Source organism: Agelaius phoeniceus, chromosome 32 (genome assembly GCF_051311805.1).
Source record: "Agelaius phoeniceus isolate bAgePho1 chromosome 32, bAgePho1.hap1, whole genome shotgun sequence".
Classification (NCBI taxonomy): Eukaryota; Metazoa; Chordata; class Aves; order Passeriformes; family Icteridae; genus Agelaius; species Agelaius phoeniceus.
The window spans coordinates 203,076-326,369 of record NC_135296.1 but is presented as its reverse complement, the minus strand read 5'-3'; the positions used below and the strand labels follow the sequence as shown (position 1 = coordinate 326,369).

General features: G+C 54.6%; 5 protein-coding genes and 1 long non-coding RNA gene across 8 annotated transcripts in view; 5 read left to right on the top strand and 1 right to left on the bottom strand.

Moving 5' to 3' along the window:
• Positions 1-1,836: 1,836 nt before the first annotated feature.
• Positions 1,837-21,172, top strand: LOC129133826 (C-type lectin domain family 17, member A-like). Its single transcript, XM_077192216.1, has 7 exons — positions 1,837-1,842; positions 2,733-3,051; positions 7,666-7,728; positions 11,620-11,687; positions 15,554-15,718; positions 17,605-17,714; positions 20,253-21,172. Exons 1-7 carry the CDS (start codon positions 1,837-1,839, stop codon positions 20,386-20,388), a joined length of 867 nt encoding a protein of 288 aa, XP_077048331.1. The 3' UTR covers positions 20,389-21,172.
• Positions 21,173-26,117: 4,945 nt separating this feature from the next.
• On the top strand, positions 26,118-81,675 carry LOC129133827 (EVI5-like protein). The gene is given in 23 exon segments (XM_077192357.1): positions 26,118-26,388; positions 32,716-32,846; positions 33,286-33,296; positions 40,046-40,235; positions 42,956-43,180; positions 46,083-46,157; positions 48,103-48,228; positions 51,265-51,384; positions 51,386-51,409; positions 56,192-56,281; positions 59,231-59,328; positions 60,262-60,322; positions 61,010-61,063; positions 63,287-63,319; positions 66,743-66,766; positions 67,249-67,356; positions 71,881-72,009; positions 73,164-73,274; positions 74,151-74,279; positions 76,227-76,373; positions 77,958-78,053; positions 79,370-79,465; positions 80,463-81,675. Coding segments are annotated over 22 exon segments (2,268 nt in total). The 5' UTR covers positions 26,118-26,388; positions 32,716-32,723; the 3' UTR covers positions 80,661-81,675.
• A 787-nt stretch (positions 81,676-82,462) lies between these two features.
• Positions 82,463-83,591, top strand: LOC129133838 (uncharacterized). The gene is made up of 2 exons (XR_013185735.1): positions 82,463-82,837; positions 82,891-83,591. It is a non-coding gene; the product is annotated as an uncharacterized LOC129133838 (long non-coding RNA).
• A 3,574-nt stretch (positions 83,592-87,165) lies between these two features.
• Positions 87,166-94,586, top strand: LOC129133829 (PDZ domain-containing protein GIPC1). Of its 3 annotated transcripts, none has more exons than XM_077192385.1 (6): positions 87,166-87,667; positions 88,710-88,895; positions 90,552-90,732; positions 91,771-91,886; positions 92,565-92,646; positions 93,246-93,334. In XM_077192385.1, the coding sequence occupies exons 1-6, from the start codon at positions 87,398-87,400 to the stop codon at positions 93,302-93,304; spliced, it is 894 nt and encodes a 297-aa protein (XP_077048500.1). In that variant the 5' UTR covers positions 87,166-87,397; the 3' UTR covers positions 93,305-93,334. The 3 variants fall into 3 exon arrangements, with proteins under 3 accessions (XP_077048500.1, XP_077048499.1, XP_077048501.1); XM_077192384.1 differs by lacking the exon at positions 93,246-93,334 and adding an exon at positions 93,777-94,586 and having other exon boundaries at positions 87,179-87,667; XM_077192386.1 differs by lacking the exons at positions 87,166-87,667; positions 93,246-93,334 and adding exons at positions 87,719-87,816; positions 93,777-94,586.
• Positions 94,587-95,128: 542 nt separating this feature from the next.
• LOC143696268 (uncharacterized) lies at positions 95,129-97,200 on the top strand. The gene is made up of 7 exons (XM_077192215.1): positions 95,129-95,153; positions 95,224-95,430; positions 95,572-95,631; positions 95,822-95,850; positions 95,980-96,074; positions 96,208-96,233; positions 96,269-97,200. Exons 1-7 carry the CDS (start codon positions 95,129-95,131, stop codon positions 96,823-96,825), a joined length of 999 nt encoding a protein of 332 aa, XP_077048330.1. The 3' UTR covers positions 96,826-97,200.
• Positions 97,201-97,969: 769 nt separating this feature from the next.
• Positions 97,970-123,294, bottom strand: part of LOC129133823 (venom factor-like) — a 33,772-nt gene continuing 8,447 nt past the window's right edge. The window contains exons 11-40 of the mRNA XM_077192342.1: positions 123,084-123,230; positions 121,621-121,833; positions 120,436-120,630; positions 119,755-119,913; positions 118,613-118,742; positions 117,670-117,741; positions 116,472-116,672; positions 114,571-114,685; positions 114,062-114,147; positions 113,304-113,443; positions 113,011-113,223; positions 112,204-112,270; positions 111,740-111,826; positions 111,443-111,646; positions 110,293-110,368; positions 110,051-110,210; positions 108,889-108,984; positions 108,650-108,800; positions 107,859-108,022; positions 106,831-106,989; positions 105,111-105,261; positions 104,944-104,995; positions 104,170-104,257; positions 103,679-103,765; positions 102,925-103,030; positions 101,902-101,991; positions 100,652-100,738; positions 99,986-100,069; positions 99,207-99,342; positions 97,970-98,460 (exon numbers count right to left, since the gene is read on the bottom strand). Of these exons, the coding sequence (XP_077048457.1) occupies positions 98,319-98,460; positions 99,207-99,342; positions 99,986-100,069; positions 100,652-100,738; positions 101,902-101,991; positions 102,925-103,030; positions 103,679-103,765; positions 104,170-104,257; positions 104,944-104,995; positions 105,111-105,261; positions 106,831-106,989; positions 107,859-108,022; positions 108,650-108,800; positions 108,889-108,984; positions 110,051-110,210; positions 110,293-110,368; positions 111,443-111,646; positions 111,740-111,826; positions 112,204-112,270; positions 113,011-113,223; positions 113,304-113,443; positions 114,062-114,147; positions 114,571-114,685; positions 116,472-116,672; positions 117,670-117,741; positions 118,613-118,742; positions 119,755-119,913; positions 120,436-120,630; positions 121,621-121,833; positions 123,084-123,230 (3,858 nt within the window). The 3' untranslated portion in view covers positions 97,970-98,318. The remainder of the gene's footprint in view (positions 98,461-99,206; positions 99,343-99,985; positions 100,070-100,651; positions 100,739-101,901; positions 101,992-102,924; positions 103,031-103,678; positions 103,766-104,169; positions 104,258-104,943; positions 104,996-105,110; positions 105,262-106,830; positions 106,990-107,858; positions 108,023-108,649; positions 108,801-108,888; positions 108,985-110,050; positions 110,211-110,292; positions 110,369-111,442; positions 111,647-111,739; positions 111,827-112,203; positions 112,271-113,010; positions 113,224-113,303; positions 113,444-114,061; positions 114,148-114,570; positions 114,686-116,471; positions 116,673-117,669; positions 117,742-118,612; positions 118,743-119,754; positions 119,914-120,435; positions 120,631-121,620; positions 121,834-123,083; positions 123,231-123,294) is intronic.

Genomic DNA, 123,294 nt, shown 5'->3' with positions numbered 1-123,294 from the left:
CAAAATCCCCCAAAAATTCTCTGCAAATTCCCCCTAAAATCCCCAAAAATCCCCAAAATTCCCCCAAAAATCCCCCCAAAAATTCCCAAAATTCCCCCCAAAAATCCCCCAAAATTCCTCAAAAAAATCCCTCAAAAATCCCCAAAATTCCCCCCAAAATTCCCCAAAAAATCCCCAAAAATTCCCTGTAAAATCCCCCAAAATTCCCCCCAAAATTCCCCCAAAAAATCCCCCAAAATTCCCCCAAAAATTCCCCTAAAAATCCCCAAAATCCCCCCCAAAAAATTCCCAAAAAAATCCCCAAAAATCCCCCAAAAAATTCCCAAAATTCCCCCAAAAATCCCCAAAATCCCCCCCAAAAATTCCCAAAAAAATCCCCAAAATTCCCCCAAAAGTCACCCAAAATTCCTCAAAAAATCCCTCAAAAATTCCCCCAAAAATTCCCAAAATTCCCCCCAAAAAATCCCCAAAATTCCCCAAAAATCCCCAAAAAAATCCCCCCCAAAAAATCCCCAAAATTCCCCCCAAAATTCTCTGCAATTCCCCCCTAAAACCCCCCAAAATTCCCATAAATTCCCCCCCAAAAAATCCCAAAAATTTCCCATAAAATCCCCCAATATTCCCCCCAAAAATTCCCCTAAAAATCCCCAAAATTCCCCCCAAAAAATTCCCAAAATTCCCCCAAAAATCCCCCCAAAATCCCCAGAATTCCCCCTAAACCCCCCCAAAATTCCCCCCAAAAATCCCCAAATTTCCCCCCAAAAATCCCCAAAATTCCTCCCCCAAAATCCCCAAAATTCCCCCAAAAACCCCCAAAAATCCCCCCAAAATTCCCCCAAAAATTCTCTGCAAATTCCCCCTAAAATCCCCAAAAATCCCCAAAATTCCCATAAATTCCCCCCCAAAAAATCCCAAAAAATTCCCCCCAAAAATCCCCAAAATTCCTCAAAAAATCCCTCAAAAAATCCCCAAAATTCCCCTAAAAATTAAAGTAAAATCCCCAAAATTCCCTTAAAAATTTTCCAAAAAATTCCCCCCAAAATCCCCAAAAATCCCCAAAATTCCCCCCAAAATCCCCATAAATTCCCCCCCAAAAAATCCCAAAAATTCCCTCAAAAATCCCCCAAAATTCCCAAAAAAATCCCCAAAAAATCCCTCAAAATTCCCCCCAAATTTCCCCCTAAAATCCCCCAAAATCCCTCCAAAAAACCCCAAAAATTCGCCCCTAAAAATCCTCCAAAAATCCCCAAATTCCCCTAAAAATTAAAGAAAATTCCCCCCAAAATCCCCCCCAAAAAATCCCCAAAATTCCCCCCAAAATGCCCCCAAAATCCCCAAAATTCCCCCCAAAATCCCCAAAATTCCTCCAAAAAATCCCCCAAAATTCCCCCAAAATCCCAAAATTCCCCAAAATTCTCCCAAAATTCCACTAAAAATCCCCCCAAAAATCCCCAAAATTCCCCCAAAAAATCTCTGCAAATTCCCCATGAAATCCCCCCAAAACCCCCAAAATTCCCATAAATCCCCCCCAAAAAATCCCCAAAATTCCCCCAAAAATTCCCCAAAATTCTCCCCCCAAAAATCCCCAAAATTCCTTAAAAAAGCCCTCCAAAAATCCCCAAAATTCGCCTAAAAATTAAAAAAAAATCCCCAAAATTCCCGCCCAAAAAATCCTCAAAATCCCTCAAAAAATCCCCCAAATTCCCCCAAAATTCCCCCCAAAAATCCCAAAAAATCCCAAAATTCCCCCAAAATCCCCCAAAAAAATCCCCAAAAATCCCCAAAATTCCTCAAAAATTCCCCCCAAAAAATCCCCAAATTTCCCCCAAATCCCCCATGATAGTTTGAACAATCCCTAAATTCCAAAAATCCCATTCCCCCCTCAAAATTCCCATTTTTCCCAATTTTCCCCCAAATTTTCCCCCAACTTTCCCCTCCAAAATTTCCCCAATTTTCCCATCAATTTCCCATCAATTTTCCCCCATTTTCCCCAATTTCCCCCAAATTTCCCAATTTTTCCCAATTTCCCCCATTTTTCCCATTTCCCCCCAATTTCCCCCATTTCCCCCCCATTTTTCCCATTTTTCCCAATTTCCCGCATTTTTCCCCCATTTCCCCCTATTTTCCCCCCCATTTTCCCCGTTTTTTCCCCCATTTTCCCCATTTCCCCATTTTTCCCAATTTCCCCCCGTTTTTCCCCCATTTCCCCCGGTTTTGCCCCATTTCCCCCCATTTCCCCCCAAAATTTCCCCAAATTTTCCCCCATTTTCCCCCATTTCCCCCCCATTTTCCCCCTATTTTCCCATTTTCCCCAATTTCCCCCGTTTTCCCCCCATTTCCCCCCATTTTCCCCATTTCCCCCCATTTCCCCCCCTATTTTCCCCCATTTCCCCCCTATTTCCCCATTTTTCCCAATTTCCCCAAATTTCCCCAAATTTCCCCCCCCCCCTTTTCCCCATTTTTCCCCCATTTCCCCCCATTTTCCCCCAATTTCCCCATTTTCTCCCAATTTCCCCATTTTTCCCCCATTTCCCCCCCATTTTTTCCCATTTTTCCCAATTTCCCGCATTTTCCCCCCCCATTTTCCCCCCCCCATTTTCCCATTTTTTCCAATTTCCCCTCATTTTTCCCCCATTTCCCCCCATTTTTTTTTCCCATTTTCCCAATTTTCCTCATTTTTCCCTCATATTTTCCCAGTTTTTCCCAATTTTCCCCATTTTCCCCTATTCCAGGCCTTTATCTCCTGGCGGGCGCTCCCGGCTCCTCCCCGGCTCCGTCCCTGCCGGACCCCGAGGGCCAAAATCGCCGATTCCCACCCCAAAATCGCCGGCTCCGACCCCAAATTCCGCAATTCCGACCCCAAATTCCGCAATTCCGACCCCAAATTCGGAATTTCCGACCCCAAAATTGGGGATTTTGACCCGAAATTTGGGGATTTTGCCCCAAACTTGGGGGGATTTGGCCCCGAAGCGGCGGGGCCGGGCCGCGCTGGGGGCGCTGGCGCTGCTGGGCTGGCCTGGGCCGCGGCCCTGGGGCTGGGGCTCGGCAAATGTGAGGGGAATTGGGGCGAAAAACCGGGATTTTGGGAAAATTGGGATCAAAAACCGGGATTTTGGGAAAATGTGAGGGGAATTTAGGGGAAAAACGGGGATTTTGGGAAAATTGGGATAAAAAACCGGGATTTTGGGAAAATTGGGATCAAAAACCGGGAGTTTGGGGAGAAAAACAGGGGATTCTGGGCAAATGTGAGGGGATTTGGGGGAAAAACCCGGATTTTGGGCAAATTGGGATAAAAACCGGGATTTTGGGCAAATGTGAGGGGAATTGGGGCGAAAAACCGGTGATTTTGGGCAAATTGGGATAAAAATGGGGAGTTTGAGCAAATGTGAGGGGAATTGGGGGGAAAAACCGGGATTTTGGGAAAATTGGGATCAAAAACCGGGATTTTGGGCAAATGTGAGGGAATTGGGGCGAAAAACCGGGATTTTGGGAAAATTGGGATCAAAAACCGGATTTTGGGGAGAAAAACGGGGATTTGGGGCAAATGTGAGGGGAATTGGGGGGAAAAACCGGGATTTTTGGGCAAATGGGATAAAAATGGGGGAGTTTGGGCAAATGTGAGGGGAATTGGGGGGAAAAAACCCGGATTTTGGGGAAAATTGGGATAAAAATGGGGAGTTTGGGCAAATGTGAGGGGAATTGGGGGGAAAAACCGGATTTTGGGCAAATTGGGATAAAAAACAGGGAGTGTTTTGGCAAATGTGAGGGGAATTGGGGGGAAAAACCCGGATTTTGGGAAAATTGGGATCAAAAACCGGGAGTTTGGGAAAATTGGGAGAAAAATGGGGAGTTTGGGCAAATGTGAGGGGAATTGGGGGGAAAAACCGGGATTTTGGGAAAATTGGGATAAAAATGGGGATTTTGGGGAGAAAAACGGGGATTTGGGCAAATGTGAGGGGAATTGGGGGAAAAACCGGGATTTTGGGGAAAATTGGGATAAAAAACCGGGATTTTGGGGTGAAAAACGGGGATTTGGGGCAAATGTGAGGGGAATTGGGGCGAAAAACGGGGATTTTGGGAAATTGGGATAAAAACCGGGAGTTTGGGCAAATGTGAGGGGGAATTGGGGGGAAAAACCGGATTTTGGAAAATTGGGATAAAAAACCGGGGATTTTGGGAAAATGTGAGGGGAATTGGGGCAAATGTGAGGGGAATTGGGGCGAAAAACCGGGATTTTGGGAAAATTGGGATAAAAACCCGGGATTTTGGGGGGAAAAACAGGGATTTGGGGCAAATGTGAGGGGAATTGGGGGGAAAAACCCGGATTTTGAGAAAATTGGGATAAAAAACCGGGAGTTTGGGCAAATGTGAGGGAATTGGGGCGAAAAACCCGGGATTTTGGGAAAATTGGATCAAAAACCGGGATTTTGGGCAAATGTGAGGGGGAATTGGGGGGAAAAACCCGGATTTTGGGAAAATTGGGATAAAAAACCGGGATTTTGGGAAAATGTGAGGGGAATTGGGGGGGAAAAACCGGGATTTTGGGGAAATTGGGATAAAAATGGGGAATTTGGGGTGAAAAACGGGGATTCTGGGCAAATGTGAGGGGAATTGGGGGGAAAAACCGGATTTTGGGAAAATTGGGATAAAAATGGGGAGTTTGGGCAAATGTGAGGGGAATTGGGGCAAATGTGAGGGGAATTGGGGGGAAAAACCGGGATTTTGGGAAAATCGGGATCAAAAACCGGGATTTTGGGTGAAAAACGGGGATTTTGGGCAAATGTGAGGGGAATTGGGGGGAAAAACCGGGATTTTGGGGAGGAAAAACGGGGATTTGGGGCAAATGTGAGGGGAATTGGGGGGAAAAACCGGATTTGGGAAAATTGGATAAAAAAAAACGGATTTTGGGGTGAAAAACGGGAATTCTGGGCAAATGTGAGGGAATTGGGGCAAAAAAACCGGGATTTTGGGAAAATTTGGGATCAAAAACCGGGATTTTGGGTGAAAAATGGGGAGTTTGGGGCAAATGTGAGGGGAATTGGGGGGAAAAACCCGGATTTTGGGAAAATTGGGATAAAAACCGGGATTTGGGGCAAATTGTGATAAAATGGGGATTTGGGGCGAAAAACCCGGATTTTGGGCAAATTCTGGGAAAAACGGGGATTTGGGGAGAAAAACGGGGATTTTGGGCAAATTGTGATAAAAAATGTGGGGTTTGGGGGGAAAAATGGGGATTTTGGGCAAATCCTGATAAAAATGGGGATTTTGGGGGGGGGAAATGGGATTAAAATGGAGGTTTTGGGCAAATGACAACAAAAATGGGGATTTTGGGGGGGAAAAGGGGGATTTGGGGAATTCTGGGAAAAAATGGGGATTTTGGGGCAAAACACGGGAATTTTGGGCAAATTCTGATAAAAATGGGGATTTGGGCAAATTCTGACAAAAAACCGGGATTTTGGGCAAATTCTAATAAAAATGGGGAGTTTGGGGGGAAAAACGGGGATTTGGGGCAAATTGTGATAAAAATGGGGATTTGGGGTGAAAAACCCGGATTTTGGGAAAATTCCACCGAAAATGGGGAGTTTGGGGCGAAAAACCCGGATTTTGGGTAAATCCTGATAAAAATGGGGATTTGGGGTGAAAAACCCGGATTTTGGGCAAATTGTGATAAAAATGGGGATTTTGGGGAAATCCTGATAAAACGGGGATCTTGGGGTGAAAAACGGCGATTTTGGGCAAATTCTGAGAAAATGGGGATTTGGGGCGAAAAACGGGGATTTTGGGGAAATTGTGATAAAAACGGGGATTTGGGGGGAAAAAACGGCGATTTTGGGCAAATTCTGGGAAAATGGGGAGTTTGGGGGGAAAAACCGGGATTTTGGGCAAATTGTGATAAAAACCGGGATTTGGGGCAAAAAACGGGGATTTTGGGCAAATGTGAGGGGAATTGGGGGGAAAAACCGGGATTTTGGGAAAATTGGGATAAAAAACCGGATTTGGGGCGAAAAGCGGGATTTTGGGCAAATCCTGATAAAAATGGGGATTAGGGGGGAAAAACGGGGATTTTGGGCAAGTCTGATAAAACCAGGGATTTGGGCAAATTCCACCAAAAATGGGGAGTTGGGGGAAAAAAGGGGAATTTTGGGGAAATTCTGGAGAAAAATGGGCAGTTTGGGGGGAAAATGGGGAGTTTGGGGAAAAATCTGGAGAAAAAAGGGGAATTTTGGGGCGAAAAACGGGGATTTTGGGCAAATCCTGGGAAAATGGGGAGTTGGGGGAAATGACAACAAAATGGGGAGTTTGGGGGTAAAATGGGGATTTTGGGGGGAACAATTCCATGAAAAATGGGAATTTTGGGGTGGATTCTGTGGGAAAAATGGGGATTTTGGGGGGGAAAAATGGGAATTTGGGATGGATTGAATGGGGAAAAATCGGAATTTTAGGGGTGGATTTGATGGAAAATTGGAATTTTGGGGATGAATTCCATGGGAAAATGGAGATTTTGGGTGGATTTGATGGAAAATAGGAGCAAAAAGGGAAATTTGGGGGGAAAATGGGAGTTTTGGGGAGAAATTCCAACAAAAATGGGAACTTGGGGGGGGGAAATGGGAATTTTGGGGATAATTCCAGGGAAAAGTGGGAAAAAATCCATGAAAAATGGGAATTTGGGGAGGGAAAAAATGGGAATATTTGGGACAAATTTCATGGGAAAATGGGAGAAAAATGGGAATTTTGGGGTGGATTCCATGGAAAAATGGGAATTTTGGGGGGAAAAAAATGGGAATTTTGGGATGGATTGAATGGGAAAAAATTGGAATTTTTGGGGTGGATTTGATGGAAAATTGGGAACTTTGGGGGGAAAATTCCATTGAAAAATTGGAATTTTGGGGGGAAATTGCAGGGAAAAATGGGAATTTTGGAGGAAAATGGGAATTTTGGGGAAATTTCCATCAATAAAATGAGAATTTTTGGGTGGAAATGGGAATTTTGGGACAAATTTCATGGAAAATGGGAGACAAATGGGAATTTTGGGGGGAAAATTCCATTGAAAAATTGGAATTTTGGGGGAAATTGCATGGGAAAAAATGGGAATTTTGGGAGGAAAAATGGGAATTTTGGGAGGGAAAAATGGAATTTTGGGATAAATTCCATGAGAAAATGGGGAATTTTGGGAGGGAAAAAAATGGGGATTTTGAGGGGGAAAATGGGAATTTTGGGGATAAATTCCATGAGAAAATGGGGATTTTGGGGTGGATTCCATGAGAAAATGGGAATTTTGAGGGGGAAAATGGGGATTTTGGGGATGGATTTTGTGGGAAAATGGGAATTTTGGGAGGGAAAAAATGGGAATTTTGGGATAATTTCCATGGGAAAATGGGAATTTTGAGGGGAAAATGGGGATTTTGGGGATGGATTTTGTGGGAAAAAATGGGAATTTTGGGGGGAAAAAAATGGGAATTTTGGGGGGAAAATTCCATGAGAAAAATGGGAGTTTTGAGGGGAAAATGGGGATTTTGGGGATGGATTTTGTGGGAAAAAATGGGAATTTTTGGGATGATTCCATGGGGATACAAAAGTTGGGATAATTTCCATGGGAAAATGGGAATTTTGGGGATAATTTCCATGGGAATTTTGGGATAATTTGCTGGAATTTGCCTTGGCCAGACCTGGAGCTGCGGGAGGAGCTGGAGCTGCTGAGGGCGAATTTCTCCAGGATCTGGGACTCGGGTGAGAGGGGAAATCCAGAGGGGAAATGGGGGAAAATTGGGAAAATTGGGAAAATTGGGAAATTATTTTAATGTGGGAAAATTGGGGAAATTGGGGGAAACTGGGGAATAATTCAAATATGGAAAATTGGGGAAATTGGGGAAATTGGGAAATGATTTTAATGGGGGAAAATTGGGAACATTGAGAAATTGGGGAAATGGGGAAAATTGGGAAAATTGGGAAATGATTTTAATGTAAGGAAATTGGGAACATGGGAGAAAATGGGGAAATTGGGGAAATTGGGGAATAATTCAAATATGGAAAATTGGGAAATTGGGGAAATTGGAAAATTGGGGAATGATTTTAATGTGGGAAATTGGGAAATTGGGGAATAATTCGAATATGGGAAAATTGGGAAATTGGGGAATAATCCCAATATGGGAAATTGGGGAAATTGGGGAAATTGGAAAATTGGGAAATTGGGGAAATTGGGGAATAATTCAAATATGGGAAATTGGGAAAATGGGGAATAATTCCAATATGGGAAATTGGGGAAATTGGGGAAATTGGGGAATGATTTTAATGTGGGAAAATTGGGGAAATTGGGAAATTGGGGAATAATTCCAATATGGGAAAACTGGGGAAATTGGGGAAATTTAGGGAATTGGGGAAATTGGGAAATGATTCCAATATGGGAAATTGGGGAATTGGGGGAATTGGGGAATTGGGGGAATTGGGGAATAATTCAAATATGGGAAATTGGGGAAATTGGGAAATGATTCAAATATGGGGAAATTGGGAAATTGGGGAATAATTCCAATATGGGGAATTGGGAAATTAAATGTAATGTGGGAAAATTGGGGAAATGATTCCAAATATGGGAAAATTGGGAAATGATTTTAATGTGGGGAAAATTGGGGAAATTGGGGAAACTGGGCAATAATTCAAATATGGGGAAAATTGGGGAAATTGGGGAATTGGGGAAATTGGGGAATTGGGAAATAATTCAAATATGGGAAAATTGGGAAATTGGGGAAATTTAGGGAATTGGGGGAAATTGGGGAAATTGGGGAAATTGGGAAATGATTCCAATATGGGAAATTGGGGAAATGGGAAATAATTCCAATATGGGAAATTGGGGAAATTGGGGAAATTGGGAAATTATTTTAATGTGGGAAAATTGGGGAAATTGGGGAATTGGGAAATTTGGGGAATTGGGAAATTGGGGAATAATTCCAATATGGGGAAAACTGGGGAAATTGGGGAAATTTAGGGAATTGGGGAAATTGGGAAATGATTCCAATATGGGAAATTGGGGAAATTGGGGGAATTGGGGAATTGGGGGGAATTGGGGAAAATTGGGAATGATTTTAATGTGGGAAATTGGGGAATAATTCAAATATGGGAGAATTGGGGAAATTGGGAAATAATTCCAATATGGGAAATAGGGAAATTAAATTTAATGTGGGAAAATTGGGAAATTAAATGTAATGTGGGAAAATTGGGGAATGATTTAATATGGAAAGATTGGGGAAATGATTCCAAATATGGGAAAATTGGGAAATGATTTTAATGTGGGAAAATTGGGGGGATTGGGGAATAATTCAAATATGGGAAAATTGGGGAAACTGGGAAATGATTCAAATATGGGGAATTGGGAAAATTGGGGAAATTGGGGAAATTGGGAATTGGGGAAATGATTCAAATATGGAAAATTGGGGAAAATGGGGAAAATTGGGAAATTATTTTAATGTGGGGAAATTGGGGAAATTGGGGAAATTTGGGAATAATTCAAATATGGGGAAATGGGGAAATTGGGGAATTGGGAAATAATTCTAATGTGGGAAATTGGGGGAAATAATTCAAATATGGGAAATTGGGGAAATTGGGGAAATTGGGATAATTGGGGAATTGGGGAATAATTCCAATATGGGAAACTGGGAAATAATTCAGATTTGGGGAAATTGGGGAAATTGGGGGAATAATTCAAATATGGGGAAATTGGAAAATTGGGGAATGATTTTAATGTGGGAAATTGGGAAATTGGGGAATAATTCAAATTTGGGGAAATTGGGAAATTGGGGAATTGGGGAATAATTCAAATATGGAAATTGGGGAAATTTGGGAAAATTGGGGAAATTGGGGAAATTGGGGAATGATTTTAATGGGGGGAAATTGGGAAATTGGGGAAATGGGAAATTGGGGAAAATGGGAAATTGGGAAATGATTTTAATGTAGGGAAAATGGGAACATTGGGGAAATTGGGAAAATTGGGGAAATTGGGAAATAATTTTAATGTGGAAAATTGGGAAAAATAATTTTAATGTGGGAAAATTGGGAAATGATTTTAATATGGGAAAATTGGGGAAATAATTCAATGTGGGAAAATTGGGAAAATAATTCAATGTGGGAAAATTGGGGAAATGATTTTAATGTGGGAAATTTGGGCAATGATTCCAGTGTGGGGTTGGAGCCTTGGCCGGGTCTGAGGGAATGGGGAAATTGAACTGGGGGAACTGGGAGGGACTGGGGGGAACTGGGAGGGACTGGGATGGACTGGGTTAGGGTTAGGGGTTAGGAACTGGGAGGGGACTGGGAGGGACTGGGACAAACTGGGACAAACTGGGAGGGGATTGGAGGGACTGGGATTGGACTGGGATGGACTGGGACAAACTGGGAGGGGATTGGGATGGACTGGGATTGGACTGGGAGGGACTGGGACAAACTGGGAGGGATTTGGATCGGATTGGGGGGACCTGGGAGGGACTGGGTTATACTGGGAGGGACTGGGAGGGACCTGGGGTGGACTGGGAGGACTGGGACAAACTGGGAGGGGATTGGGATGGACTGGGATTGGACTGGGAGGGACTGGGTTGTATTGGGAGGGGACTGGGAGGGACTGGGTTATACTGGGAGGGGATTGGGAGGGACTGGGTTATACTGGGAGGGACTGGGAGGGACCTGGGGTGGACTGAGAGGGACTGGGACAAACTGGGAGGGAACTGGGACAAACTGGGATGGGATTGGGATGGACTGGGATTGGACTGGGAGGGACTGGGTTATACTGGGAGGGGATTGGGATGGACTGGGATGGGACTGGGACAAACTGGGAGGGGATTGGGATGGACTGGGATTGGACTGGGAGGGACTGGGTTATACTGGGAGGGGATTGGGATGGACTGGGATGGACTGGGACAAACTGGGAGGGGATTGGGATGGACTGGGATTGGACTGGGAGGGACTGGGTTATACTGGGCAGGACTGGGAGGGACTGAGACAAACTGGGAGGGACTGGGTTATACTGGAGGAACTGGGTTATACTGGGAGGGACTGGGATGTGATTAAGGGGCACTGGCATGGACTGGGAGAAATTGGGAGGGACTGGGATGGGACTGGTCCATACTGGGGAGCACTGGTCCGTACTGGTTTCTACTGGTCCGTACTGGTCCACACTGGTCCCTACTGGTTTATACTGGTCCATACCGGTTTATACTGGTTTCTGCTGGCCCATACTGGTTTCTACTGGTCCCTACAGGTCCATACTGGTCCCTACTGGTCTGTAGTGGTTCCTACTGGTCCGTACTGGTCCATACCAGCCCATACTGGTCCGTACTGGTCCCTACTGGTTTATACTGGTCCCTACTGATCCGTACTGGTCCCTACTGTTCCATACTGGTCCATACTGGTCCCTACTGGTGCATCCTGGTTTCTACTGGTCCATACCAGTCCGTACTGGTCTGTACTGGTCTGTACTGGTCTGTACTGGTCCCCTACTGGTCCATCTGGTTTCTGCTCGTCCGTACTGGTTCCTACTGGTCCCTACTGGTTCCTACTGGTCCATACTGGTTTATACTGGTTTATACTGGTCCCTACCGGTTTATACTGGTTTATACTGGTCCCTACTGGTTTCAGTGCAGCAGGATCAGATCGGGCTCCGTTTCGGATCCGGCAGCACCAACTGGAGCAGCAGGAGCTCGCTGGTAATGAACAGAATCCCCCCAAAAATTCCCCAAAATTCCCGAAAATCTCCCCCCCAAAATTCCCCAAATTCCCAACAATTCCTAAAAAAAAGAAATCCCTAAAAAAATTCCCCCGAAATTCCAAAAAATTCCCCAAATTCTCCCCCAAATGCCCATAATTTCACCCCATAATTAAAAATAAAATCCCCAAAAAATTCCGAAATTATCCCCCAAAAAATTCCAAAATTACCCCCAAAAAATTCCCCACTAAAATTCAAAAAAAATCCCCCCCCCAAAATTCCCGACAATTTCCCCCCAAAAAATTCTCAAAATTGCCCCCAAAATCCCAAAATTCTCCCCCCAAAAATTCCAAAATCCACCCTAAAAATTCCCAACATTTCCAAATAAATTTACCAAAAATCCCCCCCCAAAATTCACAAAATTCCAAAAAAAAATCCCTCAAAAAATCCCCAAAAATTTCCTGGGATTTTTCCCATTTCCTGGAGATTTTCCTGCATCATTTCCTGATGTTTTCCTGGATAATTTCCCAGTTTTTCCTAGTATAAATTTCCCATTTTTGGGTATTTTTACCCCAGAGTTGCTGTGCTGAGCCCTGGGCAGCTCCCAGAGCTTTGGGGCCGTTTCCTTGGGGCTTTCCCTGGATTTCCTGGATAATTTCCCAAATTTTCCCAGATAATTTCCCTGGATTTTCTTGGATATTTTCCCAGTTTTTCCCAGTAGAAATTTCCCATTTTTGGGTGTTTTTACCCCAGAGTTGCTGTGCTGAGCCCTGGGCAGCTCCTGGTGCTTTGGGGCTGTTTCCTTGGGGCTTTCCCTGGATTTCCTGGATAATTTCCCAAATTTTCCCAGATAATTTCCCAAATTTTCCCAGATAATTTCCCTGGATTTTCTTGGATATTTTCCCAGTTTTTCCCAGTAGAAATTTCCCATTTTTGGGTGTTTTTGCCCCAGAGTTGCTGTGCTGAGCCCTGGGCAGCTCCCAGCGCTTTGGGGCCATTTCCACAGGGGTTTTCCCATTTCCCTGGATTTCCCATGACATGATAATTTCCCAAATAATTTCCCAGTTTTTCCTGGATATTTTGCAGGATACTTTCCTGGATAATTTCCCAGTTTTTCCCAGTATAAATTTCCCATTTTTGGGTGTTTTTCCCTCAGAGTTGCTGTGCTGAGCCCTGGGCAGCTCCCAGCGCTGCGGGGCCGTTTCCCTGGGGTTTCCACAGATCATTTCCCCGGATTTCCCTGGATATTTTCCCAAATAATTTCCCAGTTTTTCCTGGATATTTTGCAGGATAATTTCCCGGTTTTTCCCGGGATAATTTCCCAGGATAAATTTCCCATTTTCGGGTATTTTTCCCCCAGAGTTGCTGTGCCGTGCCCTGGGCAGTTCCCGGCCTTGTGGGCCGGGCTGGCTCCCTCACGGCTCCAGCTGGTTCCGGTTTCCTGTGTAAATTCCTGTATAAATTCCTGTAGAATTTCCCTGGATTTTCCCGGATATTTTCCCGGTTTTTCCCGGATAATTTCCCACATTTCCCATATTAAATTTCCCATTTTCCCCTGTTTTCTCCCCAGAACAGCTGTGCCGGGCCCTGGGCAGTCCCCGGCCATGCGACCCGGGCTGGCTCCCTCACGGCTCCAGCTGGTTCCTGTTTCCGGTTTCCTGTATAAATTCCTGTATTTTCCTGTATAAATTCCCTGTATTTTCCTGGATAATTTCCCACATTTCCCATATTAAATTTCCCATTTTCCGGTGTTTTCTCCCCAGAACAGCTGTGCCGGGCCCTGGGCAGCTCCCAGCGCTGCGGCCCGGGCTGGCTCCCTCACGGCTCCAGTTGTTTCCGGTTTCCTGTGTAAATTCCTGTATAAATTCCCTGTATTTTCCCGGATATTTTCCCACATTTTCCATATTAAATTTCCCATTTTTGTGTATTTTCTCCCCAGCACAGCTGTGCCGGGCCCTGGGCAGCTCCCAGCGCTGCGGCCCGGGCTGGCTCCCTCACGGCTCCAGCTGGTTCCTGTTTTCTGTGTAAATTCCTGTATAAATTCCTGTAGAATTTCCCGGTTTTTCCCGGGTATTTTCCCAGTTTTTCCCGGATAATTTCCCATATTAAATTTCCCATTTTCCGGTGTTTTTCCCCCAGAGTTGCTGTGACGAGCCCTGGGCAGTCCCCAGCGCTGCGGCCCGGGCTGGCTCCCACACGGCTCCAGCTGGCTCCTGTTTCCGGTTTCCTGTATAAATTCCTGGATAATTTCCCGGGTTTTCCCGGATATTTTCCCACATTTCCCATATTAAATTTCCCATTTTCCGGTGTTTTCTCCCCAGAACAGCTGTGCCGGGCCCTGGGCAGCTCCCAGCGCTGCGGCCCGGGCTGGCTCCCTCACGGCTCCAGCTGGTTCCTGTTTCCGGTTTCCTGTATAAATTCCTGTAGAATTTCCCGGTTTTCCCCGCATAATTTCCCACATTTCCCATATAAATTTCCCGTTTTTCCCTGTTTTCTCCCCAGAACAGCTGTGCCGGGCCCTGGGTAGCTCCCAGCGCTGCAGCCCGGGCTGGCTCCCACACGGCTCCAGCTGGTTCCTGTTTCCTGTGTAAATTCCTGTATAAATTCCTGTAGAATTTCCCTGGATTTTCCTGGATATTTTCCCGGTTTTTCCCGGATAATTTCCCACATTTCCCATATTAAATTTCCCATTTTCCGGTGTTTTCTCCCTAGAACAGCTGTGCCGGGCCCTGGGCAGTCCCCAGCGCTGCAGCCCGGGCTGGCTCCCTCACGGCTCCAGTTGTTTCCTGTGTAAATTCCTGTATAAATTCCTGTAGAATTTCCCTGGATTTTCCCGGATGTTTTCCCGGTTTACCCGGGATAATTTCCCACATTTCCCATATTAAATTTCCCATTTTTCCCTGTTTTCTCCTAAGAACAGCTGTGCCGGGCCCGGGGCAGTCCCCGGCGTTGCGGCCCGGGCTGGCTCCCTCACGGCTCCAGCTGGTTCCTGTTTCCTGTGTAAATTCCTGTATAAATTCCTGTAGAATTTCCCTGGATTTTCCCGGATATTTTCCCGGTTTTTCCCGGATAATTTCCCACATTTCCCACATTAAATTTCCCATTTTCCGGTGTTTTCTCCCCAGAACAGCTGTGCCGGGCCCTGGGCAGCTCCCAGCGCTGCGGCCCGGGCTGGCTCCCACACGGCTCCAGTTGTTTCCGGTTTCCTGTGTAAATTCCTGTATAAATTCCCTGTATTTTCCCGGATATTTTCCCACATTTTCCATATTAAATTTCCCATTTTTGTGTATTTTCTCCCCAGCACAGCTGTGCCGGGCCCTGGGCAGCTCCCAGCGCTGCGGCCCGGGCTGGCTCCCTCACGGCTCCAGCTGGTTCCTGTTTCCTGTGTAAATTCCCGTAGAATTTCTCTGGATTTTCCCGGATAATTTCCCACATTTCCCGTATTAAATTCCCATTTTTCCCTGTTTTCTCCCCAGCACAGCTGTGCCGGGCCCTGGGCAGCTCCCAGCGCTGTGGGCCGGGCTGGCTCCCACACGGCTCCAGCTGGTTCCTGTTTCCGGTTTCCTGTATAAATTCCCTGTATTTTCCCAGATATTTTCCCTGTATTTTCCCAGATATTTTCCATATTTCCAATATTAAATTTCCCATTTTCCGGTGTTTTTTCCCCAGAACAGCTGTGCCGGGCCCTGGGCAGTCCCTGGCGTTGCGGCCCGGGCTGGCTCCCTCACGGCTCCAGCTGGTTCCTGTTTCCGGTTTCCTGTATAATTCCCCTGTATTTTCCCGGATATTTTCCCGGTTTTTCCCAGATAAATTCCCACATTTCCCATATTAAATTTCCCATTTTCCGGTGTTTTCTCCCCAGCACAGCTGTGCCGGGCCCTGGGCAGCTCCCAGCGCTGTGGGCCAGGCTGGCTCCCACACGGCTCCAGTTGTTTCTCGTTCTCCCCGGACGCTCTGAGCTGGGGCCGGGCCCTCAACGCCTGCGCGGACCTGGGCGCGCACCTGGCGGTGATCAGAGAGCAGGAGGAGCAGGTGGGGCCTAAATCCCTGGGACAGGGCCTAAAGCATTGAGACAGGGCCTAAATCCCTGGGACGGGGCCTAAATCCCTGGGACAGGGCCTAAATCCCTGAGACAGGAGCCTAAATCCCTGGGACAGGGCCTAAATCCCTGAGACAGGGGCCTAAAGCACTGAGCCTAAATCCCTGAGACAGGGCCTAAATCCCTGAGACAGGGCCTAAATCCCTGAGACAGGGGCCTAAATCCCTGGGACTGGGCCTGAATCGCTGAGACAGGGGCCTAAAGCCCTGAGACAGGGGCCTAAAGCCCTGAGACAGGAGCCTAAATCCCTGGGACAGGGCCTAAATCCCTGAGACAGGGCCTAAAACACTGAGACAGGGGCCTAAAGTGCTGAGCTGGCGCCTAAATCCCTGAGCCAGGGCCTAAATCCCTGAGACAGGGCCTAAAACACTGAGACAGGAGCCTAAAGCCCTGAGACAGGAGCCTAAATCCCTGAGACGGGGCCTAAATCCCTGGGACAGGGCCTAAATCCCTGAGATGGGGCCTAAATCCCTGAGCCAGGGCCTAAAGCACTGAGACAGGAGCCTAAAGCCCTGAGACAGGGGCCTAAATCCCTGAGCCAGGCACCTAAAGCACTGAGACAGGGCCTAAATCCCTGATCCTAAAGCACTGAGACACGAGTCTAAATCCCTGAGACAGGGGCCTAAATCCCTGAGACAGGGCCCTAAAGCACTGACCCTAAATCCCTGAGCCAGGGCCTAAATCCCTGACCCTAAATCCCTGCCCCCAAATCCCTGAGCCAGGGCCCAAATCCCTGCCCCTAAATCCCTGCGTTGGTGCCTAAATCCCTGCCCCCAAATCCCTGCCCCCAAATCCCTGCCCCTAAATCCCTTTGCCGGCGCCTCAATGCCTGTGCCGGTCCCTCAATCCCTGCCCCTAAATCCCTGTGTCGGTGCCTCAATCCCTGCCCCCAATCCCTGCCCCTAAATCCCTGATCCCAAATCCCTGCCCCTCAATCCCTGTGCCGGTGCCTCAATCCCTGTGCCGGTGCCTCAATCCCTGCCCCTCAATCCCTGTGCCGGTGCCTCAATCCCTGCCCCTCAATCCCTGTCCCTAAATCCCTGTGTCGGTGCCTCAATCCCTGTGCCGGTGCCTCAATCCCTGATCCCAAATCCCTGCCCCTCAATCCCTGTGCCGGTGCCTCAATCCCTGCCCCTCAATCCCTGTCCCTAAATCCCTGTGTCGGTGCCTCAATCCCTGTGCCGGTGCCTCAATCCCTGTGCCGGTGCCTCAATCCCTGCCCCTCAATCCCTGTGCCGGTGCCTCAATCCCTGCCCCTCAATCCCTTTGCCGGCGCCTCAATCCCTGTGCCAGTGCCTCAATCCCTTTGCCGGTGCCTCAATCCCTGCCCCTCAATCCCTGCCCCTAAATCCCTGTGCCAGTGCCTCAATCCCTGTGTCGGTGCCTCAATCCCTGTGCCAGCCCCTCAATCCCTGTGTCAGTGCCTCAATCCCTGTGCCGGTGCCTCAATCCCTGCCCCTCAATCCCTGTGCCAGCCCCTCAATCCCTGTGTCGGTGCCTCAATCCCTGTGCCGGTGCCTCAATCCCTGCCCCTCAATCCCTTTGCCGGCGCCTCAATCCCTGTGTCAGTGCCTCCATCCCTGTGTCGGTGCCTCAATCCCTGACCCCAAATCCCTGTCCCTAAATCCCTGCCCCCAAATCCCTGCCCCTAAATCCCTGCCCCTCAATCCCTGTGCCAGTGCCTCAATCCCTGTGCCGGTGCCTCAATCCCTGTGCCGGTGCCTCAATCCCTGTGCCGGTGCCTCAATCCCTGCCCCTCAATCCCTGCCCCTCAATCCCTGTGCCGGCGCCTCAATCCCCGCGCCGGGTGTGTTTGCAGCTCTTCCTGCTGGAGCACAGCAACCGCAGCAGCTCCTATTGGCTGGGGCTGAGGGACCTGCAGCGGGCGGGGCAATGGCGCTGGCTCACGGGAGAGGAGCCCACCGTGATGTAAGAACCCAATTTGGGGGAAAAACCAAAATTTGGGGAAAAAAAAACAAAATTTGGGGCAAAAAAAAAAATCACAATTTATGGGGGGAAAAATAATCACAGTTTTGGCCGAAAAAATCCCGATTTTGGGGGGAAAATTCTGATTTTTAGGGCAAAAAATTGGATTTTTTGGTCAAAAAATTCGGATTTTTTTCCTGAGGTTTGAGGGAAAAAATCGCGGTTTTCTTGTAAAAAATCAGATTTTGAGTAAAGAAATCCTGATTTCCAATAAGATTCTGATATTTGATGAAAATTCCTGATTTTTTGGATAAAAAAATAAAAAAAATCACATTTTTTGGGGAAAAAATCCCAATTTTTAGCAAAAAAAAAATTAAAAAAATCAGAATTTTTCTTTGAAAAAAATCCAGAATTCCAGGAAAAATTCCCGAGTTTTAGTTAAAAAAATCCTGATTTTGGGGAAAAAACCCCCACAATTTTGGCTGAAAAATCCCAAGCTTGGGGAAAAAACCCAAAATTTTTGGGGGAAAAAAACTTCACAATTTATGAGGGGAAAAATAATCACAGTTTTGGCCAAAAAAATCCCGATTTTGGGGGAAAAATTCTGATTTTTAGGGTAAAAAAATTGGATTTTTTGGTCAAAAAATTCAGATTTTTCCTGAGGTTTGAGGGGAAAAAAATCCCAATTTTGGGGGAAAAGTTCCAATTTTGGGGTAAAAAAATCCCAATTTTTAGCAAAAAAAAAATTTAAAAATCAGAATTCCAGGAAAAATTCCCAAGTTTTGGTTAAAAAAATCCTGATTTTGGGGCAAAAAAGAAAAAAAAAAATCGGATTTTGGGAGGAAAAATCCTGATTTTGGGGCAAAAGAAACGCCCCAATTTTGGCCAAAAAAATCCCAATTTTGGGGGAAAAAATTCTGATTTTTAGGCCAAAAAATTGGATTTTTTGGTAAAAAAAATTCTGATTTTTTTTCTGAGGTTTGGGGGGAAAATCAGATTTTTAGCCAAAAAAAAAAAAAAATCACAATTTTTCTTTGAAAAAAATCCAGAATTCCAGGAAAAATTCCTGAGTTTTGGTTAAAAAAATCCTGATTTGGGGAAAAAAAAAAATCTGATTTTGGGGGAAAAAATCCTGATTTTGGGCAAAAAAAAAAATTCACAATTTTGGCCAAAAAAATCCCAATTTTGGGGGGAAAAAATCTGATTTTTAGGCAAAAAAATTGGATTTTTTGGTCAAAAAATTCGGATTTTTTCCTGAGGTTTGGGGGGAAAAAATCAGATTTTGAGGAAAGAAATCCTGATTTCCCATAAAAATTTGGAGTTTTGGGGGAAAATCCCAATTTTTGGGTAAAAAAATCCCAATTTTTAGCAAAAAAAAAAAAAAAAAAATCAGATTTTTTCTTTGAAAAAAATCCAGAATTCCAGGAAAAATTCCAGAGTTTGGGTTAAAAAAATCCCAATTTTGGGAAAAAAAAAATCGGATTTTTTGGGGAAAAAATTAAATTACAAAAAATTGCTTTAAAAATCCATTTAAAAATTTTCAACTACTAAAAATCACAAAAAAATTTATAAAAATCAATTAAAAAATCCTATAAAAATTAAAATTATTAAAAATTGCTTTAAAAATCCACTAAAAATTTTAAACTACTAAAAATTACAAAAAAAATTTATAAAACATCCTCTAAAAATTTAAATTAAAAATTGCTTTAAAAATCCATTAAAAAAATTAAAACTACTAAAAATTACCAGAAAAATTTATAAAACTCAATAAAAAATCCTTTAAAACTTCAATTATTAGAATTGCTTTAAAAATCCATTAAAAATTTTAAACTACTAAAAATTACAAAAAAATTAATAAAAAATCCTTAAAAAAATTTAAATTATTAAAAATTGCTTTAAAAATCCATTTTAAAATTTTAAACTATTAAAAATTACAATAAAAATTAATAAAAAATCCTTTAAAAAATTTAAATTACTAAAAATTATGAAAAAATTATAAAAATCAATAAAAAATCCTTTAAATTTAATTAAATTATAAAAATTGTTTTAAAAATCCATTTAAAAAAATTCAACTACTAAAAATCACAAAAAAATTTATAAAAATCAATAAAAAATCCATTAAAATTTAATTAAATTATTAAAAATTGCTTTAAAAATCCATTTAAAAAATTCAACTACCAAAAATTACCAAAAAAATTTATAAAAATCAATAAAAAATCCTTAAAAAATTTAAATTACTAAAAATTGCATTAAAAAGAACTAAAAGTCAATTAAAACTCAAATCAATCCTAGAAATAATAAAACTCATTACCATTAATAAAAACTACCCCATAAATCCAATTTTTTACTCCATTTCTACCATGAAAAAATTGAATTTCCAGCCTGGTTTTCCCCTCAAAAATCGCTTTATTTGTGCTTTAAACCCCTTTTTTTGGGTTATTTTCATCCCTCGATTTTACTTTATCATTTTTGTGATGTTTGAATTTTGTAATTTGGTTTTTTTCGTGTTTTTTTGTGGTTTTTTGGGGTTTTTTTTTCCAGGTTTTGGGACGTGTGGCTGCAGGAGGAGCAGCGGGAGCTCGGGGGCTGCGGGGCCCTGGGGCCCAAGGGGCGCTGGGTGAGCGTGAGGTGCTCGGAGCCGCTGCGCTGGGTGTGCCAGAGACCCAACCGCTGCTGAAACCGGGATTGGGGGCAAAAATCGGGGTTTTATTAATGGGATTGGTGTAAAAAATCGGGATTTTATTAAAGGGATTGCTGTAAAAAATCGGGATTTTATGAAAGGGATCGGGGCAAAAATCCTCGGAGCCGCTGCGCTGGGTGTGCCAGAGACCCAATCGCTGCTGAAACCGGGATTTGGGGCAAAAATCGGGGTTTTATTAATGGGATTGGTGTAAAAAATCGGGATTTTATTAAAGGGATCGGGGTAAAAAATCGGGATTTTATGAAAGGGATCGGGGTAAAAATCCTCGGAGCCGCTGCGCTGGGTGTGCCAGAGACCGAATCGCTGCTGAGGGCGGGATTGGGGGAGAAAATCGGGATTTTATTAAAGGGATTGGTGTAAAAAATCGGGGTTTTATTAAAGGGATTGGTGTAAAAAATCGGGATTTTATGAAAGGGATCGGGGCAAAAATCCTCGGAGCCGCTGCGCTGGGTGTGCCAGAGACACAACCGCTGCTGAAACCGGGATTTGGGGCAAAAATCGGGGTTTTATTAAAGGGATTGGTGTAAAAAATCGGGGTTTTATTAAAGGGATTGGTGTAAAAAATCGGGATTTTATTAAAGGGATCGGGGCAAAAATCCTCGGAGCCGCTGCGCTGGGCGTGCCAGAGACGGAATCGCTGCTGACAGCGGGATTGGGGCAGAACATCCGGGTTTTCTTAAAGGGATCGGGGCAAAAGATCCGGGTTTTTTAAAGGGATTGGTGTAAAAAAATCCGGGTTTTTAAAGGGATCGGGGAAAAATGTGAGGGGGAAAATTTGGGAAATGTGAGGGGGGAAAAGGGTGGGAAACATGAGGGGGAAAGGGCAGGAAACGTGAGGGGGAAAAGGGCGGGAAATGTGAGGGGAAAAGGGTGGAAAATGTGAGGGGGAAAAGTTGGGAAATGTGAGGGGGAAATGGTGGAAAATATGGGGGGGAAAAGGGTGGGAAATGTGAGGGGAAAAAAGGGAAATATGAAGGGGGAAAGGGCAGGAAACGTGAGTGGGAAAAGGGTGGGAAATGTGAGGGGAAAAAGTTGGGAAATGTGAGGGGGAAAGGGTTATGTGAGGGGAGAAAGTGAGGGAAATGTAAGGGGAAAATGGTAGGAAATGTGAAGGAAAAGGGTGGGAAATGTGAGGGGGAAAATGTGAGAAACATGAGGGGGAAAAGGGAAATATGAGGGGGGAAAGGGTGGGAAATGTGAAGGGGAAACAGTGGGAGACATGAGGGGAAAAAGGGTGGAAAATGTGAGGGGAAAAGGGTGGGAAAGGTGAGGGGAAAAAGTTGGGAAATATGAAGGGGAAAAGGGCAGGAAATGTGAGGGGGAAAGGGTGGAAAATGTGAGGGGAAACTGGTGGAAAATGTGAGGGGGAAAAGAGGGAAATGTGAGGGGAAAATGGTGGAAAATGTGAGTGGGAAAAGGGTAGGAAATGTGAGGAGAGAAGGGCTGGAAACATGAGAGAGAAAAGTTGGGAAATGTGAGGGGAAAAGGGTGGAAAACATGAGGGGCAAAAGGGTGGGAAATGTGAGGGGAAAAGGGTGGGAAATGTGAGAGGAAAAAGAGGAAATGTGAGAGGGAAAAGGGAACTAAGGGGGAAAAGGACGGGAAATGTGAGGAGGAAAATTTGGGAAATGTGAGGGGAAAATGGTGGGAAATGTGAGGGGGAAGAGAGAAGGAAATGTGAGGAGAGAAGGGTGGGAAATGTCAGGGGAAATGGTGGGAAATGTGAGGGGGAAAAGGGCTGGAAACATGAGGGGGAAAGGGTGGGAAATGTGAGGGGGGAAAAGGCGAGAAACATGAGGGGAAAAAGGGAAATATGAGGGGGAAAGGGCAGGAAACATGAGGGGAAAAGGGTGGGAAAAATGAGGTGAAAAAGTTGGGACATATGAAGAGGAAAAGGACAGGAAATGTGAGGGGGAAAGGTGAGAAACCTGAGGGGGAAAAGGGCAGGAAATGTGAGGGGGAAAGGGTGGAAAATGTGAGGGGGAAAGGGCAGGAAACGTGAGGGGGAAAAGGGCGGGAAATGTGAGGGGAAAAGGGTGGAAAATGTGAGAGGGAAAAGTTGGGAAATGTGAGGGGGAAATGGTGGAAAATATGGGGGGGGAAAGGGTGGGAAATGTGAGGGGAAAAAAGGGAAATATGAAGGGGGAAAGGGCAGGAAACGTGAGTGGGAAAAGGGTGGGAAATGTGAGGGGAAAAAGTTGGGAAATGTGAGGGGGAAAGGGTTATGTGAGGGGAGAAAGTGAGGGAAATGTAAGGGGAAAATGGTAGGAAATGTGAAGGAAAAGGGTGGGAAATGTGAGGGGGAAAATGTGAGAAACATGAGGGGGAAAAGGGAAATATGAGGGGGGAAAGGGTGGGAAATGTGAAGGGGAAACAGTGGGAGACATGAGGGGAAAAAGGGTGGAAAATGTGAGGGGAAAAGGGTGGGAAAGGTGAGGGGAAAAAGTTGGGAAATATGAAGGGGAAAAGGGCAGGAAATGTGAGGGGGAAAGGGTGGAAAATGTGAGGGGAAACTGGTGGAAAATGTGAGGGGGAAAAGAGGGAAATGTGAGGGGAAAATGGTGGAAAATGTGAGTGGGAAAAGGGTAGGAAATGTGAGGAGAGAAGGGCTGGAAACATGAGAGAGAAAAGTTGGGAAATGTGAGGGGAAAAGGGTGGAAAACATGAGGGGCAAAAGGGTGGAAAATTTGAGGGTGAAATGGTGGGAAATGTGAGAGGAAAAAGAGGAAATGAGAGAGGGAAAAGGGAACTAAGGGGGAAAAGGACGGGAAATGTGAGGAGGAAAATTTGGGAAATGTGAGAGGAAAATGGTGGGAAATGTGAGGGGGAAGAGAGAAGGAAATGTGAGGAGAGAAGGGTGGGAAATGTCAGGGGAAATGGTGGGAAATGTGAGGGGAAAAAGAGAGGGAAATGTGAGGGGAAAAGGGCAGGAAACATGAAGGGGAAAAGGGTGGGAAATGTGAGAGGAGAGAAGGGTGGGAAATGTGAGGGGGAAAATGTGAGAAATGTGAGGGGGAAAAGGGAAATATGAGGGGGAAAGGGCAGGAAACGTGAGGGGAAAAAGGGAAATGTGAGGGGGAAAGGGCAGGAAATGTGAGGGAAAATGGTAGGAAATGTGAAGGGGAAAGGGTGGGAGACATGAGGGGAAAAGGGTGGGAAATGTGAGGGGAAATGAGCGGAAAGTTGAGGGGAAAAGGGTGGGAAAGGTGAGGGGAAAAGGGTGAGAAACATGAGGGGAAAAAAGGGAAATAGGAAGGGGGAAAGGGTGGAAAATGTGAGGGGGAAAAGGATGGAAAATGTGAGGAAAATGGTGGAAAATGTGAGGGGAAAATGGTGGAAAATGTGAGAGGGGAAAGAGAGGGAAATGTGAGGGGGAAAAGGGCAGGAAATGTGAGGGGGAAAAGGGGAAAATGTTGGGAAGCATGAGGGGGAAAAGGTGAAAAATGTGACGGGGAAAAGTTGGGAAATGTGAGGGGGAAGGGTGGGAAATGTGAGGGGAAAAAGGGCTGGAAACGTGAGGGGGAGAAGTTGGGAAATGTGAGGGGGAAAGTGCAGGAAACACAAGGGGGAAAAGGCAGGAATTTTCCAGTGCCAGGGTAGATTTTAAGCACCAACCCAGAGCCCATGGATGAGGATTTTGAGCTTTCTTTGGGCAAAAAAGAGGGGGCTGGAGGAGCAAAAAGCTGATTTTGAGTGGTAATTTAACAAAAAAATCCTAAATTTTGTATTTTTGGGAGTACTTTATCCCAAAAATGAGGCACTAAGGCACCTTCCAGTCGCCATCCTTGTGCTTGTCCAGAATATTCAGCGCTCCAGGAATTTCTGGAAATTCCTGGAAATTTCTGGAAAGAAAGCAAAATAAAGAAGAATCAGAAGATGCAGGGAATGGAGTCTGGAAAATCAGCTGGGAAGAGCTGGGATGTGCCACATGCTGGACAGAAAAGGGAAGTTTTCCTGTGAAGAACACGGAAAGGTGGTGAAATTCCTGACATTTGGAGGAAAATTCCCATTCTGTGAGAACAGGGATCCCCAAACCCCATCCCTGGGCATTGCCAGGGTGGAATCCAAAGCTGTGGTTGGTGTCAGTACAAACAGGCCACGTGTGTATTTATGAATGTGAAATGTGTGCAGTCCAGCGATGGCAGAGCTGTGAATTCCAATAATAACTGAGGAAAATAAAGCATGGAAAAAGGCCTTTGAACCTATCTTTTGTTTGCAAGTAGCCCTGGTTGGTTTAGGAGCACTGGAATTAAGGTGTTAAGGATGTTGCTTTTTGCTTGCAGTTAATCCATAAAGAGCTCTGCAATAATAACCTTTTGAAGTATAATTTTAGAATATTACTTGTATCCTTGAAACTATAGCTTTGGAAGATATATAAAGGAAATATGCTTATCTCACGCCTTATTGAAGCAGAGAAAAACAGTTTGAGAAAGGAAGATGAACACCACCTGAAGGATTTATGGTTTTGACCAAAGGGAAGCTGGACATCACTGTTGTTAGATTGATAGTCTCTGCAATTAAAAGGTGGACCCACATCTGGGGAGCTGGACTCCACCAGGTGGGACTTGTCTCTCTTCTTTCAGAAACTGAACCACCACCATGTAAAATACTCCTTTTGAGATACATCCTGAAAAAAAAAACTAAAATCACAATAGTGTATAGGATTGTGATGTAATAATTTAGAATAAAAATTGCTGATGAGTAAAAAATTGGAAATAGAAACTGCTGAAAAAAGCTGATGAGTACCCCTATAAATACCTGTAAGCCTCAACTATCGGTGTGCAGTTGGAGGGAAAACTTCCCCCACTGTACCCAGCGCTGTATTGCTCATACTTTACCATATTAAATAATACTTTACCATATTAAATAATAAATTGATTGCTGCTTGAATATTGGCCTAGTCAAGCTGCTTATTCATAACACCACATCCCTGAGGGAATGAGGGATCCCCTCACCTCAACCCTGGACATTGCCATATGTCGATCCCTGAGGGAATGAGGGATCTCCTCAGCCCATTCCTGATCCCTGAGGGATTGAGGGATCCCCTCACCTCATCCCTGGACATTCCCATCTCCAGATCCCTGAGGGAATGAGGGATCCCCTCACCTTAGATCCCAGATGGAATGAAGCATGCCCTCACCTCATTCCAGATCCCTGAGGGAAGGAGCGATCTTCGCTCCATCCCGACTGATCCCTCACCGCTCTCCCCCATCCCTGAGGTCTCCAATGGCGCCGCTCCCCCTCCACACACGGATCCTCGACGCCCCATTGGAGCAGACGCCTGTCAATCATCGCCATCGACCAATAGAAGTCACGATTCTCCCTAGGAGGGCGGGACCAGCGCTGAGCGTTGGAGGGCGGGACTCCGCCTCGTATCCGCGCATCCATTGGCTGTCTCAGCAGCTTCTGCCGCACAATTGGCTGAGACTCCTGTCAATCACATCCAAGCCTTCAGGTGCAGCGGCGGGGTCTGTTGTCCTCTCCTCTCAGCCAGGTGACACTCCAAGCGAGACGCGGCAGTTGATTGGCTGTTTAACCCATCAATCATCCGCACCTGAGCCTCAGTTCTCACATCGCTTCCCAGCACTCCGTACCGGAGCCTTCCATTCGTCGCTTCCACACCTCTTCCCACCGCTTCTCAGGGGGGTGTGGGCGCCGAGCCCCTCCTTGGCTTTCATTGGATAAACCCTCTGCCCATCAACTCTAATGCGCAATCTCATTGGTTAGAGGAGCGGCGGGCAGGGCTTGTCATTGCAGCTCCCTGTCGTGATTGGCGAAGACGCTGCAGGTGGGCGGTCGCAGACGCGGAACTCGAGCGCTGATTGGACGCGGTGCTTGCCCGCTGTCAGTCAGTGCCGGCCGGGGCGGCGGCGGCGGCTCCGCGATGGCGGCGGGCGCGGGGCTCCCGGTGAGGGGCGAACGGCGCCGAGCGCCCCCGGGAGGGCGGCCGGGGGTCGCCATGGCCACGGACCGCAGGTAGGAGGGGCCGGGGGGGCCGTGAGGGAGCTGTCAGCGAACAATGGAGGAGTTCCCCCCTCAGGGATGAGGGCGATGGGGGCGGGGCATCGCCCCCCTGAAGGGAAAATGGAGGCGCCCCCCCCTCAGTGGGGTGAGGGGGTTCCCGCCTTTTTTGTGTGAGGGGGTGACAGCCCTGAGGGGCCTTTAGAGTCACCCCCCTTTGTGAGGGGCTTTGGGGTCACCCCCATTTTAGAGGGTTTGGGGTCACCCCCATTTTAGGGGATTTGGGGTCACCCCCCTTTGTGAGGGGGTTTGGGGTCACCCCCATTTTAGGGGGTTTGGGGTCACCCCCTTTGTGAGGGGGTTTGGGGTCACCCCCATTTTAGGGGGTTTGGCGTCACCCCCATTTTAGGGGGGGATTGGGGTGATACCTCCTGAGGGGGGGTTGGGGTCACCCCAGTTTTGAGGGGTTTGGGCTCACCCCCATTTTAAGGGGTTTGGGGTCACCGCTCTTTGTGAGGGGGTTTGGGCTCACCCCCCTTTGTGAGGGGCTTTGGGGTCACCCCCATTTTAGGGAGTTTGAGGTCACCCCCCTTTGTGAGGGGCTTTGGGGTCACCCCCATTTTAGGGGGTTTGGGATCACTCCATTTTTGAGGGGGGTTTGGGGTCACCCCATTTTTGGGAGGGGGGGGTTTGGGGTCACCCCCATTTTAGAGGGTTTGGGGTCACCCCCCTTTGTGAGGGGCTTTGGGTCACCCCATTTTTGGGGGTGCTTTGGGCTCCCCCCATTTTTGTGGGGTTTTGGATTCACCCCCCCCCTTTTTAGGGGGGGTTTCCAGGTCAACCCAATTTTAGGGGATTTGGGCTCACCCCAATTTTGGGGAACTTTTGGTCTGACCCCCCCATTTTTGGGGCTTTTGGGTCAAATTCTCCCTTTTCTGGGTTTTTGGGGGGTTTTGGGTTTTTTTGGGAGGGTGAAATGTGAAATTGTGAGGAAGAAATGGAACATTTGGGGTCTAAAATGTGAGGATTTTGGGGTCAAAATAGCAAATTTTGCCTTCAAAAAGTCAAATGTTGGAAATTTTGGATATGAGATTTGGAAATGTGCGATTTTGGGGGTGAAATGTGCAAATTTGGGTCTCAAATGTGGCGTTTTGGGGCCAAAAAATCAAATTTTGGAAATGAAATGTGGAATTTTTGGGGTGAAATGTGGGATTTGGAGCAATGTGAGATTTTGGGGCCAAAATATCAAATTTTGGCACCGAAATGCAGAAATTTTTGGGACAAAATGTGGGATTTTGGAGCTGAAATGGGACATTTTAGGGTGAAATGGGAAATTTTGGGGCTGAAATGTCAAATTTGGGGCATGAAATGGGAAATTTTGGCACCAAAATTTGGCATTTGGGGGAATGAAATGTGGGATTTTTGGGGCAAAATGTCCAATTTTGGGTAAAATGTGGGATTTTCATGTGAAATTTGGGATTTGGGGGCTCCAAAGTTGAATTTTGGGGGTGAAATGTGAAATTTCCAGACCAAATGTCAAATTTTTGGTATCAAACGGGAGATTTTGGGGATAAAATGCAGGAGTTTGGGCTGAAATGTGAAATAATGCTGGATTTTTGTGCTGAAATGGGAATTTTGGAGGTGAACCAGAGGATTTTGGGGCTGAAATGGGAATTTTTGGAGTCACAATGGGAATTTTGGTGCTGAAATGGGAATTTTTGGTACCAAAATGGGAATTTTTGGGGCTGAAATAGGAATTTTGGATGCTGCAATGGGAATTTTTAGAGGCACCGTGTGAAGTTTTGGGGCCAAAATGGGAATTTCTAATAATGAATGGGAATTTTTTGAGGCCAAAATGGGAATTTTTGGGGCTGAAATGTCCAATTAAATCTGAGGTTTTGGGGCTGAAATGTGGGATTTTGGTGCCAAAATGGGAATTTTGGTGCTGAAATGCAAATTTTTGGAGGCACAATGGGAATTTTTGATGCCAAAATGTGAATTTTTGGGGCCAAAATGTGAATTTTTGATAATGAATGGGAATTTTTGGAGGCACAATGGGAATTTTTGATGCCAAAATTCAGAATTTTTGAGGCCAAAATGTGAATTTTTGGGGCTGAAATGTCCAATTAAATCTGGGATTTTGGTGCCAAAATGGGAATTTTGGGACCGAAATGGGAATTTTGGGACCGAAATGGGAATTTCTGATAATGAATGGGAATTTTTGGAGGCACAATGGGAATTTTGGTGCTGAAATGTGAATTTTTGCTGCTGAAATGGGAATTTCTGATAATGAATGGGAATTTTTGGGGCCAAAATGTGAATTTTTGGTACAGAAATGTCCAATTAAATCTGAGATTTTGAGGCTGAAATCTGGGATTTTGGTGCCAAAATGGGAATTTTTGATAATGAATGGGAATTTTTGATAATGAATGGGAATTTTTGATGCCAAAATGTGAATTTTGGGGTTGAAATGTCCAATTAAATCTGCGATTTTGGTGCCAAAATGGGAATTTTTGGAGTCACAATGGGAATTTTGGGGCTGCAATGTGAATTTCTGATAATGAATGGGAATTTCTGATAATGAATGGGAATTTCTGATAATGAATGGGAATTTTTGCTGTCACAATGGGAATTTTTGAGGCCAAAATGTGAATTTTTGGGGCTGAAATGTCCAATTAAATCTGGGATTTTGGGGTGAAATCTGGGATTTTGGGGCCAAAATGGAAATTTTGGGGCTGCAATGGAAATTTTGGGGCTGAAATGGGAATTTTGGGGCTGAAATGTGAATTTTTGGAGTCACAATGGGAATTTTTGGGGCTTCAATGGGAATTTTTGATGCCAAAATGGGAATTTTGGGGCTGAAATGTGCAATTAAATCTGGGATTTTAGGGTGAAATCTGGGATTTTGGGGCCAAAATGGAAATTTTGGTGCTGAAATGCAAATTTTTGGAGGCACAATGGGGATTGTTGATGCCAAAATGTGAATTTTCAGTGCAACAATGGGAATTTTTGCTGCTGAATGTGAATTTTTGGTGCTGCAATGGAAATTTTTGAGGTGAACCAGAGGATTTTGGTGCTGAAATGTGAATTTTTGGGGCTGCAATGTGAATTTCTGATAATGAATGGGAATTTCTGATAATGAATGGGAATTTTTGATGCCAAAATGGGAATTTTCGATGCTGAAATGGGAATTTTCAATGCTGAAATGGGAATTTTTGCTGCTGAATGGGAATTTTTGATACCAAATTGTGAATTTTAGGGCTAAACCAGAGGATTTTGGGCTGAAATGGGAATTTTTGGGTTGAACTGGAGGATTTTGGGGCCAAAACTTGGGATTTTGGGATTTTGGGGCTGCAATGTGGGATTAAATCTGGTGCTTTGGGGCTGACATGAGGAATTTTGGGGTGAAATGAGGGATTTGGGGTGAAATGAGGGATCTGGGGTGAAATGTGGGATTTTGGGGTGAAATGTGAGATTTTAAGGCTGCAATGTGAAATTTTGGTGCCAAAATGGGAATTTTTGCTGCCAAAATTTGAATTTTTCCTTCTGAAATTTGAATTTTTGCTGCTGCAATGGGAATTTTTGCTGCCAAAATGGGAATTTCTGACACTGAATGTAAATTTCTGATAGCAAGTGTGAATTTTTTGCTGCCAAAATTGAGGATTTTCAAGGCTGCAATGGGAATTTTTGTTCCTAAATGTGAATTTTGCTGCTGCAATCTGAATTCCTGATACCGAATGGGAATTTTTTGCCGCCAAAATTTGAATTTTTGTTTCTGAAATGTGAATTTTTCGCTGCTGTAAATCTGAATTCCTGGTACCGCATGGGAATTCCTGATACCGAATGGGAATTTCTGATATCAAATGTGAATTTTGGGTTCTGCAATGTGAATTTTCGTTCCTAAATGTGAATTACTGCTGCTGCACTGTGAATTTTTGTTCCTCAATGTGAATTTTCATTCCTCAATGTGAATTTTCATTCCTCAATGTGAATTTTTCGCTGCTGCAATGTGAAATTTCATTCCTAAATGTGAATTTCCCTTCCTCACTGTGAATTTCCTTTCCCCAATGTGAATTTTGCTTGCTCAATATGAATTTCCCTCCCTCAATGTGCATTTCCCTCCTCACTGTGCATTATTCCCATCCCCACTGTTCATTTCCCTCCTCACTGTTCATTATTCCCATCCCCAATGTGCATTATTTCCCCTCTCACTGTGCATTATTCCCATCCCCGATATGAATTATTCCATTCCCCACTGTTCATTATCCCCTCCCCACTGTGCATTATTCCCATCCCCAATATGATTTCCCCTCTCTGTGCATTATTTCCATCCCCACTGTGCATTATTCTCATCCCCAATATGAATTATTCCCATCCCCACTGTTCATTCCCCCCTCACTGTGCATTATCCCATCCCTCACTGTGCATTATCCCATCCCTCACTGTGCATTATCCCATCCCTCACTGTGCATTATTCCCATCCCTCACTGTGCATTATTTCCCCCCTCTCTGTGCATTATTCCCCTCCCTCACTGTGCATTATTCTCATCCCCACTGTGCATTATTTCCCCCCTCATGGTGCATTATCCCCTTCCCCCTGTGCATTATTCCCCTCTCTGTGCATTATTCCCATCCCCAATATGAATTTCCCCTCTCTCGGTGCATTATTCCCCTCACGGTGCATTATTCCCATCCCCAATATGAATTATTCCCATCCCCAATATGAATTATTCCCATCCCCAATATGAATTATTCCCATCCCCACTGTTCATTATTCCCATCCCCAATATGATTTCCCCTCACTGTGCATTATTCCCATCCCCACTGTTCATTATTCCCATCCCCCCTGTGCATTATTTCCCCCCTCACTGTGCATTATTCCCATTCCCCCTGTGCATTATTCCCCTCCCCACCGTTCATTATTCCCATCCCCAATGTTCATTATTCCCATCCCCAATGTTCATTATTCCCATCCCCACTGTGCATTATTCCCATCCCCAATATGAATTTTCCTCCTCTCTGTGCATTATTCCCCTCTCTGTGCATTATTCCCATCCCCAATATGAATTATTCCATCCCCCCTGTTCATTATTCCCATCCCCCCTGTGCATTATTCCCATCCCCAATACGATTCCCCCCTCTCTGTGCATTATTCCCATCCCCAATATGAATTTCCCCCCTCTCTGTGCATTATTCCCATCCCCCCTGTGCATTATTCCCCTCCCCCCTGTGCATTATTCCCCTCCCCCCCGTTCATTATTCCCTCCCCAATACGATTCCCCCCTCTCTGTGCATTATTCCCCCCTGTTCATTATTCCCATCCCCAATACGATTCCCCCCTCACTGTGCATTATTCCCATCCCCCCCGTTCATTATTCCCATCCCCAATATGAATTTCCCCCCTCTCTGTTCATTATCCCCTTCCCCCTGTGCATTATTCCCCTGTCTGTGCATTATTCCCATCCCCAATATGAATTTCCCCCCTCACGGTGCATTATTCCCCTCCCTCACTGTGCATTATTTCCCCCCTCACGGTGCATTAATTTCCATCCCCAATATGAATTATTCCATCCCCACTGTTCATTATTCCCTTCCCCAATATGAATTATTCCCTCCCCCACTGTGCATTATTCCCATCCCCACTGTTCATTCCCCCCTCACTGTGCATTATTCCCATCCCTCACTGTGCACTATTTCCCTCCTCTCTGTTCATTATTCCCCTCCCCCCCTGTGCGTTATTCCCCTTTCTGTTCATTATTCCCATCCCCAATATGAATTATTCCATCCCCCCTGTTCATTATTCCCATCCCCAATACGAATTTCCCCCTCTCTGTGCAATTATTCCCCTCTCTGTGCATTATTTCCCTCTCTGTTCATTATTCCCATCCCCAATATGAATTATTCCATCCCCACTGTGCATTATTCCATCCCCAATATGAATTTCCCCCCTCTCTGTGCATTATTCCCCCTCACTGTTCATTATTCCCATCCCCAATATGAATTTCCCTCCCTCACTGTGCATTATTCCCATCCCCACTGTGCATTATTCCCATCCCCAATATGAATTTTTTCCCCCTCTCTGTTCATTATCCCCTTCCCCCTGTGCATTATTCCCCTCTCTGTGCATTATTCCCATCCCAGTATGAATTTGCCCCCTCTCTGTGCATTATTCCCCTCCCCCCTGTGCGTTATTCCCCTCCCCCCTGTGCGTTATTCCCATCCCCCCTGTTCATTATTCCCATCCCCAATACGATTCCCCCCTCACTGTGCATTATTCCCCTCCCCCCCGTGCATTATTCCCACCCCAGTATGAATCCCCCCTCTCCGTTCCCTCTTGCCCAGGTAGGGCCATGGCGTCCCCGCAGGGGCCGCAGCCGCAGCCGGAGCCGTCCCGGGAGGGCCCCGCGGGGTCCCCGGGGGCGGAGCCCGAGACGCTGAGCCCGGACGAGCAGGAGCTGCTGGCCAAGCTGGAGAGCAGAACCGGTGAGCAAGGAACGGGATTGGATGGGATTCTGTCCTTGATTTGGGAAAAAATGGGATTAAAATCGATCTCATGTGGGTTTGGGGACAATGGCTCCATTTTTGGGCTATTGGAGTTCTGGCCAAGCTGGAGGAGCAGAACCGGTGAGGAATGGGCGGGATTGGATGGGATTGTGTCATTGATTGGGGAAAAAATGGGATTAAAATTGATCTCATGTGGGTTTGGGCCAATATCTCCAGTTTTGGGGTATTGGAGTTCTGGCCAAGCTGGAGGAGCAGAACCGGTGAGGAATGGCCGGGATTGGATGGGGTTGTGTCATTGACTGGGGAAAAATGGGATTAAAATTGATCTCATGGGGGTTTGGGACAATATCTCCATTTTTGGGGTAATATCTCCATTTTTGGGCTATTGGAGTTCTGGCCAAGCTGGAGGAGCAGAACCGGTGAGGAATGAATGGATTGGATGGGGTTGTGTCCTTGATTTGGGAAAAAAAATGGGATTAAAATCGATCTCATGTGGGGTTTGGGGGCAATGGCTCCATTGCTGGGGGAAATATCTCCATTTTTGGGGTAATATCTCCATTTTTGGGCTATTGGAGTTCTGGCCAAGCTGGAGGAGCAGAACCGGTGAGGAATGAATGGGATTGGATCCGTTCTGGTCTGGATTGGGGCAAAAATGGATTAAAATCGATCTCATGTGGGTTTGGGACAATGGCTCCATTTTTGGGGTCATTTGGGGAAAATATTCCCTTTTTTGAGTCATTTTGAGGACAATATCTCCATTTTTGGGGTCATTTTGGGATAATATCTCCATTTTTTGGGGGAAATATCTCCAATTTTGGGGTAATTTTTGGGGGTAATATTTCATTTTTTGGGGTAATATCTCCATTTTTGGGGGTAATATCTCCATTTTTGGGCTATTGGGAGTTCTGGCCAAGCTGGAGGAGCAGAACCGGTGAGGAATGACCGGGATTGGATCCGTTCTGGTCTGGATTGGGGAAAAAATGGGATTAAAATCGATCTCATGTGGGTTTGGGCCAATATCTCCATTTTTGGGGGAAATATCTCCAATTTTGGGGTCATTTTGGGGAAAATATTCCCATTTTTGGGGTCATTTTGGGGGAATATTTTCATTTTTGGGGTCATTTTGGGGAAAATATTCCCTTTTTGGAGTAATTTTGAGGAAATATCTCCATTTTTGAGGGAAATATCTCCTTTTTGGGGTCATTTTGGGGACAATATCTCTATTTTTGGGGGAATTTCTCCATTTTTGGAGTGGTTTTAGGAGAAATATCTCCATTTTTGGGGGTAATATTTCCATTTTTGGGGTAATATCTCCATTTTTTGGGGTAATATCTCCATTTTTGGGGGAAATATCTCCATTTTTTGGGGTAATTTTTGGGGGTAATATTTCATTTTTTGGGGTAATATCTCCATTTTTTGGGTAATATCTCCATTTTTTGGGTAATATCTCCATTTTTTGGGTAATATCTCCATTTTTGGGGCAATATCTCCATTTTTGGGCTATTGGAGTTCTGGCCAAGCTGGAGGAGCAGAACCGGTGAGGATATGAATGGGATTGGATCCGTTCTGGTCTGGATTTGGGAAAAAAATGGGATTAAAATCGATCTCATGTGGGTTTGGGACAATATCTCCATTTTTGGGGGCATTTTGGGGACAATATCTCCATTTTTGGGGGCATTTTGGGGGAAATATTCCCATTTTTGGAGTAATTTTGAGGAAAATATCTCCATTTTTGGGGGAAATAGCTCCATTTTTGGGGTCATTTTTGGGGGTAATATCTCCATTTTTGGGGTCATTTTGGGGAAAATATTCCATTTTTGGGGTCATTTTGGGGAAAATATCTCCATTTTTTGGGGTCATTTTGGGGAAAATATTCCCATTTTTGGAGTCATTTTGAGGAAAATATCTCCATTTTTGGGAACAATGCTCCCATTTTTGGGGTAATTTTGGGGACAATATCTCCATTTTTGGGGTCATTTTGGGGGAATTTCTCCATTTTTGGAGTGGTTTTAGGAGAAATATCTCCATTTTTGGGGTAATATCTCCATTTTTGGGGGTAATATCTCCATTTTTGGGGCAATATCTCCATTTTTGGGGTAATATCTCATTTTTGGGCTATTGGAGTTCTGGCCAAGCTGGAGGAGCAGAAACCGGTGAGGAATGGGCGGGATTGGATGGGGTTGTGTCATTGATTGGGGCAAAAATGGGATTAAAATCGATCTCATGTGGGTTTGGGCCAATATCTCCATTTTTGGGAACAATATCTCCATTTTTGGGGTCATTTTGGGGAAAATATTCCCATTTTTGGCGTCATTTTGGGGACAATATTTCCATTTTTGGGGTCATTTTGGGGACAATATCCCCATTTTTGGGGGTCATTTTTTGGAGAAAATATTTTCATTTTTGGGGTCATTTTGGGATAATATCTCCATTTTTGGGGGTCATTTTCGGATAATATCTCCATTTTTGGGGGGAATATCTCCATTTTTTGGGTAATATTTCCATTTTTGGGGTAATATCTCCATTTTTGGGGTAATATCTCCATTTTTGGGGTAATATCTCCATTTTTGGGCTCTTGGAGTTCTGGCCAAGCTGGAGGAGCAGAACCGGTGAGGAATGGGCGGGATTGGATCCGTTTCTGGTCTGGATTGGGGCAAAAAATGGATTAAAATCGATCTCATGTGGGTTTGGGACAATGGCTCCATTGTTGGGGGCATTTTGGGGAAAATATTCCCATTTTTGGGGGCATTTTGGGGGAACTATCTCCATTTTTGGGGTAATTTTGGAGGAATATCTCCATTTTGGGAACAATATCTCCATTTTTGGGGTCATTTTGGTGGGAAATATTTCCATTTTTTGAGTAATTTTTCACATCCTCTGGGCACATTTTGGGTCAGTTTGGGGTCACTTTGGGGTCAATTTTGGGTCAGTTTTGGGTCAGTTTTGGGTCAGTTTGGGGTCACTTTGGGGTCAATTTTGGGTCACTTTGGGGTCATTTTGGGTCAGTTTGGGTCAATTTTGGGTCAGTTTGGGGTCAGTTTTGGGTCAGTTTGGGGTCACTTTTGGGTCAATTTTGGGTCAGTTTTGGGTCAATTTTGGGTCACTTTTGGGGTCACTTTTGGGTCAGTTTGGGGTCAATTTTGGGTCAGTTTTGGGTCAATTTTGGGTCAGTTTTGGGTCAATTTTGGGGTCATTTTTGGGTCACTTTTGGGTCAGTTTGGGTCAATTTGGGGTCACTTTTGGGTCAGTTTGGGTCAGTTTGGGTCAATTTTGGGTCACTTTTGGGTCAGTTTGGGTCAGTTTTGGGTCAATTTTTGGGTCAGTTTTGGGTCAATTTTGGGTCACTCTCTCCAGGTCAGCTTTGGGCCAGTCCCCCCCCTCTCTGGGCACATTTTGGGTCAGGTTTGGGTCAGTTTTGGGTCAGTTTGGGGTCAATTTTGGGTCAGTTTGGGGTCAATTTTGGGTCAGTTTTGGGTCAGTTTGGGTCAATTTTGGGTCAATTTTGGGTCAGTTTTGGGTCACTTTTGGGGTCAATTTTGGGTCACTTTTGGGTCACTTTTGGGGTCAATTTTGGGTCAGTTTTTGGGTCACTTTTGGGTCAATTTTGGTCACTTTTGGGTCAGTTTTGGGTCACTTTTGGGGTCAATTTTGGGTCACTCTCTCCAGGTCAGTTTTGGGTCACTCCCACCTCCTTTGGGCACCTTTTGGAGTCACTTTTGGGGTCACTTTGGGGTCACTTTTGGGTCACTTTTGGGGTCAATTTTGGGTCCCTCCCACCTCCTCTGAGGGTGTTTTGTGTCACTCCTCCACCTGCCTGGGCACATTTTGGGTCAATTTTGGGTCAGTTCTGCCTCACTCCTCCCTCCTTTGGGCACATTTGGGTCAATTTTGGGTCACTTTTGGGGTCACTTTTGGCTCACTCTCTCCAGCTTGGGTTTGGGCAATCCACCCTCTCTGGGCACATTTTGGGTCAGTTCTGGTCAGTCCTGGGTCACTCCACCTCCTTTGGGCCCATCTTGGGTCACTTTTGGGGTCACTTTTGGGGTCACTTTTGGGGTCACTTTTGGGGTCACGTCCCACCTGCCTGGGCTCATTTGGGTCAATTTTGGGTCAATTTTGGGTCACTCCAGGTTAGGTTTGGGCCAATTCCACCCTCTCTGGCACATTTTGTGTCACTCCCCACCTGCCCTGAGCACATTTTGGGTCACTTTTGGGTCACTTTTGGGTCAGTTTGGGTCAATTTTGGGTCAGTTTTGGGTCACTCTCTCCAGGTCAGCTTTGGGCCAATCCCACCCTCTCTGGGCACATTTTGGGTCACTTTGGGTCACTTTTGGGTCAATTTTGGGGTCAATTTTGGGTCAGTTTGGGGGTCACTTTTGGGGTCAATTTTGGGTCAATTTTGGGTCAGTTTTGGGTCAATTTTGGGTCAGTTTTGGGTCAGTTTTGGGGTCAGTTTTGGGTCAATTTTGGGTCACTTTTGGGGTCACTTTTGGGTCAGTTTTGGGTCACTTTTGGGTCACTTTTGGGTCACTTTTTGGGGTCAATTTTGGGTCACTTTTGGGGTCACTTTTGGGGTCACTTTTGGGGTCACTTTTGGGTCCCTCCCACCTCCTCTGAGGGTGTTTTGTGTCACTCCCACCTGCCCTGGGCACATTTGGGTCAATTTTGGGTCAGTTCTGCCTCACTCCTCCCTCCTTTGGGGACATTTTGGGTCATTTTTTGGGTCACTTTTGGGTCAGTTTGGGGTTAATTTTGGGTCAGTTTTGGGTCCATTTTGGGTCAGTTTGGGTCAGTTTGGGGTCAGTTTGGGGTCAATTTTGGGTCAGTTTTGGGTCAATTTTTTGGGTCAGTTTTGGGTCACTCTCTCCAGGTCAGGTTTGGGCCAATCCCACCCTCTCTGGGCCCATTTTGGGTCACTTTTGGGGTCAATTTTGGGTCACTCTCTCCAGGTCCGTTTTGGGTCACCCCCCCCGTTTTGGGCACCTTTTGGGTCACTTTTGGGGTCACTTTTGGGGTCACTTTGGGTCCCTCCCACCTCCTCTCAGGGTGTTTTGTGTCACTCCCACCTGCCCTGGGCACATTTTGGGTCAATTTTGGGTCAGTTCTGGGTCCCTCCCGCCTCCTCTGGGCCCGTTTTGGGTCAGTTCTGCCTCACTCCTCCCTCCTTGGGGACATTTTGGGTCATTTTTGGGTCACTTTGGGTCACTTTTGGGTCAGTTCTGCTCACTCCTCCCTCCTTTTGGGCACATTTTGGGTCATTTTTGGGTCACTTTTGGGGTCACTTTTGGCTCACTCTCTCCAGCTTGGGTTTGGGCCAATTCCACCCTCTCTGGGCACATTTTGGGTCACTCCCACCTCCTTTGGGCCCATCTTGGGTCACTTTTGGGGTCACTTTTGGGTCACTCCCACCTGCCCTGGGCTCATTTTGGGTCAATTTTGGGTCAATTTTGGGGTCACTTTCTCCAGGTCAGCTTTGGGCCAACTCTGCCCTCTCTGGGCCCATTTTGGGTCAATTTTGGGTCACTTTTGGGTCACTCTTTCCAGGTCAGCTTTGGGTCACTCCCACCTCCTTTGGGCACATTTTGGGTCAATTTTGGGTCACTCCCACCTGCTGTGGACACATTTTGGGTCAGTTTGGCGTCAATTTTGGGGTCACTCTCTCCACATCAGGTTTGGGCCAGTCTCACCCTCTCTGGGCCCATTTTGGGTCAGTTTTGGGTCACTCCCACCTTCTTTGGAGACATTTTTGGGTCCATTTTGGGCCCATTTTGGGTCAATTTTGGGTCATTCCAGTATAAGTTTGGGCAATTCTACCCTTTCTGAGCACATTTTGTGTCACTCCCACCTGCCCTGAGCACATTTTGGGTCACTTTGGGGACACTTTTGGGTCACTTTTGGGTCACTTTTGGGTCACTCTTTCCAGGTCAGCTTTGGGTCACTCCCACCTCCTTTGGGCCCATTTTGGGTCAGTTTTTGGGTCACTCCCATCTGCTCTGAGGACGTTTTGTGTCACTCCCACCTCCTCTGTGCCCATTTTGTGCCATTTTGTGCCCATTTTGTGCCCGTTTTTGGTGATTTCTGCCCGGTTTGTCCCTCCCAGGCTGCTGAGGCCAACTCCAAGTTGATGCGCTCTGTGAACGGCTCCCGGCACACCAGCGGCTCCTCAATGGTGTCCAGCTCCTTGTGTCACTCCCACCTTGTCTGTGCCCCTTTTATGCCCATTTTGTGCCCATTTTGTGCCTGTTTTGTGCCCATTTTTGGTGATTTTTGGGCTGTTTTTTCCCCCCAGGTTGCTGGAGGCCGACTCCAAGTCGATGCGCTCGGTGAACGGCTCCCGGCGCAACAGCGGCTCCTTGATAGTGTCCAGCTCCTTGTGTCTCTCCTACCTCCTCTGTGCCCACTTTGTGCCCATTTTGTGCCCATTTTGTGCCCGTTTTTGGTGATTTCTGCCCGGTTTGTCTCTCCCAGGCTGCTGGAGGCCGACTCCAAGCCCCTGCGCTCGGTGAACGGCTCCCGGTGGCTCCTCGCTGGTCTCCAGCTCCTTGTGCCACTCCCACCTCGTCTGTGCCTGTTTTGTGCCCATTTTTTGCCATTTTGTGCCTGTTTTGTGCCCATTTTTGGTGATTTCTGGGCTGTTTTTTCCCCCCAGGCTGCTGGAGGCCGACTCCAAGTCCCTGCGCTCTGTGAACGGCTCTCGGTGGCTCCTCGCTGGTCTCCAGCTCCTTGTGTCACTCCCACCTCCTCTGTGCCATGTTTGTGGCCCATTTTTACCCATTTTGTGCCCATTTTTGGTGATTTCTGGGCTGTTTTTACCCTCCAGGCTGCTGGAGGCCGACTCCAAGTCGATGCGCTCGGTGAACGGCTCCCGGCGCAACAGCGGCTCCTCCTCCTTGTGTCACTCCCACCTGCTCTGTGCCCATTTTTTGCCCATTTTTTGCCAATTTTGTGCCCATTTGTGACCATTTTGGGTGATTTCTGGGCCTGTTTTTCCCCCCAGGCTGCTGGAGGCCGACTCCAAGTCGATGCGCTCAGTGAACGGCTCTTGGTGGCTCCTTGCTGGTCTCCAGCTCCTTGTGTCACTCCCACCTGCTCTGTGCCCATTTTGTGCCCATTTTGTGCCCATTTTGTGCCCGTTTTTGGTGATTTCTGCCCCGGTTTTCCCCCCCAGGCTGCTGGAGGCCGACTCCAAGTCGATGCGCTCGGTGAACGGCTCCCGGCGCAAACAGCGGCTCCTCGCTGGTCTCCAGCTCCTCGGCCTCGTCCAACCTGAGCCACTGGAGGAGGACACCTGGATCCTCTGGGGCCGCATCGTCAACGAGTGGGACGAGTGGAGGAGGAAGAAGGAGAAGCTGCTCAAGGTGGGTGGGGCTGGAATGCTCCAATTCCCTGGGATTTGGATGAAATTGTCCAATTCCTTGGGATTTGGGGTGGAATTGTCCAATTCCTTGGGTTTTGGGGTGGAATTGTCCAATTCCTTGGGTTTTGGGGTGAAAATTCTCAAATTCTTTGGGTTTTGGGCTGGAATTGTCCAATTCCTTGGGTTTTGGGGTGGAATTCTCCAATTCCTTGGGTTTTTGGATGGGTTTTTCCAATGGGAGGAGTTTTGGGGTGGGTTTCTCCAGTTTGTTGAGTTTTGGGGTTAAATTGTCCAATTTTGTGGTGTTTTGGGATGGGTTTATCCAATGGGAGGAGTTTTGGGGTGGATTTGTCCCCACTTGTCATGTTTTGGGGTGAAATTGCCTCAATTCCTTGGGTTTTGGGGTGGATTTACCCAGTTTGTTGGGTTTTGGGGTGGGTTTGTCCAATGGGATGAGTTTTGGTTGGATTTGTCCAGTTTGTTCAGTTTTGGGGTGGATTTTGTTGGGTTTTGGGATGGATTTTTTCCCTTGGGTCTCATTTTGGGGCCGATTTGGTCACCTGGACACGTTTTGGGATGGATTTGTCCAATTTGTTCCATTTTGGGATGGATTTATCTAATTTGTTGGGGTTTAGGCCCAGTTCGGTCACCTGGACACGTTTTGGGATGGATTTGTCCAATTTGTTGGGTTTTGGGGTGGATTTGTCCAATTTGTTGGGTTTTGGGGTGGATTTGTCCAATTTGTTGGGTTTTGGGGTGGATTTACCCAATTTGTTGGGTTTTGGGGTGGGTTTGTCCAATGGGATGAGTTTTGGGTTGGATTTGTCCCGTTTGTTCAGTTTTGGGGTGGATTTGTTCCCTTGGGTCACATTTTGGGGCCAATTTGGTCACCTGGACACGTTTTGGGGTGAATTTGTGCAGTTTGTTCCATTTTGGGGTGGATTTGTCCAATTTGTTGGGTTTTGGATGGATTTGTCCAGCAGGAGGTCACAGCTTGGGTCCTGCTCTGACCACGCCACGTTTGGAGCACGTTTGGGGTCACCCTGGCCCCAGTGTCCCCATTGTCCCCATTGTCCCCATTGTCCCCATTGTCCCCACTGTCCCCATTGTCCTCATTGTCCTCATTGTCCCCACTGTCCCCATTGTCCCCATTGTCCCCATTGTCCCCATTGTCCCCACTGTCCCCACTGTCCCCATTGTCCCATTGTCCCCATTGTCCTCATTGTCCCCATTGTCCCCACTGTCCCCATTGTCCCCATTGTCCCCATTGTCCCCACTGTCCCCACTGTCCCCATTGTCCCCATTGTCCCCATTGTCCCCATTGTCCTCATTGTCCCCATTGTCCCCACTGTCCCCATTGTCCCCATTGTCCCCATTGTCCCCTCTGTCCCCATTGTTCCCCATTGTCCCCACTGTCCTCATTGTCTCCATTGTCCCCATTGTCCCCACTGTCCCCAGTGTCCCCATTGTCCCCATTATCCCCATTGTCCCCACTGTCCCCATTGTCCCCATTATCCCCATTGTCCCCACTGTCCCCACTGTCCCCACTGTCCCCATTGTCCCCGTTATCCCCATTGTCCCCACTGTCCCCACTGTCGCCATTGTCCCCATTGTCCCCATTGTCCTCATTGTCCCCATTGTCCCCACTGTCCTCATTGTCCTCATTTTCCTCATTGTCCTCATTGTCCCTACTGTCCCTCATTGTCCCCACTGTCCCAGGAGCTGATCCGGAAGGGGATCCCGCACCATTTCTGTGCCATCGTGTGGCAGCTGCTGTGCAGCGCGGCCGAGCTGGGGTCAATGGGATCATGTTTGGGGTCACATTTAGGGTTTGGGGTCACATTTAGGGTTTGGGGTCACATTTAGGGTCACATTTAGGGTTTCTCTCCCCCCAGGAGCTGATCCGGAAGGGGATCCCACACCATTTCCGCGCCATCGTGTGGCAGCTGCTGTGCCTGAGCAGCAGACCTGGGTCAATGGGATCATGTTTGGGGTCAATGGGATGACTCTGGGGTCACATTTAGGATCACATTTGGGGTTTGGGGTCACATTTGGGATTTTTCCATGTCCCCAGGAGCTGATCCGGAAGGGGATCCCGCACCATTTCCGCGCCATCGTGTGGCAGCTGCTGTGCCCTGAGCACAAACCTGGGGACAATGGGATCATGTTTAGGATCACATTTGGGGTTTTTGGGGTCACATTTGGGATTTTTCCATGTCCCCAGGAGCTGATCCGCAAGGGGATCCCGCACCATTTCCGCGCCATCGTGTGGCAGCTGCTGTGCTCTGAGCACAGACCTGGGGACACGTTTGGGGACAATGGGATGACTCTGGGGTTACATTTAGGGTTTGGGGTCACCTTTAGGGTCACATTTAGGGTCTCTGTGTCCCCAGGAGCTGATCCAGAAGGGGATCCCGCACCATTTCCGTGCCATCGTGTGGCAGCTGCTGTGCAGCGCGGCCGAGCTGGGGTCAATGGGATGACTCTGGGATGATGTTTGGGGTTTGGTGTCACCTTTAGGGTCACATTTGGGATTTTTCCATGTCCCCAGGAGCTGATCCGGAAGGGGATCCCGCACCATTTCCGCGCCATCGTGTGGCAGCTGCTGTGCCCTGAGCAGCAGAACTGGGGACACGTTTGGGGACAATGGGATGACTCTGGGGTCACATTTAGGGTTTGGGGTCACATTTAGGGTCACATTTAGGGTTTCTGTCCCCCCAGGAGCTGATCCGCAAGGGGATCCCGCACCATTTCCGTGCCATCGTGTGGCAGCTGCTGTGCAGCGCGGCCGAGCTGCCGCTCAAGGCCCAGTACTCGGAGCTGCTGCGCATGAGCTCCCCCTGCGAGCGCCTGATCCGCCGCGACATCGCCCGCACCTACCCCGAGCACGACTTCTTCAAGGGCCAGGACAGCCTGGGCCAGGAGGTGCTCTTCAATGTCATGAAGGTGACACTGGGGACACTGCTGGGGTGGCACTGGGACAGGGACAGGGACAGGGACAGGGCCAGGAGGTGCTCTTCAATGTCATGAAGGTGACACTGCTGGGGACATGGGGACACTGCCAGGGGTGGGACAGGGACAGGGACAGGGACAGGGACAGGGACAGGGACAGGGACAGGGGGTGCTCTTCAATGTCATGAAGGTGACACTGGGGACACTGCTGGGGACACTGCTGGGGTGGCACTGGGACAGGGACAGGGACAGGGACAGGGCCAGGAGGTGCTCTTCAATGTCATGAAGGTGACACTGCTGGGGACACTTGGGGACATTGCCATGGGTGGGACAGGGACAGGGACAGGGCCAGGAGGTGCTCTTCAATGTCATGAAGGTGACACTGGGGACACTTGGGGACATTGCTAGGGGTGGGACAGGGACAGGGCCAGGAGGTGCTCTTCAATGTCATGAAGGTGACACTGGGGACATGGGGACACTGCCAGGGGTGGGACAGGGACAGGGACAGGGCCAGGGCCAGGGGGTGCTCTTCAATGTCATGAAGGTGACACCGCTGGGGACACTTGGGGACACTTGGGGACATTGCTATGGGTGGGACAGGGACAGGGACAGGGACAGGAGGTGCTCGTCAATGTCATGAAGGTGACACCGCTGGGGACACCTGGGACATGGATCTGGGGTGGCCCTGGGCCAGGAGGTTCTCCTCAGCGACCTGGAGGTGACATTGGGGACACAGGGACAGGAGGTGGCACAGAGGTGGCCCTGGGGACACAGGAGGTGACACTGGGGACACAGGGACAGAAGGTGGCATGGGAGGTGGCACTGGGGTGGCACTGGGGACACAGGGGTGGCACAGGGACAGGAGGTGGCACAGAGGTGACACTGGGGACACAGGGACAGGAGGTGGCACAGAGGTGACCCTGGGGACACAGGGACAGGAGGTGGCACAGAGGTGACCCTGGGGACACAGGGACAGGAGGTGGCCCTGGGGTGACCCTGGGCTGACCCTGGGGACACAGAGGTGATCCTGGGGACACAGAGGTGACATTGGGGACACAGGGACAGGAGGTGGCCCCGCGGTGTCCCCAAGGTGTCCCTGAGATGTCCCCGATGTGTCCCCGAGGTGACCCTGAGGTGTCCCTGAGGTGTCCCTGGGGTGTCCCCGAGGTGTCCCTGATGTGTCCCCAAGATGTCCCTGAGGTCCCCCCGAGGTGTCCCCGAGGTGTCCCTGAGGTGTCCCCGATGTGTCCCTGAGGTGTCCCTGAGATGTCCCCGAGGTGTCCCTGAGGTGTCCCTGAGATGTCCCCGAGATGTCCCCGAGGCATCCCCGAGGTGTCCCCGAGGTGACCCTGAGGTGTCCCTGAGGTGTCCCCGAGGTGTCCCCGAGGTGTCCCTGAGATGTCCCTGAGATGTCCCCGAGGTCCCCCCGAGATGTCCCCGAGGTGTCCCCGATGTGTCCCCGATGTGTCCCCGAGGTGTCCCCGAGGTGTCCCTGAGGTGTCCCTGAGGTGTCCCCGAGGTGGCCCCGAGGTGTCCCTGAGGTGTCCCCGAGGTGTCCCCGAGGTGTCCCCGATGTGTCCCTGAGGTGTCCCCGAGATGTCCCCGAGGTGTCCCTGAGATGTCCCCGAGATGTCCCTGAGGTGTCCCCGATGTGTCCCCGATGTGTCCCCGAGGTGTCCCTGAGGTGTCCCCGAGGTGTCCCCGAGGTGTCCCCGATGTGTCCCCGAGCTGTCCCCGATGTGTCCCCGAGGTGTCCCCGAGGTGTCCCCGATGTGTCCCTGAGGTGTCCCCGTGGTGTCCCCGAGGTGACCCCGAGGTGTCCCCGAGGTGTCCCCGTGGTGTCCCCGAGGTGTCCCTGAGGTCCCCCCGAGGTGTCCCTGAGGTGTCCCCGAGGTGTCCCCGAGGTGTCCCCGGGGTGTCCCCGTGGTGTCCCCGAGGTGTCCCTGAGGTCCCCCCGAGGTGTCCCTGAGGTGTCCCCGGGGTGTCCCCGAGGTGTCCCCGAGGTGTCCCTGAGGTGTCCCTGAGGTGTCCCCGATGTGTCCCTGGGGTGTCCCTGAGGTGTCCCCGATGTGTCCCCAAGGTGTCCCCGAGGTGTCCCCGAGGTGTCCCTGAGGTGTCCCCGAGGTGTCCCTGAGGTGTCCCCGAGGTGACCCTGAGATGTCCCCGATGTGTCCCCGATGTGTCCCCGAGGTGTCCCCGAGGTGTCCCCGATGTGTCCCCGAGGTGTCCCCGAGGTGTCCCCGGGGTGTCCCCGAGGTGTCCCCGAGGTGTCCCCGAGGTGTCCCCGGGGTGTCCCCGAGGTGTCCCCGATGTGTCCCTGAGGTGTCCCTGAGGTCCCCCCGAGCTGTCCCCGAGGTGTCCCCGAGGTGTCCCCGAGGTGTCCCCGGGGTGTCCCCGAGGTGTCCCCGAGGTGTCCCCGAGGTTTCCCAAGGTGTCCCCAAGGTGTCCCCGATGTGTCCCTGAGGTGTCCCTGAGGTCCCCCCGAGGTGTCCCCGAGGTGTCCCCGAGGTGTCCCCGAGGTGTCCCCGAGATGTCCCTGATGTGTCCCCGAGGTGTCCCCGAGGTGTCCCCGAGGTGTCCCCGATGTGTCCCTGAGGTGTCCCCAATGTGTCCCCGAGGTGTCCCTGAGGTGTCCCCGATGTGTCCCCGATGTGTCCTCGATGTGTCCCCGATGTGTCCCCCCAAGATGTCCCCGAGGTGTCCCCGAGGTGTCCCCGGGGTGTCCCCGAGGTGTCCCCGATGTGTCCCCGAGGTCCCCCCGAGGTGTCCCCGAGGTGTCCCCAAGGTGTCCCCGAGGTGTCCCCGAGGTGTCCCCGGGGTGTCCCCGAGATGTCCCCGATGTGTCCCCGAGGTGTCCCCGGGGTGTCCCCGAGGTGACCCTGGGGCCATTTTCCAGGCCTATTCCCTGGTGGATCGTGAGGTCGGTTACTGCCAGGGCAGCGCCTTCATCGTGGGACTGCTGCTCATGCAGGTGGGAATTCCAGGGGTTTTTTGGGAATTCTGGGGGTTTTGTGGGAATTCTGAGAGGTTTTGTGGGAATTCCGGGGATTCTGTGGGAATTCTGGGGGTTTTAGATGGGAATTCCAGGATTCTGGGGGAATTCCAGGGAATCTGGGGGAATTCTGGGGGTTTTGTGGGAATTCTGGGGATTTTTTGGGAATTCCAGGGGTTCTGTGGGAATTCCAGGGGTTTTGGGTGGGAATTCTGGGATTCTGTGGGAATTCTGAGAGGTTTTTTGGGAATTCTGGGGATTCTGTGGGGATTCTGGGGGAATTCCAGGGCTTTCTGGGGGAATTCCAGGGGTTTTTTGGGAATTCTGGGGATTTTGTGGGAATTCCAGGGATTCTGTGGGAATTCCGGGGATTCTGTGGGAATTCCGGGGGTTTTGTGAGAATTCCGGAGACTTTTTGGGAATTCTGGGGATTCTGTGGGAATTCCAGGGTTTTTTTTGGGAATTCCAGGGATTTTGATGGGAATTCCATGATTCTGATGGGAATTCCCAGGATTTTTTCCTGGGCATCCCAGGCTGTTCCCCGCAGATGCCGGAGGAGGAGGCGTTCAGCGTTTGGTGGGAATTCTGAGGTTTTGCTGGGAATTCCAGGGATTCTGCTGGGAATTCCGTGATTCTGATGGGAACTCCCAGGATTTTTTTGGATTCAGATGCCGATGGGGAGGCGTTCAGTGTTTGATGTGAATTCTGATGGGAATTTAGTGGGTTTTGCTGGGAATTCCTGGGATTTTGATGGGAATTCCTGGGATTCTGATGGGAATTCCCATTTTTCCTGGGCCTCCCGTGCTGTTCCCGCCGCAGATGCCGGAGGAGGAGGCGTTCAGCGTTTGGTGGGAATTCTGATGGGAATTTAGTGGGGTTTGCTGGGAATTCCTGGGATTCTGCTGGAAATTCCCGTGATTCTGCTGGAAATTCCAGGATTCTGATGGGAATTCCCATGATTTTGATGGGAATTCCAGGATTCTGACGGGAATTCCAGGATTCTGATGGGAATTCCAGGATTCTGCTGGAAATTTCCGTGATTCTGATGGGAATTCCAGGATTCTGACGGGAATTCCAGGATTCTGATGGGAATTCCAGGATTCTGCTGGAAATTCCGGGGATTCTGCTGGGAATTCCAGGATTCTGACGGGAATTCCCATGATTTTGATGGGAATTCCGTGATTCTGATGGGAATTCCGTGATTCTGATGGGAATTCCCGGGTTTTTCTCGGCCGCAGATGCCAGAGGAGGAGGTGTTCAGCGTTCCATGGGAATTCCATCAGTTCCAGGGGAATTATGGGGGTTTTGATGGGAATTCCAGGATTTTGATGGGAATTTGGGGATTTTGATGGGAATTCCTGGGATTTTTTTTTGGGAATTCCAGGCTTTTCCCACCAGATGCCGAGGGGGAGGCGTTCAGCGTTCCATGGGAATTCTGATGGGAATTTAGTGGGGTTTGCTGGGAATTCCCGTGATTCTGCTGGGAACTCCAGGGATTTTGATGGGAATTCCCATTTTTCCTGGGAATCTCGGGCTGTTCCCCCCCAGATGCCGGAGGAGGAGGCGTTCAGTGTTCCATGGGAATTCCAGGATTTTGAGGGGAATTCCATCAATTCCATGGGAAATGTGGGAGTTGTGATGGGAATTCCAGGATTCTGCTGGGAATTCCCAGGATTCTGATGGGAATTCCCGTGCTGTTCCCGCCGCAGATGCCGAGGGGGAGGCGTTCAGCGTTTGATGGGAATTCTGATGGGAATTTAGTGGGGTTTGCTGGAAACTCCAGGGATTTTGACGGGAATTCCTGGGATTTTGCTGGAAATTCCCGTGATTCTGATGGGAATTCCCGTGATTCTGCTGGCAATTCCCGTGGTTCTGATGGGAATTCCCATTTTTCCTGGGAATCCCGTGTTTTTCCCGGCCGCAGATGCCGGAGGAGGAGGCGTTCAGCGTCTTCGTGCGCCTGATGCAGGAGTATCGCCTGCGGGAGCTCTTCAAGCCCAGCATGGCCGAGCTGGGGCTCTGCATTTACCAGTTCGAGTTCCTGCTGCAGGTGGGGACAGCCCCAATTCACACCCTTGTCCCCGTGTCCACATCCCAAATTCCCACCCTTGTCCCCGTGTCCACATCCCAAATTCCCACCCTTGTCCCCGTGTCCACATCCCAAATTCCCGTTTTTGTCCAACCCTGAATTCCCATTTTTGTCTGACCCCAAATTCCCATTTTTGTCTGACCCCAAATTCCCATTTTTGTTGGACCCCAAATTCCCATTTTTGTCCGACCCCAAATTCCCATTTTTGTCCGACCCCGAATTCCCATTTTTGTCCCCAAATCCAACCCCAGATTCCAGTTTTTATCCCCAAATCCAACCCCAAATTCCCATTTTTGTCAGGCCCCAAATTCCTGTTTTTGTCCGACCCCAAATTCCTGTTTTTGTGTGACTCCCAATTCCCGTTTTTCTCTCCCAATTCCTGTTTTTCTCCCCAAATCCAACCCCAAATTCCCATTTTTGTCCAACCCCAAATTCCCATTTTTATCTGACCCCAAATTCCTCTTTTTCTCCCCAAACCCAACCCCAAATTCCCGTTTTTGTCCAACCCTGAATTCCCATTTTTGTCTGACCCCAAATTCCCTTTTTTGTCCGACCCCAAATTCCCTTTTTTGTCCGACCCCAAATTCCCATTTTTGTCCGACCCCGAATTCCCATTTTTGTCCGACCCCAAATTCCCATTTTTGTCCCCAAATCCAACCCCAGATTCCAGTTTTTATCCCCAAATCCAACCCCAAATTCCCATTTTTGTCGGGCCCCAAATTCCTGTTTTTGTCCGACCCCAAATTCCTGTTTTTGTGTGACCCCAAATTCCTCTTTTTCTCCCCAAATCCAACCCCAAATTCCGGTTTTTGTCCGACCCTGAATTCCGGTTTTTGTTCGACCCTAAATTCCCATTTTTGTCGGACTCCAAATTCCCTTTTTTGTCCGACCCCAAATTCCCATTTTTGTCTCCAAAACCAACCCCAAATTCCAATTTTTATCCCCAAATCCAACCCCAAATTCCCCTTTTTGTCTGACCCCAAATTCCCTTTTTTCTCCCCAAATCCAACCCCAAATTCCGGTTTTTGTCCAACCCTGAATTCCCATTTTTGTCGGACCCCAAATTCCCATTTTTGTCTGACCTCAAATTCCCATTTTTCTCCCCAAATCCAACCCCAAATTCCTGTTTTTACCTGACCCTGAATTCCCGTTTTTCTCCCCAAATCTGACCCTGAATTCCCCATTTTTGTCTGACCCCAAATTCCCGTTCTTCTCCCCAAATCCAACCCCAAATTCCCATTTTTCTCCCCAAATCCAGCCCTGAATTCCTGTTTTTATCTGGCCCCAAGTTCCCATTTTTCTCCCCAAATCCAACCCCAAATTCCCATTTTTGTCCAACCTGAAATTCCTGTTTTTGTCTGACCCCCAATTCCCCTTTTCCCCCCAATTCCCATTTTTCTCCCCAAATCCAACCCCAAATTCCTGTTTTTGTCCAACCCCAAATTCCTGTTTTTGTCTGACCCCCAATTCCCACTTTTCCCCCCAATTCCCATTTCCCTCCCCCAATTCCCATTTCCCCCCCCAAATTCCCGTTTTTCCCCCCCAATTCCCCTTTTCCCCCCCCAATTCCCATTTCCCCCCCCCAATTCCCATTTCCCCCCCCCAATTCCCACTTTCCCCCCCCAATTCCCATTTGTCCCCCCCAATTCCCATTTTTCTCCCCAAATCCAACCCCAAATTCCCATTTTTGTCCAACCTGAAATTCCTGTTGTTGCCTGACCCCCAATTCCTGTTTTTCTCCCCAATTCCCCATTTTTCCCCCCAATTCCCATTTTCCCCCCCCAATTCCCATTTTTCTCCCCAAATCCAACCCCAAATTCCCAATTTTGTCTGACCCCCAATTCCCGTTTTTCTCCCCAATTCCCATTTTTCTCCCCAAATCCCACTTCCCCCCCCAATTCCCGTTTTTCCCCCCCCAATTCCCATTTCTCCCCCCCAATTCCCATTTCCCCCCCCCCAAATTCCCGTTTTTCCCCCCCAATTCCCATTTCTCTCCCCCAATTCCCATTTTCCCCCAATTCCCCTTTTCCCCCCCAATTCCTGTTTTTCTCTCCAATTCCCATTTTTCCCCCAAATCCCATTTTTCTCCCCCAATTCCCCTTTTTCTCCCCCAATTCCCATTTTTCCCCCTAATTCTCATTTTTCTCCCCAAATCCCACCCCAAATTCCCAATTTTGTCCAACCCCAAATTCCCGTTTTTCCCCCCCCATTCCCATTTCCCTCCCCCAATTCCCATTTTCCCCCCAATTCCCCCATTTTTCCCCCCCAATTCCCATTTTTCTCCCCAAATCCAACCCCAAAATCCCAATTTTGTCTGACCCCCAATTCCTGTTTTTCTCCTCCAATTCCCTGTTTTTCCCCCCAATTCCCATTCCCCCCCAATTCCCCTTCCCCCCCCAATTCCCATTTTCCCCCCCAATTCCCATTTTTCTCCCCAAATCCAACCCCAAATTCCCAATTTTGTCTGACCCCCAATTCCTGTTTTTCTCCCCAATTCCCACTTCCCCCCCCAATTCCCATTTCTCTCCCCCAATTCCCGTTTTTCTCCCCAATTCCTGTTTTTCTCCCCAAATCCAACCCCAAATTCCCATTTTTGTCCAACCCCAAATTCCCATTTTTGTCTGACCCCCAATTCCCGTTTCTCTCCCCCAATTCCCTTTTTCCCCCACCAATTCCCCATTTTTCTCCTCCATTCCCATTTTTCTCCCCCAATTCCCATTTTCCCCCCCATTCCCCATTTCCCCCCTCCCAATCCCGTTTTCCCCCCGAATCCCATTTTTCTCCCCCAATTCCCATTTCCCTCCCCCAATTCCCCTTTCCCCCATAATTCCCATTTTCCCCCCAATTCCCCATTTCTCTCCCCCAATTCCCCTTTCCCCCCCCAAATTCCCCTTTTCTCCCCCATTTTCATTTTTCTGAGCCCCAATTCCCATTCCCCCCTCCCAATTCCCGTTGTTTTCCCCCCGAATCCGCCCCGACCGCAGCCGTTGTCCCCAGGAGCAGCTGCCGGAGCTGAACGTGCATTTCCGCTCCCAGAGCTTCCTCACCTCCATGTACGCCTCCTCCTGGTTCCTCACCCTCTTCCTCACCACCTTCCCCCTGCCCGTGGCCACGCGCTGTCTTCGACATCTTCATGTACGAGGTACCCCAGAGCCGCCCCTTCCACCAAAACTGGGGCTGGGGGGAGGAAAAATCCCAAAAAATGGGTTGGGGTTGGGCTGAATCCCAAAAAAATGGGTTGGGGTTGGCTGAATCAGTAAAAAATGGGTTGGGGTTGGACTGAATCCCAAAAAAATGGGTTGGGGTTGGACCAAATCACAAAAAAAATGGGTTTGGGGTTGGACTGAATCAGTAAAAAATGGTTTGGGGTGGATCAAACTCCTCAAAAATGGGTTGGGTTTGACCAAGTCTCTCAAAAACGAGTTTGGGGTGGATCAAACTCTTAAAATGGGTTTGGTTTGATGAAGTCCCTCAAGAATGGGTTTGGGGTGGATCAAACCCCTCAAAAATGGGTTTGGGTTTGACCAAATCCCCCAAAAATGGGTTTGGGTGGATCCAACCCATCAAGAATGGGTTTGGTTTGATGGTGTCCCTCAAGAATGGGTTTGGGTTGGATCAAACTCCTCAAAAATGGGTTTGGGTTTGACCAAATCCCTCAGAAATGACTTTGAGTTTGACCAAATCCCTCAGAAATGGTTTTGGGGTGGAACCAAATCCCTCAAGAATGGGTTTGGATTGATGAAGTCCCTCAAGAATGGGTTTGGGTTGGATCAAATCCCTCAAGAATGGGTTTGGGTTTCACCAAGTCCCTCAAAAATGAGTTTGGGGTGGAACCAAATCACTCAAAGATGGGTTTGGGTTTCACCAATCCCTCAAGAATGGGTTTGGGGTGGAACCAAATCCCACACAAAATGGTTTGGGTTTGACCAAGTCCCTCAAGAAATGGCTTTGGTTTGGTGAAGTCCTTCAAGAATGAGATTGGGGTGGATCAAATCCTTCAAAAATGGGTTTGGGTTTGAGCAAATCCCTCAGAATTTGGGGTTTGACCAAATCCCTCAGAATTTGGGGTGTTCCTCACCCTCTTCCTCACCACCTTCCCCCTGCCCGTGGCCACGCGCGGCTTCGACATCTTCATGTACGAGGTACCCCAGACCTGCCCCTTCCACCCAACTGGGGCTGGGGGGGGGAGAAAATCCCAAAAAAATGGGTTGGGGTTGGACTGAATCCCAAAAAAATGGGTTGGGGTTGGACTGAATCAGTAAAAAATGGATTGGGGTTGTCCAAATCACTAAAAATGGGTTTGGGGTGGATCAAATCCCCCAAAAATGGGTTTGGGGTGGATCCAACCCATCAAGAATGGGTTTGGTTTGATGGTGTCCCTCAAGAATGGGTTTGGGTTGGATCAAACTCCTCAAAATGGGTTTGGGTTTGACCAAATCCCTCAAAAATGGGTTGGGTTTGACTAAATAATAAAAAAATGGGTTTGGGGTGGATCAAACCCATCAAAATGGTTTGGATTGATGAAGTCCCTCAAGAATGAGATTGGGGTGGAAGAAATCCCTCAAAAACGAGTTTGGGGTGGATCAAATCCTTCAAAAATGGGTTTGGGTTTGACCAAGTCCCTCAAGAATGAGTTTGGGGTGGATCAAATCCCTCAAAAATGGTTTGGGTTTGACCAAATCCCTCAGAAATGGTTTTGCAGTGGAACCAAATCCCTCAAAAATGAATTTCAGGTGGAACCAAATCCCCCAAAAATGGGCTTGGTTTGATGAAGTCCCTCACAAATGAGTTTGGGTCAAACTCCTCAAAATGGGTTTGGGTTTGACCAATCCCTCAAGAGTGGGTTTGGGTGGAACCAAATCCCTCAGAATGAGTTTCAGGTGGATCAAACTCCTCAAAAAGGGTTGGGTTTGACCAAATCACTCAAAATGGGTTTGGGGTGGAACCAAATCCCTCACAAATGGTTTGGGTTTGACCAAGTCCCTCAAGAATGGGTTTGGGGTGGATCAAACCCCTCAAAAATGGGTTTGGGTTTGACCAAGTCCCTCAGAAATGGTTTTGGGTTTCACCAAATCCCTCAAAAATGAGTTTGGGGTGGAACCAAATCCCTCACAAAAGGGTTTGGGTTTGACCAAGTCCCTCAAGAATGGCTTTGGTTTGGTGAAGTCCTTCAAGAATGAGTTTGGGGTGGATCAAATCCCTCAAAAATGGGTTTGGGTTTGACCAAGTCCCTCAAGAATGGGTTTGGTTTGGTGAAGTCCCTCAAGAATGGGTTTGGGTTTTGACCAAATCCCTCAGAAATGGTTTTGGGGTGGAACCAAATCCCTCAAGAATGGGTTTCAGGTGGATCAAACTCCACAAAAATGGGTTTGGGTTTTGACCAAATCCCTCAGAAATGGTTTTGGGGTGGAACCAAATCCCTCAAGAATGGGTTTCAGGTGGATCAAACTCCTCAAAAATGGGTTTGGGTTTGACCAAATCCCTCAGAAATGGTTTTGGGGTGGAACCAAAACCCTCAAAAATGAATTTCAGGTGGATCAAATCCCCCAAAATGGGCTTGGTTTGATGAAGTCCCTCAAAAACGAGTTTGGGGTGGATCAAACTCCTCAAAATTGGGTTTGGGTTTGACCAAATCCCTCAGAATTTGGGGTGGGACCAATCCCCCCCGGTGGCCTGGGAATGGCTCTGGTGCCATTGCCTGACCCAAGGTGGCCCCAGGGTGGCCTTGGGGTGGCCCCGGTGACCCTGGATGATCTGAGGTGGCCCCAGGGTGGCCTTGGGGTGGCTGTGGTGACCTGGGATGATCTGAGGTGGCCCCAGGGTGGCCTTGGGGTGACCCCGGGATGCTCTGAGGTGGCCCCAGGGTGGCCGTGGTCATCTGGGATGACCCAGAGCAGCCCTGGCATGGCCACAGGGTGACCCCGGTGACCAGAGGTGGCTCTGGAGTGGCCATGGTGACCCAGGGGTGACCCAAGGTGGCCCTGGCGTGGATGTGGGGTGGCCCCGATGACCCCGGGTGGCCCCGATGACCCAAGGTGGCCCCGTGGTGGCTGTGGTGGCCATGATGGCCACAGTGACCAGGTGGGGCCGTCACAGGGGTGGGGTGGCCCCAATGACCCAAGGTGGCCCCGTGGTGGCCATGGTGACCCAGGGATGACCCAAGGTGGCCCTGGGGTGGCCACGGTGGCCCCGTGGTGGCCCCGTGGTGGCCATGGTGGCCACCCTGACCAGGTGGGGTGGTGGCAGGGGTGGGGTGGCCCTGGGGTGACCAAGGTGGCCCCGTGGTGGCCATGGTGGCCTCGCTGACCGGGTGTGGTGGTGGCAGGGATGGGGTGGCCCCAGTGACCCAGGGTGGCCCTGTGGTGGCCATGGTGTCCCCATGGTGGCCATGCTGACCAGGTGTGGTGGTGGTGGCAGGGATGGGGTGGCCCCAATGACCCAGGGTGGCCCTGAGGTGACCATGGTGGCCCCATGGTGGCCCTGATGGCCGCACTGACTGGGTGGGGTGGTGGCAGGAGTGGAGTGGCCCTGGGGTGACCAAGGTGGCCCCAGGGTGGCCAGGGTGGCCATGCTGACCGGGTGGGGTGGTGGCAGGGGTGGGGTGGCCCCGATGACCCGGGGTGGCCCTGAGGTGACCATGGTGTCCCCGTGGTGGCCTCGCTGACCGGGTGTGGTGGTGGCAGGGGTGTGGTGGCCCCAATGACTCAGGGTGGCCCTGGGGTGACCATGGTGGCCGCGGTGACCCAGGGATGACCCAAGGTGGCCGTGGTGTCCCCATGGTGGCCGCGCTGACCGGGTGTGGGGGTGGTGGCAGGGGTGGGGTGGCCCCAGTGACTCAGGGTGGCCCTGAGGTGACCATGATGTCCCGTGGTGACCATGGTGGCCATGGTGTCCCTGTGGTGGCCACGCTGACCGGGTGTGGGGGTGGTGGCAGGGATCTGGTGGCCCCAGTGACCCAAGGTGGCCCAAGGGTGACCAAGGTGGCCCCGAGGTGGCCCTGATGGCCACACTGACCAGGTGGGGTGGTGGCAGGGGTGGGGTGGCCCTGGGGTGACCAAGGTGGCCCCAGGGTGGCCATGGTGGCCTCGCTGACCGGGTATGGTGGTGGTGGCAGGGGTGGGGTGGCCCCAGTGACCCAGGGTGGCCCCAGGGTGACCATGGTGGCCCCGTGGTGGCCACGCTGACCGGGTGTGGTGGTGGTGGCAGGGGTGGGGTGGCCCCAATGACTCAGGGTGGTCCCATGGTGGCCATGGTGTCCCGTGGTGACCGTGGTGGTCCCATGGCGACCATGGTGGCCCTGTGGTGGCCATGGTGTCCCGTGGTGGCCATGGTGGTCCCATGGTGACCATGGTGTCCCCGTGGTGGCCTCGCTGACCGGCTGTGGGGCTGGTGGCAGGGATGGGGTGGCCCCAGTGACTCAGGGTGGCCCTGAGGTGACCATGGTGTCCCGTGGTGACCATGGTGGCCGTGGTGGCCCCGTGGTGACCGTGGTGTCCCCGTGGTGGCCTCGCTGACCGTGTGTGGTGGTGGTGGCAGGGATGGGGTGTCCCCATGGTGACCATGGTGTCCCTTGGTGACCGTGGTGTCCCTGTGGTGGCCTCGCTGAGCGTGTGTGGGGCTGGTGGCAGGGATGGGGTGTCCCCATGGTGACCATGGTGTCCCTTGGTGACCATGGTGTCCCCGTGGTGGCCTCGCTGACCGGCTGTGGGGCTGGTGGCAGGGATGGGATGGCCCCAGTGACTCAGGGTGGCCCTGAGGTGACCATGGTGTCCCGTGGTGACCATGGTGTCCCCGTGGTGGCCTCGCTGAGCGTGTGTGGGGCTGGTGGCAGGGATGGGGTGTCCCCATGGTGTCCCGTGGTGTCCCTTGGTGACCATGGTGTCCCCGTGGTGGCCTCGCTGAGCGTGTGTGGGGCTGGTGGCAGGGTCTGGAGATCGTGTTCCGCGTGGGGATGGCCCTGCTGCAGTTCAACCAGGCCGAGCTGGTGCAGCTGGACATGGAGGGCATGTCCCAGGTACCGACCCCGCAACGGGGGGACCCTGGGGGGCCTTGGTCAGTGGGGTGGCCTTGGGGTGGGGTTGGGGTGGGTTGGTCAATGGGGTGGGTTTTGGGGTGGGGTTGGTCAGTGGGGTGTGTATGGAGTGGCCTTGGTCAGTGGGGTGGCCTTGGGGTGGGGTTGGTCAGTGGGGTGGGTTTGGGGTGGGTTTGGTCAATGGGGTGGCCTTGGGGTGGGGTTGGTCAATGGGGTGGGGTTGGGATGGGTTTGGGGTGGGTTTGGTCAGTGGGGTGTGTATGGAGTGGCCTTGGTCAGTGGGGTGGCCATGGGGCAGGTTTGGTCAATGGGGTGGGTTTGGGGTGGGTTTGGTCAATGGGGTGGCCATGGGGCTGGTTTGGTCAGTGGGGTGGGTTTGGGGTGGGTTTGGGGTGGGTTTGGTCAATGGGGTGGCCATGGGGCTGGTTTGGTCATTGGGGTGGGGTTGGGGTGGCCTTGATCAGTGGGGTGGCCATGGGGCAGGTTTGGTCAATGGGGTGGGTTTGGGATGGGTTTGGTCAATGGGGTGGGTTTAGGGTGGGTTTAGGGTGGGTTTGGTCAGTGGGGTGGGGTCGGGGTAGGTTTGGTCAATGGGGTGGGTTTAGGGTGGGTTTAGGGTGGGTTTGGTCAGTGGGGTGGGGTCGGGGTAGGTTTGGTCAATGGGGTGGGTTTAGGGTGGGTTTAGGGTGGGTTTGGTCAGTGGGGTGGGGTCGGGGCAGGTTTGGTCAGTGGGGTGGCCATGGGGCAGGTTTGGTCAATGGGGTGGGGTTGGGATGGGTTTGGGGCAGGTTTGGTCAATGGGGTGGGGTTGGGGTCAGTGGGGTGGGGTTGGGATGGGCTGGGCTTGGTGGCCTTGGGTGGGTTTGAGGTGGGTTTGGTCATTGGGGTGGGTTTGGGGTCAGTGGGGTGGGTTTGGTCATTGGGGTGGGTTTGGGGTGGGTTTGGGGTCACTGGGGTGGGTTTGGGGTCACTGGGGTGGGTTTGGGGTGGGGTTAGGGTAGGGTTGGTCAATGGGGTGGGATCAGGGTGGCTTTGGTCAGTGGGGAGGGCTTGGTCAGTGGGATGAGTTTTGGGGTGGGTTTGGCCAATGAGATGGGTTTGGTCAATGGGATGGGATTTGGGGTGGGATTTAGGGTGGATTTGGGGTGGGTTTGGTCAATGGATGGGGTTTAGGATGAGTTTTGAGGTGAGTTTGATCAATGGGATTGAGTTTGCAGTGGGTTTGGGGTGGATTTGGTCAATGGGGTGGGATTTGGGGTGGATTTGGGGTGGGTTTGGCCAATGGGATGGGATTTGGGGTGGATTTGGGGTGGATTTGGTCAATGGGGTGGGATTTGGGTGGATTTGGGGTGGATTTGGGGTGGATTTGGGGTGGGTTTGGTCAATGGGGTGGGATTTGGGTGGATTTGGGGTGGATTTGGGGTGGATTTGGGGTGGATTTGGTCAATGGGGTGGGATTTGGGTGGATTTGGGGTGGGTTTGGTCAATGGGGTGGGATTTGGGTGGATTTGGGGTGGGTTTGGTGAGTTCATCCCCGTTTTGCCCTGGTTTTCCCCCATTTGGGGTTGGTTTTCCCTGTCTTGTGTGGTTTTTCCCCCAATTTGGGCTGAATTCCCTGTTTTTGGTGTTCCTGGCCCGTTTTTGGTGTTCATTCCCCGTTTCTGGTGCTCATGGCCCGTGTTTGGGTGCATTCCCCGTTTTTGGTGTGAATTCCCCCATTTTTGGTGTTCATTGCCCGTTTTTGGTGTTCATGGCCTGGTTTTGGGTGAATTCCCCCGTTTTTGGTGTGAATTGCCCATTTTTGGTCTGAATTGCCCATTTTTGGTCTGAATTCCCCGTTTCTGGGTGAATTGCCCATTTTTGGTGTGAATTCCCCATTTTTGGTGTTCATTCCCCGTTTTTGGTGTGAATTCCCCATTTTTGGTCTGAATTCCCCATTTTTGGTCTGAATTTCCCCGTTTTTGGTGTGAATTCCCCCATTTTTGGTGTTCATTGCCCGTTTTTGGTGTTCATGGCCTGGTTTTGGGTGAATTCCCCGTTTTTGGTGTGAATTGCCCATTTTTGGTCTGAATTGCCTGTTTTTGGGTGAATTCCCCCGTTTCTGGGTGAATTGCCCATTTTTGGTGTGAATTGCCCGTTTTTGGGTGCATTCCCCGTTTCTGGGTGAATTGCCCATTTTTGGTCTTCATGGCCCATTTTTGGTATAAATTCCCCATTTTTGGTGTGAATTCCCCGTTTCTGGTGTTCATTGCCCGTTTTTGGTGTTCACGGCCCGTTTTTGGTGTGAATTCCCCATTTCTGGGTGAATTGCCCATTTTTGGTGTGAATTTCCCCATTTTTGGTGTTCATTGCCCGTTTTTGGTATAAATTCCCCTGTTTCTGGTGCTCATGGCCCGTGTTTGGGTGTAAATTCCCTGTTTTTGGTGTTCATGGCCCGTTTTTGGTGTAGATTCCCCGTTTCTGGTGCTCATGGCCCGTGTTTGCTGTAAATTCCCCGTTTTTGGGTGAATTTCCCCGTTTCTGGTGCTCACGGCCCGTGTTTGGTGTAAATTCCCCATTTCTGGTGCTCACAGCCCGTGTTTGGTGTAAATTCCCCATTTCTGGTGTTCATTGCCCATTTTTGGTATAAATTTCCCCATTTTTGGTGCTCACGGCCCGTTTTTGCTGTGAATTCCCCGTTTCTGGTGTTCATTGCCCATTTTTGGTGTGAATTCCCCGTTTCTGGTGTTCATTGCCCATTTTTGGTATAAATTTCCCCGTTTCTGGTGCTCATTGCCCGTTTTTGCTGTGAATTCCCCGTTTCTGGTGTTCATTGCCCATTTTTGGTATAAATTTCCCCATTTTTGGTGCTCATTGCCCATTTTTGGTATAAATTTCCCCGTTTCTGGTGCTCATGGCCCATTTTTGCTGTGAATTCCCCGTTTCTGGCAGTATTTCCAGAAGGTGATCCCTCACCAGTTCGACTCGTGCCCGGACAAGCTGATCCTGCGCGCCTGCCAGGTCAAATACAACCCCCGCAAGATGAAGAGGTCAGGGGACACCTCTGGCCCCGCGTCCCTGGGTCTGTCCCTGGCCCCATCCCTGTCCCTGTGTCCCCATCCCTGTCCCTGTGTCCCTGTGTCTGTCCCTGGCCCTGCGTCCCTGTGTCCTTGTCCCCTCTGTCCCTGTCTCTGTGTCCGTCCCTGTGTCTGTCCCTGGCCCCGCGTCCCTGTGTCCATCCCTGTCCCCATCCCTGGCCCTGTGTCCCTGTGTCCCCAACCCTGTCCCTGTGTCCTTCTCCTTGTCCCCTCTGGCCCTGTGTCCCTGTGTCCCCTCTGTCCCTGTCCCTCTGTTTCCATCCCTGTCCCTGTGTCCTTGTGTCCCCATCCCTGTCCCTGTGTCCCTGTCCCCATCCCTGTCCCTGTATCCTTGTCCTTGTCCCCTGTGTCCCTGTCCCTGTGTCCCCATCCCTGGCCCTGTGTCCTTGTCCCCATCCCTGTCCCTGTGTCCTTGTGTCCCCTCTCCCTTGTGTCCCCTCTGTCCCCATCCCTGTCCCTGTGTCCCCTCTGTCCCTGTCCCTCTGTCCCCATCCCTGTCCTTGTGTCCCCAACCCTGTCCCTTTCCCCAATCTGTCCTTGTCCCCTCTGTCCCCACCCTGTCCCTGTCCCCCTGTCCCTGTCCCTGTGTCCCTGTGTCCCTGTCCCTGTCCCTGTCCCTGTCCTTGTCCCTGTCCCTGTCCCTGTGTCCCTGTCCCTGTCCCTCTGTCCCTGTCCCTCTGTCCCTCTGTCCCCCTGTCCCTGTCCCTGTCCCTCTGTCCCTGTCCCTGTCCCCAGCTGTCCCCAGCTGTCCCCAGCTGTCCCCGTCCCTGTCCCTCTGTCCCTGTCCCTCTGTCCCTGTCCCCCTGTCCCTCTGTCCCTGTGTCCCTCTGTCCCTGTGTCCCCCTGTCCCTGTCCCCCTGTCCCCAGCTGTCCGTGTGTCCCCAGGCTGGAGAAGGAATACGCCGCCCTCAAGAGCAAAGAGATGGAGGAGCAGATCGAGATCAAGGTGACCCAGCTGGGGACACTGCGGGGACACCTGGGGGACATCCCTGGGGACACCTGGGGACACTGCAGGGACAGCTGAGGGACACTGCAGGGACACCTGGGGACACTGCAGGGACACTGCAGGGACACCTGGGGACACCTGAACACACTGCAGGGACACCTGAGGGACATCCCTGGGGACACTGCAGGGACACCTGGGGACACTGCAGGGACACCTGAACACACCCGGGGACACTGCAGGGACACATTGGGGACATCCCTGGGGACAACCGGGGACACCTGGGGATACTGCAGGGACATGGGGACACTGCAAGGACACTGCAGGGACACATGGGGACACCTGAACACACCTGAGGGACACTGCAGGGACACCCAGGGACGTGTTGGGAACATCCCTGGGGACACCCGGGGCACATGGAGACTTCCCTGGGGACACTGCAAGGACACCTGGGGACACCTGAGGGACACTGCAGGGACATCTGGGGACTTCCCTGGGGACACTGCAGGGACACTGCAAAGACACCTGAGCACACCTTGGGACATCCCTGGGGGCACTGCAGGGACACCTGGGGACCCCTAGGAGGTACCTGGGGACATCCCTGGGGACAGCTGGGGGACATGGGGACACCTGGATCACCACTCATTGTCCCCTCATTGTCCCCTCATTGTCCCCTCCGTGTCCCCTCAGCGGCTCCGCTCTGAGAATCGCCTGCTCAAGCAGCGCATCGAGACCCTGGAGAAGGTGAGCACCCCAAAAACCTCCCAAAAAACCCTAAAACACCACATGGAACCCAAAAAACACCAAAATCCCCAAAACAAACCCAAAGCACAGCATGGAACCCAAATGTCCCCCAAAAACCCCAAAATCCCAGAACACTGCATGGAACCCAAATACCCCCCAAGAAACACCCAAAAAACCCAGAAAAAAAACCCCAAAAACCCCAAAACACTGCATGGAACCCCAAAATCCCCCCCAAAACCCCAAAACATTGCATGGAAGCCAAAAAACCTAAAAAACACCCCAAAATCCCCAAAACACTGCATGGAACCCAAAAGAAACACCCCAAAAACCCAGAGAAAAAAAACCTCAAACCCCAAACACTGCATGGAACCCCAGAACCACCCCAAAAACCCCATAGAAAACCCCATAGAAAACCCTAAAATCGTTCATGGCCCCAGCCCCGCGGCCATTTTGAGGTGGCCCCGCCCCTGTTTGGCCCCGCCCCCGTTTGGCCCCGCCCCACTTGACCCCGCCCCCGTTTGGCCCCGCCCCTGTTTGGCCCCACCCACGGGGCCTCATCCCCACCCAAACGGTCCCAAATCCGCGGGAATTGGGGAATCCCAGAGTGTGGGGAGGGCTCGGGATGGCGCTGGCACTGCTGGCACTGCTGGCACTGCTGGCATTGTCACCTGGATCTGTCACTGCCACTGCTGCCACTGCTGCCACTGCTGCCACTGCTGGCATTGTCATTGGCACTGTCACCTGGATCTGTCACTGGCACTGCTGCCACTGCTGGCATTGTCATTGTCACTGCCACTGCCACTGGCACTGCCACTGCTGCCACTGCTGGCACTGGCATTGTCACTGTCACTGTCACTGGCACTGCTGCCACTGCTGGCATTGTCATTGTCACTGCCACTGCCACTGCTGGCACTGCTGGCATTGTCACTGTCACTGTCACCTGGATCTGTCACTGCCACTGCTGGCACTGTCATTGTCACTGCTGGCACTGCTGGCACTGCTGGCATTGTCACTGCCACTGTCACCTGGATCTGTCACTGCCACTGCTGGCACTGTCATTGTCACTGCTGGCACTGCTGGCACTGCTGGCATTGTCACTGTCACTGTCACCTGGATCTGTCACTGCCACTGCTGCCACTGCTGGCACTGTCACTGCTGCCACTGTCACTGCTGGCACTGTCATTGTCACTGGCACTGTCATTGTCACTGCTGGCACTGCTGGCACTGCTGGCATTGTCATTGTCACTGTCACTGTCACTGTCACCTGGATCTGTCACTGCCACTGCTGGCACTGTCGCTGGCACTGCTGGCACTGCTGGCACTGCTGGCATTGTCACTGTCACTGTCACCTGGATCTGTCACTGCCACTGCTGCCACTGCTGGCATTGTCATTGTCACTGGCACTGTCATTGTCACTGCTGGCACTGTCATTGTCACTGCTGGCATTGTCATTGTCACTGGCACTGTCATTGTCACTGCTGGCACTGGCACTGCTGGCATTGTCATTGTCACTGGCACTGGCACTGTCACTGCTGGCACTGTCATTGTCACTGGCACTGGCACTGGCACTGTCATTGTCACTGGCACTGGCACTGTCATTGTCACTGGCACTGCTGGCACTGCTGGCATTGTCATTGTCACTGGCACTGGCATTGTCACTGGCACTGCTGGCACTGTCATTGTCACTGCTGTCACTGTCCCTGCTGTCATTGTCACTGTCCCTGTCCCTGTCCCGTCACTGTCACTGCTGTCACTGTCACTGTCACTGCTGTCATTGGCACTGGCACTGGCACTGGCACTGCTGGCATTGTCACTGCTGCCACAGCTGGCATTGGCACTGGCACTGTCCTTGTCACTGGCACTGCCACTGGCACGGCCACTGCTGTCACTGCTGTCACCTGGATCTGTCACTGTCACTGTCACTGCTGCCACTGTCACTGGCACTGTCCTTTTCACTGCCACTGCTGTCACTGCTGTCACTGCTGGCACTGGCACTGGCACTGCCACTGCTGTCACTGCTGCCACCTGGATCTGTCACTGTCCTTGTCACTGTCACTGTCACCGATCGGGCTCTGTCATTGTCACTGTCACTGTCCCTGTCCCTGTCCCTGACGTGTCCCTGTCTCTGTCCTCACTGTCACTGTCCCTCTGTCCCCACTGTCCCTCTGTCTCCCTGTCCCTGTCCCTGTCCCTGACGTGTCCCTGTCTCTGTCCCCTCCCCAGGAGAGCGCAGCCCTGGCCGATCGCCTCATCCAGGTACGGCCGGGCCCCGCGGGGATCTGGAGAGACCCCAGAGACCCCAGAGACCCCAAATGGCCCCATAGAGCCCATAAACCCTAAACCCCCATTGCCCCAGAGACCCCAGAGACCCCAGAGACCCCAAATGGCCCCATAGAGCCCAGAGACCCCAAACCCCCATTGCCCCAGAGACCCCAGAGACCCCAGAGACCCCAAATGGCCCCACAGACCCCATAAACCCTAAACCCCCATTGCCCCATAGACCCCAGAGACCCCAAATGGCCCCATAGACCCCAAACTCCCCCATAGACCCCAAACTCCCCCATAGACCCCATAAACCCCAAACTCCCATTGCCCCATAGACCCCAGAGACCCCAAATGGCCCCATAGACCCCATAAACCCCAAACCCTCATTGCCCCATAGACCTTAAACCCTCATTGCCCCATAGACCCCAAATGTCCCCATAGACCCCAGAGACCCCAAATGTCCCCATAGACCCCATAGACCCCAAACTCCCATTGCCCCATAGACCCCAAACTCCCCCATTGCCCCATAGACCCCAAACGTCCCCATAAACCCCAAACTCCCCCATAAACCCCAAACTCCCCCATTGCCCCCATAGACCCCAAACTCCCCCATTGCCCCCATAGACCCCAAACGTCCCCATAGACCCCAAACTCCCCCATTTCCCTATTGAATTCCCCATTTTTCTGCTATTTTCCCAATTGATTTCCCCATTTTCCCAATATTTCCCCTTTTTTCCAGTTTATTTCCCCTTTTTTCCAGTTTATTTCCCATTTTTCCAGTTTATTTTCCAATTTTTCCCCCAATTTCCCCCCCTCCAGTTTATTCCCTCAATTTTCCCAATTCCCTCAATTCTCCCAATTGATTTCCCTGATATTTCCCTGATATTTTCCCATTTTTCCTGATATTCCCAAGGTTCTCCCAATGCTTTCCCAATATTTTCCCAATAATCCAAATATTTTCCCAATAATCCCAATACTTTCCCAATATTTTCCTGATATTTTCCCCAATATTTTCCCAATATATTCCCAATATTCCGAATATTTTCCTGATATTTTCCCAATATAATCCCAATATAATCCAAATATTTTCCCAATTTTCCCTGTAATCCCAATATTTTCCCGATATTTTCAGGATTTTTTCCCAATTCTCCCAACACTTTCCTGATATAATCCCAATATAATCCCAATATAATCCCAATTTTCCCGAGATTTCCTGATAATCCCAATATTTTCCCCATTTCCCAATATTTTCCTGATCATTTCCCTGATGTTCCCCCAATATTTTCCCAGTATTCCCAATATTGTCCTGATTTTCCCAAGATTTTCCCAATATTTTCTCGATAATCCTGATATTTTCCCAATATTTTCCTGATATTTTCCCAATATTTCCCCAATTTTCCCCAATTTTCCTGATTTTTTCCCCAATTTTCCTGATTTTTTTCCCCAATTTTCCTGATTGATTTTCCCAATTTCCCTGATTTTCCCAATTGATTTTCCCAATTTATTTTCCCTATTTTCCCCCCCAATTTTCCCTATTTTTCCCCAATTTCCCAGATTTTTTCCCCAATTTTTTCCATTATTTTCCCCCTGATTTTCCCAATTTATTTCCCTGATTTTCCCCCCAATTTTCCCAATTTTCCCCCAATTTTCCCAATTGATTTTCCTAATATTTTCCCGATTTTCTTCCCCATTTTACTGATTTGTTTTCCAGATTTTCCCGATTTTTTTTCCTAATTTTCCTCTCTGATTTTCCTGATTTATTTCTCCAATTTCCCCAATTTCCCCAATTGATTTTCCCAATTTTTTCCCAATTTTCCCGATTTATTTTCCCTATTTTCCCCCTATTTTTCCCTCGATTTTTTTCTGTTATTTTTCCCCAATTTTCCCCCTGATTTTCCCGATTTATTTTCCTGATTTTCCCCCCAGATTTCCCAATTTTCTTCCCTGATTTTCCCAGTTGATTTTCCCAATTTTTTCCCAATTTTCCCGATTTATTTTCCCAATTTATTTTCCCTATTTTCCCCCCCAATTTTCCCAATTTTCCCCCTATTTTTTCCCCGATTTCCCAGATTTTTTCCCCGAATTTTTTCTGTTATTTTTCCCCAATTTTCCCCCTGATTTTCCCAATTTATTTTCCTGATATTTTCCCCCCAATTTTCCCAATTTCCCCCCCTGATTTTCCCGATTGATTTTCCTGATATTTTCCCGATTTTCCCAATTGATTTTCCCGATTTTCTTCCCCATTTTACTGATTTGTTTTCCAGATTTTCCCGATTTCTTTTTCCTAATTTTCCTCTCTGATTTTCCCACTTGATTTCCCCAATTTTTTCCCCATTTTTTCCCCATTTTTTCCCCATTTTTCCCCATTTTCCTCCTTTTCCTCCCTCCCCTCCCCAGCCCCACTTTTGGGGGGATTTTCCTTTTTTCTGCCTTTTTTTTCCACCTTTTTTTTTCTGTTTCTCTGAGGCTCCCGCGCACCCTGGGGGAATTTGGGGGAATTTCGATGGAATTTGGGGAAATTCGGGGAGATTTTGGGGAATTTTGGAGAAATTCGGGGAGATTTTGGTGAATTTTGGGGAAATTCGGGGAATTTTGGTGAATTTTGAGGGAATTTGGGGGGAATTTTGAATGTTGGGGGATTTGGGGGAATATTGGGGATTTTGATGAAATTTTAGGGGAAATTATGGGGAATTTTGGGAAAAATTGAGGAATTTGGGGGGAATTCTGGTGAATTCAGGGGAATTTTGAATTTTGGGGGAATTTGGGGCAATTTTGATGGAATTTTGGGGGATTTGGAGGATTCTGGGGGAATTTTGGGGATTTTTTTGGAATTTTAGGGAAATTTGGGGGAATTTTGATGAATTCAGGGGAAGTTTTGGGGGATTGAGGGATTGGGGGGGAATTTCGAATTTTGGGGAAATTTTGAGGCAATTCAGGGAATTTGTGGGGGGGGAATTTTGGGGGAATTCTGGTGAATTTTGAGGAATTTTGGGGGGGAATTTGGGAATTTTGGGATTTGGGGTGGGGAAGGGGACAAACGGGGCTGGTGGCACCTCCAGTGTCACCTCCCTGTCCCCAGTGTCACTCACTGTGCCCCCAGTGCCACCACAGCCCTGGTGGCAGCAGGTGACAGCGTCCCCAATGTCCCCATTGTCCCCAACGTCCCCAATGTCACCAAGGCCAGGTGGCACAGGCACAGGACGTGACACTGTCCCCAATGTCCCCAAGGTGTCCCCAATGTCCCCATTGTCCCCAATGTCCCCAGGGCCAGGTGATGCGGGCGCAGGAGGTGACACTGTCCCCAATGTCCCCAAGGTGTCCCCAAGGTGTCCCCAAGGTGTCCCCAATGTCCCCAAGGTGTCCCCAATGTCCCCAAGGTGTCCCTGCTGTCTCCATTGTCCCCTCTGTCCCCAGGGCCAGGTGACGCGGGCACAGGAGGTGACACTGTCCCCAAGGTGTCCCCAAGGTGTCCCCAAGGTGTCCCTGATGTCCCCTCTGTCCCAGGGCCAGGTGACACTGTCCCCATTGTCCCCTCTGTCCCAGGGCCAGGTGACCCGGGCGCAGGAGGTGACACTGTCCCCAAGGTGTCCCCAAGGTGTCCCCTCTGTCCCCATTGTCCCCAATGTCCCCAAGGTGTCCCTGCTGTCCCCTCTGTCCCCAGGGCCAGGTGACACTGTCCCCATTGTCCCCTCTGTCCCAGGGCCAGGTGACACGGGCGCAGGAGGTGACACTGTCCCCAAGGTGTCCCCAATGTCCCCAAGGTGTCCCTGCTGTCCCCTCTGTCCCCAGGGCCAGGTGACACGGGCGCAGGAGGTGACACTGTCCCCATTGTCCCCAATGTCCCCAAGGTGTCCCCATTGTCCCCAAGGTGTCCCTGCTGTCCCCTCTGTCCCAGGGCCAGGTGACGCTGGGCGCAGGAGGCCGAGGAGAACGACGTCATCCGGCGGGAGCTGGCGCTGGTGCGGCAACGCTGCAGCTCGGCCACAGAGAGCCTGAGACGGGCACAGAGCACCATCAGGGAGCTGCAGGTGTGTCATTGTCACCTGTGGGTGTCACCTGTGTCACCTGTGTGTGTGTCACTGTGTGTCACCTGTGTGTGTCATTGTATCACCTGTGTGTGTCACTGTCACTGTGTGTCACTGCCCCAACGCTGCAGCTCAGCCACAGAGAGCCTGAGACGGGCACAGAGCACCATCAGGGAGCTGCAGGTGTGTCATTGTCACCTCTGTGTGTCATTGTCACCTGTGTGTGTCACTGTCACTGTGTGCCATTGCATCACTGCCCCAACGCTGCAGCTCAGCCACAGAGAGCCTGAGGCGGGCACAGAGCACCATCAGGGAGCTGCAGGTGTGTCATTGTCACCTCTGTGTGTCATTGTCACCTGTGTGTGTCACTGTCACTGTGTGCCATTGCATCACTGCCCCAACGCTGCAGCTCAGCCACAGAGAGCCTGAGGCGGGCACAGAGCACCATCAGGGAGCTGCAGGTGTGTCATTGTGTGTCACCTGTGTGTGTCACCTGTGTCACCTGTGTGTCTGTCACTGTGTGTATCACTGTGTGTGTCATTGTATCACTGCCCCAACGCTGCAGCTCAGCCACAGAGAGCCTGAGGCGGGCACAGAGCACCATCAGGGAGCTGCAGGTGTGTCATTGTCACCTGTGTGTGTCATTGTCACCTGTGTGTCACTGTGTGTATCACTGTGTGTGTCATTGTATCACCTGTGTCATTGCATCACCGCCCCAACGCTGCAGCTCAGCCACAGAGAGCCTGAGGCGGGCACAGAGCACCATCAGGGAGCTGCAGGTGTGTCATTGTGTGTCATTGTCACCTGTGTGTCACTGTGTGTGTCATTGTATCACCTGTGTCACTGCATCACTGCCCCAACGCTGCAGCTCAGCCACAGAGAGCCTGAGACGGGCACAGAGCACCATCAGGGAGCTGCAGGTGTGTCATTGTCACCTGTGTGTGTCATTGTCACCTGTGTGTCACTGTGTGTATCACTGTGTGTGTCATTGTATCACCTGTGTCATTGCATCACCGCCCCAACGCTGCAGCTCAGCCACAGAGAGCCTGAGGCGGGCACAGAGCACCATCAGGGAGCTGCAGGTGTGTCATTGTGTGTCATTGTCACCTGTGTGTGTGTCATTGTCACCTGTGTGTCACTGTGTGTGTGTCACTGTGTGTGTCACTGTGTGTCACTGTGTGTGTCATTGTATCACCTGTGTCATTGCATCACTGCCCCAACGCTGCAGCTCAGCCACAGAGAGCCTGAGACGGGCACAGAGCACCATCAGGGAGCTGCAGGTGTGTCATTGTCACCTGTGTGTGTCATTGTCACCTGTGTGTGTCACCTGTGTGTGTCACCTGTGTGTGTGTCACTGTGTGTGTCACTGTGTGTGTCACTGTCACTGTGTGCCATTGCATCACTGCCCCAACGCTGCAGCTCAGCCACAGAGAGCCTGAGGTGGGCACAGAGCACCATCAGGGAGCTGCAGGTGTGTCACTGTCACCTGTGTGTGTCACCTGTGTGTCACCTGTGTCACCTGTGTGTGTCACTGTGTGTGTCATTGTATCACCTGTGCCATTGCATCACTGCCCCAACGCTGCAGCTCAGCCACAGAGAGCCTGAGACGGGCACAGAGCACCATCAGGGAGCTGCAGGTGTGTCACTGTCACCTGTGTGTGTCATTGTCACCTGTGTCACCTGTGTGTGTCACTGTGTGTGTCACTGTGTCACTGCATCACTGCCCCAACGCTGCAGCTCAGCCACAGAGAGCCTGAGGCGGGCACAGAGCACCATCAGGGAGCTGCAGGTGTGTCACTGTGTGTGTCATTGTCACCTGTGTGTGTCATTGTCACCTGTGTGTGTGTCACTGTGTGTGTGTCACTGTGTGTGTGTCACTGTGTGTGTGTCACTGTCACCTGTGTGTCACTGTGTGTCATTGCATCACTGCCCCAACGCTGCAGCTCAGCCACAGAGAGCCTGAGACGGGCACAGAGCACCATCAGGGAGCTGCAGGTGTGTCATTGTGTGTCACCTGTGTGTGTCACCTGTGTCACCTGTGTGTCTGTCACTGTGTGTATCACTGTGTGTGTCATTGTATCACTGCCCCAACGCTGCAGCTCAGCCACAGAGAGCCTGAGGCGGGCACAGAGCACCATCAGGGAGCTGCAGGTGTGTCACTGTGTCACCTGTGTGTGTCATTGTCACCTGTGTGTCACTGTGTGTGTCACTGTCACTGTGTGTCACTGTGTGTCACTGTGTGTGTCACTGTCACTGTGTGTCACTGTGTGTCACTGTGTGTCACTGTGTGTGTCACTGTGTGTCACTGCCCCAACGCTGCAGCTCAGCCACAGAGAGCCTGCGGCGGGCACAGAGCACCATCAGGGAGCTGCAGGTGTGTCACTGTCACCTGTGTGTGTCACCTGTGTGTCACCTGTGTGTGTCACCTGTGTGTGTCACCTGTGTGTGTCACTGTGTGTGCCATTGCATCACTGCCCCAACGCTGCAGCTCAGCCACAGAGAGCCTGAGGCGGGCACAGAGCACCATCAGGGAGCTGCAGGTGTGTCATTGTCACCTGAGTGTCACCTGTGTGTGTCACTGTGTCACCTGTGTGTGTGTGTCACTGTGTGTGTGTCACTGTGTGTCACTGTGTGTCACCTGTGTGTGTCACCTGTGTGTGTGTCACTGTGTGTGTCACTGTCACCTTGTGTCACTGTCACCTGTGTGTCACCTGTGTGTCATTGTCACCTCTGTATCACCTGTGTGTGTCACTGTATCACCTGTGTCACCTGAGTGTGTCACTGTCACCTGTGTGTCACCTGTGTGTCATTGTCACCTCTGTGTCACCTGTGTGTGTCACTGCCACCTGTGTGTTGCCTGTGTGTCACCTCCTGTGTCACCCGTGTGTCACTGTGTCACCTGAGTGTGTCACCTGAGTGTGTCACTGTCACCTGTGTGTCATCTCTGTGTCACCTGTGTGTAACCTCTGTGTCACCCGTGTGTCGCCTCCTGTGTCACCTGTGTGTCACCTGAGTGTGTGTCACTGTCACCTGTGTGTCACCTGAATGTGTCACCTGAGTGTGTCACCTGTGTGTGTCATTGTCACCTGTGTCATTGTGTGTGTCACCTGAGTGTGTCATTGTCACCTGTGTCATTGTGTGTGTCACTGTGTCACTGTGTCACCCGTGTGTCACTGTCCCCGGGTGACAATGCTGCAGGTGACCTTTGGTGGCATTTGGTGGCACAGGTAACTCCTGCATGAACGAGGATTTCATGGCAGGTGGGAGGTGACATTTGGTGACATTTGGGGACACTGGGGACAGGGTAACCCCTGCCTGAGCGAGGAGTTTATGGTGGGCAGGAACAATGGGGAGGTGACATTGGTGACACTGGGGACAGGGTAACCCCCGCCTGAGCGAGGAGTTGGTGGTGGGCAGGAACAATGGGGAGGTGACATTGGTGACACTTGGTGACATTGGGGACATTGGGGACATTGGTGACACTGGGGACAGGGTAACCCCCGCCTGAGCGAGGTTGGGGCGGTTGGGAGGTGACCTTGGTGACATTGGTGACACTTGGTGACATTTGGTGACACTGGGGACAGGGTAACCCCCGCCTGAGCGAGGTTGGGGCGGTTGGGAGGTGACATTGGTGACATTGGTGACATTTGGTGCCATTTGGGGACAGGGTAACCCCCGCCTGAGCGAGGAGTTCGTGGTGGTTGGGAGGTGACATTGGTGACCTTTGGTGACCTTTTGGTGCCATTTGGTGCCATTTGGTGCCATTTGGTGACATTGGGGACAGGGTAACCCCCGCCTGAGCGAGGAGTTCATGGTGGCCAGGAACAATGGGGAGGTGACATTGGTGACACTTGGTGACATTTGGTGACACTGGGGACAGGGTAACCCCCGCCTGAGCGAGGTTGGGGCGGTTGGGAGGTGACATTGGTGACCTTTGGTGACCTTGGGGACATTGGGGACACTGGGGACAGGGTAACCCCCGCCTGAGCGAGGAGTTCATGGCAGTTGGGAGGTGCCATTGGTGACATTGGTGACATTTGGGGACAGGGTAACCCCTGCCTGAGCGAGGAGTTGGTGGCAGTTGGGAGGTGACATTGGTGACATTGGGGACATTGGTGACATTGGGGACAGGGTAACCCCTGCCTGAGCGAGGAGTTCGTGGCAGTTGGGAGGTGACATTGGTGACCTTTGGTGACATTGGTGACATTGGTGACATTTGGGGACATTGGGGACAGGGTAACCCCCGCCTGAGCGAGGTTGGGGCAGTTGGGAGGTGACATTGGTGACATTTGGTGACATTGGTGACATTGGTGACATTTGGTGACATTGGGGACAGGGTAACCCCCGCCTGAGCGAGGAGTTCATGGCAGTTGGGAGGTGACATTGGTGACATTGGTGCCATTTGGTGACAGGGTAACCCCCGCCTGAGCGAGGAGTTCGTGGTGGTTGGGAGGTGACATTGGTGACCTTTGGTGACCTTTTGGTGCCATTTGGTGACATTGGTGACATTGGTGACACTGGGGACAGGGTAACCCCCGCCTGAGCGAGGAGTTCGTGGCGCACCTGGAGACGGAGCTGGAGCGGTCGCGGCTGCGCGAGAGCGAAACCCTGGGAGCCCTCAAGGAGATGCAGGACAAGGTCCTGGACATGGAGAAGGTGACACCGAGGGGACACCGGGGGGACAGCAGGGGTGGCATCGGGGGTGGCAGGGTCCCATGGGTGCCCTTGGGGACAGGGAGGGGCCTTGGGGACAGTGAGAGTTCCAGGAGATGCAGGACAAGGTCCTGGACATGGAGAAGGTGACACTGAGGGGACACCGGGGGTGGCACCGGGGCCTTGGGGACAAGGAGTGGCACTGGGGATAGGGAGGGGCCTTGGGGACAAGGAGGGTCCCATGGGTGGCCTTGGGGACAGGGAGGGTTCCAGGAGATGCAGGGCAAGGTCAGAAGGTGACACCGAGGGGACACCAGGGTGGCATTGGGGGTGGCAGGGTCCCAATGGGATGGGGAGGGTCCCATGGGTGGCCTTGGGGACAAGGAGGGTCCCATGGGTGGCTCTGGGGACAGGGAGGGGACAGGGAGGGGCCAGGGAGGGTCCCGTGGGTGGCCCTGGGGACAGGGAGGGGCCGTGGGGACAGGGAGGGGACAGGGAGGGTCCCGTGGGTGGGACAGGAGCTGTCGCAGGTGGCCTGTGAAGGTCCCTCTGTCTGTCCCCCCGATGTCCCTTGTCCCCTGTGTCCCTGTCCCTGCTGTCCCCCTGTCCCTCTGTCCCTGTCACTGTCCCTGCTGTCCGTCTGTCCCTGTCCCTGATGTCCGTCTGTCCCTGCTGTCCATCTGTCGCTGTCCCTGCTGTCCCCCTGTCCCTCTGTCCCTGTCGCTGTCCCTGCTGTCCGTCTGTCGCTGTCCCTGCTGTCCGTCTGTCCGTCTGTCCCTGATGTCCCCCTGTCCCTGTCCCTGCTGTCCGTCTGTCCCTGCTGTCCGTCTGTCCCTGATGTCCGTCTGTCCCTGTCCCTGATGTCCGTCTGTCCCTGCTGTCCATCTGTCGCTGTCCCTGCTGTCCCCCTGTCCCTCTGTCCCTGTCGCTGTCCCTGCTGTCCGTCTGTCGCTGTCCCTGCTGTCCGTCTGTCCCTGATGTCCGTCTGTCCCTGTCCCTGATGTCCGTCTGTCCGTCTGTCCCTGCTGTCCCCCTGTCCATCTGTCCCTGTCGCTGTCCCTGCTGTCCATCTGTCCCCATCCCTGCTGTCCGTCTGTCCCCGTCCCTGATGTCCGTCTGTCCCTGTCCCTGATGTCCGTCCGTCCGTCTGTCCCCAGCGGCAGCCGCTGCTCCCGGATGACTCCAGCGTGGTTCGGCTGCAGGAGGAGCTGCAGGAGCTGGCACTGAGGGACATCGGGGACATCGGGGACATTGGGGACACCTGGCAGGTGAGACACGGACACTGGGGACACCTGAGTGACATCGGGGACATCAGGGACACCTGGCGGGTGAGACAGGGACACTGGGGACACCTGAGTGACCCTGGGGACACCTGAGTGACCCTGGGAACACCTGGCAGGTGACACAGGGACACTGGGGACACCTGGGGGATGCCTGGCAGGTGTCCCAGCTGTCCCCAGGTGAGTCCCCATACCTGACCAGGTGTTCCCAGGGTGTGTCCCCAGGTGTCCCCAGGTGTCCCCACACCTGACTGGGTGTGTCCCCAGGTGTCCCCAGGTGTTCCCAGGGTGTGTCCCCAGGTGTGTCCCCAGGTGTGTCCCCAGGTGTCCCTATACCTGACCAGGTGTTCCCAGGGTGTGTCCCCAGGTGTCCCCAGATGTCCCAGGTGTCCCCAGGTGTCCCCACACCTGACTGGGTGTGTCCCCAGGTGTCCCCAGGTGTTCCAGGTGTGTCCCCAGGTGTGTCCCCAGGTGTGTCCCCAGGTGTGTCCCCCGACCGGGTGTGTCCCCAGGTGTGTCCCAGGTGTGTCCCCAGGTGTGTCCCAGGTGTGTCCCCAGGTGTGTCCCCTGACCGGGTGTGTCCCCAGGTGTGTCCCCAGGTGTGTCCCTGACCGGGTGTGTCCCCAGGTGTCCCAGGTGTGTCCCAGGTGTGTCCCCAGGTGTGTCCCCTGACCGGGTGTGTCCCCAGGTGTCCCCAGGTGTGTCCCCAGGTGTGTCCCCAGGGTGTGTCCCCAGGTGTGTCCCCAGGTGTGTCCCCAGGTGTGTCCCCAGGGTGTGTCCCCAGGTGTGTCCCCTGACCAGGTGTGTCCCCAGGTGTGTCCCAGGTGTGTCCCCAGGTGTGTCCCTGACCGGGTGTGTCCCCAGGTGTGCGGGGGCCGCTGGAAGGAGCCGCGGGCGCTGCACGAGGCCGTGCTGGGGGTGCAGCTCCGCGAGAGCCAGGCCCAGGCGGAGCTGAGGGCGCTGAGACAGAGGGTGCTGCACCTGGAGACACAGGTGAGACACTGGGATGGACTGGGAGGGACTGGGAGGGACTGGGACAAACTGGGAATGGGGCTGAGACAGAGGGTGCTGCACCTGGAGACACAGGTGAGACACTGGTTCCAAACTGGGAGCACTGGGATGGACTGGGACAGAGGGTGCTGCACCTGGAGACACAGGTGAGACACAGGTACCAAACTGGGAGGGACTGGGACAAACTGGGAATGGGGCTGAGGGTGCTGGGACAAAGGGTGCTGCACCTGGAGACACAGGTGAGACACAGGTACCAAACTGGGAGGAGGGACTGGGAGGGACTGGGATGGACTGGGAGCACTGGGTGCTGCACCTGGAGACACAGGTGAGACACTGGTTCCAAACTGGGAGGGACTGGGATGGACTGGGAGGGACTGGGAATGGGGCTGAGGGCGCTGGGACAGAGAGTGCTGCACCTGGAGACACAGGTGAGATACTGGGATGGACTGGGACAAACTGGGACGGACTGGGACAAACTGGGATTGGGGCTGAGGGCGCTGAGACAGAGGGTGCTGCACCTGGAGACACAGGTGAGACACTGGGAGGGACTGGGACAAACTGGGAATGGGGCTGAGAGTGCTGAGATAGAGGGTGCTGCACCTGGAGACACAGGTACCAAACTGGGAGGGACTGGGATGGACTGGGACACAGAGTGCTGCACCTGGAGACACAGGTGAGACACAGGTACCAAACTGGGAGGGACTGGGATGGACTGGGACAAACTGGGAATGGGGCTGAGACAGAGGGTGCTGCACCTGGAGACACAGGTGAGACACTGGTTCCAAACTGGGAGCACTGGGATGGACTGGGACAGAGGGTGCTGCACCTGGAGACACAGGTGAGACACAGGTACCAAACTGGGAGGGACTGGGACAAACTGGGAATGGGGCTGAGGGTGCTGGGACAAAGGGTGCTGCACCTGGAGACACAGGTGAGACACAGGTACCAAACTGGGAGGAGGGACTGGGAGGGACTGGGATGGACTGGGAGCACTGGGTGCTGCACCTGGAGACACAGGTGAGACACTGGTACCAAACTGGGAGCACTGGGAGGGACTGGGATGGACTGGGAGCACTGGGTGCTGCACCTGGAGACACAAGTGAGACACAGGTACCAAACTGGGAGGGACTGGGATGGACTGGGAGGGACTGGGAGCACTGGGTGCTGCACCTGGAGACACAGGTACCAAACTGGGAGGAACTGGGGATACTGGGAAGTGAACTGGGAGCACTGGGAGAGCAGGGACCAGGGTTTATCCCAGGTTTATCCCAAATTAACTTTGTGTTTATCCCAGGATTTTGATGGGTTAATCCTGGGGTTTATCCCAGGTTAATCCCGGTTTAATCCCAGGTTAATCCCGGTTTAACCCCGGTTTAGGGGCGGATCCAGCGGTCGGTGCTGGGCCGGGCCGAGCAGGCCTGCGCTGGCCTAAGGGAGCAGGGCTGGGTTGGTGCCGGGTCTATCCCGGGTCTATCCCAGGTTAATCCCGGTTTAACCCCAGTTTAGGGGCGCATCCAGCGGTCGGTGCTGGGCCGGGCCGAGCAGGCCTGCGCTGGCCTAAGGGAGCAGCAGGGCTGGGTTGATGCCGGGTCTATCCTGGTTTATCCCAGTTTAATCCCGGGTTAATCCCAGTTTAACCCCGGTTTTATCCCGGTTTAGGGGCGGATCCAGCGGTCGGTGCTGGGCCGGGCCGAGCAGGCCTGCGCTGGCCTAAGGGAGCAGGGCTGGGTTGGTGCCGGGTCTGTCCCGGGTTTATCCCGGGTTAATCCCAGGTTAATCCCAGTTTAACCCCGGTTTAGGGGCGCATCCAGCGGTCGGTGCTGGGCCGGGCCGAGCAGGCCTGCGCTGGCCTAAGGGAGCAGGGCTGGGTTGGTGCCGGGTCTATCCCGGGTTAATCCCAGGTTTAATCCCAGTTTAACCCTGGTTTAGGGGCGGATCCAGCGGTCGGTGCTGGGCCGGGCCGAGCAGGCCTGCGCTGGCCTAAGGGAGCAGCTCCGCGCCGCGGCCGCCCAGAGCCAGGGGCTGCAGGCCCAGCTCAGCGAGAGCCACCGGAAACACGCGGAGGCTCAGTGCAAGGTGGGGACAGCAACGGGGACAAGGGGGACAGCAATGGGGACACTGGGGGCATTGGGGGCATCGGGGACACTGGGGACATCGGGGACATTGGGGACACTGGGGGCATCGGGGACACTGGGGACACTGGGGGCAGGAGTGTATTGGGAGGATTGGGGACATTGGGGACACTTGGGACATTGGGGACATTGAGGGTATTGGGGACATTGGGGGTATTGGGACATCAGGGACACTGGGGATGCCAGCGGCATTGGGGACATCTGGGGACATTGGGGATGTTTGGGGACATTGGGGACAGCAGTGGGATCAGCGAGGACAATGGGGACATTGGGGGGTGCATTGGGGGGATTGAGGACATTGGGGACATCATCAGGGACAGTACTGGGGACACTGAGGGTATTGGGATGTTGGGGACAGTGGGGACACCTGGGGGTGTTGGGGACATTGGGACATTGGGGGCACTGGGGGCATTTGGGACATCATAAGGGATGCTGGAGATGTTGGGGACATCATCGCAGACATCGGGGACATTGGTGGTATTGGGGACATCATTGGGGACATCACTGAGGACATTGAGGGATTTGGGACATTGGGGACACTTGGAGATGTTGGGGGCACTGGGGCAATTGGGGACACCCTGGGGACACTGTGGGATTGGGGACATTGGGAGCATCATTGGGGCTGTTGGGGACACTGGGGACGGCTCTGGGGACAACAGGGATCTTGGGGACACTGGGGACATTGGGCACTCTTGGGGACCTTTGGGACACACACGGGGATGTCCCCAGGGCCCCTGAAGTGTCCCTGTGTTGTCCCTGAGTGTCCACACAGTGACAGGGCTGTCCCTGGGGGTGTCCAAGGTGTCCCCACACTGTCCCCAGTGACAGGGCTGTCCCTGGGTGTCCCTGGCTGTCCCTGCAGTGTCCCTGGGGGTGGCAGCGCTGTCCCTGGGTGTCCCCATGGTGTCCCTGGGGTGTCCCCACACTGTCCCCAGTGGCAGGGCTGTCCTGGGGCTGTCCCAGGGGGTGTCCCCACAGTGTCCCTGGGTGTCCCTGTGGTGTCCTAGGGCTGTCCCTGTGGTGTCCCTGGGTGTCCCCACAGTGTCCCTGCAGTGTCCCTGGGAGTGGCAGGGCTGTCCCTGGGTGTCCCCATGGTGTCCCTGTGGGTGTCCCCATGCTGTCCCCAGTGGCAGGGCTGTCCTGGGGCTGTCCCCGGGTGTCCCTGGGGCTGTCCCCATGGTGTCCCAGGCCTGTCCCAGGGCTGTCCCCATGGTGTCCCAGGCCTGTCCCTGCGGTGTCCCAGTGGGTGTCCCTGGGGCTGTCCCCATCGTGTCCCAGTGCTGTCCCCATGGTGTCCCCGCAGTGTCCCCAGGTGTCCCCGCGGTGTCCCAGTGCTGTCCCCGGGTGTCCCTGTGGGTGTCCCTGTGGGTGTCCCAGTGCTGTCCCCGGGTGTCCCTGTGGGTGTCCCTGTGGGTGTCCCAGTGCTGTCCCCGGGTGTCCCCGCGGTGTCCCCATGGTGTCCCAGTGCCGTCCCCATGGTGTCCCCGCGGTGTCCCCGGGCGCCCCGCGGTGACAGCGCTGTCCCCAGAGCAAGGAGGAGGTGATGGCCGTGCGGCTGCGCGAGGCCGACAGCATGGCCGCCCTGGCCGAGATGAGGCAGCGCGTGGCCGAGCTGGAGATCCAGGTACGGGGACACCGGGGACAATGGGGACAATGGGGACATTGGGGGATGTGGGGGATATGGGGACATCAGAGACGCTGGGGGGACATGGGGACATCAGGGACTTCGGGGACGTGGCAGGGACAATGGGGACATTGGGGACATCAGGGGGACATGGGGACATCGGGGATATTTGGGACATTGGGGGATGTGGGGGATATGGGGACATCAGAGATGCTGGGGGGACATGGGGACATCAGGGAGACATGGGGACATCAGGGAGACATGGGGACATCAGGGATATTGGGGACATCGGGGACGTGGCAGGTACAATGGGGACATTGGGGACATTGGGGGGACATGGGGACTTGGAGCGGATGGGGGACATGAGGGTCATGGGGACATCAGGGACAATGGGGACACTGGGGGATGTGGGGAAAGGGAAACATCAGGACATGGGGACATTGGGGACATGGAGGGGATGGGGATACTGGGGACATTGGGGACATCAGGGGGACATGAGGATATGGGGGAGATGGGGACATCGGGGACATCGAGGACATTGGGGGACATTGGGGACATCGAGGACATGGAGTGGAGGGAGGACATGGGGATATCAGGGACATGGGGGACATTGGGGACATGGAGGGGACATGGGGGGGACATGGGGACATGGAGGGGATGGGGGACCTTGGAGACACTGGGGACATCAGGGACACGGGGACATGAGTGGGACGTGGAGGGGGAGATGGGGGACACAGGGACGTGGGGACATGGGGGGACACAGAGGGGACACGGGGACACTGGGGACATCAGGGACATGGGGACATGGGGGGGGTGAGTGACATTGGGGATGTCAGGGGGACATGGGGGGGATGGGGGACGTGGGGATGGTGGGGACATGAGGGGACATGGAGGGGACAGAGGGACATGAGTAGGACATGGGGGGGATGGGGGACATGGAAGGGATGGGGGACACGGGGACATGGGGACATGGAGGGGAAATGGGGGGACATGGAGGGGATGGAGGACCCTGGGGACACTGGGGACATTGGGGACATGGTGGGGATGGAAGGGATGAGGGACATTGGGGACATCAGGGGGACATCAGGGGACATGGAGGGGATGGGGGACACAGGGATGTGGGGACATGGGGGGACACAGAGGGGACAGGGGGGGACACGGAGGGGACATGGAGGGGAGAGGGGGACACAGGGATGTGGTGGACATGAAGGTCATGGGGACATGGAGTGGACACAGGGGACATGGGGGGCACAGGAGGGGCCAGGTGGCCGCGGTGTCCCCCCAGTGTCCCCTCGGTGTCCCCTCGGTGTCCCCAGCGGGAGGAGGGGCGGCTGCAGGGCCAGCTGGAGCACTCGGACGCGGCGCAGTACATCCGGCACCTGCAGGGCCACATCCGGCAGCTCAAGGCCGAGGTGAGACATTGGGGACATTGGGGACATCACTGGGGACATCACTGGGGACACTGGGGACATTGGGGACATCACTGGGGACATCGGGGACACTGGGGACACCACTGGGGACATTGGGGACAGCACTGGGGACACTGGGGACATGGGGTGCAGTACATCCGGCACCTGCAGGGCCACATCCGGCAGCTCAAGGCCAAGGTGGGGACACCGCTGGGGACATTGGGGACGTTGGGGACATCACTGGGGACATCACTGGGGACACTGGGGACATCACTGGGGACATCACTGGGGACATCACTGGGGACACTGGGGGCCAGGGACGTAGGGAGACACCCAGGTGGCATCCAGGGGGGCTGGGGGAGGTGACAGGGGTTGGGGACACCCACGTGGCACCCACAGGTCCTGGGGGACCCCCAGTCTGGCCCCAGGTGCCACCAGCCATGTCCCCTCAGTGCCACTGGTGGCATTGCCAGTGCCACCGGCGATGTCCCCTCAGTGCCACATGGCCTGGGGACAGCTGGTGACAGCGCGTTCCCCCTGTGTCCTCCCTCCTGCCCTTCCCTGTTGGCCTTTGTCCCCTCCTGTCCCTTGAACCTGTCCCCTCCTGTCCCCATCTCCATTCCTGTCCTTGTCCCCTCGCTGTCCCCTCCCTGTTCCTGTCCCTGTCCTTGTCCCCATCACCTCCCCTGTCCCTGTCCCCTCCTGTCCCCATCTCCATTCCTGTCCCTGTCCCTGTCTTGTCCCCTGTCCCCTCCCCTCTCTGTCCCCTCTGTCCCTGCTTCCCCCTCTCTGTCCCCTGTCTCTGTCCTCACTGTCCCCTGTCCCCTGCCTGTCCCCGCTGTTCCCTGTCCTGCTGTCCCCTGCCTGTCCCTCACTGTCCCCCCTCTGTCCCCTCTCTGTTCCTGTCTCATGTTCCCTGTTGTCCCCTGTCCTGTCCCCTCCCTGTCCCCTCCCTGTCCCTGCTGTCCCCTGTCCCTGTCCCCACTGTCCCCTGTCCCAGATCCGGCTGCTGCGGGGGCCGCTGTCCTTTGGCGCGGTGGCCCTGGGGACGCGCCTGGGGGACGAGGACTCGCTGGGCTCCTCGGATGAGGAGCTGCCACCACCGCCCTTCGCCCTGACCCCGGGGGACATCGGGGACACCGGGGACACCGGGGACAGCAGCGACAGCGAGCCCGAGGTGGCACCCACAGCACCGTGACACCCAGGGGACACCGGGGACACCGGGGACAGCAGCGACAGCGAGCCTGAGGTGGCTCCAATGGCACCGTGACACCCAGGGGACACTGGGGACATTGGGGACAGCAGCGACAGCGAGCCCGAGGTGGCACCGACGGCACCGTGACACCCAGGGGACACCGGGGACAGAGAGCCTGAGGTGGCACCAACAGCACCCTGACCTCAAGGGACATCGGGGACACCGGGGACAGCAGTGAAACTGAGCCTGAGGTGGCACCAATGGCACCGTGACACACAGGGGACATTGGGGACAGCAGTGACACCAAGCCTGAGGTGGCACCAGCAGCACCGTGACACCCAGGGGACATTGAGGACAGCAGTGAAACTGAGCCTGAGGTGGCACCCATGGCACCGTGACACCCAGGGGGCATTGGGGACATTGGGGACAGCAGTGAAACTGAGCCTGAGGTGGCACCAGCAGCACCGTGACCTGAGGGGACACTGGGGACATTGGGGACAGCAGTGACAGCCCAAGGTGGCACCAATGGCACCGTGACTGACAGGGGACAGTGGGGACAGCAGTGACACCAGCCCATGGCACCGTGACTGACAGGGGACAGTGGGGACAGCAGTGACACCAGCCCATGGCACCGTGACCTGAGGGGACACTGGGGACAGCCTGAGGTGGCACCCAGGGACCCACAGGGACAGTGGGGGCAGTGGGGACACCTGTGGGTCCTTTGGCACCTGGGGGACATCCCAGGTCCCTGTGGCACTTTGGGGACACCAAGGACACTGAGGGGACACCTGTGACAAGCAGGGGACACTGGGGGACATCCAGGGGACACTGAGGGACACCAAAGGACACCTGAGGGACACCAGGGGACACCCAGGGGACACAGAGGGAGGACATGGGGGACACCCAGGGACACCCAGGGGACACCAAGGGACATCTGTGACACCTGAGGGACAGCCAGGGGACACTGAGGGACAGCCCTGGCCTGGCTGATCCCGCACATGGACAGGGACAGGGGTGGGGACAGGGACAGGGGTGGATCCTGGGATGGGGACAAGGATGGGGACACATCTGGCACAGGGACAATCCCAGGGCACAGCTGGATCTGGGACAGGGACACACCTGGGACAGGAATGGGGACAGGGACAGGGACACACCTGGGACAGGGATGGGGACAGGGACAGATCCCAGGATGGGGACAAAACTGGGACAGGGACACACCTGGGACAGGGACGGGGACACAGTGAGGCCCTGGGACAGGGATGGGGACAGGGACACACCTGGGACAAGGACACACCTGGGACAGGGACAGGGACACAGCCAGGCCCTGGGACAGGGACAGTGCTGGACACTGGACGTGGCCAGAGTGCAGGACACAGCTGGGTCACTGCTGGACACAGCACAGCTAGACAGGGACAGGGACAGGGACAGGGACACAGCTGGACAGGGACAGGACAGGGACAGGGACACTGCTGGGACAGGGACAGGGACAGTGCCACAACAGGGACAGGGACACAGCTGGGACAGGGACAGGGACACTGGACACGGCCAGATCCCAGGACATGACAGGGACAGTGCTGGGACATGGCTGGACACTGGACACAACCGGATCCCAGGACACGGCCGGACACTGGGACAGGGACAGACACTGGGACACAGGGACAGACACTGGGACACAGGGACAGACACAGGGACGGGGACAGACACTGGGACTCAGGGACAGACACTGGGACACAGGGACAGACACTGGGACAGGGACAGACATGGGGATGGGGACAGACACGGGGACGGGGACAGACACTGGGACAGGGACAGACACTGGGACAGGGACAGACATGGGGACGGGGACAGACACTGGGACACAGGGACAGACACTGGGACAGGGACAGATCCCAGGACACCGGGCAGGGCCGGATCCCGGCTGTGGTGGATCCCAGGCTCGGTTCCCTCCTGGATGCTCTGGGACCAACACGGACGCGAGCGGATCCCCCTGGACAGCCCCGGGTGGGTCCCGGACCCCCCAAATGGATCCCAGACCCCCCAAATGGATCCCAGATCCCCCCAAATGGATCCTGGGCCTCTCTGGATGGATCCCAGACCCCTCTGGACTCCCTGGATGGATCCCAGATCCCCCAAATGGATCCCAGACTCTTCAAATGGACCCCTCTGGACTCGCAGGATGGGTCCCAGATCCCTCCGGACTCCTCCCAAATGGATCCTGGGCCTCTCTGGACAGATCCCAGATCCCCTTGGACCCCTCAAATGGAACCCGGACCCCCCAAATGGGTCCCGGACCCCTCTGGACCTTCTGGACGGATCCCAGATCCCCCAAATGGATCCCAGACTCTTCAAATGGATCCTGGGCCTCTCTGGATCTCTGGGATGGATCCTGGATCCCCCTCGACCCCTTGAACGGATCCTGGACCCCTCTGGATCTTCTGGGTGGATCCTGGAGCCCCCGAATGGATCCCAGATCCCAAATGGATCCCCTGAGTGGATTCTGGGGCCCCTTGGATGGATCTCAGATCCCCAAATGGGTTCCAGACCCCAAATGGATCCCCTGGATGGGTCCCGGATCCCAAATGGATCCCCTGGATGGATCCTGGAGTCCCCTGGAGCCCTGGATGGATCCCAGACCCCAAATGGACCCCCTGGAACCCTCTGGACCCCTCAAAAGGATCCTGGACCACCCAAATGGGTCCCAGGCCCGAAATGGACCCACAGGACGGATCCCGGACCCCAAATGGATCCCAGACCCCAAATGGATCCCCCGGACAGATCCCGGATCCCAAATGGACCCACAGGACGGATCCCAGATCCCAAATGGATCCTGGACCCCTCTGGATCCCCCGGGTGGATCCCGGACCGGGACAATTGTGGGGACCCCCCCCGCCCCTCCCCCTCTGTACAGAAATACAGGATCCCAAAAAGCCTCGAGTCCACCCCAAAATTCCTCAGAGCGACCCCAAAAACCCCGGCCGGGACCCCAAAATCTCAGAGATTCACCCCAAAATTTCTCGGACCCCAAAATCGCCGAGATTGGCCCCAAAACCTTTGGGGGTTGACCCCAAACCCTCCTGGAATTCCCAAATCCCTGAGATCGACCCCAAAACCTTCGGGATTGACCCCAGAACGCCCCTGGGGGACCCCAATGAGCACAGGGGGGTTCAGCAGGTGTGTGACAGGTGTGCACAGGTGTGTAATGGGTGTGCACAGGTGTGTGACGGGGTGCACAGGTGTGCACAGGTGTGTAATGGGTGTGCACAGGTGTGTGACGGGGTGCACAGGTGTGTAATGGGTATGTACAGGTGTGCACAGGTGTGTACCGGGGTGCACAGGTGTGTAACAGGTGTGCACAGGTGTGTGACAGGTGTGTACAGGTGCGTAATGGGTGTGCGCAGGTGTGTAATGGGTGTGTAAATGTGTGTACAGGTGTGTAATGGGTGTGTACAGGTGTGTAATGGGTGTGCACAGGGGTGTACAGGTGTGCACAGGTGTGTAATGGGCATGCACAGGTGTGTGACAGGTGTGTAATGGGTGTGTAACAGGTGTGTAATAGGTGTATACAGGTGTGTAATGGGTGTGTACAGGTGTGTACAGGTGTGTAATTGGTGTGTAAAGGTGTGCACAGGTGTGTAATTGGTGTGTAAAGGTGTGCACAGGTGTGTAATGGGTGTGTACAGGTGTGTAATGGGTGTGTAATGGGTGTGTACAGGTGTGTAATGGGTGTGTAAAGGTGTGCACAGGTGTGTGACAGGTGTGTAATGGGTGTGTACAGGTGTGTAATTGGTGTGCAATGGGTGCGCACAGGTGTGTCATGGGTGTGCGCAGGGGTGGTACAGGTGAGTAACGAGTGTGTAACAGGTGTGTAAAGGTGTGTGACAGGTGCGTACAGGGCTGTAATGGGTGTGCACAGGTGTGTAATGGGTGTGCACAGGGGTGTACAGGTGTGTAATGGGTGTGTAATGGGTGTGCACAGGTGTGTACAGGTGTGTACAGGTGTGTACAGGTGTGTAACGGGTGTACAGGGGTGTGTGCAGGTATGTTACAGGTGTGTAATGGCTGTGTAACAGGTGTGCAATGGGTGTGCACAGGTGTGTAATGGGTGTGTAATGGGTGTGCACAGGTGTGTACAGTTGTGTACAGGTGTGTAACAGGTGTGCACAGGTGTGTACAGGTGTGTAACAGGTGTACAGGGGTGTGTGCAGGTATGTTACAGGTGTGTAATAGGTGTGCACAGGTGTGTAATGGCTGTGTAACAGGTGTGCAATGGGTGTGCACAGGTGTGCAATGGGTGTGCACAGGTGTGTCCAGGGGTGTAGGGGCTGTGTAAGGTACCAGCTGTGTGCACAGGTGTGTAACGGGTGTGATACAGGTGTGCACAGGTGTGTAAGGGCTGTGGAACAGATTCCAGGTGTGTACAGGTGTGTCAGGTGTTCACAGGTGTGTAAGGGCTGTGTATCAGCTACCAGTGTGCATGGGTGTGTAAAGTTGTGTTCAGGTGTGTTCAGGTATGTTCAGGTGTGTTCAGGTGTGTAACGTGTGTAAGGGCTGTGTAACTGATACAGGTGTGCACAGGTGTGTAAGGGCTGTGGAACCCATACAGGTGTGCACAGGTGTGTAACGGGTGTGTAACAGGTGTGTAAGGGCTGTGGAACCCATACAGGTGTGCACAGGTGTGTAACGGGTGTGTAACAGGTGTGTAAGGGCTGTGGAACCCATACAGGTGTGCACAGGTGTGTAACAGGTGTGTAACGGGTGTGTAAGGGCTGTGGAACCCATACAGGTGTGCACAGGTGTGTAACGGGTGTGTAATGGGTGTGTAACCCATACAGGTGTGCACAGGTGTGTAACGGGTGTGTAATGGGTGTGTAACCCATACAGGTGTGCACAGGTGTGTAACGGGTGTGTAACCGATACCAGCTGTGTGACCCCTCCCCCAATCCCCTCCCCGGCTCCGTTCCCGCCCCGCCCCCTTTGCGGTCTGAGTCCCGCCCCCTTGGGTATACCCCTCCCCCCTTGGGGTCTGAGCCCTGCCCCTTTGATCCCGGCTCCGCCCCTTTGGGGTCACAGCCCCGCCCCTTTTGGGTCTGTCCCGCCCCTTTGGGTTCTGAGCCCCGCCCCTTTGATCCCGGTCCCGCCCCTTTGGGTCTCAGCCCCGCCCCTTTGTGCTCCGCCCCTCCCCCGCTCCTTCGCTCTTCTGGCCCCGCCCCTTCGCACCCTCCCCGTCCATGCCCCGCCCCGTAACGCTCCGTGCTGGCTCCTGATTGGCTGCGAGCGCGGGCGCGCCCATTGCCGGCAGCGTTGGGGGGGGGAGGGAGCGGCCACGCCTTTTCCTGCCCCCCCCGCCTCCCATTGGGCCGCGCGGGGCGGGGCGGCCGCGCTGATTGGTCGGGGCAGGGCGGGGCGGCGGCGCTGATTGGTGCGGGCGGGGTTTGGCCACGCCCTCCCGGAAGTGCCGCTCCGGCAGCAGCGCCCGGCCGGTGAGGGGGGACCGGGACCGGGACCGGGACCGAAACCGGAACCGGAAACGGAACCGGGACCGGGACCGGGGCAGAGCTCGGGGGGGCCGGGACCGCGTGCGGGAGGGGGCGGGGCCGGGGGTCGGTGGGAACCGGGGCCGGGACGGGCCGGGGGTCCCGGGGGGAGCCGGGCCCGGGGAGCGGGGGGGAACCGCGAGGGTTCCGGGGGGTTCCGGGGGGTTCCGGGGCTCGGGGACCCCCCCCGCGTGCCTCAGTTTCCCCCCTCGCCTTTCAGCCCCCAGCGGAGCAGAGCGGGACCCCCCCGGACCTCGGGGTGGGGGCAGCGAGAGACCCCCGGGGACACCGGGAGCCCAAAAGAAACCCCGGGAACACCGGGACCCCCCCAGAACCCCTCCGGATACACCGGGACCCCCCCGGGAACACCGGGAGCTCAAAAGAAACCCCGGGAACACCGGGACCCCCCCAAAACCCCTCCGGATACACCGGGACCCCCCCCCCCGGGGACACCGGGAGCCAAAAAGAAACCCCGGGGTCACCGGGACCCCCCCGGGAACACCGGGAGCCCAAAAGAAACCCCCGGGCACTCCGAGACCTCCCCGGGGACACCGGGACCCCCCCGGGCACCCTCCAAAACCAACTCAACGCCCCCCAGAAAGCCTCGAACCCCCCCAAAATCCCCCCTGAACCCCACGCCAGACCCCCCCAGACCCCCCCGGACCCCCTCGGCTCCACCTTAATCCCCCCCAGACTCTCCCAGACCCCCCCAAAATCCCCTCCAAGATCTCCCAAAACTCCCCCAGACTCCCCAAAACCCCCTCAGAGCCCCCTAAGAGCCCCCAAAATCCCCTCTAGACCCCCCCCAAAACCGCTCCAGATCCCCTCAGCTGCACCTAGATCCCCCCAAACCCCCAAAACTCCCCCCCGATTCCCCAAAACCCCCCATACCCCCCCAGCACCCCCCAAATCCCCTCCTAGACCCCCCCAATCCCTTCTAGACTCCCCCAAACTCTCCCAGACCCCCCCCAAACCTCCCCAAGACCCCCCCAAATCCCCCAAAATCCCCTCCTAGACCCGCCCCAATCCCTTCTAGAGCCCCCTAAACCCCCCAAAACCCCCTCAGCTCCACCGAGATCCCCCCAAACCCCCCAAACTCCGCACCAGACCCTCCCCAGACCCCCAAACTCCCCCCAGACCCTTCCAGCGGCCCCAAATCCCCTCCTGGACGCGCCCCCCCGTCCCCTGTAGCCCCCCGCAGCCCCGATGCCGCTGGGGCTGGGCCGCCGCAAGAAGCCGCCGCCGCTGGTGGAGAACGAGGAGGGCGCCGGGGGGCGCGGGGGGGCCCCGGGAGAGCCCGGGGGGGCCCCGGGGGGGGTCCCGGGGGCGGCGCCCCCTCCGCAGCCGCTGCGGCCCCGCCTGGTGTTCCACACGCAGCTGGCGCACGGCAGCGCCACCGGCCGCGTGGAGGGGTTCGGGAACGTGCGGGAGCTGTACGGGAAAATAGGAGAGGCCTTCGGGATCCCGCCCAGCGAGGTGAGACTGGGAGCACTGGGATGGACTGGGTTATACTGGGTTATACTGGGTTATACTGGGTTATACTGGGTTACACTGGGATGGGGTTCGGGAACGTGCGGGAGCTGTACGGGAAAATAGGAGAGGCCTTCGGGATCCCGCCCAGCGAGGTGAGACTGGCATGGACTGGGATGGACTGGGATATACTGGGTTATACTGGGTTATACTGGGAATGGGCTGGGTTATACTGGGAATGGGCTGGGTTATACTGGGATATACTGGGAATGGACTGGGTTATACTGGGTTATACTGGGAATGGAGTGGGTTAGACTGGGATATACTGGGAATGGGCTGGGTTATACTGGGATGGACTGGGATATACTGGGTTATACTGGGAATGGGCTGAGTTATACTGGGATGGACTGGGAATGGACTGGGTTATACTGGGAATGGACTGGGTTATACTGGGAACGGACTGGGTTATACTGGGTTAGACTGGGATAGGGCTGGGATAGACTGGGATGGCACACTGAACACGCCAGTGTCCCCAGTGTCCCCCCAGGTGCTGCTCTGCACACTCCGCACCCTCAGGTGGGCATGGAGAAATTCCTGGGGGGGGCAGATTGGGATGGGGGATTTGTCCCCAGTGTCCCCAGACAATGTCCTCAGTGTCCCCAGGTGCTCTCCTGTGTCCCCAGTGTCCCCAGACAATGTCCCAGTGTCCCCAGACAATGTCCCAGTGTCCCCAGGTGCTGTCCCCAGGTGCTGTCCTGTGTCCCCAATGTCCCCACCAGTCACCAGGTGCTGTCCTGTGTCCCCAATGTCCCCACCTGTCCCCAGGTGCTGTCCTGTGTCCCCAGTGTCCCCACCTGTCCCCAGGTGCTCTCCTGTGTCCCCAATGTCCCCACCTTCTCCCAGGTGCTGTTCTGCACGCTGAACACGCCCCAGGTGGACACGGAGAGGCTCCTGGGGGGGCAGATTGGGCTGCAGGGTTTGTCCCCAGTGTCCCCAGGTGCTGTCCCAGGTGCTCTCCTGTGTCCCCAATGTCCCCACCTGTCCCCAGGTGCTGTTCTGCACGCTGAACACGCCCCAGGTGGACATGGAGAAGCTGCTGGGGGGGCAGATCGGGCTCGAGGATTTCATCTTCGCGCACACGCGGGGCCGCCAGAAGGACGTGCAGGTGCTGAAATCTGAGGAGGCCCTGGGGCTGACCATCACCGACAACGGAGCTGGATACGCCTTCATCAAGGTGAGACACACCTGGGATAGGTGAGACACACCTGGGGACACACCTGGGATAAGTGAGACACACCTGGGACAGGTGAGATACACCTGGGACACACCTGGGCAGGTGAGACACACCTGGGGACACCCAGGGACACACCTGGGTGCATGTAGGAACACCTGGGGACACAGCTGGGGCTGACCATCACTGACAACGGAGCTGGATATGCCTTCATCAAGGTGAGACACACCTGGGACACACCTGGGATAGGTGAGACACACCTGGAGACACACCTGGGACAGGTGAGACACACCTGGGGACACACCTAGGATAGATGAGATACACCTGGGATAGGTGAGATACACCTGGGGACACACCTAGAGACAGGTGAGACAACCCTGGGACATGTGAGACACACCTGGCGACACACCTGGGATAGGTGAGACACACCTGGGACACACCTGGGATAGGTGAGACACACCTGGGGACACACCTGGGGACACACCTAGAGACAGGTGAGACACACCTGGGGACGGCTGGAGACACCTCCAGGGACACACCTGGGTGCATGTAGGAACACCTGGGGACACAGCTGGGGCTCACCATCAGCAACAATGGAGCAGGCTACACCTTCATCAAGGTGAGACACGCCTGGGATAGGTGAGACACACCTGGGGACACACCTAAGGACAGGTGAGACAGAAGACACACCTGGGCAGGTGAGACACACATGGGGACACACCTAGAGACAGTGAGACACACCTGGGGACACACCTAGAGACAGGTGAGACACACCTGGGGACACACCTAGGGACAGGTGAGACACACCTGGGGACACAGCTGGGACAGGTGAGACACACATGGGGACACACCTAGAGACAGTGAGACACACCTGGGGACACACCTAGGGACAGGTGAGACACACCTGGGCAGGTGAGACACACATGGGTGGGGGCAATGGGGCTCACCATCAGCCACAATGGAGCAGGCTGTGCCTTCGTCAAGGTGAGACACACCTGGGACAGGTGAGACACAGCTGAGGGACACCTGGGGACAGCTGGGGACACACCTGGGTGTGTGTGCTGGGGCTCACCATCACCAACAACAGAACGGGCCACACCTTTGGCAAGGTGAGACACACCTGGGGACACAGCTGGGACAGGTGGGACACACCTGGGGACACACCCGGGGACACACCTGGGACAGGTGAGAGGCACCTGGAGACAGCAGGGTGGGGACAGTGGGACAGTGCTGGGGCTCACCATCACCAACAACAGGTGACCCCAGGTGCCCCCAGGTGACTGAGATGACCTCAGGTGACCCCAGGTTACCCAGGTGTGACCCAGGTTACACAGGTGGCTCAGGTGTCCCCAGGTGTGACCCAGGTGTGTCTGTGTCCCCCAGCGGATCCGGGAGGGCTCGGTGATGGCGCGCACGCCCCAGGTGTGACCCAGGTTACCCGGGTTACACAGGTGGCTCAGGTTACACAGGTTATCCAGGTGTCCCCAGGTGGCTCAGGTGTGTCCCAGGTGTCCCCAGGTGTGAGCCAGGTGTGTTCCCTGTCCCCCAGCGGATCCGGGAGGGCTCGGTGATGGCGCGCACGCCCCAGGTGTGACCCAGGTGTCCCCAGGTGTGTCCCAGGTGTCCCCAGGTGTGTTCAGGTGTGTCTGTGTCCCCCAGCGGATCCGGGAGGGCTCGGTGATGGCGCGCACGCCCCAGGTGGGCGTCGGGGACGTGCTGGAGGCGCTGGACGGGCGCAGCCTGGTGGGGACGCGGCACTTTGAGGTGGCGCGGCTGCTGCAGGAGCTGCCCCGCGGGCACCACTTCAGGCTGAGGCTGACCGAGCCCAGGAGGGCATGGGGTGGGTACTGGGATGGACTGGGAGGGACTGGGATTGAACTGGGAATGAACTGGGAATGAATGGGATTGGACTGGGAATGAATGGGATTGGACTGGGAACACTGGGATTGAACTGGGGTCAATGGAGCTGGAGCTGCCCCGCGGGCACCGCTTCAGGCTGAGGCTGACCGAGCCCAGGAGGGCCTGGGGTGGGTACTGGGATGGACTGGGAGGGACTGGGAGGGACTGGGATTGAACTGGGATTGAACTGGGAACGAATGGGATTAACTGGGATGCACTGGGATTGAGTGGGATTGAACTGGGAAGGAATGGGATGGGACTGGGAGGGACTGGGATTGAACTGGGATGGAGCTGGAGCTGCCCCGTGGGCACCGCTTCAGACTGAGACTGAACAAGCCCAGGAGGGCATGGGGTGAGCAACTGGGAGCACTGGGAGGGACTGGGAATGAATGGGATTAACTGGGAGGGACTGGGATTGAGCTGGGATTGGACTGGGGTCAATGGAGCTGGAGCTGCCCCGTGGGCACCGCTCCAGACTGAGGCTCCCTGAGCCCAGGAGGGCCTGGGGTGGGTACTGGGAGCACTGGGATTGAACTGGGAGCACTGGGATTGAACTGGGCTGTACTGGGAAGGTCTGAAGGTGCCCTCGCAATGGGGACCCCCTGTGTGACCCCTGTGTGACCCCTGTGTGTCCCCTGTGTGTCCCCTGTGACCCCTCTGTGACCCCTGTGTCCTCCCCTGTGTCCCCTCTGTGACCCCTGTGTGACCCCTGTGTCCTCCCTTGTGTGACCCGTGTGTCCCCTCCCTGTCCCTCTGTGACCCGTGTGACCCCTGTGTGACCCCGTGTGTCCCCTCTGTGACCCCTGTGTGACCCCTCTGTGTCCCCTCCCTGTCCCCTCCCTGTCCCCTCTGTGTCCCCTGTGTGACCCCTGTGTGACCCCTCTGTGACCCCCCTGTGTCCCCTCTCTGTCCCTCTGTGACCCCTCTGTGACCCCTGTGTGACCCCTGTGTGACCCCCGTGTCCCCTCTCTGTCCCCAGACGGGGTCGGGCCCCGCTCCGGGGGGGTCTCGGCTCGGGGGGGGCCCCCCCAGGTGCTCTCGGGCCGGGGGACGCTGAGGCTGCGCTCGAGGGGCCCGGCCACGCTGCAGGAGCAGGTAGGGACCAAAAACACCCCAAAAACACCCCAAAAACACCCCAAAATCACCCCAAAAACACCCCCAAAATCACCCCAAAATCACCCCAAAACCACCCCAAAAACACCCAAAAAACACCCCAAAACCACCCCCAAAACACCCCAAAAACACCCCAAAATCACCCCAAAAACACCCCAAAAAACACCCCAAAACTGGTCACACTGCAGGAGCAGGTAGGGACCAAAACCACCCCAAAAACACCCCAAAAACACCCCAAAATCACCCCCAAAACCGGCCACGCTGACAGGAGCAGGTAGGGACCAAAATTGGCAAAAAATCACCCCAAAAACACCCCAAAATCACCCCAAAATCACCCCCAAAACACCCCAAAACCACCCCCAAAACCGGCCACACTGCAGGAGCCAGTATGGACCCAAAACAGCACAAAATCACCCCAAAACCACCCCAAAACATCCCCTAGAGACCCCAAAAGTGGCCACGCTGCAGGAGCAGGTACCGCCCCAAAACCACCCCAAAATATCCATGGGAACCCCAAAATATCCTCTGGGGACCCCAAAACTGCCAGGGGTCCCTCAAAATCCCTTTGGGATCCTCGGGGACCCCCCAAAATCCCCTTGGGACCCTCGGGGATCCCCCAAACTGCCCCAAACTGCCCCAAACTGCCCCAAACTCCCGCAGCCGTCGGCGTTCGAGGAGCGCGCGGTGGCCAAGGTGGACGATCTGCTGGAGAGCTACATGGGCATCCGGGACAGCGAGCTGGGTGAGCCCCCCAAAATCCCGGGGACCCCAAAATCCTGAGGGACCCCAAAATCCCGGGAAACCCCCTAAAAAACACCCCCAGGATTACCCCAAAACTGCCCCCATCACCCCAAATCCCCCCGGGCTCTGCTGAAGAGCTCCAGGGGGATCCAGGACAGCGAGCTGGGTGAGCCCCCCAAAATCCCGGGGACCCCAAAATCCGGGACCCCAAAATCCGGGACCCCAAAATCCGGGACCCCAAAATCCCAGGGGAACCCCCAAAAAACCCCCCGGGATCACCCCAAACTGCCCCCATTGCCCCAAACCCCCCAGGCCCTGCGAGCTGGGGGAGCCCCAAAATCCAGGACCCCAAAATCCTGGGGACCCCCCCAAAACCCCCTGGGACCCCTGGACTGTCCCCCCATGTCCCCATCTCTGTCCCCAATGTCCCCTGATGTCCCCCAATGTCCCCAATGTCCCCAGTGTCCCTGACAGTGTCCCCAATGTCCCCAATGTCCCCATGTCCCCAATGTGTCCCCAATGTCCCCAATGTCCCAAATGTCCCCCATGTCCCCAATGTGTCCCCAATGTGTCCCCAATGTGTCCCCAATGTCCCCACAGCCGCCACCATGGTGGAGCTGGGCCGCGACGCCCGTGACCCCAATGTGACCCCAATGTGACCCCAATGTCCCCAATGTGTCCCCAATGTGTCCCCAATGTCCCCAATGTCCCCACAGCCGCCACCATGGTGGAGCTGGGCCGTGACGCCCGTGACCCCAGTGTGTCCCCAATGTCCCTGACAGTGTCCCCAATGTGTCCCCAATGTCCCCAATGTGTCCCCAATGTCCCCACAGCGGCCACCATGGTGGAGCTGGGCCGTGACCCCGATGTGTCCCCAATGTGTCCCCAATGTCCCCAATGTGTCCCCAATGTCCCCACAGCGGCCACCATGGTGGAGCTGGGCCGTGATGCCTGTGACCCCAGTGTGTCCCCAATGTCCCCAATGTGTCCCCAATGTCCCTGACAGTGTCCCCAATGTCCCCACAGCGGCCACCATGGTGGAGCTGGGCCGTGACGCCTGTGACCCCAGTGTGTCCCCAATGTCCCCAATGTGTCCCCAATGTCCCCAATGTGTCCCCAATGTCCCCACAGCGGCCACCATGGTGGAGCTGGGCCGTGACGCCCGTGACCCCGACGCTCTGGCCGAGGCTCTGGACGCTCAGCTCGGCGACTTCGCCTTCCCGGACGAGTTCGTGTTCGACGTCTGGGGCGCCATCGGCGACGCCAAGGCCGGGCGGTGCTGAGAGCCCCGAAACTGGGACCCCAAAAACACCTGGGGGGGACCCCAAAACCGCCGGGAGCCCAAAACCCCGAGACACCCCCAAACGGGGACCCCAAAACCCTGGGACACCCCCAAATGGGGACCCCAAAACCCTGGGACACCCCCACATGGGGACCCCAAAACCCGGGACCCCAAAAACCCCGAGACACCCCTACATGGGGACCCCAAAACCCTGGGACACCCCCAAATGGGGACCCTAAAACCCGGGACCCCAAAAACCCCGAGACACCCCTACATGGGGACCCCAAAACCCTGAGACGCCCCTAAATGGGGACCCCAAAACCCAGGACACCCAAAACCACTGGGACCCTAAAAACTACTGGGACCCTAAAACCCCAGGACACCCCAAAAACCACTGTGAACCCAAAAACCACTGGGACCCCAAAACCCGGGACACCCAAAAATCCTGGGACACCCCCAAATGGGGACCCCAAAACCCCGAGACGCTCCCAAATGGGAACCCCAAAACCCCGGGATCCCCAAAAACCGGGACCACAAAACCACTGGGACCCCAAAACCCTGGGACACCCCCAAATCAGGACCCCAAAAGCACTGGGACCCCAAAAACTGCAGGACACTACAAAACTCCCTGGGACACCCCAAAAACCCCAGGACACCCCCCTGAATGGGGACCCCAAAACCAACTGGACATCCCTGAATGGGGACCCCAAAATCCTGGGACCCCCAAAAACTGCTGGGACCCCAAAAATCCTGGGACCCTCCCGAATGGGGACCCCAAAACTCTGGGACACCCCAAAAACTCGGGGACCCCAAAATCCCAGGACCCTCAAAACCCCGGGAAACCCCAAAAACCGCTGGGACCCTAAAAACCCCTGGGTGCCCCCCGAATGGGGACCCCAAAACCCCTCAGGATTGGGGACCCCAAAACCCTGGGACACCCCCAAAACTCCCAGGGGCTCCCCTGAATCAGGACACCCCAAAACTCCCTGGGACACTACAAAATCCTGGGACACCCCAAAAACTGCTGGGACCCCAAAAATCCCGGGACTGTCTTGAACAGGGACCCCGAAACCCCCCAGGATTGGGGACCCCAAACCTCTGGGACACCCCAAAAACCACTGGGACCCCTCTTGATGGGGACCCCAAAATCCCAGCACCCTCAAAACCCCGGGAAACCTCAAAACCCCTGGGTTCCCCCCAAATGGGGACCCCAAAACCCCCCCAGGGCCTGTGGGATTGGGGACCCCCCGAAACCTCCCGGGACCCCCCCAAGGGATTGGGGCCCCCCATAATTAGGGGGGAACCCCCCAAAAGCTGGAACCCCCCCCCCCCAAAATCTGCTGGACCCCCAAAGTGCCCTGAGCCCCCCCCCTGGGAGCCCCCCCAAAATTCCCTGGGGACCCCCCAGGCCTGGGGACCCCCAAATCCTTTGTGTGTCCCCCCCAGTGCCACCTGAGCCAGTCACCGTCACTGTCACACACCTGTCACACACCTGTCACACACCTGTCACACACCTGTCACACCTGTCACTGTCACACACTGTCACACACTGTCACACACCTGTCACTGTCACACCTGTCACTGTCACACACCTGTCACACCTGTCACTGTCACACACCTGTCACACCTGTCACTGTCACACACCTGTCACTGTCACACACCTGTCACACACCTGTCACTGTCACACACCTGTCACTGTCACACCTGTCACTGTCACACACTGTCACTGTCACACACTGTCACACCTGTCACTGTCACACACCTGTCACACACCTGTCACTGTCACACCTGTCACTGTCACACACTGTCACACACTGTCACTGTCACACACCTGTCACACACCTGTCACTGTCACACACCTGTCACTCACTGTCACACACTGTCACTGTCACACACCTGTCACACACTGTCACTGTCACACACCTGTCACTGTCACACACCTGTCACTCACTGTCACACACTGTCACACACCTGTCACTGTCACACACCTGTCACTGTCACACACCTGTCACACACTGTCACACACTGTCACACACTGACACTGTCACACACCTGTCACACACTGTCACTGTCACACACTGCCACTGTCACACACCTGTCACACACCTGTCACTGTCACACACCTGTCACTGTCACTCACCTGTCACACACTGTCACCTGTCACACACCTGTCACTGTCACACACACTGTCACTGTCACACACTGTCACTGTCACACACTGTCACACAGTGGCACCTGTCGCACACTGTCACTGTCACACACCGTCACTGTCACACACTGTCACCTGTCACACACCTGTCACACACCTGTCACTGTCACACACACTGTCACTGTCACATACCTGTCACCTGTCACACACTGTCAGTCACCCCCACCTGGTGTCACCTGGCGCTGTCACACCCCCAGCCCCCCCCTCCCCCCCCCCCCCCCGGTGTCACCTGCTGGCCCCTCCCCCCCCCGGGATATTTTTTGTATTTTCATGGAAAAGATTTGGAGATAAAAAAACAGAGAAACGGGAACGGCTGTGGGGGAGGGGAGGGACACACCTGGGGACAGCTGGGGACAGCTGGGGACACACCCATTACACACCCATTACACACCTGGGGACAGCTGGGACACACCTGGGGACACACCTGGGGACACCTGGGATATACCTGGGGACAGCTGGGACAGACCTGGGACATCTTGGACACACCTGGATACACCTGGGACACACCTGGGGGCACTTGGGGCACACCTGAGACACACCTTGCACACCTGGGACATCTCAGACACACCTGGGCACACCCATTGCACACCTGGGTACACCTGGGGGCACCTGAGACACACCTGGGACATCTTGGGGTACACTTGGGACACACCTGGACACACCTGGGGACACACCTGGGATACACATAGGACACACCTGGACACACCTGGGTACACCTGGGGGCACTTGGGGCACACCTGGGACACACTTGGGCACACCCATTACACACCTAGGGGCACTTGGGGCACACCTGGGCACACCTGGAATATCTTGGACACACTTGGGGCACGCCTGGGACATCTCAGACACACCTGGGCACACCTGGGACATCTTGGACACACATGGGCACACCCATGGCACACCTGGGCACACCCATTACACACCTGGGCACACCTGGGCACACCTGGGCACACCTGTTCTCTCTTGCGCCGAGGTGGAGGCAGGGGCAGGTGAGGGCAGCAGCGTAGAAATGCCCCAGAGACCCCCCCAAAACTGCCCCAGGTGCGGGGTTTGGGGGTGGGAAATGCGGGTGCAGGGTTTGGGATGAGAAATGAGGGGGGCAGGCCTTGGGGTGGGAAATGTGGGGTGCAGAAATTTGGGGCGTGGGGTTTGAGGTGTGGGGTTTAGGGTGCAAAATTTGGGGTGTGAAATGTGGGGAGCGGGGTTTGGAGGTGCAGAGTTTGGGGTGCAAAATTTGGGGTGTGGGGTTTGGGGGTGGGAAATGTGGAGTGCAGATTTTGGGGTGTGGGGTTTGGAGGGGCAGAATTTGGGGTGCTGAGTCTGGGGTGCAGAATTTGGGGTCCAGAGTTTGGGGTGTGAAAGGTGGGGTGCAGGGTTTGGGGTGCAGAAATTTGGGGTGTGGGGTTTGGGGTGTGGGGTTTAGGGCGCAAAATTTGGGGTGAGAAATGTGGGGTGCAGAGTTTGGGGTGTGAAATGTGGGGTTCAGGGTTTGGAGGTGCAGAAATGTGGGGTTCAGGGTTTGGAGGGGCGGAGTTTGGGGGGTGGGATTTGGGGTGCAAAATTTGGGGTGTGAAATGTGGGGTGCAGAATTTGAGGTGCAGGGTTTGGGGGTGCAGAATTTGGGGTGCGGAGTTTGGAGTGCAGGGTTTGGGGTGCGGAATTTGGGGTGGGAAATGTGGAGTGCAGATTTTGGGGTGTGGGGATTGGGGTCCCTTGACCCTGTGGTGTCCTGCTGACCCTCATGGTGTCCCCATGTCCCCTGTGATGTCCCCACGTCCCCTTGGTGTCCCCATGTCCCCTGCCATGTCCCCCCCTTCAAGGACACACCAAAGCCAATTGCTCAGAAATGACTTTTTTAACCAAAAAAACCCAAAACAAACAAAGGCGGGGAGGGGACAAAAAGTGACCGGACAAGAGCGGTGACACCCCAGAACCGGGTGCCACCAGCAGGGTGGTGACACCCAGGGTTGGTGACACCCAGGGTTGGTGGCACCCCAGGGTTGGTGACACCCAGGGTAGGTGACACCCAGGGTGGTGGCACCCCAGGGTTGGTGACACCCCAGGGTTGGTGACACCCCAGGGTTGGTGACACCCAGGGTGGTGACACCCCAGGGTTGGTGACACCCAGGGTTGGTGGCACCCCAGGGTTGGTGGCACCCCAGGGTGGTGGCACCTCGGGGACTCAGGTGGGACAGCCAAAGAACGCCATGTTCTCGGAGAACTCGACGAAGTCCTGGCAGCGGCGCTGGAGCAGCGCGTCCTGGCACGCGGCCTCCGAGGGCCACTGCTCCAGCCAGGTGTCCTTCCCAATCAGGTACCTGTACCTGGGGACACCAGGGACAGCCATGGGGACACGGGGACAGCCATGGGGACATGGGGACAGTAGAGACAATGGGGACACAGGGGACAATGGGGACAATGGGGGCAATGGGGCAATGGGGACATTGGGAATTCAGTGTACAATGGGGGCAATGGGGATATGGGGGCAATGGGGACAGTGGGGATAAAGGGAATATAGGGGACAATGGGGACAGTGGGGATATAGGGGACAGCGGGGACAATGGGGACAATGGGGACATTGGGAATTTAGGGAACAATGGGAACAATGGGGATATAGGGGCAATAGGGACAATGGGGACAGTGGGGACACAGGGGACACAGGGGACAATGGCGATAGAGGGACAATGGGGACAATGAGGACAATGGGGATATGGGGGTCAATGGGGTCAGTGGGGACAATGGGGACAATGGGGATATAGAGGACAATGGGGACACCAGGGACACAGGGAACAATGGGGACAGTGGGGACAATGGGGACAATGGGGACAATGGGGACATTGAGAATTCAGAGGACAATGGGGACCATGGGGATATAGAGGACAATGGGGTCAGTGGGGACAATGGGGTCAGTGGGGACAATGGGGACAGTGGGGACCCAGGGGACAATGGGGACAGTGGGGACCCAGGGGACAATGGGGACACCGGGGACACAGGGGACAATGGGGTCAGTGGGGACAATGGGGACAGTGGGGACCCAGGGGACATTGGGGACATTGTGCCCGTGTCCTACTGTCTGCCGCTGGCCCAGAGGTCGCTGGCCTGTCCCCAGACCAGGTAGTCCTGTCCCCTCTGCAGCCTCAGGCTGTCCCTGCACTGCTGGTGGCTCACGAAGGTCCTGTTGCTGCCGGCCGGGTTCTCGTCTGTGCCTGTCACCATGGTGTCACCGTGTCACCATGATGGCACCGTGATGGCACTGTGATGTCACCGTGATGGCACCGTGATGGCACCGTGTCACCTCCACCCACCAAACAGGGCAGCCGTGGTGGCAGCACCCCCACAGTGGCACCAGCTGTGGTGGCACCGGGTGCCTCCAGCTTTGCCAGCAGCCTTGGTGTCCCCAATGTACTGGGGTGACACCAATCCCACATGGGTGACAATGACCCCAATTGGGTGACACTGACCCCAGCTGGGTGACACCGACCCCACCTGGGTGACACCAGCCCCACCCAGGTGTCCCTGTACTCCCTTGGGTGACACCGACCAGAGCTGGGTGACACCAACCCCACCCAGATGACATCAACCCACCTGCGTGTCCCCAAACTCTCTTGGCTGACATCGACCCCACTTGGGTGACACCGACCCCAGTTGGGTGACACTGACCCACCTGGCTGTCCCCAACCAGCGCACTTGAGTGTCCCCATCTCCAGGTGACCCCCACCATGTCCTCCCTCATGGTGACCTTGTCCCCAGCCCATGGTGGCCTTGTCCCCAGCCCATGGTGGCCTTGTCCCCCCCCGTGGTGGCCTTGTCCCCCCCATGGTGGCCTTGTCCCCCCCATGGTGGCCGTACCCATCTTGATGACCGACAGCACCTCCATGATGTAATTGTCGTAGGCCGGGGTCTCCTCCTGTGCCAGCAGCCTCACCTTGTACACTGCCAGGGGACACATTGGGGACAATGGGGACAGTCACCCCCGCCAGGGTGGCCCTTCCGTGTCCCCTGTCCCCACCGTCTCCCTCCCTGCTCCTGCAATGTCCCCGATGTCCCTAACGCCACCCGCCATGATCCCTTATCACCCCATGTCCCCAGTGTCCCCAATGACCACTCCCAATGTCCCCAATGTCCCAATCCCCCAATGTCCCCATTGTCCCCCAATGTCCCCAATGTCCCTGATGTCCCCAGTGTCCCCCAATGTCCCTGATGTCCTCAGTGTCCCCCATGTCCCTGTTGCCCCCAATGCTTGCAATGTCCCCATTGTCCCCTATGTCCCCAATGTCCCTGATGTCCACCCCCAATGTCCCTGATGTCCCCATTGTCCCCTATGTCCCCAATGTCCACTCCCAATGTCCCTGATGTCCCCAATGTCCCCCAATGTCCCCAATATCCTTGATGTCTCCAACATCCCCAATGTCCCCATTGTCCTCCAGTATCCCCATTGTCCCCAACATCCCTGATGTCCCCATTGCCCCCATTGCCTCCATTGTCCCCAGTGTCCCCACTGTCCCCATGTCCCACCGAAGTCCACCCCGGGCTCGCAGGCCTTCTCGATGCGTTGGTTGACCGTGATGTCCCTGGGCTCCTCCTGGCGCTTGAAGCAGCTCTCTGTGGGGACACCGTGGGGACATCGTGGGGACATCACGGGGACACAGCCATGACAAGGTCAGCTGTGGCAGGGACGTGTCCCCATCACAGTTATGACATGTGACATCTCATCAATGATGTGTCCCCACCAGGGTCATGACGTGTCCCACCACAGCAGGGACGTGTCCCCATCATGGCCGTGAAGTGTCCCACCACATCGTGTCCCACCATGACCATATGTCCCCACCATGGTGACATGTGACATCTCATCATTGATGTGTCCTACTATGACCATGTCCCACAATGACATGTCCCCAGCATGGCCATGAAGTGTCCCATCACATCAACGTGTCCCACCATGGCCAGGACATGTGACATCTCATCACTGATGTGCCTCACCATGGCCATGAAGTGTTCCATCACATTGTGTCCCATCATGGCCACAATATGTCCCCATCATGGTGACATGTGACATCGCATCATTGATGTGTCCCACCATGGCCATGATGTCTCCCATCACATCAACGTGTCCCATCTTGGCCAGGACATGTCCCCATCACAGTGACACGTGACATCGCATCATTGATGTGTCCCACTATGACCATGACATGTCCCACCATGGCCATGAAGTGTCCCATCACATCAACGTGTCCCACCATGGCCAGGACATGTCTCCACCATAGCCATGACACGTCCCCATCATGGTGGCATGTGACATCTCATCACTGATGTGTCCCACCATGGCCATGACGTGTCCCATCACAGCCATGACGTGTCCCATCACATTGTGTCCCACCATGACCATGACACATCCCCACCATGACCATGACGTGTCCCATCACATCGACGTGTCCCATCTTGGCCAGGACATGTCCCCATCACAGTCACATGTGACATCTCATCATTGATGTGTCCCACCATGGCCATGACACATCCCCATCACACCAATGTGTCCCACCATGGCCGTGACACGTCCCCATCATGACCATGACGTGTCCCATCACATCGTGTCCCACCATGGCCATGACACGTCCCCATCACATCAATGTGTCCCACCATGGCCGTGGCACGTCCCCACCATGACCATGACGTGTCCCACCCTGTCCCCGTGTCCCACCATGACCGTGACGCGTCCCCACCATGGCCATGACGTGTCCCACCCTGTCCCCGTGTCCCCGTGTCACCTTCGGCGCAGCGACAAACGTCCCCCTGGCAGATCTTGTTCAGTTTCCCTCCCTCCTTGTCCGGGTGGTAGAACCGGGTGCAGCGATCGTCTGCGGGGACACGGGGACATCAGGGGACAGCGGGGGACAGCGGGGACAGCAGGGACAGCTGGGGACAGTGAGGACAACAGGGGACAGCTGGGGATAGCTGGGACAGCGGGGACAGCAGGAGACATGGGAACAGCGGGGGACATCAGGCAGGGGGACACAAGGAGATGGGGACACAGGTGACAGAGGTGACCCAGGTGACCTGGGTGGCAACGAGGACAGGGACAGGGATGGGGACAGTGACAATGACAATCACACACCGATGCTGTAGTAGCTGTAGACAGGGACAGTGACAGTGACAGGGACAGTGACAGTGACAGGGACAGTGACAGGGACAGTCACACACCGATGCTGTAGTAGCTGTAGACAGTGACAGTGACAGGGACAGGGACAGTGACAGTGACAGTGACAGGGACAGTCACACACCGATGCTGTAGTAGCTGTAGACAGTGACAGTGACAGTGACAGGGACAGGGACAGGGACAGTGACAGTGACAATGACAGTGACAGTGACAGTCACACACCGATGCTGTAGTAGCTGTAGACAGTGACAGTGACAGGGACAGTGACAGTGACAGTCACACACCAATGCTGTAGTAGCTGTAGACAGTGACAATGACAGTGACAGTGACAGTGACAATGACAATGACAGTCACACACCGATGCTGTAGTAGCTGTAGACAGTGACAGTGACAGGGACAGTGACAGTGACAGTGACAGGGACAGTGACAATGACAGTGACAGTCACACACCGATGCTGTAGTAGCTGTAGACAGTGACAGTGACAGGGACAGTGACAGTGACAGTGACAGGGACAGTGACAATGACAGTGACAGTCACACACCGATGCTGTAGTAGCTGTAGACAGTGACAGTGACAGTGACAGGGACAGTGACAGTGACAGTGACAGTGACAGTGACAATGACAGTCACACACCGATGCTGTAGTAGCTGTAGACGCTGACGGCCGCGGGCTGGATCAGCCCCACCTGGAACCTCTGGTGGGCCTTGAAGGCGAAACACTCCTGGGCCCTGTGTGACACCTGGGGACAGCGTGGGGACAGGGACAGGGATGGAGACAGGGACAGGGGACAGGGACAGGGGACATTGATGGGGACAGGGACAGCCATGGGGATGAGAACAGGGACAGGGGACACAGGCAGGGGACAGGGACAGGGATGGGGACGGGGACACAGGCAGGGGACAGGGGACAGGGACAGGGACAGGGGGGTGGCACTCAGACAGGCTGCGAGCCACCTCCCCAGCGCACCCGGTCCTGTCCCCAGCCATGTCCCCGTGCTGTCCCCACCCATCCCTGCCCTTGTCACCACCTTGACACTGTTGCTGTCACCACCCCTGTCCCCAGCCCTGTCCCTGTCCCCAGCCCTGTCCCCCTCCTGTCCCTGCCCGTCCCCAACTCCATCCTGACCCCTGTGCCATCCCATCCCTGTCCCTGCCCTTGTCCCCATCCCTGTCCCCCCTTGTCCCTGTCCCTGTCCCATCATGTCCCTGTCCCATCCTGTCCCCATCCCTGTCCCCATCCCTGTCCCCGTTCCTGTCCCATCATGTCCCCACCCCTGTGTCCCCATCCGTCCTATCCCTGTCCCACCTTGTCATTGTCCCACTTTGTCCCTGTCACCATCCCAGTCCCATCCCCACCCCCGTGTCCCCAGTGTCCCCAGTGTCCCCACCTTGTCCAGGTAAATGACGACGTTGCTCCGCTCTTTGTCCTGGTCCAGCTCGAACTTGGAGATGTACCTGTCCACGCCCTCGGACAGCTGGGGACAGGGACACGGTGACATTGGGGACATTGGGGACAGCGTGACACTGGGGACAGTGTGACACCAGGACCGTGGGGACACATGGGGACAGCAAGGACGTGGGGACACAAGGACACACGTGTGGCAACAAGGGGACATGGTGGCACATGATGGCACAAAGACTTGGGGTCCCTTGTCTTTGTCCCCATGTGCCCGCAGTGTCCCCATGTCCCCCTGTGGTGTCCCCATATCCCCACAGTGTCCCCGTGTCCCTGTGGTGTCCCCATGTCCCCACAGTGTCCCCATGTCCCCCTGTGGTGTCCCCATGTCCCCCTGTGGTGTCCCCATGTTCCCCCAGTGTCCCCATGTCCCCCTATGGTGTCCCCATGTCCCCTGTGGTGTCCCCGTGTCCCCTCACTGACCCTCCTGAGGTCCTGCACGTCCGGTGTGAATCCCGTGAGCATGGACACGTCCAGGATGGACATGGTGGCATCCACGGTGTCCAGGTACCTGTGGGGACACAGCTGAGGCCACCCCGCCTGTCCCCACCCCCCTGTCCCTCCCGATGTCCCCAACGCCCCCATGGCACAAGGTGAGTGCTTTTTGTCCCCAGTGTCACCATCCCTGTCCCCGCTGTCCCCAGTGTCCCCTGTGTCCCTCCATCCCATTCCCCACCATGTCCCCAGTGTCCCCAGTGTCCCCAGTGTCCCCAGTGTCCCCATCCTTTCCCTGATGTCCCTGTCCCATGGTCCCCAATGTCCCCAGTGTCCCCAGTGTCCCCAGTGTCCCCAGTGTCCCCATCCTTTCCCTGATGTCCCTGTCCCATGGTCCCCAATGTCCTCAATGTCCCCAGTGTTCCCAATGTCCCCATCCTCTCCCCGATGTCCCTGTCCCCAACATCCCCTCTCTGTCCCCAGTGTCCCCAGTGTCCCCAGTGTCCCCAGTGTCCCCATACTTTCTCGGCTGTCCCTGTCCCCAATGTCCCCAATGTCCTCACCCTGTCCCTGATGTCCCCAATGTCCCCATTTTCCTCCTTGTCCCCAGTGTCCCTTCCTCCCCTTCTCCCTGTCCCCACTGTCCCCACTGTCCCCACTGTCCCCACTGTCCCCATTTTCCTCCCTGTCCCCGATGTCCCTTCCTCCCCTTCTCCCTGTCCCCACTGTCCCCACTGTCCCCAGTGTCCCCAGTGTCCCCACCTGGTGCAGATGTTGATCTTGACCGTCCTGATGATATCCTCCTCTTCCCTGCCTGGGTGGGGACACCGAGGTGACATCGAAGGTGACACGGGGCGCTCACAGAGGGGACGCGGGGAGGGGCTGGCGGTGACACCGCCAGGACAGGGAGGGGACAGTTGGGGACCCACCCTTGTTGACCTCCTCCACGTCCACGCTCAGGTGGAACTTGTCACACTTGTCCTCCCTCTCGGGGACCTTGGCGTGGTACACGGTCACCACTGTCATTGTCCCCTTGCCCACGCCCTCGGCCTTGACCGTGAAGTCCTCGTTGTGCTTGGTCTGAGGGGACAGGGGACGGTGGGGACATCGGAGGGGACATTGGGAGGGGACATTGGGGACATCGGGAGGGGACATCGGGAAGGGACAGGGACATTGGGGACATTGGGAAGGGACAGGGGATGTTGGTAAAGGACAGGAGACATCAGGAGGAAATATTGGGAGGGGACAGGGGACATTGGGGACATCAGGAGGGGACATTGGGAGGGGACACTGGGGACACTGGGGACGTGGTACACGGTCACCACTGTCATTGTCCCCTTTGCCCACACCCTCGGCCTTGACCGTGAGGTCCTCGTTGTGCTTGGTCTGAGGGGACAGGGGACGGTGGGGACATCGGAGGGGACACTGGGAGGGGACATTGGGGACATCAGGATGGGACAGGGGACGTTGGGAAGGGACAGGGGATGTTGGGAAGGACAGGGGACATTGGGAGGGCACAGGGGACACTGGGGACATTGGGAGGGCACAGGGGACATTGGGAGGGGACAGGGGACACTGGGGACATTGGGAAGGAGACAGGGGATGTCCCCAGGAGGGACAGGGGACATTGGGAAGGCGACAGGGGACGTCCCCAGGAGGGACAGGGGACATTGGGAAGGCGACAGGGGACACTGGGAGGGCACAGGGGACATTGGGGACATTGAGAAGGAGACAGGGGACGTCCCCAGGAGGGGACAGGGGACATTGGGAGGGGACAGGGGACATTGGGAAGGAGACAGGGGACGTCCCCAGGAGGGACAGGGGACATTGGGAGGGGACAGGGGACATTGGGGACATTGGGAATGAGACAGGGGACATCCCCAGGAGGGACAGGGGACATTGGGAGGGGACAGGGGACATTGGGGACATTGGGAGGGGACAGGGGACATCCCCAGGAGGGACAGGGGATGTTGGGAGGGGATAGGAACCAGGGATGTCCACAGAGTTGAGAGCACACAGAGGGGACAGGGAAGGGACAAAGGCAACGGTGGCCGTGGTGATGGGACGGGATCGTCCAACGAGGAGACCCAGAGGTGACAGTGCCAGGTGACAATGCCAGGGGACAGGGTGACAAAGTGACAGGTGACAAGGGGCTGAGACATCCCAAACCTTGAGAGGCCACAGAGGGGACAGGAGGGGACACGGAAGGGACAACGGTGGCCATGGTGATGGGAGGGGATTGTCCAACGAGGAGACGCAGGGGTGACAGGGACAGGTGACAATGCCAGGGGACAGGGGACAGGGACAGGGAGAGGGACACGTAACAGGGACAGGTAATAGGGACAGGGACAAGGACAGGTGGCAAGGACAGGGACAGGGACAGGGACAGGGACAGGTGACAGTGCCAAGGACAGGTGACAAGGACAGATGACATGGACAGGGACAGGTGCCAAGGACAGGTGCCAAGGACAGGGACAGGTGCCAGGGACAGGTGCCAAGGACAGGGACAGGGACAGGTGCCAAGGACAGGTGCCAGGGACAGGTGCCAAGGACAGGTGCCAAGGACAGGTGACAAGGACAGGTGCCAGGGACAGGTGCCAAGGACAGGTGCCAAGGACAAGGACAGGTGCCAGGTGCCAGGGACGTTACCTCGGCGGAGCGCGCCACCAGCGCGTTGCGGTTCTCGATGCGGTACTTGATGGGGCTGGCGCGGCGCGGCAGCAGCACCGACACGTCCAGCTCCAGCTGCTCCTGGGCCTGCGCGGCCACCTGGTACTGGGCCAGCGCTTGGAACACCAGGATGGTGGCCTGAGGGGACATTGGGGTCACCGGGGCTTGGGGACACCACCTGTGTGTGCTGGGCCAGCGCTTGGAACACCAGGATGGTGGCCTGAGGGGACATTGGGGTCACCAGGGCTTGGGGACACCACCTGTGTGTGCTGGGCCAGCGCTTGGAACACCAGGATGGTGGCCTGAGGGGACATTGGGGTCACCAGGGCTTGGGGACACTGATGGAGAACCCACAAGGGCTCTGGGGTGGCCTGAGGGGACACCGGGGTCACCAGGGCTTGGGGACACTGATGGAGAACCCACAAGGGCTCCTGGGTGGCCTGAGGGGACTTTGGGGTCACTGGGGCTTGAGGACACTTGTGGAGAACCCACAAGGTCTTCGGGGTGGCCTGAGGGGACACTGGGGTCACCAGGGCTTGGGGACACTGGGTGGAGAACCCACAAGGGCTCATGGGTGGCCTGAGGGGACTTTGATGTCACCGGGGCTTGGGGACACCAGCTCTGTGTCCACCTGGTGCTGGGCCAGCACTTGGAACACCAGGATGGTGGCCTGAGGGGACATCAGGGTCCCTGGGGCTTGGGGACACTGCTGGAGAACCCACAAGGGCTCATGGGTGACAATGGAGGCCTGAGGGGACACCGGGGTCACCAGGGCTTGGGGACACTGGGTGGAGAACCCACAAGGGCTCCGGGGTGGCCTGAGGGGACACCAGTGTCACCAGGCCTTGGTGACATCACCTGGAGCTCCCCAAACTCTTCCGAGCGCCCTTTGGCTCCTGCGCCACCCAGGACGTCCCCAAAACGACCACGCCCCTCCCTGTCACCCCCAGCGCCGCCGGGGGTCCCGGGGCTGTCCCCGCGGTGGCCGGGGCTGCCCCGTGTCCCACCTGGGTGGAGCCGTAGCCCCCTCCGTAGTAGTTCTGCTGGGCCAGCCACCGGACCACGGGCCCGGCCAGCTGGGCCTTCTCCATCTGCACCAGGGCCAGCAGCGCGTAGGACGTGCCCTCGATGTTGTAGGTGCGGGCGTTGCTCTCCTCCCAGCTGGCCCCGCCTGCGGGGACACCGGGGACACCTTCGGCCACCAGGGACCCCCACGGCCACCTCAGCCCGGCCTCAAATGACGGCCCCGGGTGAGGCGTTATCTCAGGAGGGTCCTAAAGCACTTCTGGAGAAGCTCAGGAGGACCCAAAACCACCTCCCCTGACCCCAAATTCCAACCCTGGGTGAGGATCAGTTCTGGAGAACCTCATGAGGACCCAAACCCATCTCCTTTCACCCCAGTTTGACCCCTCTTGAAACGTCACCTTTGGAGAACCTCCCGAAGACCCAAACCCACCTCATTTCACCCTAATTTTGACCAATTTCCACCCCAGTTTTGGTGTCACCTTTGGAGAACCTCATGAGAACCCAATCCCACCTCCTTTAACCTCAATTTTGACCCCTGTTGAGGTCTCACCTTTCGAGAACCTCCTGAAGACCCAAACCCACCTCCTTTCACCCCAATCTGGACCAATTTCCACCCCAGGTTTGGTGTCACCTTTAGAGAACCTCATGAGGACCCAAATCCACCTCCTTTCACCTCAATTTTGACCCCTCTTGGGGTGTCTACTTTGGAGAACCTCATGAGGACCCAAACCCACCTCCTTTCACCCCAATTTGACCCCTCTTGAGACGTCACCTTTGGAGAACCTCATGAGGACCCTCTCGCTCTTGAGCTTCCCGGCCAGGGCCAGCGCGTAGGACGCCAGGGCCACCGTGTAGGGCCGGGCCAGCTGCTCGTAGCGCCGCGCCAGGAACCCGGCGGCCTTGTTGATGCTGTCGTCCAAGCTCTGGGAACCAAGGATGGAGAATTTGGCATCTCAGGTGGCTTCCATGACGGTCTGGAAGCTCAGGAATGCCACCTGTGGGGTCACTCACGTTGATGTGGTCCTTGCAGATGTCCCGTGCCTCCTGCAGGGCGATGAGCACGAAGGCGGTGAGGGACACCTCGGGCTCGGCGCCGGCGTAGCCTCCCTGCGGGACGAAAAAGAGGGAAAAAACCTCGGGATTGGGGTTTTCCAAGAGCTCAGTGGTCCACCAGCAGCTCATTCCAAAGATGTGTCCTTGACCGGTCCGAGGGACAGCCAAGGGACAGCCAAGGGACAGCCAAGGGACAGCCAAGGGACAGCCAAACTTCACCCAAGGGACACCCAAAGGGTCTCTGACCTTCATGTGACCTTCAGGTGAGGAACACCCAAGAGAGATCCAAAGAATATCTGACCTTCACCTGACCTTCACCTGACCTTCAGGTGAGGAACACCCAAGGAACATCCAAGGAACACCCAAAGGACGCCCAAGGGACACCCAAAGAATATTTGACCTTCATGTGACCTTCAGGTGAGGAACACCCAAGGGACAATCAAGGGACACCCAAAGAACACCCAAGGGACACTCAAGGGACACCCAGTGGACACTCAAATGTCACCCAAGGGACATCCAAAGGATATCTGACCTTCACCTACCTTCACATGAGGAACACTCAAGGGACACCCACGGGACACCCAAGGGACACCCAAAAAGCACCCAAGGAATGTTTGACCTTCACCTGACCTTCACCCCAGGAAACTCCAAGGAACACCCAAAAACCACCCAAGGAACACCCAAAACCCACCCGAACTTCAATCAAGGAACACTCAAAGAGTTCCTGAGGTTCACCTGACCTTCACCCAAGGAATGTCCAAGGAACGCCCAAAAAGCACCCAAGGAACACCCAAAACCCACCTGAACTTCAACCCAGGAACACTCAAAGAATTCCTGAGGTTCACCTGACCTTCACCCAGGGAATGTCCAAGGAACACCCAAAAACCACCCAAACTTCAACCAAGGAACACTCAATGAATTCCTGAGGTTTACCTGACCTTCACCCAAGGAACACCCAAGGAATACCCAAAAAGCACCCAAGGAACACCGGACCTTCACCCAAGGAACGCCCAAGGAACACCCAAAGTTCACCAGACCTTCACCCAAACCCTCCCACCCTCCACCCGAGGTCCCCCAAGCTTCGGCCACCAGCAGTGACAGGGTTGAGGTGTCCCCCTACCACCATCTCCTTATGGATGACGGGCGCGTCCTCCTGGAAGACCCCGTCCGGCTTCTGCTTGTTGAGGATGAGCCACTTCATGGGGCCGCAGATCTCGCTGTGCTCGATGTCCGTCAGCTTCCTGGCCATGGCGAACACCTTCACCACGTAGGCGGTCAGCCTGGGCATGGGGACACCTGAGGGTCACACCTGGCCGTGTCACCTGGGCTGGGTGGTGGCGGTGGTGGCAGCAGGTCCCTCACCAGGTGCTGGAGGAGCGGCTGGTGAAGGCAGCGTAGGAGCTGTCGGGCTTGCGGAAGGCCAACTGTTGGGTGTAACCTGCGAGGAGATGGCCATTGGTCAACGTGAGGGGTGGCCTGGGTGGGCTTCAGGCCACCAGTGCCCTCCAGCCATTGGTCAATGCAAGGGGTGGCCTCAGGCCATCAATGTTCTCCAGCCATTGGTCAACATGAGGGGTGGCCTGGGTGGGCTTCAGGCCATCAATGTCCTCCAACTGTTGGTCAACAGGAGGGGTGGCTTCAGGCCATCAATGTTCTCCAGCTGTTGGTCAACGTGAGGGGTGGCCTGGGTGGGCTTCAGGCCACCAATGTTCTCCAACCATTGGTCAACAGGAGGGGTGGCCTGGGTGGGCTTCAGGCCACCAATGGCCTCCAACTTTTGGTCAATGCAAGGGGTGGCCCCAGGCCATCAATGTTCTCCAGCCATTGGCCAACGTGAGGGGTGGCTTGGGTGGGCTTCAGGCCACCAATGTCCTCCAGCCATTGGTCAACATGAGGGGTGGCTTCAGGCCATCAATGTCCTCCAGCCATTGGTCAATGCAAGGGGTGGCCTCAGGCCATCAATGTTCTCCAGCCATTGGTCAACATGAGGGGTGGCCTGGGTGGGCTTCAGGCCACCAATGGCCTCCAACTGTTGGTCAACGCAAGCGGTGGCCGCGGGCCACCAATGTTCTCCAGCCGTTGGTCAATGCAAGGGATGGCCAGTGATGACTTCAAGCCAACAACGTTCTCCAACCATTGGTCAATGCAATGACAAATTTGAGGATGTTCCCACCATTTTGAGGACTTTCCCACCATTTTGGTACCATTCCCACCATTTTGAGGCTGCTCCCACGGTTTTGAGGACAGTTCCCACCACTTTTGTTGCCATCCCACATTTTGAGGACGTTCCCACTATTTGAGGACGTTCCCACCACTTTTGGGGCCGTTCCCACCATTTTGGCGCCATTCCCACCATTTTGAGGGCATTCCACCATTTTGAGGACATTCCCACCATTTTGAGGATGTTCCCGCTATTTTGAGGACATTCCCACCATTTTGAGGACATTCCCACCATTTTGTTGCCATTCCCACCATTTTGAGGACATCCCCTCCCTTCTGGGGCCGTTCCCACCTTTCTTGATCAGCTCGATGGCGCCGGCCCGGCGGTCGATGCCGAAGTTCTCCCACTGCATGGTGTTGTCCAGGTAGTGGACGGCGATGACCGTGGGCGTCATGCCGATCATGTTCTGCTCCCCACAGCCCGACGGGGTCACGATCAGGTGCTTCAGCTTGGCCCCATCGATGGCCTTCTCCACGATGATGGACACGGGGTTGCCTGCGCCAGGAGAGGACGTGTCACGCCCAAGATGTCCCACCTGTCCCCCTCCCCAGCCAGCTTGTCCCCACGTGTCTTCTCCGTGGTGCTCACCCTGGATGCTGACTTTGGTCTCCGACTCGGTGTTGGGGACGATGTCCGAGAGGTCGGCAGACTTCACCCGCTCCTCCTGCACGCCGTCTGTGGGGTGGGGTGGCCGTGGTGACCCCAAATCCTCCCCTGAGGTGACCCAGCCCCACCCCACATCAGGGTGTCCCTTGTCCCTTGAGATGCCCCAGTTCTCTGGTGGGATGTCCCCTGTCCTCCAAGCTGTCCCAAACCTGAGCTTGGAGGTTCCTCCTTGATCCCTCCAGATGTCCCAAACCCACAGTGGGACCTCCATGGACCCCAAAGGTGTCCCAAACCCACCACGGGACCTTCCTGGTCCCCAAAGACATCCCAAACCCACAGTGGGACTTCCATGGACCCCAAAGATGTCCCAAAGCCACCGTGGGACCTCCTCAGTCCCCAGAGATGTCCCTAAGCCACCGTGGGACCTGCCCAGAGATGTCACTCACTGACTCCCTTCTTCTGCGGGTCCAGCTCCACGATCTTCACCGTCTTCTCCAGCCGCATCCCCTCGGGCTGTCCAGGGCAGAGTCCGGCACTGAAGGTGGGCTTGGCTCTGGGGTCCTCCCCGTCCCAACCCCTCTGGACCACTGGGAGAGGCCTCCCAGTATAAACCAGTACCCCCAGCGACACATGGGGACAGCCCCAGGAGGCCACACCGGGTCACACAGGTCGCTGAGGTCCTGGAGACCCCAAGGTCTCTCTTGTGTCTTGGTCAACTTCATTGTGTGGCCACCATGGTCAGCCTGAGCTTGGTGACCCCACCCAGATCACCAATGAAGATATTGATTGAAAACATCAAATCAATGAGGGCATCAAGTCCCATGGTCAGCTTGACCTTGGTGACCCCACCCAGATCATCAATGAAGATATTGATTAAAAACACCAAATCAATGAAGGCATCGAGTCCCATGGTCAGCCTGGCTTTGGTGATCTCATCAATGAAGATATTGATTAAAAATACCAAATCAATGAGGGCATCGAGTCCCATGGTCAGCCTGACCCCATCCAGGTGATCAATGAAGATATTGATTGAAAACACCAAATCAATGATGCAACCAAACCAAACTGGCCACACACGCTGACCCCTTGGTGCCACCACGGCTGACTGGACGTGCCACCACCCACCCCCCACCTCTGCTGCGGTGGACCTGGCCCACCCATGGTGGCCGCCCAACACTGAAGGAGAACACCATGGATGCCACCATGCTGGGAGCATCTCAAGAACGTAGATGCCACCACTCTTGGCCACTCACCACCACCCGGAGCTTCTTCTTGACCCCGTCACCCATGTATCGGTCACGGACGGACGCCTTGACCTCGACGTCCAGCTGGCCGAGCTTGAGGGGGACGATGACGAAGGGCACGGCGCGCGAGGACTCGGCCTTCACCCGCAGCACCTGCTGGAAGCGCCGCTTGGCCGTGGAGGGGCTGCACAGGTCGGGGTTGTAGATCAGCTCCACGCGCACCTGGACGGTGACAAGGAGGTCACACCTGAGGTCTGGACAGGGTGACCTTTGGCGTCCCCAAAAAAATGTCCCCAGCTGACCGTGATGTCTTGTGGCATGTAGTTGTAGAGGATGGCGCGGATCTCCACCTGCTCGTTCCTCACCACCGAGTAGGGCAGGCGGAGGTCGATGAAGAACTGCTTCATCACCGTGACCTCGTAGGGGGTGGCCACGCACAGCCCTGGGGTTGGGGACACGTGAGGCCTTGGGGCTGGGGACACCTCGTGCCCCCAAGGCAGCCCCGAGGTCTTCAGAGGTCCCTGGAAGGCCAGGGAGTCCTCAAAAGGTTTGGGAGATCCATCAAGACCCACAGAGCCCTCAAAAGGTTTGGGAGATCCATCAAGACCCATAGAGTCCTCAAAAGGTTTGGGAGATCCATCAAGACCCACAGATTCCTCTCAAGGTTTAGGAGATCCATCAAGAACTGTGGCATCCTCCCAAGGTTTAGGAGATCCATCAAGAACTGTGGGATCCTCCCAAGGTTTAGGAGATCCATCAAGAACTGTGGGATCCTCACAAGGTTTGGGAGATCCATCAAGACCCACAGAGTCCTCCCAAGGTTTAGGAGACCCCTTGAATCCCAAAGTTTAGGAGATCCCTCAAGTTCCATGGAGATCCCTCAAATCCCAAGGATGGCCACCAGGCTTTGGGGCATCTCCCCCTCAGATTCTGGAGATCCCTCAAATCCTGGTGAACCCCTCCAGGCTTTAGGGGACCCTTCAGGTCTCAGGGACCCCTCACGAGGTTTGGGGACGTTCTGCTGGCCCCAGGAACCCCCTTGTCCTCCATGGCCCCATACCTTTGGTGGGGGAGAGGCTGACGGCCAGGATCTCCCAGGTGGTGATGGAGTCCTGCAGGAACACGGGCACCGTCTTGGCCGAGATCCTGGAGAGGACAGGAGTGACCAAGAGGGTCAGGGGGTGTCACCATGGGACTTCTCTGGTCCCCAAAGATGTCCCAGCCCCACAGCGGGACTTCCATGGTCCCCAAAGATGTCCCAGCCCCACAGCTGGACTTCCATGGTCCCTAAAGATGTCCCAAACCCACAGCGGGACCTCCCTGGTCCCCAAAGATGTCCCCACCCCACAGACCCCCAACCAGGACCAGGAGCTTGGAGATGACCCCTGAGTGGACCAAGAACCCCTGAGCTGGACCGGGAGTTTAGCAGGGACCTTTGTGTGGCTTTGGGGTGACCATAACTGCTCTCCAGAGATGTCCAAGCTGGATGGGGACAGGGTGCCCAGGCTGGGCTGTGGGGTGGGAGGGTGGTGGCACAGGGGGGTGGTGGCACAGGAGGTCCAGGCTCACCCCAGCTCGTTGGGATCCCCCGTCAGCTGCTCCACCTGCCACAGCCAGCTCTCGGGGAAGAGGGTCCGCGAGGTGATTTCATCTTCCTCCAAGAAGGGATCCTCGTCCTCAAAGCCTGGGGGTGGTGGCATCGGACCCCTCGAACGTGGCCTCAGGGCTGAGACCCCTGGGTGGAGCCGGTATCACCCAGCGCCACCCAGTGTCACCCAGTGTCACCCAGTGTCACCCAGTGCCACCCAGTGTCACCCCAGCATCATCCAGTGCCACCTAGTGTCACCCAGTGTCACCCAGTGCCACCCAGTGTCACCCCAGTGTCACCCAGCACCACCCAGTCTCAACCCAGTGTCACCCAGTGCTACCCAGTGTCACCCCTTGTCTTGCCCAAGGTCACCCACCTGCCACCCAAGCGTTGCCCAATGGGTTGTCCAAGGGCCACTTGACCTTCACCCAGGGAATGCCCCAAACGCACCCAAGACCCTCCCAACCTTCACCCAAGCTCCACCTGAGGAACACCCAAGGAACACCCAAGGTTCTCCTGACCTTCCACCAGGGAAAGTCCAAGGAACACCCGAAGAACACCCAAGGAACATCCAGAGAACACCCAAGGAACACTCAAGGAACACTCAAGGAACACTCAAGGAACACCCAAGGAACACCCAAGGAACACTCAAGGAACACTCAAGGAACACCCAAGGAATACTCAAGGTTCTCCTGACCTTCCACCAGGGAAAGTCCAAGGAACACCCGAAGAACACCCAAGGAACACCCAAGGTTCACCTGACCTTCATCAAAGAACATCCAACCTTCACCCAAGCTCTGGTCAAGCTCACCTTCACCTGAATTCCACCAAGGAACACCCAAGGAACACCCAAGGAACACCCAAGGTTCACCTGACCTTCACCAAAGAACATCTAAGGAATACCCAAGGAACACCCGAGGTCCACCTGACCTTCACCAAGGAACACCCAAGGATCATCCAAGGAACACTCAAGGAACATCCAAGGAACACTCAAGAACACCTAAGCTTCTCCTCACCTTCACCAAGGAACACTCAAGGAAAACCCAAGGTTCACCTGACCTTCACCAAGGAACACCCAAGGAACACCCAAGGAACACCCAAGCTCTGCTCAAGCTCACCTTGACCTGAGATCCACCAAGGAACACCCAAAACCCGACCTTCACCAAGGAACACCCAAGATCCACCTGACCTTCACCAAGGAACACCCAACCTTCACCCAAGCTCTGCTCAAGCTCACCTTCACCTGAGTTCCACCAAGGAACACCCAAAACCCAGCCAAGACCCTCCCAACCTTCACCCAAGCTGCACCTGAGGAGCACCTGAACTTCCCCCAGGGAAATTCCAAAGAACGCCCAAGGAACATCCAAGGAACACCCAAGGAACACCCAAGGTTCACCTGACCTTCACCAAGGAACACTCAAGGAAAACCCAAGGAACATCCAAAGAACATCCGAGGAACATCCAAAGAACATCCGAGGAACATCCAAGGAACACCCAAGGAACACCCAACGAACACCCAACGAACACCCAAGGTTCACCTGACCTTCACCAAAGAACATCCAAGGAACATCCAAGGAACACTCAAGAACACCTAAGCTTCTCCTCACCTTCACCAAGGAACACTCAAGGAAAACCCAAGGTCCACCTGACCTTCCTCCAAGGAAAGTCCAAGGAACACCCAAGGAACACCCAAGGAAAACCCAAGGTCCACCTGACCTTCACCAAGGAACACCCAAGCTTCACCCAAGCTCTGCTCAAGCTCACCTTCACCTGAGTTCCACCAAGGAACACCCAAAACCCACCCAGGACACTCCACCAACCTCCACCCGAGGTTCCTCCAAGCTCCCCGACCTTCTCCCACCCTCCGTGACCCAACACTTGCTTCTGGCCAGGCCGGCGCTGGGCGAGAGGTTCTGCTGGTCCCGCTTGGCCTTGATGTATCTGCAGCAGTCGAGGAAGGCGCGGACGCAGGCGTCGCCCTCCAGGATGTACTCGCTCCTCTGCTCGCAGCCGTGTCCCATCGGGTTGTCCTTCATCCCGTCCTCGCAGCACCTCCTCTCCAGCTTGTCCGAGTACTCGGCCGCTGGTGGACACCAGGAGTGGGATGGGACAGGCCCTGGTGGCTCGAGGGACTGGGGACCTCGGGGTCTGGGACATTCTGGTGGCTCTTTGGGACATGGGGACTTCGGGGTGTGGGACATTCTGGTGGCTCTTTGGGACATGGGGACCTCGGGGTGTGGGACACTCTGGTGGCCTTTGGGGATGGGGACTTCGGGGTGTGGGACATTCTGGTGGCCCTCAGGGACATGGGGACCTCGGGGTGTGGGACACTCTGGTGCCCCTCAGGGACATGGGGACCTTGGGGTGTGGGACATTCTGGTGGCCCTCAGGGGTGTGGGACACTCTGGTGTCTCTGGAATGGGGATCTCGGGGTGTGGGACATTCTGGTGGCCTTTGGGGATGGGGACATCAGGGGTGTGGGACATTCTGGTGGCTCTTTAGGACATGGGGACCTCGGGGTGTGGGACATTCTGGTGGCCTTTGGGGATGGGGACCTCAGGGTGTGGGACATTCTGGTGGCCCTCAGGAACATGGGGACCTCGGGGTGTGGGACACTCTGGTGGCTCTTTGGGACATGGGGACCTCGGGGTCTGGGACATTCTGGTGGCCCTCAAGGGTGTGGGACACTCTGGTGGCTCTCGGGAATGGGGACCTCGGGGTGTGGGACATTCCGGTGGCTCTTTGGGACATGGGACACTCTGGTGGCTCTCGGGAATGGGGACCTCGGGGTGTGGGACATTCCGGTGGCTCTTTGGGACATGGGACACTCTGGTGGCCCTTAGGGAAATGGGACACTCTGGTGGCCCTCAGGGACAAGGGACGCTCCTCTGGTGGCATCTGGGACATGGGACACTCTGGTGGCCTTTGGGGCTGGGGTTGCTGTGGGACATGGGACACTGGTGACCCTCAGGGTCTGGGACACTTTGGCAGCCTCAGGGACAAGGGACACCCTGGGGACCTTGGGGACAAGGGACACCCTGGTGACCCCTGGGGACAAGGGACACCCCAGTGCCACCCACCCTTGGTGCCCTTGTACTCGGCGAGTGCCAGCGAGCGCCGCTTGCGTTTGGCAGGCTGGGGACACAGGAGCTCTGGGGACAGAGGGGACACTGGTCAGGACCCCAAGGTGTCCCAGGTGTCACATCCCAAAGCTCAGCGTCACCTCCACCATCCCCGAGGTGTCACCTCCACCATCCCCGAGGTGCCACCTCCACCATCCCTGAGATGTCACCATCCCCATCCCTGAGGTGTCACCTCCACCACCATCCCCGAGGTGTCACCTCCACCATCCCTGAGGTGTCACCTCCACCATCCCTGAGGTGTCACCTCCTCCACCAACCCTGAGGTGTCACCTCCACCATCCCCAAGGTGCCACCTCCTCCACCATCCCTGAGATGTCACCATCCCCATCCCCAAGGTGCCACCTCCTCCACCAACCCTGAGGTGTCACCTCCACCATCCCCAAGGTGTCACATCCTTGAAGTGTCACCTCCACCATCCCCAAAGTGTCACCTCCACCATCCCCGAGGTGTCACCTCTCCTGTCTCTGAGGTGCCACATGCTTGAAGTGTCACCTCCACCATCCCTGAGATGTCACCATCCCCATCCCTGAGGTGTCACCATCCCCATCCCTGAGATGTCACCTCCCTCATCCCTGAGGTGTCACCTCCTCCACCACCCCTGAGGTGTCACCTCCACCATCCCCAAGGTGCCACCTCCACCATCCCTGAGGTGTCACCTCCTCCACCATCCCTGAGGTGCCACATCCTTGAAGTGTCACCTCCACCATCCATGAGGTGTCACCTCCTCCATCCCCGAGGTGTCACCTACACCATCCCCAAGGTGCCACCTCCTCCACCATCCCCGTCCCCTGCTCCATCCCCAAGGTGCCACCTCTGTAAGATGCCACCTCCCTGAGGTGCCACCCGCCTGTCCCCGCGGTGCCACCACAGCTGTCCCCACCTGACCGCTGGGGCGTGGTGACCTTGACGCTGGTGGCCAGGCTCAGGCCGGCGTCCGCGAAGACGCCGACGTTGTCCCGGCCGCTGCCCGCCGTGCAGCCGATGTCACTTTTCTCCACCGTGTCCCAAACCTGTGCCCACAGGGGACAGCTGTGACCAGTGCCACCACCAGCCAGGGGTGACAGGACAGCTGTGACACTGCCACCACCCAGGGGTGACAGGACAGCTGTGACACTGCCACCACCACCCAGGGGTGACAGGACAGCTGTGACACTGCCACCACCCAGGGGTGACAGGACAGCCGTGACACTGCCACCACCATCCAGGGGTGACAGGACAGCTGTGACACTGCCACCACCACCCAGGGGTGACAGGACAGCCGTGACACTGCCACCACCCAGGGGTGACAGGACAGCTGTGACCAGTGCCACCACCCAGGGGTGACAGGACAGCTGTGACACTGCCACCACCACCCAGGGATGATGGGGACAGCTGTGACACTGCCACCACCACCCAGGGTGACAGGACAGCTGTGACACTGCCACCACCACCCAGGGGTGATGGGGACAGCTGTGACACTGCCACCACCATCCAGGGACAATGGGGACAGCCGTGACACTGCCACCACCACCCAGGGACAATGGGGACAGCTGTGACACTGCCACCACCACCCAGGGATGATGGGGACAGCTGTGATGGCCACCACCCCACCCTGGGGACAATGGGGACAGCTGTGACGGCCACGGCCACCACGCAGGGATGGCAGGGATGGGGGACACCCGTGACAGCCACCACCACCACCAGGGGTGACAGGGACAACCATGATGGCCACCGGGAGGGGACGATGGGGACAGGGACAGCCGTGACAGCCACCACCCAAGGGTGCTGGGGATGGCCATGGCCACCCCTTGGGGACATCGAGGACAGGGCCACCCACCCTGGTCTGGGTGAGCTTGTTCTTGTTGAGGACAAAGACCCCCTTGTCCACGGCCACCACCCAGGGACAGCAGGGACACAGACAACCATGGTGGCCACCACCAGGGGACAATGGGGACAGGCACAACCATGGTGGCCACCACCAGGGGACATCAGGCACAACCATGGTGGCCACCACCAGGGGACATGGAGGACAGGGCCACCCACCTTGGCCTGGGTGAACTTGTTCTTGTTGAGGACGTAGACCCCCTTGTCCACGGCCACCAGCCCCACGTAGGCCTTGTGGTCGCCCTCGAGGCGCAGTCCTATCCGTGCCCCCGGCTCTTGGACATGGTTGTCACGTTCTGTCGCCCCCTTCACCACCAGCTGCCACAGACACAGGAGGTGACGTCCCCAGGATGTCCCCAAAAGACACTTTTGTCCTCCCCCCACCACGGGAGACACCACATTTGGACATGGGCTTCATGTCTGGGCCACCAGGGCCACCAGGGCCACCGGTTCTCCAGATCCCTCAAGGGCCCCCAAACGCCTCAAGGACCTCTCAGTTCCCTCAAGAACCTCCCAAACCCCTCAAGGAACTTCCAGATCCCTCAAGAACCTCCCAAGCACCTCCAAATCCTCCCAGACCCCTCAAGGGCCACTTCAAGGACCTCAAGGCCATCCAGGTCCCTCAAGGACTTCCCAAACCCCTCAAGGACCTCCCAAACCCCCCAAGGACCTCCCAAACACCTCAAGGACCTCTCAGTTCCTTCAAGAACCTCCCAAACCCCTCAAGAACCTCCCAGGTCCCTCCAGGGCCACCCCAAGGACCACTCCACCACCACCAAGGCCCTTCCAACATCTCCAAGACCCCCTGGGACCCCCCTGGGACCACCAGGGGACACTGACGGAGCCCATGCAGGTGTCCTTGACGTCCACCCAGACGGAGTCGGCCACGATCTCGCCGGGCAGGACGTAGTAGAAGGCCACGATGCGGAAGGACGGGATGAGCTCGGGCGTCACCGGCAGGGTCATGGTCACCAAGCTCTGGCCGGGCTCGTGCCGCTGCCGGCCGGCTCGGAGGATGCGGCCCTTGGTCATGATCTGCCAGGAACCCAGGCTTGGTGACCACCTGGACGCCCCTCAGTGTCCCCTCAAGGACCTCCCAGACCCCTCAAGAACCTCCCAAACCCCTCAAGGATCTCTCAGTTCCATCAAGAACCTTCCCAAACCCCTCAAGGACCTCTCAGTGTCCCCTCAAGGACCTCCCAAACCCCTCAAGGACCTCCCAGACCCCTCAAGGACATCCCAAACCCCTCAAGGATCTCTCAGTTCCATCAAGAACCTTCCCAAACCCCTCAAGGACCTCCCAGACCCTCAAGAACCTCCCAGACCCCTCAAGGACGTCCCAAACCCCTCAAGGATCTCTCAGTTCCATCAAGGACCTCCCAAACCCCTCAAGAACCTTCCAAACACCTCATGGATCCCCCAAACCCCTCAAGGACCTCGCAGGTGCCCCCAAGCTCATCCAAATGTCCTCCAGGTCCCTGGATGTCCAGGTGGTCACCAAGGTGGAGGCACCACCGATCAACCATGGGTACCCACCTGGTAGGTGAAACCTCCCAGGTCCCTCAAGAACCTCCCAAACCTCTCAAGGACCTCCCAAACCCCAAACCCCTCAAGAACCTCTCAGTTCCCTCAAGGGCCCCCCAGGCTCATCTAAATGTTCTCCAGGTCCCTGGACATCCAGATGGTCAAGGTGGGGGCACCACCAATCAACTGCGGGTACCCACCAGGTAGGTGAAACCTCCCAGGGCCCTCATGGACCCCCCAAACTCCTCAAGGACCTCTCAGTTCACTCAAGAACCTTCCAAACCCTTCAAGGACCTCCCAGGTCCCTCAAGGACTGCTCAGTTCCTTCAAGAACCTTCCAAAACCCTCAAGAACCTCCCAAACCCCTCAAGGACCCCCCAAACCCCTCAAGGACCTCCCAAGTCCCTCAAGGGCCCCCCAGGCTCATCCAAATGTCCTCCAGGTCCCTGGATGTCCAGATGGCCAAGGTGGGGGCACCACCGATCAACCGCGGGTACCCACCAGGTAGGTGAAGAACGGGACGGAGTTGCGGACGTTGTTGTTGCTGGTCTTGAGGTGGAAGTTGACGGCCAGGTTGTCCCCAGGCTGGAGCTCGGTGGCGGCCACCGCCAGGTGCAGAAAGTTGCCCGAGCCGGCCTGGCTGCGATAGGCCTGGGCCGTCATCTGCCGCAAGGCCTGGCGCTCCGGGGGCAGCCCCTCCTGCGCCGTCCGCACCTGGCACGGGGGACACGGGGGCACTCGGTCAGCGGGGAGGGACACGGGCCGGGCTGGGGGCAGCGGGGAGGCCTTGGCCACCAGAGAGGCTCCATGGAGGCCTTGGCCACCAGAGAGGCTCCATAGAGGAACCATCATGGAGAGCTTGGCCATCATGGAGGCCTTGGCCGCCAGAGAGGCTCCATAGAGGAACCATCATGGAGAGCTTGGCCACCAGAGAGGTTCCATAGAGGCCTTGGCCATCACAGAGGCTCCATAGAGGCCTTGGCCACCAGAGAGGTTCCATAGAGGAACCATCATGGAGAGCTTGGCCATCATGGAGGTTCCACAGAGGAACCATCATGGAGAGCTTGGTCACCAGAGAGGTTCCATAGAGGCCTTGGCCACCACAGAGGTTCCATAGAGGCCTTGGCCACCAGAGAGGCTCCATAGAGGTCTTGGCCACCACAGAGGTTCCATAGAGGAACCATCATGGAGAGCTTGGCCACCATAGAGGTTCCATAAAGGCCTTGGCCATCATGGAGGGTTTGGCCATCATAGAGGGTTTGGCCACCACAGAGGTTCCATAGAGGTCTTGGCCATCATGGAGGTTCCATAGAGGAACCATCATGGGGGGGCTTGGCCACCATAGGGGCTCCATAAAGGCCTTGGCCATCATGGAGAGCTTGGCCATCATGGAGGGCTTGGCCACCATAGAGATTCCATAAAGGCCTTGGCCATCATGGAGGATTTGGCCACCATTGAGGTTCCATTGAGGTTGTAGCCACCACAGAGGTCTTGGCCATCATGGAGGGCTTGGCAGTCATGGAGGGCATGGCCACCATAGGAGCTCCATAAAGGTCTTGTCTACCATAGAGGCCTTGGCCATCACGGAGGGCTTGGCCATCATAGAGGACTTGCCCCCAGAGAGGTTCCATAGAGGAACCATCATGGAGGGTTTGGCCACCATAGAGGGCTTGGCCACCACAAAGGGCTTGGCCATCATGGAGGCCTTGGCCACCATGGAGGTTCCATAGAGGTCTTGGCCATCATGGAAGTGTGTTGGTTATCATGGAGATTTTGGCCACTATGGAGATTTTGGCCACTATGGAGGTCTCTGGACATCTTGACCACCACAGTGCACTGACCATCCCGAATGTCCAGTCCTGCTGTCCTGAGCCATGGTCATCACCACCTCAGCCACCCCAAGGCCCGGTCACCTCCCCAGCCCTGGGCCACCCTGGTGAGGTGACAGCGGTGTCCCCACTCACGGTGATGGGGACGCTGTCCCTGGTGGCCGGCATGTTGAGGACCAGCCTGGCCGTGCCATCGCCCCGCGTGGACACCTGGCCCTGGAAGCCATCGGCCTCGACGGTGACACGCGGCGCTGGGGACCCATCAGGGTTGGTGACATAAACCTGGAGGGGACACTGGGATTGGTGACATAAACCTGGAGGGGACACTGAGGGATGGTGACATAAA

Bases quoted from the DNA above. Each gene is read 5' to 3' on its own strand.
- LOC129133826 (XM_077192216.1), top strand. The intron at 7,729-11,619 runs GTGAGAGGGGAA...TACTGGTTTCAG, and splicing joins CTCCAGGATCTGGGACTCGG to TGCAGCAGGATCAGATCGGG. The intron at 17,715-20,252 runs GTAAGAACCCAA...TTTTTTTTCCAG, and splicing joins GGAGAGGAGCCCACCGTGAT to GTTTTGGGACGTGTGGCTGC.
- LOC129133829 (XM_077192384.1), top strand. From the start codon at position 87,398: ATGCCGCTGGGGCTGGGCCGCCGCAAGAAGCCGCCGCCGCTGGTGGAG. The intron at 88,896-90,551 runs GTGAGACACACC...TGTGTCCCCCAG, and splicing joins CTGGATACGCCTTCATCAAG to CGGATCCGGGAGGGCTCGGT. The intron at 90,733-91,770 runs GTGGGTACTGGG...CTCTGTCCCCAG, and splicing joins CGAGCCCAGGAGGGCATGGG to ACGGGGTCGGGCCCCGCTCC.
- LOC143696268 (XM_077192215.1), top strand. From the start codon at position 95,129: ATGGGGACCCCAAAACCCCCCCAGG. The intron at 95,431-95,571 runs CTGTCACACACC...ACTGTCACACAC, and splicing joins GTCACACACCTGTCACACAC to CTGTCACTGTCACACACCTG. The intron at 96,075-96,207 runs ACACTGTCACCT...TGTCACACACTG, and splicing joins CACTGTCACTCACCTGTCAC to TCACCTGTCACACACCTGTC.